The sequence below is a fragment of the Buteo buteo genome, chromosome 6 (assembly GCF_964188355.1).
Source record: "Buteo buteo chromosome 6, bButBut1.hap1.1, whole genome shotgun sequence".
NCBI classification, from domain to species: Eukaryota; Metazoa; Chordata; class Aves; order Accipitriformes; family Accipitridae; genus Buteo; species Buteo buteo.
This window is the reverse complement of record NC_134176.1, coordinates 11,392,396-11,536,574: the sequence shown is the minus strand read 5'-3', so window position 1 is coordinate 11,536,574 and position 144,179 is coordinate 11,392,396. Positions and strand designations below refer to the sequence as shown.

Here is a 144,179-nt window from a genome sequence, read left to right as displayed (position 1 = left end):
CTCTGCTGACTGACAAGAGTGTGATGTGAAATAAATCAGTTTATTTACTTGGACCACTTTGACCGAGCTCTCTGCCCACAACTATGTCACTATTCACCGCTGTTGTTTGGAAAGTTCTACATTCAAAGACATAAAACCAGAAAGATGAGATGTTGCTAAAAACTACCATGCTACTTCAGTGCAGAGTCACACTCTGCCTCTCTATCTTCAATGGCTTGAACCAGCAAATACTTAGGAAATCTCAGTGGATGGTCAAATCGTTAGTAACAACTTCCTTCCTGATGGCTTTATGGCACAGGACACGTAATTCTGCTAACCCTGAAAAACGAGCTGGTTGGTGAACGTGAAAAATAAAGTTGGTATAAGGTTTGTGATGGCTATTGCAATTAAGCATTGCAATCAATTACAAAGTTATTAAAGCACACTTAGTGCACAGCAGCTAATCTTAAATATGAATTGCTTGGCTGAATTGTTCAGAACAAGCTAGTGATTTCAAGTGTCAGCTTCCAGGGTTTAACCTGAAACTTAATGGTAGAATAAAAGGTGGCTGGCACTTTTTGAAAGTCAGTTCCTCTTACAGTCTATAGAGTCAGGCACCTGGGAAGCGAGGCATTCAAAATTACTGGCCATGTCAAAATCTTGTTCACTGGCTTTAATTTGTATTTTTATTTCAAATAAAAAAATCCCAAACAACACAACACAAAAAAGAGGAGGAGAATTGATTGTGAAGAGATAAAAAAGTAGCCATGAGACTAAACTTTACTGAAATTTGGTAAATACACTACAGAGATTGTTTATCCAGAGTTGATCACCAAACAGGACTCAGTGGATTCCATTTCTCACGCATCTCCAACTGTCATCTCAAGGGCACTGCTGTGGCTCCTAAGCTTCCCAAGGAAAGTCATGGCAAAGTATAATCTACACCAGGACTGCAGAAGTACCTCCTCATTGTTTCCAGTATGCTTTTCCTAATGTTTTTTAGGATTCCTACAGCCAGAGTTGAAGCTTCTCCTTAATATCGAGCTCTTGATGCAGAGGCTGACAGATCTCCCAGGACACATACACTTGACAGCTCACGTGCCATCTCGCCTTTTTTTTTCTCTTTTTTTTACAACTGCTGATGCACAGGTAATTGTACCCACTGATCCAGCCTGCAAGTGTGTAGAGCCCTGAGGTCGCCTTATTCTAGACTTGTTATTAAAAGAACTAACATGTTTAACAATTAAATTGAAAATTTGAAGTAGAAAACAGAAAATTTGTACTGTTAGTTACTGGTAGCTATTGTGCTACTGTATACAGACAAAGCTTGACTTGAAAAATTCTCCCAAAAGGAATAAAGTACATTAATTTATGTAATGTAATTTACACAGTTAACTTCTGGAATGCACAAGATGTTAAATCAGAACAAGGAAAATAACGAAGAGCAGTATTACACACTAAATTGGTATGTAACCTCTGTAGTGCTCAGGGACAATGAACTGTCTGCTTAGATAGAGCACATGAGATACAAACCCCTCTCCTGCTAAATTGATGATTTTGGATTTAATCAAAATTTTGCACATACAATGGTGGCATTTTCCAACAACATGTGAATTCTTAGCTTCACATGAAGCTGTTGTCCATATTTTAATTTCTAGCATGTCTTTATTAATTTAACTACTGAATGGCAACTCCCCAATCCTTCTAAAAGTTCTTGGTTGGAAAAACATCCCACCTCGTCTTATTTCTCTATAAATCACTTGATGTTATTTAGGTAATAATCTCAAAAGGCTTCCTATATATGAAGAAGCATTAGGCCATCTCTCAAGGTGTTTATTACTGCAAAACAAGTTACTATCAAGCTATTATTATGCTCACATGTGACACATAGTGGGCTGCTATATTGACAAATGAATTTGAACCAACTAAAGTAAACAAGAAGTTGCCCCATCAGTGTTTGCTATGAACATATGGAATGCTGATTTCCCAGGGTGGGAGAAAACCCACTTGTACAGGGCTTTTTCTGTTTACCAGGCCCAAGAATATAACAGGTACTTTACAGGATCCATCAGGCTCTGGGTCTTTGCTTAAACTTCCAACCTAATTTTAGGTGAGCAATAATGAGCAAGAATAGCAAATCAGTAGGGAAATGATGACGAAGGTAAAAATGATAAGCTGAGAAATGGTAAGGTCCATGTCCAGGCTTCGTTTGCATGCTGGGTTTATTTTAAGTTTAGAATGGTCAGATAAAACATGCTGTAGTACAAGGAACGGTACTTTGGGTTGTCCCATGCCCTTCCACAGTATTACCTATGGAATAAGGTACTGGCAGGAAAGTATGGGGACCTTTTGCCAAAGGAGTGTGGGGATATTGATGGATAATGTTAACACTTCCCAGTCATTTTTTACAACATCATTTTTTCAAAGTAGAACCTCCTTGAAATATAATTTTCCTCTCGTTACCAGAACATTCATGATCTTCCATATTCTGCCATGCAAAGAGCATGCCCTTTTATGTCCTCCCACAAGCTTACCCTTCATCCTCCCTTCCTCCCAGGCCAGCTCTTTGTGTCTTACAATCACCCCTGGCATTATGTCTCCTTTTGTGCTGCCCTCTTTGTTTGACTGTCAGCTGATTAGTATTTGCGTCCCCCTTCTAAGAAACTCCAGTCTGCTGTACAAGGTGCTCAAGCCACCATGTTCCACATTGCAGTGTGCTGCTCCTCCAGGTTTCAGGAATGTCAGTGCAATCAAGATCTAGTGCAATGAGTCCACACTGGTGGGTAGCATAGTCCTTTTCATTGAGTTTGTGCCCTTGGACTGCAAACACATGGGAGACATACCTGCTGCTTGCTTAACAGGGCCATTTATTGCACTCTGATCCCTTAAAAACCAAGCACAGACCTACCATAGTCACATATATGCAGCTGAAAAGAGTAGGATAACAATGCACAATATCTAGTTTAACCATCAATAGAAATTAAGAAATAATTACTATTCCTTTTAATACAACTAAATTTTTCCCTCTGTACAATTTCAGAACCAATTTTATTATTTTAATGCTCCAATCACCTTTTGAACCTTAACAGAGGAAGAACAATTAATACATGGCTTATCCCTTGCATAGTGCTATGTGTCCATTTCTGCTGTTAGGCACCTCTATTCTACCTTTTAAAGCTTTCAGCCTATTCTGTGAGACTCCACCTAGCTAAGGGAGGCAGTAGGATGTTAGCTTTCTTACTTTTATAATTGGGGTGTGTAAGGGGTGAGAAACAGAACTTATTAAATAACTACATAAATAAATTAAATGTACACTTGCCCACTGCTCTCTAACATGTAAGTTACTAAAAAAAAACATTTTTCATACTAGTGATCTAAGGGAACTTATACATTGACTAGGTGGATCCCTTTAAGCCAATAAAGTCCATTCTAGCCACCCCTTACATACCCCTTACAAAGAAACACGAGACCCATACTCTCTTTTCTTATATTCTTCCCTGGAAAAAAACCCCAAAACTTATTAAAAAAAAAATCCAAAGCAGAAGATGATTCATCCTGCCTAAACCCCATACAGGTTCTTGTACCTCAGTTCCCCCGGGCTGCCCCAGGCAATTCCCCACTTAGGGCTCAGAGTCCTTCTTTAGGGGCCAGCAGCCATGTGTGTCTGAACCTGGACCTGAACAGCAACGGGATCCCAGAGGATTATATATCTCACCAGTACAGTAGTGGGTTCTGACTGGTTTGGCTGGAAAGGGCTTTTGCACCCAGTTAGTATGGACAGTCAGCTTATTACTTAGCTGAGTGGTATTGTGGAGCCCTGGGTGTGGGTTTGTGTTTGTCAGGGGCAGGTAAGAGCTGGCAGTATAGTGAGGGATCATAGATAAAATACAGCTCACGCGATCATGCTGCGTACCTCACCGGCAGGAGTGGGAGACTTAGGACACTGTGTCATAAAACAAATGACTCTTCTTTCAGGGAGTGAAGAGCAGCCTTGCTTCCACAGATTTGCACAGGTGCAGGACAGACATCCCCTTTGAATTAACTCACAAATAGTGCACCCTCTTCTATCCAAGGCAAGCAAATATCCTTTTTGGGAGAATGAGAAAGTCCAGAAAACCCCTACGGATTGGGCTATCTGGAAGAAGGCAAAAAAATTAACTTCTGGGTTCAAGTCTGAGAGGGCAGAGCAGAAGAGCAGGAGCTGGTTTTACCAAAGTGGACTGAAACGCCTCCAGCCTAGATCCAGGGAGCTTCCTCAGCATGAGGTTTGCATAGGCTCCTCGAGCAACCTGTCTGCTCCTGCTTCTGGTGCGAGCACCACGTTCACACGAGCTGTGCTGCAACAGCTGTTGCACAGCCACCAGGGCTTCTCCCTCCCCTGCTGCTCTGTCATGCCTGTATGGGCATTTTCTCCAGGACCGGCTTGAGTCTCCTATGTATTTTGAAAGGGCCAAAGATCATAGGATCCAGAGCGCCAAATTTCATACACAGCACTTAGTTCTTTAAACATGCAAAGTACTATATAAACATTAGTGAAGCCTCATAAGATGAGGTAGGTAAGCATTATCTCTCCCTCTCAAGGTGTGGTGAAGTGACTTGGCTGAGGCCGTAGGCTGAGTCACTGGCAGAGCAGGGTTTACCATCCACATCTTTTTGAAATGGTGTCTCCTGGGCTGGCTGGCAAGAGCAACGTGCGGTCAGGCAACACAGGCAGCTCGGCACCACCAACGACCAGCATCCCCACTGCCACCAAGGGAAGGCGTGCTGTTAGGTTACCAAAAACCCCGTCCCGAGGTGGCAGGGCGTGAAGGCCTTTCAGCTTACCCCAACAACGCGGCTCGGAAGCCTCAGTGAGTTAGGTTTCATTGCTATTCTGTCGATGCAGAGAGCAAAACTGAGAAGAATCAATTGAAGAAGCCCCAAACCAAAGCTGATTGCTCCCCGAGCCACAGCTAAGGGCGTGACAATGAGCAAGTGGCCTGATTTTTGGAAGTTCAGGCCGTCCTCCCCGTCGGCTGCCCAACACACCACCTCTGAAAACCAGGCCCTTCTTCACATTTCCCAGTTCCATCTGACTCCCCGGACACCTCACCTGGGGAAACGGCAGCAGGGCGAGTGGGGGAAGACGGGGCAAACCCAGGCCCCTGCACACAGAAGGTGGTTTCCCACTCCATTTCTGAGAAAAAAAAACCCCACACCCAAGAGAGTAAAGCAGGCTGGGGAGGGCTACGCTGTGCTACCGAACTCCTGGAGGTCAGGGCAGCACGCAGCAACGCCGCCAGCCCACACAGGGGTGTCGGGGGGCTTTTGCAGATTGCCGTCTGCAGGCAACCCCCCCCCACCACCGCCGCCTCTCAGCGAATATTGGCCGCAGGGGAAGGAGGAGAGACCCGGCTTCGAACAGCGGGGATGGCAGGGAGCGGACCGGGCCCCTCCACCTCAGGCCTTCCCCGGGGGCAGGCCGGGCGGGAAGCGGCCTTCCCTCACCAGGCGCGACGCCACGACAAGCATGGAGCCGGGGCCAAGGCAAGGCGTTCACGTTGCGGCGACGAAATCCCCCCCCCCCAGAGAACGTGACGGGCCGGTTTTAGAGCTTTTTTTGTTGTTGTTGTTGTTTTGTTGTGTTGTTTTGTTCCTTACGGCTGGCAGCCCAGCGAGGGGAGCCGGGCGGGTGCCGAGGGCAGGCGGCCCGTCAGCGGCAGCTCCTGTCAGGAGGGCGCAGGGTGGAGTCTCTTACTCACCTCCCGGAGCCACCTCCAGCTTCGGCGAAACCTGTCGAGCAGTTTCCCCCCCCCGGTGACAGGGCGGAGGGCAGGAGGGCGGGCGGGAGGAAACGCGCCGCCTTGGAACAGGTTTGTCCTTTTCTACCTGCTGACGTTTGGCCGCCCCAGATGATGGCTGGAAACAAAACCGCCCCGTCAGTGCGAAGGCAAGCCTGGAAAAACTGGTCGTGTCAGGGGCGAGGGCTGCATTCCTGGCTGCCGCGGCAGGGGACGGCTCATCCACCGCGAGGTACCCGCGCGGGTATAAAAGGGCCCCGCACGGCGAGCCGCGGCAGAGGGGCGGCCGCGGCGGGGGAACCGGGCCGCGGGGCGCCCGGCCCGGGCTGCCTCCGAGCTGGGTCCCCTGAGGAGAATGGCGCTTTTTTTTTGGTGGTTGTTGTTCTTTTTTAGGCTTTTTTTTTCCCCCCCTTTTTTTGTTTTGTTTTGTTTTTTCCTTTTAAAGAAAGCTTGTTGCCTTCAAGCTTTCACAGCCCCAGCGCAAGGCCAGGGGGATGTTCGCGGGACGGTGCCCATCAGTAAGTGGCGGCGCTGAGTGAGGAGCGTGAGGGGAGGGCGGGGGGCGGCGGGCCGGGCCGGTCACGGCACTCTCCCCGCGGCGCTGGAGCCGCCCGCCAGTCCCGTGTGTTTTGTCTCGTCCCCAGGTCCGCCGTGGCGAAAGGAAGAGCCGAGCGCGGGCCAGGAGCGAGCGGGAACCGCGTCCCCCGTCCCCCCCCCCCCGCCCGGCTCCCCCGCCGCGGACGGCGGCTCCTCAGCCTCCTTGGTGCAGTGGTTCTTAACAGTTCAACAGTTCTCTATCATAATTGTGAAATGTTTAGGACCACTTGACCAGCGAGGCCCGGGCATCGGGCCGGCAGCGGCGGACGAGCGAGCCCCCCTGGCGCCGCCGGAGACCTGCAGCGCCGGCGGCAGAGACGGGCCCGGCCCCCGGCCGGAGCGGAGCGGGGCGGGGAGGGGAGGGGAGGGGGGGCAGCCGCCGGGCCGGGGCAAACCGCGGGGAGAGGGGCGGCCCCGGGGGAGGTGGGGCCGGGGACCGGCGGGAGCTGCCCGGCCCGGCCCCGCAGCGCCGGGGGCTCGGAGCACCTGGGACGGGAGGCGGAGGGCCCGGTGCGGCAGGAGGAGCGGGCCGGGCCGCAGGACTTGCCGCCGTTCCCGCTCTGGGGATGGCAGAAAAAGTAATGTCAGGGCAAGTACTTTAAAAAAAAAAAAAAAGTTCCAGCAGGTACTGTGGGAACTGAGCAGTTGAATATCTTAAAAGGAAGAACAGGTAGGATAAATCCTTCTTCTGCTACCGCTGCTGTCAGCTGGCTTTGTTGGAGGCAGGCTGTTACTGCGTAACCGTTTATTCTCTCCTTTATTCCCCCCATACATTCAGATGCACAGATTTAAAAAAAAAAAAAAGAGTTTGCCTTTACTCTCCAGGCTGCATTCTTCAGAGGCTTCCCACCTTTCCACTGTTAATATATGCAACATGTATTCAGTGATGGCACTTTTTTTTCTTTGAGTGCCCTTTTATTTAGGGCAGTGTAGCCTTTACGCTGTGGTGGTTTACACTGTATTTTCCACATATACACTCACTGCAGGCAGTTAAAGGATTATCCAGACTTTCTGTCCTACCTTCGTCAGAGTGACTAGTGGGTGGCTGCTTTTAAGACTGTTGACTGATGGCCTGGTTTGAAGGTCCGTGGACTTAATCAAGTTGGATGGACCTTAGCTGAAATGCTGGATCTTTCAAAATACAGCTGAAGAATTCTGAGTTTTTAAAAAGAGGAGAAAAAAAAAATCTGGAAACAGCAATTCTGCCAACAACTTATTTTTCCTGTAAAAGGGTAGACTTGTAAGTGAGAAGTTCTTCCCACCTTGTGCTCATTCTTCTAACCCTTACCCCAAGTATCAAATGGAACTAGAAACATTGATAGGTTTTTTCTTTTTTTTTTTTTTTAACTTGCATCTAAATAAAACAGGCAACAGACTAATTCATAATACAGAATTTTACTGTTTTAAATTTGACCAAGGAAACTTAATGAGCCTGCCTACGTGTATGTTTTAAACCTTAAAAACCAACAAGGTATACATATATGTATTCTCACCATCACTTTTGCGGTATTGTTTGCTTCAAAAATATGCTGTCTGGCATGAACATGAGGTACACAAGTATATTTGCAGGTGATTCTGGCCTCACTGAAGTCAAGAAGAGTTCTGATGTTGCCTGCAGTCGAGCTGTGATCTTCAGAAGAAGAGCTTCCAGGAGAAGCTGGAAATATTTGAAGAGTAGGCAAGCCTGATATGTAAAAATGCTTCTCGGGGACAGCCTAGGAAAAGCATGATTTTTACCTACTGCTGTAACTCAGAACAAGTTAGGCAAGGTTAATTACAGCATAATAGGGTTTAATTTAGCTGGGAATGAGGGTATGGTGGCTGCTAGCACTGTTTCTCAAACTGCGAGGCTGGCCTCCTTAGGCAAGCTTACACAAGCCCAAGGCAAATGGAAAAACACACTTTGTCTGGGACTTGGCAAAGGTAGAACCCCCACATCTATTAATGATGATTCCTCATTTGCCAAGGCAAAAATTGAAATGCTCTCCCAAGGAAAAGATTAACGACCTGTCCCACTTAAGGGTCTGATGATTCAGTACCATTCTGTCTGGGTTCTAATATATGGCACCCATTATCACAGTCTCTTGAGCACCTCCCAAATATTTAAAAAGAAATAACACTGGTGTTCTGCACACACAGTTCTCATTAATTTCAGTGGGTGTTGTGAATGTTTAAACACAGCAGAGCAGAGCCCTGAAGAGTTGAAAATAGACTTGCAAAACACACTGTGGGTTAGATCCACAGCTGGCTTGAATCGGCACAACCCTGTTAACTTGAGTGGGGTTACACTGATTTACACCAGCTGGGACTTGACCCAGTGTTTTTTTTCTCCTGCCCCATCTCCAGTTGATAAGTCTGCTCCTCTCAGCTGGGTGTATCCAAGCTGTCCGCTGGCTTCAGTGGGAATATGAACTGTACAGGGTTTCCTGTTTCCAGGGAATCCTCTGCTTTTCATAGTACAGCTCAAGATGATGGAAGTGTTGGGTTTTTTTCCTGTGTTTGAGTGCAGTGTGCCCAGAAAAAGTTTGAAAGAAACCTGTCTGATAGGGGTAAGAAAAGAGTTTTGTTTTTTTTAAGGATAGTGTCAGTCATTCTGGAAGAGCAAACCTGTGGGGGAGGTTCTGCTTTCACAAAGACAAGACCTTGATGTTCTTGTGGTAGGTTTTTCCATGTCAAGACAAACCTCTACTGATTACTTACAGAAACCAATGTTTCATTATAATCCATGACTGAAGCTGCAGAGCGTCACGATGTTACTGGAATGTCTCTTTTATGTGTGTTCTATTCTGTGACATTTTAAAGATATGGAATCAGGTTGACTTCTAACCATTGTTTTTCCTCTCTCAGACTGGGTGAACTCCTGATGACAGGCTTGTAGTTTTCATGAGCTGGCAGTAAGCCGTGTGGATGAACAAACAAACAAACAAAAATCCCCAACAAATACGCAGTGAAAACCTCTGGGCAAACAGCCCTTCCTTGTGATATTGTCTAAGCTAAGCAAAAGCCTGCGGGGATGAAGGGAGGAGACTCTTCTGCCAAACTTAGTAAAATGTTGCCCTGCAGTTGCAGAGCATGTCTTTAGCTCTTACTATTAACATCTCAGACAATATTTCAGTTTCTTATCACTGGAATCTTGGCCTTTGGATAATAACATTTAATTTTTTTTTACTCCCTTTTAAAATGAATAGCAAAGGTGTTATGGCCAGACTGGAAGCATAGGTGGATTAAACCTTCTGGTCCTGGACTAACCCCTGGACTAGAGAGGTGTTTCTCATTTTCTGCTCTGCCCAAGAACAGGAAGTAGAAGCACATTCCTCCCTCCCCGCCCTTTTCTGTAGGCTGCTTAATGCTTTGGCAGCATCTCCTAGTTTCAGTATACACAGAAATACATTGGATGGGATGCTGATTGGTCAGAGATTTGGGTGGCAACACCTAGTAAAGTATGCATGCAAATCAAATTCACATTTGAATTTAGAAAGGTGTGTTTCAGGTTGCTCTTTCTTTGTCATCTACTGAATAATGCCCCTCTGGGTAGGTGCAGTCTAGATATTGGTGTTTCTCAGCTATTGAGTAATGCTGTAATCAGGGCATCCTAGACATCATACGTGGACATCACATTTAGGTTCTTGAACAAGAGGTAGCTGCATCTCTAGAAGTCCTTAAAAATAACAGTAAAAAGCTGTTTTATGAAAAGCTAATACAAAAAAGAGGTATTTCTAGACATCAGTAGTCAACATTCACAGAGGGTTTATGCTTAGTTTCTGGGACGGTACTTGTAATGTTCACAGAATAATTTCCAAGGCGAGAGACTAGATGTCCACCACTTTGAGCATCAGAAATTCTCAAGCCTGATCTGACCATTTGCTTTATTGACCTGGGGGGCAGAAGAGGCTCACCCACTGCTGGCAACTACCAATCCTATAGACATTCATTAATGGCTGTACTTTCAGCCCATGTAAATTGGCATATGGTCTTCCCCTTCTGTGTAGCTATACCAGTTTACCCAAACTCAGGTGCAGGTCTTGAAATTATTTCTCCCTGCGAGTGATTTTGTGCTCAAAACAGATGATGGAGAATGCAGATAATTTTTGAAAAATGTATTTTCCAAATACAGTTAATTGTCCATATCTGCAGTAATGGCATCCCTATATGATAAATGGGGTGACAAAGTCTGTGCTTGATAACAATGAAGGCATGATTTTTTTGCTGGCTGGTTCATTTCTGATTCCCTTTTTTGACAGAAATTTATCTGGCAACCTGTGATTTTAGAATTTGCATGACTTCCATTTTAAAGGTGTTCATAGTATCCAGCAATTTATACTGGTAGCTGATGAGTGCTGGTGATCATCTCGCTAACTAGTTTTTGTTCTCTCTCTGTCTGATGCAGAGACTAGTGATGTACATCTCCCTTTAGCTTACATGGCTTCATGTCATCTTTTTTATGTTCTTAGACAAAGCCAGCACCCAGATAAAAAAATCAGGTTTTTACTGGTATCTGGGAATATCTTTTGAAAGCACTAATTTCTACAGGCATGTCCGGCAAGTTTGTAATATCTACTGTTTGAGCTTGTTTCTTTCCTTCCTTTTTTGTGACAAATTTGGGTCCCAGGGGGCGGGGGTGTAGCAGTATTTGAAGCTGGAGTAGTGTTCTGCCAGTTTACCTTTTATTGGACACTTGGATATGATTCACCTGAAAAAAGGTAAATAAAATAACTAGTTGCCTGAACTAACTTTATGGTTAGTGCACACAAATGGCCGTTCTCAGGTGTGATTCATCTCATCATCTTAAACTGGATGGCTAAAGTAAGTGAGACTCATTCTACCCTAAAAGTACCTGTTTCTATTAGTTTGCTAGAAAGTGGGGCAGCATCACTAAATCAGCCACGAGACTTGGACATTGTGGACTATGGCAACTTGAACCCCCTTGTGAGTCTCCCTGCAGTCTTAGTCCAATACAAACCCTCTAGCTGTACATAGCTGCTCTGCTCCATCAGTTAGATCCATGTTGTTCCTCAGCTGCTAGGTTTATGTGAATCACCTTTTTTCTTGCTTCCTGGAGTGCAGCGGGAAGCAATTTTTAGAACAACAGGCACTAAAATTAGAAATAATTCAGTGACACTTTTATAGTAGCCGCATGCAGGAGTACTTGTTCTGTAGTAGTTTAACCTTCACAGTATCATAAAACAGCTGTAGAGCTGAGTTTGGTGTCAAGAAGAAATAAATTTATAATAATGTTTAGTTACCACTTTTCATGAGTCTTACACAGAGCTATTTTTGCCTGTAGCTTTTTTCCTGACTCCATAAGAAATCGGGAGGGGGAGAACTGGCCTCAAACCAAAAGGCCCAACTGTTTTTTTGAGTGTGGGGTTTTGTTTGGTTATTTTTTTCCCAGGAACATTGCACATAGTTCATCTGGATTAATACCCAGAGTGTAGTATATTGGCCCTTTTTTCATTTTAGGCAGTTTTAATCTGTTCTAGCAAATGTCATCTTTTTCTGGGTCTTGTAGCATAGCCAGCTTTATGAACCTGTTTGGTGTCGGTGATTCATTAATTGCTCTGGTGTTTTCATCCCGAGTACCTTGTTAGCTGGTTTTGTTTCTTGTTAGCTTGTTTTGTTAGATGTTTTTTGCCCCAAAGGCTCCAACTTCTGGATTCATGTGATTTAAGGATAACTGTGAATCTTTAAGACAATTACTAGCACTCATTGTGGCAGAAGGGCTTGAAGTAGTAATCTGACGACACAGAAATGCTCAGAAACTGGTAAACAAATGGAATCAAAGCCATTTTTACTCTCGTGATTTTTGTTCTAGGGTGGGGATGAATGATTCATTATGTCCTTTTTTTCCCCCTTCATTTTCTTAATGCTTGGAATTGGCAATATTGCATTGTAATAAGCCTCTAAAGATGTTCTCTATTAATATTATGACATCCAAACAGAAAGCCAATCTTTTCTCTTTCACATGGGCTTAAACCCAGGAAAACATCAGTTATTAGTGTACACTGATGGAACAGAATAAACAGAAGATACTAAAACTGCTACGATGCATTTGTCATTCCAGGTAAAACCGATGATTCCCAATCCCAAATGCTGCCTGGCCCAACCTGTGTTTTGCTGATCTTACCACCACGTCAGAAGGCTTGTGAAGCTCTATTGGTGCACGGAAAAATTACTTTTGGTGGGCTCTTGAGAAGGGCAGTTTAAATTCTGGCAGCAGGAGATCTGGAAAGAGGTTCCCTTGATGCCTCTATTGTCCGGGGGGGCAGAATTCATAAGCACCTGGCTCTAGGCAAGGGAGGATTTGGAGTATGAAGAAGTGGCTCTTTGCACCGTAGCCTTTCTCTTTGCAGTGTCTCGAGCTTCCTCCTGAATTTTTCCTCTCAGAATAAGCAGCTTCATATGGAGTATGCTGACTTCTGTGGATCATGTTCCTGGGCACCTTAATCTCCCCCATTGATGGACCGGGATCTAAAAGGTGATTTAGAATTGGAAGGAGAAAGTCTGACATGATTTTTATTCCAACATGTTCCTTCCACTCTCATTGCAGCCTGTACATAAAGTGCCTCATCAGGTCATGCTCACATTCACACAGCTTGATGTGGACTCAGCAGAGTTGTGCAGGTTTCTTTGGGGACCGCTGTTGGCTTCATACCTCAGCAGCACATCGCCAAGTACTAAAGGTCAAAGTGGTGGCATCCCAGGCTCCCTCTAACCAGATTCAGATGTAAAATTGTAAAAGGCAGTTTTGTGCTCATGTAAAATTAAAGAATAGTGTTTTATTGTTTTCATAGACTCAAAAAGGCCAGAAGAGGATATTCACATGACACTAATTTTAGATGGCATGTGCAAGAGGCTTATCTTCCCAGACATCTCCAAAGGGAGGACAGAGGACTGTAGTGAGGCTTCTGGACAGAATTCCCTTTGCTATAGAGGGAACATAGAAGACAGGCTTAAATCAAATGCATGTCAGGAGGCAGTGTGAATGCCTTCCATTGGGATAAGCTAGTTCCCTCTCTTGCATAACACTGCTAATAGGATGTCCCTGGAATATTTATGGTTTGGAGTGGAACACATCTTTTATAAAGACATGTGGTCCAATTGAAAAAATAAGGCAATTTCCAGACTCTCTAAAATAAACAGGAGATTCATCACATATAATAATGTTGTTCACGTCTTCCCTCCCTATTTTTCTTTCCCTAGTAAATACAAACATATTTTTCCTGGCTCTTCTTATGCATTCCATTTTGTAATAAGGGTTTAAAGAAAAAACAGAGTCACCACACTACTTTGAAAACAGGCACTGGATTTTTATGTTTGTGCAGACTGTGTATTAAACATCTAATATCCCAGAAGAGGCCAGCATCTTGCAAAGTCATGCCTTTCCAGCCCCAAAGCCTAAACTTAGCTCCAAAATCCATATTTAGACTTAATTGTAAGTGGTCTAGAAAGTCAACATGTAAGATACTGCATCTTTCAGCCTGTCAACATCCAGGAACATGGGCACTGCCAGTATTCACAGCCTGAACCCATACAGCTGTGACTTCAGATACTATTTAGTGATACTGTAGAGATCAGTGAACAGGGTTTCTATCACAGAAGTTTCAGCCTGTGGATATGGCTCTATGAAGCTACGAATTATTATTTCTTTTTATTTATTGAGCAATAAAAACAAATACTGAATGTGTTTGCATAAAACTGTATTTTTTTTGACAGAAAGAGAGGTAACTAACCTGGCTTCACGTAGCTTTCTACTGAGAGCAAGTATCAATAGTCTTCCATATACCATGAATTACAGAAAGAGCATAGGTTAAGATTATAGTTAGCTTTTTACATAAAGTCTCTTGGGAAATTTGCTGAATATAATAGTAATAATATAAAAAGTTGTTGCCCATCTTCCTTTAAGAGCTGGCTTTTCAGCACAGCTAAGCATTGTACAAGAGAGATCCTTTATTGCTGGTAGCGACTGCTGTGTCCTTGGACAGAAGATCATTCGGAGACATGAGGAGACACTTTGGGGACCTGCATGTCTATAACTGTTTAGCCACATTTAGCAATATTCAGCACTAATATAACTGAGGCAGTTAAGAAAAAATAATACTGTGAGCTGACATAATTGTAATGACAAACCATCAACACCTGTGCCCCTCCTTATCATGTGTGGGTTGTTAGTTTAAAAAAAAAAAAAAAAGGCAAAGGGCCATTTATTTGGTGGCAGCATGTGCCCTGTCACCCTATGCGTCCAAGCTGAGAGAGTACAGAACTGCTGAAGTCCCAGTGGCTTAGGCTTTAAGCCTCGTGGCTTAGCTCTTTCATTTGGGTGCTTTCAGTCACAACTTTTGGGTCACTGGTGTTGACAAAATACAAACTATCATCTTTGCAAAGATAAGTTCAAGCAGTATAGCTGGAGATTTTTCTACTGCTGCCACCATCCCTATAGCTGTGAATTTGACTTCTAAGTGGTTGGGAGTCTGGGGTGAGTGTGTGCAACCTTGTATAAACTGGGGTTATTCCTGACTCTCTACTGGAAACTGAGCAAGATCTATTAAGGAGCTGAAAAAAAATAAGCTATTGCGAGGCCAGAAGAGCTGCTGTGTTGCCAGAGGAGCTGGGAGCTCTTGCTGCTCATGAAGTAGAGAAATGGTGGATTGGTGGTGGGTGGATGGGGTATCTCGCTGCAGGATCACTGTGGTGAAGCACTGGCTTAGGAAAGCAGCCAGGCAATGTGTTTACTGTGCTGTGCTAAGATCACACTTTTGGGTGGGTTTCATGAAAGAGGTGAGTTGAAATGAAGGCAAGAAGGATTAGGATGAATGCATTAGAAAAAGGGTAGAAAAGAGAGTGTCTTGACGTATTCATTTATTTGGGGGCTTTTTTCAATGAAGTTTTGATTCCCTAGCTCTCTCCCAGTGGGGTGCCTGCCTCTGTGTGGGTATGCTACTTTTTCTGGCTTTTTCTTAGCCTTCCCTTGCCCTCTCTTTAGTCTCCTTTCATCTTCATGCATCTTCTTCTTCCTGACTGCATTTCCAAAATCCTGTTTCACTCTGACCTCTTCCTCCAGTCCCACCTGCCAGAAGGATCATCAGAGGGGAAAGTAACCTTTGCTGCTCAAAGCTGTTGCTAGTTTTTCCAGGTAAGTCCCTGTTAAGGTTTAGTTAGCAGAACCAGTAAACCAGGGAGATTGCCTCTCCCAGTCATTGTTTTAGTCTTCTGAAGAAGATATTTCTGAATTCTTTCCTCCTCCACTGGAAACAAACTTTTCCTTTGTTTGAATGATCAGTTTGCATCTGTTATGTGATGGACTGTTTTGGCTTGATGTGCTCAGCAGAGCCAACTGAAGGCTTCTCAGCTATGCAGGCAAAGCAGCCAAAATTTGATACATTGCCCTATAAATAAGGTCATGGGCCAGGTGTCTTCTGCAATTAGAAGGAACAATATTGAGGGAGAGATTCTGTCTTGGTGTCCCTACTGTTGTGGGGGAGATGTGCCTGTATGAGAGTGCCAAAGAGACCTTCCCTTTTCCCATATTGGGTCTGTAGCTTCTACACGGGCTTTCTACAGCTCTGGAAAAGAGAATAGAGGCACTGGTGCTCATGGTCATTTTGCTATGTCTGGTTGCCTGCTGCTCTAGAAAACTGCTCACTTTGCCAGTAGCTGGAGCTGGTCCTGCTCTTCATTTCATCCATGTTTGTTGCCTACTGGTTCAGGGTGGCCTGGAGATACAAATGCGAGAACATTGGTAAGCCCACAGGAGCCTCATGTACCAGTAAAGTATTTGTAGCTTGAAAATGTCTGGGTACAAGTGGGTACAGAAGGAATGCTTTTCCAGTTTAGTGAACCATTTGTAGTTTTAAGTGTCATATTATGCAAGAACCTGTCATCACTCTTTGTGTCATAGGCTCTCCAGCAATGTTTTCCATGTGCAAGACTGATGCTCTCACACCCCCTTTCTGCCTTGTTTCACAGAAAACTGCATTAATTCTCCTTTGCCTTCTCAAGCTGTCAGCGCCCTGATGATGCTGGTTTGGCTCTTCATCCTTTCTATCCTAGGACAGAGAATATACAATATACAGCTGAACTTCAGTGCAGAAGTTGAGCAACTCGAAAAAGGTTTCCCAAAGAAGGCCAGTTGATGAATTGGTTGGTCTAGCCACTTGATTTTAAAAATTCCTTTATAAAGCACCGTCATGCAGGATGCGGGGGGGGGGGGGGGGGGAAAGAAAGAAAGGAGAACCATCAGCGGTCCACTGATTCATTTGTTTATCGTGACGCTTGTTTTGCTGGGACTTCTTCTAACGTGCGAAAGGCATGGCTAAACTCCAGCAGCTGCCGCGCGGGTTTATTCCCCGGTCCACTCGACTTCTCGCCGTCCTTCTGGGCGGCTGCCTCTTCCTCGGTGGCTGTCTCCCACCCGGAGCGTAGGTTCTGCGCGGCAGCCTTGCCGCCGGCGGAGCGGCGGGACGGTGCGGGCTCCCCGGGCGGTTCCCGGCGGAGCAGTGCCATCTGCCGAGAGCGGGACGCACACACCGACCCTTCCCTCTGCTCCTGGTGCGGCTGCGGCGCGACTCCGGGCGGCTCTGGAAGGGCTCGCTGCCTCAGCGTTGATAAATACTCTTTTCTCTTTGCTTGAGGTTTGGGATTCACGCTCCTCTGGTGTAGTTCTCGGGATTACCGGTGGTTTTCAATCAAAAAGTTCCTGCCTGTGAGTGCAATCTGCTCTGAGGAGCCACTAGGCTGTTGAAAAATAATCACCTGCCCCGTTCTTTGTCTCTTACTGACAAAGCAGCCCCATTTTAGTTGAGATATACACAACTTTCTCTTTCCAACCAAATAGATTTGAAAACTGAATTTAGAAAGTTGAGTCTTTCTCCTTGGTTAAAGAATTAATAAGGCGCTCAGCTTTGGCCAGGGCAGTAAGAAAAATGCACTCAAGATCCAATGTGGCGAAGGAAACAAACCAGCAACTTCTCCAGTAAGACAAGGCGTTGGACGAGCTGAGAGGAGATGCAAGGAGAGGCCACACCAAGCTCTCTGGAGCATGTTTTCTGACTTTGTTCCTTACAGTATAATCTTCATGCTGTAGGGGTGACGAGGGAGGGGAGGAGGCTGTATTTCCAGGGCCATGCTTGATATGTTCTCAAGTCACAAAAGCTGTAAATGCTGCTGCGTGTGGCCAGCAAAGCTGATTCTTTCTGCTGCAACTTCTTGGATATTTTCATGTTTGTTGTGATGCTATTTTACCTTTGATGAAAATATGGTCACATAGAATTTGATGTTGGCTTTTTAAACAAGTCATTTGTCACAACGCAGGGTGTCCCTGAGAACGCCTCCACGTGTGCTGTACTGGGGAGATGGAGGAACTATTTCATGAAGGCTAGAAGCCAGGGCTGGTTTGTTCCTTCTTTCTTTGCCCTCCCCCATGCATGAAGTCTCCCCTAGGTCCCGTTTGCTGCCCAGGGCGGTTGCAGACCCACAAGAGATTTTCCCCGCCATCCAGAGTCACCGAGGAGGAAGAGGAGGACACTTGGTTAATCCCAGTTTGCACCCCTGCAACAGAGTGAAGGTTTGCCCGTGGCACCCCGTGGACCGCGGCAGCGGCGGGCTGCGCAGGGCTGCTACCTTGTCTAAGGCACAGCTGATTTTTATTGCTTCTTATGCTGTTTGCGTGGGCTCGGTAATGCAAACCTGTCACGGGAGAGAGCAGAACAGTCCCCAGAGCCCCTGCTCCTGTGACAGCATCCGTCACCACCCATCCCTTGCAGCCCGTGGGATCCCTCTGCCAAAGGCAGAAGGAGACTAAAACACAGCCCCCCAGCTGCTGCCAGAAGCTCTTTTTTTTTTAAAAAAAAAAAAACCAAACACATCTGCCCCACACGCCCAGTGAGGCAGAGTCCGGGCATCTTCTCCCGGGCCCTGTTTCTCCGCGGCAGGGGCGGCCGCTGGGCGGAGGGGAGCGGTCTGGCGCGGGGCCGCTGTCCAGGGTGCTGAACCGCCGCGCAGCACCGCGCCGCCCCGCTCGGCCCGCTCCAGCCACGGGAGGCGCTGGGGGGTCCCCGTCCCCCGGCAGCACGAAAGGGGACCAGGCTTTGTGCCCCCCGCCATCCACCCCACATCCCCCCCCACAGCACTGCACAGCCTGGCGAGGGACTCCCCGGAGGCGTGTCCCCGCACGGAGGGAAAAGGTGCTTCTAAGCAGACGGGGAGAGGTCAGAAAAAGTAATCCTCACTCCCACCACCCCCTTTAAAAAACAGCCAACCGAACATTAAAAATGAGACAGTTTGGGTTTGGTTTTGTTTTGGGTTTTTTTTGCTGCTTCTCCTCCGGGCTGCTGCTGTTCAAATGCATCTGGGCAGAGGCCATTGAAATAACATTAGAACCACAGATCCATAGTGCAAACAGGACACTAAAGTGCGTGGGTAGGCTCTTTCACAGAGGAGGTGGTAGCCAGGGCTGAGCATAAGAAGCACCTAGGCAAGTGAGTGAGGGTTAAACTGGCATGATTACAGTGACAAGAAATTAAACGGGAGACCACGGACTGCATACTGTCTCACTTTATGACTTGCAAATTAGAATGGAAATTAAAAAGCTTGAACACAGAGATCCCCACGCCTCCCAGACACGGACAACTGAGCAAAAGATTGTCTGCAACTGTCTTTCATTAAGTGGTGTCAGGCTTTCCTTCCCCTGACCTTCACCAGTTGTTTACAGGAGGGTTTTCAGTCTCCCCTTGGAGAGCAGGGTCACAAAGAGGCAAGGGACCGAGCCAGAGCAGGCCCAAGATCAGCTCTGAGCTGTCAAGCCCAGGCAGCGACAGGAGAGTCCTTGCATCAAGCTGTTTTACCCAGCCCTCCCCTACAAGGCAGGTCACGACCTGGGACTTGCTTAAGCCCATGCTTTGCTCCAGACTTGCGAGATCCACTCCGTGGCCTGAATCGCCCCAAGTGCAGGCGGGACATGGTCTTGGTGTGGCAGGGAACCCCGTCACTGTGGTGGGAACTGAAAAGGGGTCCTGCAGACTGGGCTGGACCTCCCAGGACCACAGGGGTGGGCATGGAAGCACCAGTGAAGTGAGCAGAGGGCAGAGCCCCCGTGTTGCGGGGAAGAAGCACCCAAGCACAGAGCTGGAAGGAGAGCTGCCCAGAGGCAGGACGGAGTTGGCCAGCCTGGCTCACCTCAGTGACAGAGAGGCAATCTGCCTCGGGGGGTGAATTTGGCCACTCTTCTCCCTGGGTCCCTTCCTGCCCTTCTGGTGCAGACACATCCTGCCCACAGAGCCACCGCGGAGCCGGCGTCTTCCCTCTTGCAGCCCTCGGGCTGCAGCTGCCCACCGGGTGAGGGCCGGGGGCTTCTCTGGGCTCCCCCCTGGACCCCAGGGGTGTCCCAGGCAGCCGGTCCGGCCCTGCAACTTCGCCCGGGCACCCCCAGGTCTCCGGGGTGGCCGCATCCCCATCTGCGTGTGAACATGCACTGGGGGCTGTGTGTGTGTGGGAAGGCTGTTGTTTGCTTTTTCACGACGGTTTCGCCGATAACGATCGTTATTTTCCCCGCAGCCTGCAAGGGCTGAAGTTTCCCTTGATGGTCCCAACTGCCCGCCCCGCAAATCAATTAAACCCAGCGCCGGCAACAGGGCCTGATCAAAATGAAGGAGAGGCCACACAGCAAACAAACAAACAAACCAACCCCAAACAAACAGGCGCCCCCGCGGCTCCCAGGACGCCCCCCCCCCCCGTCCCCCCCGACCCGCTGCCCGGGGTGGGCAGCGCCCGGGAACACCCCGAAACCTGCCGCGCCCCGCGGGGAAACCAGCTCCCCTTTACCCCGCCCCGGGGAGCGGGTCTGGACCCCCCCCAAACCCGCCCAGAGCACTACCCCCCCCCCCCCAGCTTCCCACCGCCGGTGCGCGCTGCCCCACGGCCCCCGGGGGGGTCCCCGGGCGGGACGGGGCCTGGGAAAGCCGCCTCCCGGGGCAGCGTGGGGGGGGGGGGGTCTCCGCGGGGTTCTGCCGGGAGGTGCCCGCGGGGCTTTCCCGTCCCCCCTCCGAGGTTTGGGCTGCGCTTGGGTTGCCTCCGGGGCCGGCTTTGAAACGGGACGTGCCCGCCTCCCCTGGCCGTGATCCCAGCCCGCTCCGCCGTCTATCTCTTTAAAGAACCACTAATTTATCGTGTTTTCCTAATTATGTTTTATTTAGCTATTCATGAGCTATTTGGTGTTCCAGTGTCTAGGGCTATTCCTGCCTTGCTTTCCTTTCTCTCCCTCCCCCTCTTCCCTCGCTTTGATGTCCCTTTGCATATTATACAAACAAGATCAAAAGCTACTTTTACCACCTCCGCCCACCTCACGCAATATTTGTTACGGGAGAAAGTGTGTTTTGCGTCGAAACGCTGCCTTGTTAGAGAGCTACTACCCAGCTGAAACCGGGGCGGGGGGTGTGGGTGAACGGGGGGGGGGACACGACACCAGGTACATGAACTTTAAAGTGAGCCCTATTACCACGTTATTTAAAGGTCTGGTCGTGTCAGGTATTATACTGAAGAAAAATGTTATGTCGGACAAAATGCTTATATTTTCCTGCGGTATTAATGAGAAGCTTGCCCTGGGCTATTTCCCCATCTCAGAGGGCAGCAGATGCGGAAAGTCCTTGGGGAGTAGATCTTTGAAATTTCATCAGCATTCATGGGTGACCTAGCCTTTTCAAGCACAATGATAGACATGATAAATCATCTTTACAACGAATTCTAATTATCCTTTATATGGCCGAGTTGCCTCTTGAAAAGCAGAAATCTAACACTTTTCCATATTGCTTCCAGATTTCGGTGAGGGTGTCAAAAGTCTCGTGCCATCCTTCTTCTCCGCTGCAGACCACATTGCGTGACATTAGCCCTAAAGCTGCAAGTGTGCAGAAGTCAAACTACTCTATTAAGTTACACGCTTGCCTGTATTGAACTAAATTTAATTCCTTTCCTCTCTTACCCAATGAAATTATGTGGTGCGGTGTAAGATAGGATTAGAAGTATATCATTATAGCAATTAATACTATAATGCCTCCATGATTAGTGTGCTACATTGAATTTCATGGATTTTTGCTCACTGTTGCCTAGATTTCCCTTGGGTCCTCTAGCCCAAACCATTGTATTCTTAGTAAATTAAATGTGAAATCACAGCAATATACTTAATAAATCCACTATCACCTGTATGGTGTATTAATAAAGGAGTCCAGTGCAACCTGTACAGCACCACCTTGCAGCTGGGATGCGCACGCTGGGAAGGCCTTTTCCCCCGAGGAGGTGGCAGCTGCCTGCTGTGTCCCTGCTCTCCTGCCCAACATTCTCTCTGCTTGCAGAGCAGGCCCAGGGGAGCAGGACTGTGGGAGCCCAGCACCGCTCGCCCCAACGCAGGGCACAGGGAGGATGGATTTAGGCTTTTGGCTCGCAGAGGGAAAGCCTTGCTCCGTGGTTACTTACGGAAGGGAATGCATTGCAATGCACTAACCCCCCACCCTGCTTGGGGACTTGGATGAAATTCCCTGCCCCTTGCTGGCTCCCCCCCACCCAGGGAAGTTCAAGCCTCCCCCGCCTCCCCTCGGGGAAGGAGGGGGTCTTTAAAGAGGAGCCTGTTTGAAGTGGCCCTGATGGAAATGGGGTTATTTCAGAGGTACAGTAATGGCTGGCTGGTTATCTGCAGCCAGGGCTCTGTGGCGGGGAGATAAGATATTTATTAAGAGACCCGTTTTAATGCTCGGGGATCGCTTTCAGAGGGCCCAAGAAAAATGGACTTTATCTAGTCTATTATTATGTACAGTCACCCCGTTGATGTTTTACTTTAGTTTAGACACCATGAATAAAAGGTAATAACTTTCCCTTCAGCTTGTTTATCGGCAAGACACCTGAGGGCTGTGGGGTGGGGAGATATTTGCTTTAATAGGGGTGATTGAAGAGAGACTTTCCAGGATTAGGGGTGAGGTTGGTGTTGCACAGGGACCCTCGGTGCCTGACATTCAGGGCATGTTTTAGACCTAGACTTTCCTAGGATCTTTGCCAAGAGCCTGGGAAGAGGGGCAAACTGTGGTGGGGAAGGGAGACCTGGTGGGCTGGGGGTGGCCTGGGGAGAGGGAAGAGCTGGTCTCTCCTTGGGGCCAGACCAGCGCAATATGAGTGCTTAACTGGGATTGGGCTGAAGATGTGGGGGATGGGGACAGGTGCCTTAGGCCATCTCCAAAGCGGGCAACGGGCCTCCCTGGCCTGGCCGTGTTTGTCGCTGCCCTTGGATGTTTCCAAACCTCTTTCCCCAGTGCACGGGAAATGACATTTGATGCTTTGCATTCTGTTGATGGGCACTGTTCTACCTCATGCTGAGCACCTGGGCTGAGGGCACCTGGGACACTCTTCACGTGGACGGCTGATGTCCATACCACCATTTTCCTTCTGCCCTCTCCTTCACCCTCTTCTTCCCACCCCCTTGGTAATGTGGCACCTTCCAAGCACAGGGATCTTCTGGGCCAGGGGAATATCCCACCTGTGCAGGGGAGGGTGGTGGAAGACTTTGCATGCAAAGTGGTGCACAGGGAGGCAGGAGGCTGGGATAGGGGTGGGGGGTGGGGGGGTGAGAGGATGAGGCTGTGAAAGGTGGCACAGGGGCTGGGTCCCTGCAGACTCTGTTCCCAGGCAGGTTCAGGGACAAGCTCACACACTGGCACATCTCTGGTCTGAGATGTCTACATCAAGAACAGATGCAATAAGGAGCCAAACAAATCCTCGCACCTTTGCTGTAAGAATCTCACCATTCCCGTCCTCCTCTCCTCCCTCCCAGCACCCCTCCTGTACCTGCTGTGACACCTGTATTCCACCTCCATCATACAGAGCCACCCGCTAACCCACCTCCTTCATCTAACACACAGGCTCATCATTAGCTGGAAGCCCAGAACAGGTGACCTAGTAAATTCAGAATAAAGATGAGCTATGATGTCCTTTTGTGGCCATAGAAACTTAAGACCTCTTATCTCTCTCTTCTCTCTTCTTTCTCTTCTCTTCTCTTCTCTTCTCTTCTCTTCTCTTCTCTTCTCTTCTCTTCTCTTCTCTTCTCCTCTCCTTCTCTTCTCTTCTCTTCTCTTCTCTTCTCTTCTCTTCTCTTCTCTTCTCTTTTCTCTTCTCTTCTCTTCTCTTCTCTTCTCTTCTCTTCTCTTCTCTTCTCTTCTCTTCTCTTTTCTCTTCTCCTCTCCTCTCCTCTCCTCTCCTCTCCTCTCCTCTCCTCTCCTCTCCTCTCCTCTCCTCTCCTCTCCTCTCCTCTCCTCTCTCCTCTCCTCTCTTCTCTTCTCTTCTCTCCTCTCCTCTCCTCTTCCCTCCCTCCCCCTTCCTCACCTCTATCCCTTCTTCCCTCCCCCTTCCCACTCTTCCTCCCTCGCCGCTCCCCCCGCAGCACCCACGGCCACGCAGCTCCCCCCCCCCCCCGACGTGCCGGCCCCCGGCCGAGGCCAGCCTGGGGGGGCAGGACCCCAGTCCCGCCCAGGGGGCAGTTGCGGGTGGGAAGAGCGGGACCGGTCGCGGCTGCCCACTCCCCCCCCAGCAGCGCTCAGTGTCCGGGCAGGGAGAGCGGCTGGCGCTCCCCCGCGGAGCCCGGCTAAACAGATTATTGAACTCACTTTCACTGCAGGCGTTATGAAGCGGGATAATGCTTTTGTCAGGGGGTGAATGATTTGTTTAGCGGGAAAGTACACGGGAAGGGATTAGCGCTCTGCCCCCAGCCCCCTGCCCCGCTGTGCCGGGGAGCCCGATCCAGCCCGCCCGCCCCGACGGGCCGGGCCGCGCCTCGCCTCGCCTCGGCGTGGAGCCCCGATCCAAGAGCTCTGCCCCGGCCCCCAGGCTGGGACACGCGTGGGCACACGCGTACGCGGGGGGACGGCAGTGCTGCGGTGGAGGGGGGCGGCCGGAGAGGCAGCCTGCGGGGAGGGCTGCCCTGTCCCCGGGGCTGCAGTCAGGGACCTGTTTCTCGGCCCCCTCGATGAGGAGGAGCTCGCTCCCTCTTGCCGTCCTCTCCCACGGCAAATAAAATTTAGCAGAGGGAAAAAAAGAGGGGGGAGCTTTTCAGGGGAGTGAAAGGCCGGATCCCTTCCGGAAAGTGCTTCACTTCTGCTCCCTCGGGCTTGTCTTATTTTTTTTTTTCCTCCCCTCTTTTTTTTTCTTTTCTCCTTCCTCTCTTTTTCTTTTTCTTTTTGTGCGTGTCTTTTTCCCCTCCTAAACTGACTTCACCGTCAGCTTTTCCCTCCTTGCGCTCACCCCGGAGGAGGAGGAGGAGAAGGAGGAGAGAAAAAAAAAAAAAAAAACAACCCACCACAACCAACCAACCAACCCAGCCACTAAACCCACCCAGCAGTGGATGGGGGGAGGCAGGAGGCTCGCAGTGCGGGCTCCTGGCCAGCGGGCGGTGGGAGCCCCCTCGCTCGGCGAGCTGATGGCCGGCGGCGGGGGAGCAGGGCGCTGCCGGCCCCGCGCACCCAGCGCAGCGGCGGCCCCGGCCGCGGCGCCGGCGGGGCGCTGAGCGGGGCCCGCACCCGCGCTCGCTCGTCAGGCAAGGTGCGCTGGAGGGGGGATAAAACGGGAGGGAGAGCGGCGGAGAGAGGCAGAGAGAGGCAGGGAGGCTGGTGGGGCTGCCCGGCTGCTGGCTACCTCACCCCGGCAGCGCGCATCCTGGCAGATGAAGGAGTAACTCGCCCGCGCCTGGCTTTTTTTCTTCCCTTTTTTTTCCCCTTCTTTTTTTAAGGGGTGGGAGGTGTTTGCTATTTTATCCCTTTTTCTTTTCTTTTCTTTTTTTTTTTCCCCTCTGTGTGTGTGTATACAAATACATCGCCTCCGCTCAGGGAGCCGGATATTTCCAACCCCAAACTATGGCTTTTCAAAAATCGCCCGATGCCTCCAACGCCACGAGGAAAAACCCCAGCCTGCTGGAGATAGGAGCCTTGTGCTTGGACTCGGAGATCATCTTCGGCTTCACCAGCCACCTCCTGCGGAGGAAAGCCAAGGTAAGGGGACCTTGCCCCGGCCCGGTGGGGGGGGCTGGGGGCCGGTGTGGGGGGGTGTCCGGCTGCCTGTCCTGCCCCGGGCCGGTTCACGGGAAGGGGGTGGCAAACTTGGCGGAGCGAAGTTGGCGGCGGCCGCGCCGGGTCGGGTTTCAGCACCACGAACAGTCCTGGCGGCTCCGCGGAGCGGCGCGGAGCAGCGCGGAGCGGCGCGGGGGGGACGGAGCCGCCCGGCCCCGCTCCGGGGGCGCCCCGCCGGGCACCGCGGTGCCTTGTGAGCCCCCGGCTTCAAAGGGGGAGTGGGAACACCGCGTCCCGGTATTTCCAGGAGGTTTTTTTTTTTTTGCTTAATAGGGAAAGAAGGGGGCTCAGCCCTCAGCCCCAGCGCCGGCCGGGGAGCACACCCCTTTACCCCCCCCCCCCCCCCCCCGCCCCGTCCAACCCGAGACTTGGAGCCGCGGGAGGGTTTTGCAGCCGTTATTCGGGCACATGAAATTTCCGAGCAAGTTTCCGGAGACCCGCAGAGCCCCGAGCAAGGAGAGAGAAGGGAGCCGGGGCGCACCGCCCGGGTGCATGTGTCTGTGCCAGCCCCGCTTTCCCCCCGCCCCTGAGAGGGGCACACGGCAGCCCCCGGGCAACAGCCAGCGCTCCCCCCTCCCCCGACCCCGTCTCTCCTCTTCACTTCCCCAGCCAAACTTTTCTGGGGCTCCAGGCGGGCGGGCGGGGGCAGCGGCCGCTGTGCCCCCAGGGGCTCTGCCCGGGCGCACATGCCCCCAAGCCCTCCCCCGGGGCATGCACCCATTTGGGGCGGGGGGCGGCGGGGGGGGGTGTGTGTGTGCTTCAGACACTTGCTCGGGAGAGCCAGGAAAGTTTAAGCGGCTGGGGAAGGTGCCTCTTGGGGGGTGGGGGGATTTTTTTTTTCCCCTCATATATATGTTTTTCCCCACTCTTTGTGCTCGGCGCTGCTCACATCACCGCAGACCCCACCCCACGGTCCGCTGCCACCAGCACCCACCCGCGCGGTGGCGGGGAAGGAGACAAGGAGCCGCGTTTGGCATGGCCGGGGGAAGAAGCCGCCGCCGCCGCCGCTCCCACGCGGGGTGCCGGCTGCGACTGCGGCTCCGTCCCGGGTGGGACCGGGGGGCTCCCGCCTGTGGACCCGCGACGGCGCCGGCAGGTGGCGCTCTGGTCACAGGGACGGCGGCGGCGGCGGCCGGGCTGCGCCCCGCGGGGCCCGGCCACGTCCCGGCTCGGCCCCTGCCCACCGCCGCCCGCCGCGGGGGGCAACGGGACCGGGCAGCCGGGGGGAGTAGCGATAGACAGTGGCGCATATCCCTCTCTCTGGGGATAAAAAAAAAAAAAAAAAAAAGTGCTAAATATACGAGCCGGAGCGGCAGCCAAGTAGACAATTAGCTGCGAACGTTAATTTCTCCATCTGTCAGGTCAATTTTCGCATGTACGGACATCCAGCGCGCCCGCCGAGGGGCTGGGGGAGTCGGGCCCGGGCGGGGGGGGGCTGTGCCCCGCGACACCGCGCATCTGCCCGCGGAGGCAGGAGAGCGCCAGCGGCGGGGGCGGCGGGGGGGCAGCGGGTCCCTGCCGGTCCCCCGACCCCGGTTTGCAGGTGGCCCGCACCCACAGCGCCCGCGGCAGGGCCCGACGCCTGTGCGGCTTTCTTGCCCCCGCGCTCCGCAGGGGGACCGGCACCCCCAGCCCGGCCCTTTTTGCCTCACTCCCCAGGAACCCGGGTGCTGGAGGGTGAAGGAGGCAACGGCGGGAGGGTCCGCGCTTTAGTCACACCGGTTTGGGACGATCCCGTAGGGTCACTATGAAATGGCATCTTCTCCCCCCCCCCCAACCCCAAACCTAAACCCCAGCCCGCCCTTGCCGAGTCTCCCCCGCCCCGCTTACCCCACCCCACCCGCCCCCGCCCAGCCCCTCCTCCCCTGCCCTCCGAGCACTTTTGCAGCTTTTTTTTTTTTTCCCGACGTGTTCCCGTACTCCGGGTCCTTCCCCGTGCCGCCGTGGGGAGCTCACTCCGCCTCCCTCTCCCAACCCAAACTTCACTCCCTTCTCAACATGGGAGGCAACATCACCTAGCGCGGCAGCCCGGACGGCGGGGAACCGGCGAGAACACTGTTGGCACCCCCCCGACCCCCGACCCCCGCCCCGCCATGGGCGCCGCGGGCCGCCCGCGCCGCCGGGCACCGCGCCGTCCGCACTAGCGGAGCGGGGCGCGGGGCAGGGGCGCATCCCCCGCTATCATGATCGCGGCCGCCGGCAGAAAGGCTCTGGGACCTGAGCCCCGGGCGCCGGGGGTAAGTTGTTACAGCACTCCTCCCCGCGTTTGGGCTTTTTTTTTTTTTTTTTCCCTTTTTTCTTTTTTTTTTTTTTTTTCTCCCCCGCGAGGGGGGTGGGAGCTGCGTTGCCTCCGCGATCCGCGGCGCTGAGTTCTTGCTCTCTCCGCAGGTGGCGGAGGGGAGCGCGGCGCGGGAGCTCTCCCCGCGGAAGAGGCCGCCGGCCGCCGCCGAGGAGGAGCGCTGCGCCAGCCGCCCGCCGCCCGAGGGAGCGGGGGCCGCCGCGGGGGCCGAGCCGCGGCCCCTGGAGCGGGCGGCGGCCGGGGGCTGGTGCCGGAGCTGCCAGGCCCAGCTGGCCGAGCTGAGGAGGCAGGCGGCCCGGCTGGCCGCCGGCGGCTGCCCGCCCAACGCCCCGCCGGTAAGTTGCGCCCGCGCCGCCCGTACAGCGCCGAGCACCGCCGGGCGGTGGCGGGAGGGATGGGGTGGCGGGGGCCGCGGGAGCCTGGCCCCCAGCCCGGGCGGCGTCAGGTGTACGTCCCCGCGGATTCGGGAGGAGAACGTGACGGCCAAGCCGGTGCTTTCCGACCCAGGAGGGTTCTTGAGAAGTTCAAGGATTTCCCGTCCCGGGCTTTATCAAAAAGCGAAACTGCGCGTTGCGGTCACCGGCTGCCAGAAACAGTTAAAAAACAAAGCAGCGAGTTGGGCAAGAGGAGCGGGAGAGCAGGCGAGGGGCTGTGCGGGTGCCGTCCGGGACGCGCAGTCGGTCGAGCCCCGAGCGGCTCCGAGAGCCCCGGTGCCAGAGGAGCTCCCCGGCCCCGCTCCCGCCGGCCTGCGCTTCCCAGCCCCGGTGACACCGTTCCGGGGATGCCGGCTCGGTGCTTCGGCTGGGCTTTGCAGCGCCTTCGTCCTTCCTGCGAGAAGCTGCCGGTGGCAGCGGTTCAGCTCCTCCTTAGGAGGAGCCCGTAAAACGCAGCTGGAAATCACACGCTCGCGTTTGTGGCGCTGGAGGAAACTTTGAGCGGGATGGGTTTGCTGGGCTTTCGCCCTCTGGGTGCCTGAGCGCACCTCCCTGGCCGATGGGCTCGTTCCTGTCCTTAGTGGCACTCGGGGAAGCCGGGGCTGGGTCATTTTTCTCCGGTTTGTGCTTCACAGTGGCCCTTCGTATCTGGTAGTGAATGGAGAAGGTGCGTGGGGATGCCAGAGGTTTCCAACCTTTGACGCATGTGCAGCTTTATTTGAGTGTGTTGTAGTTGCCTGCACAGTTCTTCCTTTCCGTGTCTGTTTTCTGCATATCGGCGGTCTGTATTATTCTTGTTCCTTTTCCTTTAGTGAGGGCACGTGAAACAAAACTTCAAAAAGGTGATAGAGGTGAAAAAACAGTCTCGATACAGAGTCTTGCCTAGGCACCTGAAGAGATCCCGAGGATTAGCTTGACGGGGCAAAATGCAACAGAAGACCCTGAGATTCTGTTTCAGGGCACACAAAACGTGTGTTGGGTTTTTGATAACATTTGGAAGTAAGGTATTGTTTTCTAAACAATGCTTATCTGGATGTTTGCAAGAATGGGGGGGAGGGTCTGAAGAGGAAGCCAAACCCTACTGACCTTCATTTTCATTCAAAGAGTTCCTGTATGATCTACAGAATTCCCATTGAATCTAAATATAGTTTTGTTTGGAAGTGCATTGTGGAGCAGTGTCCGAATGCGCAGCGAGGTTTGTATTTTCAGGCCGGATCCAAAAGCCCTTTGAAATCAACAGGAGTCTCCCTATTGACTCGCCCGGTTTGGAGCGGGCTCTTATTTCTGCGGTGTAAAAGGTCACGTATCTTATCGCGTTGAATTCAGGACTGCTGGACCTTTTGTTTTCTGGATTGCTGCAAATAGTGGAAAGGAGTTTAATTTCCCCTTGTGAAGTGCATGCGATAGGCTGCTTCAGTGGGGAGCGCATAAACCCCTGGTCCCGTTGTTGGGGTGGGCCTCTGCTGTAAAGAATAGTGTCCTATCTGGGAGCGGATCTCTGTCATGGGAAAAAAAAAAAAAAAGCCGCCGGTGCAAGAGAGTCAGGGGGCCTTGGCCAGGTGTTCAGGTGAGGAGACCTGTGAGCAAAGGCCTGTTTGTGTGGTCTCTTTCCTGCAAGTCTCAGGGGACTTCCTTGATAAGCACTCGATGATGGGTAAATTAATCCCCCTTTTCTGCAGGGTTTCAAAGCATGCCTAGGAACGTAATAAAATAGCAGTCATCAGTGTCAGAACCTCGACAGGCCTGATCACAGAGTCACAGAGACCTGGAGTTTACTTACCGAGTAGCATACAGTAGAGTTAGATGTTTTTACATTTTTTTGAAAATACATTTTCTAATGCTTGTGAGACCTCCAGCCTAATTGCAAGCTCAAACCCCCACTAATCCTGGTGTAGTGAGCAGCTCCTCAGGAAGGAAGATGCAATAAACAGTCCTACTTACTGCCTTCTGAGTGTGAAGTAGGTTAGCGGGAGATAACAGTCAGGGGTTTGGCTACTCAGCTGCTGCGAATTGGCCTTGCAGTGGGAATCTGATGCAATATGCTGGCAGGTTGAGCACTGTGTAATGTTTGTGCCAGAAAGGCAGCTTGCTTTTTTTTTTTCTTTCCTTTCTTGTTTAATTATATAACAAGACATCTGAAAAAGCAGCTCTTCTCCATAAGAGTTTCGTGCCCGTACAATAAAAGTCTAAAGAGTTTCTTATAAGCTCTTCTAACATACTGTCAAATTAAGCAACTACTGGATGAGTAAACACCAGAAGGCTACTGCTTGGAGCATGGTGCTCTCAAAGGATTTACCTCCTTTGCCATAATAATTAAGGGATCTTTCAGCACAGATTCAGAAAGATTTCCACACCTGGTTGAAAAACCTTTGGAAAGGTGGGTGGGTGCCTCAGAGATGAAAGAAGGGCTAGTTTCCTGCTGTTGATATCTTTCCTGATGAAAGAGAGGAGGTGTATTCTCATGCGTGGGGCAGCTGACAAGGGATTGAATTCACATTAGAATAAAAAGCCAACGTACTGTTTGCAGTCTGCAGGGATAACAAATCTAATTGCTTGAGAGGGCTATGATTCATACAGTTTATGTGTTGCTGTCCTTTCAATTAGATGTATTTAAAATATATAAATAATTTAAAGTTTCAGTGCTCAGATGTTGTGCATTGATTACAGAATAGTTAGTTGTTTGTGTCTCTTTAAAGTCCTCCAAATCTCTGTGGACAGTTGATAAAAAGATATACCTCTTTGCTTATGTTAAAACTCTTTAACAGTTCTCCCAAGTACAAGATTTACTGCACCCTACACTGTCGATTCCCTTCTTTTCACTGCTGCTGCCTTTACAGTTTGCCACCACAGTGGGGCTTGTGTGTGAATCAAATCATGATTTCTGGCAAGCATGGATGGAAATGAGCAAAATTTAATCTGAAATTATTCCGGATTAGCATTTTGGTATTGCAGTATCGTCATCAGTTGCCAGGTCATGTACTGAACTAGTGTAGGAGTTAAAAAAATAAAGGCGCCTTGGTTTATTCTTAATTAAAAGTTTTGTATGTGCCTTGCAGGCTGTGTCCCTGGAGAACTGGTAATGGGATACAGGATGTCCTACTGCCAGGGTTCTGGCCGGAGTGGAGAGGAGGTTGTTGTGCCTGGAAGTTGTTGCTGTTGGAAGCTGTAGGGCAGTCCATGGGAAATGAGTTGGTGGTCTCTGTCTCACTCCCAGTTGGCAAATAGCCTTGTCACAAAACCACCGCAACAATTACTGCTAATTGGCATCACTGTTGGCAGTTTCACAGGAGAGGCTGAGGGCTGAATGGGGATGCAGATTAAATTAGTAATAATAATACTTAGCACCTCAAATCTTCACAGTGCTTCACAAATGCTAATTAATTAATTTGCGTGATGCCCCTGTTCGGTAAACCTAAATGTGCTGTCATTTCTAAAGAGGTGTATGTCAGAGCGAGGTGTGTGTCTCCGAAAGGAAGGGGACGGGCAGGGACTGTCCAACATGAGATGTGCTCCTGCAGCTCCATCGCTGGAAGGAAACTCTGTGCTCCCTCTAGCGCAGGCAATAGCCTTAAGGATATACAGCTACTGTAAAATGGTTTTAGCTAATCCCTTATGAGCAGAGGAAGAAAACTCTCCTGATAGGAGGAACGCACACACTGATGCAACTACATCCACAGAAGGCTTTTATACTGGTATAAATATTTTGGTTATAGAAAAGTAATAATCGGACCCAGTTATACTGGAATAAAATAATTTTTTTATCAATACTGAAAGGAGGCCAAGACCAGAGAAAGTTCACTTTGGAAGTGATTAGCTTTAAGGATTGTGTTTCTCTCAGCCCAGGGATTCAGACACCCCATTTCACCTGTCCCCATCCACCCTCACACCCCCGCTACCGCCCTCCCCCAAAGTCTGAGCAGTTTATGTTGTAGCTACTGCCAGTGCAGGCGGGTGTCAGAGGCAGCATGAAAGGGGGCAGAAACACATGTATTGTACCTTGAGTTCAGCCAAGTTCTTGCAATCCTAGTTTTTAAGAGCTGCTTTTCTTCCCTGTTTTATTTTTTCCCCTCTTGCATTATCTGCACTGCGTGTTACATGAGGCAGCACTGAATGGCTTCCAGGGAGTTTGAGGGACAAAGGAGCAAGTGTGGGCTCTTTATTGCTGGTGGGGTGGACAATGCTTTTTCTCTGATACGTAAAAAAACTGTATTCCCAGTTGACCGGGTAAGCTGTGGTTTGGTACAAAGAGGCACACTGCCAGCGCTGGTCTACAGAGAGTCTTGGTGACCAGGACAGGTCATGCCTTTGGTTGCTAATGAACCATGAATCCTTTGAGGGAGCTAAGCAAGTCCGAGCCCGCCGTGTCCTTGGCAGGGCTCTGTGTTACACCAGCTAGAGCTGGAGGAAGCCCGGCTTCTCTGGAATAAAGGGGGGGGTAGCAGTGGCTTTAGCCACGCTGTTTGCACTGACGTGTCTCAGCTGTGCAGATGCCACACAGTGCTGCTGGATTGCACTCCCACCACACCTGCTTCCCATCAAAGCGATGGTCTCTTGGTACACCTGTATGTGGTGCTGATTGCATCACCTGAAGGGGAGTTGAAGAACAAAGTTTTGGGAAGGGCATGCTCTTTCCTGTGGGTTTCTCCTGTATGCTAAATAACCCCCACGTTTCCACGAGCAGCAGAACTAAGGATGGATGGTTTGGTAGGATGGATGCTTTGCTCGCCGCCTCCGCTCTCCCCATCCCTCTGCATGAATCCCAGCTGTTCCCTCCTTGTCCCCGATGACTCGGTAAGAGGCAGCACCTTCTCTGCATCTGCAGCTGTACACGTACTGTTCGGTTGACAGTAAGTAGGTACTTGGACATCTGGCTTCTGCCCAGCAATAACAGGTGGGTCCTGCCCAACTTCTCTCACGGCCAGTTTGTGGAAGTTGTAGGAACTTGACTTTTGCCTCAATTTCAGATCATTTGATGGGTTCAAAAGCTGTTAAGGGAGGGCTGGCAGCAAGGAGGGTGGAAAGAAGGGCAATGCAGCAGTTCTCATTGCTTTGGAAAACCAGGCGAAGAGGACAGGCACGGGACTGAGGGCTGTGGTCTTGATGCATGAGGGCCAGCTACGCTTTGTCGTTCCCACCTTGGCCGCTCTGCTGGCATGGTGTCAGCAGGGCTAGTAGCAAGGAGAGCGTGCGTGATTCCTGGCTGCTGGTACCTGTCTCCTCACTGTTGGGTGCTTCAGGAGCCTGCGCTGCACACCGAGGAGCCTGGGAGAGGGCTCTGTGTCCTTAGCGTTTGCCTGCAGGCTCATGCTTCCCTGGAAGAGCGAGGGTTCAGAGCACGTGGGGACTTCTCACAACGCGTGGTGCGCGTGGAACAGGTCTAAGCTTTTAGAATCAGCCCCTGACTTTGTGAGGAGTTTTTCTTCCCATGCCCATTGTTTTCTATTGACATGACAGCCCTTTCTGCTGGGTGACGTGGTCACCTGGAATTTGAGAGTCCTGGTGATGGTTTAGAAACCCTGTGCTGTCTTGCCTAACTTTGGGGTCCTCTGTTACTGAGGGGCTGTGTGCTCTTTTCATGGGAGGCCTTGCTGCAACTGGGCTGATGTGGATAAGGGGAATTGAGTGGGAGAACTGTGTCATTTACAGATGCCTCTATAGAGAAACCCAGTTTTCAGGGCTCTTTACAAGCACTAAACGCACCTTAAAACATTCTATATTTAACATTTAAAAAATGCGTAAGTGGAAAAGTAATGTCTTAGTTAATAAATATGAAACTACGGGGCATTTTTTTGGATGCACATTTAATATTTAATTTTGTGAGAGAGACTCTTGCAGAGACTTGGTTGTGGAGTGCTTCAGGCTATGAGCTCAGATGTGGATTTCAGGTACGTGTGCAGTCTAATAACGGGGTTAGTGACAACACCGTGTCAAATGTGTTGACATGAGCAGTTCCCTTGTTTCAGTCAGTGCAGTAGTCCCCATGCTATATGATAGGCTGTGGAAACTAATTGTAATGAGTTTGCTTTAGACATTTAGGATTTTCAGGCATGCCCTTTTAAAATACAGGTGAGTGGGATTATCTTGCAGTTCAGATGCCAGAGGCAAGAGACCTTCTCACTGGGGAATCTGAAGTGGGGGAGCGGGGACTGTGCTATTAGATGAAGATACTGCGGTCTCCCGGGTAGCTGAGGGTAATTAGTATTGCTCCGGCTCTTTCTCCAGCTAATTCCTTCAGCACCCTGCCCTATTAGGGAAAAGGGAGGAAACATAAACCATTTCAAAATCCCAGGGGGTGGAAAAGAGCATCTGCTCCTAACATCTGAGGTTACTTTGAACCTGTTGAAATACGTAGTAGCTGCTTTATTGTTTTTGCCAGGAGTTTCCACCTACAGTGATCCCAACCTCTAACTTGTTAGCAGTGAGGTTGTAGGAGGCAGTAGTCATCCTCTTCTTCCCCAGCCCACAGCAGCTGATAATGACTGCTGCTCTGGACCTGGCACCGCAGGGTATTGGAGTGGGGATGGCTGAAACCACCAAGAGGTTTTCCTTTCCCAAGACCAGGATCGCCTCCCATGTACACTGTTGCTGCATGGGTCTCCTGCTGCTTGGGCACCCCGCCATAACTGCACTCTGTGGGTGCGAATCCTTCTTCCCACAGTGAGGATGCTGATGTAGAGAAGAGCCAGTTGGTCCTTGGGTTTTCAGCTGGCAGATGAACGTTTTGTCGTGAAAAGTGAGCGGAGATTTTGCTTCAGCCTGGCTAGAGGAGGAGAATCTATCTGGAAACATGTGCATGTCTTATGGAAGATTTTTCTATGATGATCCTGTTGCCTTTCTCAAAATTGGATTACCTTCAGGAACTAGATCTACTCAGATATTGCTCACACTGAGTATGGCAGGCAGCTGTCCATTTGAGAGTATTGTATCCTCTTTTTTATTTGTGGAATTTAATTTGTCTGGATTTGTCTCCCTGTCCTCTGACTTCAGACCTGCAGCACTGGAATAACTATTTCATATTTACGTCTCCAGTATATCCCCAAATGGAAGGCATCTTTAGGAAGGTGGGAGTCTTGTCTGTCGCTGGCTGTGCTTGTGATCAGGAACAGGCTGACTTCTTTTACAAGTGTCTGCTAATTTTGTATAGTCTTTCAGATGAGTGGCTTATGGGAGAAAACTTGGGCCTTACTTTCAGGAGAATCATGCCTTCTGCTGCTTTTAACAGGAGGAATTGTGTCCCATTGCAGGGATGCAGGACCTGAACTTAATCCCTACATCTGTCACTGACTTTGTGAATTTGTTCAAGCTGCTTAATATCCACATGCTTAATTTCTCCTTTGCCCAGCAGAGAGAAAATGCTTCCATGTTCTGTCCATTTCCAGTAAAAACTTTTCTTTTTGTGGGAACTCTCTTTTTTGGGGACTCTCTCTTGCTTGTATGGCATTGAGCATCATTGACTGCTGTTCTTAGCAGAGCTGGCTGCTCCTGTAATATGGATAATAAGGAAGAATATATAACAACACAGGGACACAGAAAGCAGCAGACTCTATGACTTGCAACTGAACTTTCCAGGCAGGTGTTTGGGGAGGGGGTGCTGGGGCTGGGGTCTCTGCAACAGCAGAAACAGCAAACAAAGCCAGGGACTTCAGATAAACTGTGCAGGTAGACAGTCCTGAAAATCTGCCAGTTCACCAGGAGGAGAGTGCTGAGGCTCTGGAAGGGGACTAAAGGTGCTGCCATGTATGTTCAGGCAAAGGGGAGCTTGCTGAACTAGCAGGTATCAGATCAGCTCACGGAGCATGGATTAGAGCTGTGCCGATGTTATCTAAAAGGGGTTTATCTGCATAGTGCGCTGTGCCTCCCTGTGATGAAACTAGAAAACAGCCTTGTGGAAATGTGGTTGCAGCCTTGTAGGTCGGGAACCCTTCAGCGGCTTCAGTCCCTCATACTGCTGTTGAAGTTTATGCCAAAGTGTGTTACTTACTAGTTTTTCATTAAAAAAGTTTTATTTATAAATGGAAAAAAGGAAAATTTTGTAGAGGAACTTAAGAGCAAAGCTTCAAATGATTATTCCAAGCAAGGGGGCTGGTGGGGATATGTCACTTTGCAGGAGTAATGTGTTCTTCTCTAGGATAAGTTAAAGTGAATGTAAACTTTTGGTGTACAGTTCTTTGCGCTGACTTCTTTGCTTTGAAGCTGCATGAGCTTTTAAGGCGTAGCTGGCAGATGTTCGTTTTCATGTTGGAGAAAGAATGTTTAACTGGTATAAATATATCCACCTATTTTAGGCAGTGTAATGGCATTGTTGCATGTTTGTTTTATCACTAAGAGTCTGACTGTTGTATGCATTGCCCTACCATACAGTGAATCAGCAAAATCTCAGCACTTGCTCACAAAAAAAGAGGCTTAGGTGCGCACAATTATCCTTCTTTCTGAGTCAAGCCTTAAAATCAGTCTTTGATCAGTGTTCCTGGAGTTTGGCAGGCTGCTCTGAGTTTCGGCTGGGGCTGGGCCAGCATAACAATACGTCAATACCTGTGCAGAATTGATTGGAACGCTGGATGGCTGTGGGAAAATGATCAATTTTCATTTAGCTATTAGCAGTTCTTCCCCTAACGTTGCTGAGGGATTTTACGCTGCTCAGTGCATGGGATGGGAAGCCTCCTGTACACAACTGAAATGTGATACATCTGGCTAGGCTGGGCATTGACTGGCTTTCAGCATTAACTGCGAAAGTGAAGCATTAGTCCTAGTTCTCACAGCATTCAAAAGATTATGTTTAAATGTGTTTCCTGTTTTACCACAACATACAATTTGTTACAGCATGGTTTGTGTCGCTGTCGGTGTGTATATATTGATCAGTGTTGATTATACTGTAAATGGGCAGTGTTTGGCTTTGTATTCTAAGTCATTTGGGAAGTTAGATGTACTCAGTTTTTATTGTACTCTTTTTTTATTGCCTTGTGTTGTTCTCGTATTGTGTGTTGTAGCATGTATTTACTCCTTTTGGCATTGTTGCTATTCTCCTGGACTTTAGAGTACAGCAGTACAGCTTTGCCTGTAGCTTTATCAAGTAAAATTTCTTTGCAGCAATCGCCTGCTGCTTTTGCATCTTACGTGGCTCCTGAGCAGTTCAGAGGTGGTGGCTGTGCCCAGGGTACATCATGCAGCCCTCAGCAGAGTGGTACTGCTGAGTGTTTTGGAGGAGGTGAGCCTCCTGGTGTGGCTGAGGTCAATGGCACCAGGCTGGATCCATGATTCATGGATCCCAAAACAGGGCACCAGGAGCTGTTGCCATCCCTGGACTGCGACCCATCTTCAGGGACTCTCTGGGATGCGGCAGTTTCAACCACTGTCAGAAATACCGTGCAAGTGCCTTGTACGATCAAGAAATCTGGCCATCCTTGTTTCAATTGCTTTACTACTTTCGGGTCATCTGTAGAGGCTCTCTGTGCTGCTGGGTGTGGTGAAGGCATCCAGGTCTTTGCTCTTCAGTCCTCTTTGAGTGCCTCTGGACAAAAAATGCCAGTGTTGCGACAGACCCTCTCTTTAACACCAAATCGTCTAGTGTGGGGTGTAAAACCAACTGCTTGTATCTACTGCCCAGCTGCAGCCAGGCTCTAGTGACCAGTTGCACGGTTCCCAGGAGGGTTAAGAGGCCAAGAGTCAAACCTTAAAATGTGCTCTGTGCTTCATCTCTGGAGTGCTTGGTAGGTGTTGGTGTGGAGGTGGCTCCAGAAGCCAAGACCACTGCCAGGTGTGGGTGACCAGTCACCAGCCCAGACTGGGAGCATCCCACGTGGCTTGTTTCATGCAAGTAAATGATTTTCAGCTGCAATAAATAGCAAAGTTGGACAGACCTGGCCTCTGTTCAGCAGACAGAGGACAAGTGTAAAGAGCATGCCAACCTCTGCCAATGCTGGACTGTGTGTGGTGTTGACAGAGCAGCAGAGTTGTGTTAAGAGTTTTGGCCCAGATTTAGCAAAAGCGATTGCTGAACATTAGGAGAAGGAAAGTTTGGCTGACTTGGGTGTTATTTGAGAAACGTTAGCCGTGTTGTGATAGCACGTCAGTTTTGTGTTGAATGTGTGTACACGTGTGTGTTTGTACAGGGACCTGGCTGCTCTGCTTGTGAGAACGAGCGCTCCAGTAACAGAGAGGAAACAGAATTCAATCTTTGATGAATATGTCACATAATCCCCACGTGCGTGCCCTAATGCTGGGTGCATCGTGAGGAAGAGAGGTGTTCCCATACTGCTGCCTGGCCCTGGGCCATCTGGTCCCAAGGAAACAGCCGTTAGTGATGAGAAACAAAACTGCTCTACAAAATTTGGCCTTTGAAGGATGGAGGCAAGGCACATGTGTCATTGCTGCTGTCGTTTCTGGGTAATGCCGGTGCTCCTTTTCTGGTAGGTGGGCAGAGGATGGAAGGGCTGGTTTGTCCCAAATGCCACTTTTAGAAGAAGTGCCTTAGCCTCAGTATGAACTACAGGTGCTGCAGAGCTTTTGTAAGCTATCTTGAAAACTATGCTGTGGGTGAAACACAGGCCAGGATTTGGCCTATAACTATTTTGCCTGTAGCTTGTAATTAAAGATAAAGTTAAACCCAGAAACTCCAGTTAAAATGTTCAGGTGTTAGTGTCGCTTGTATAACTGCGAATGCAGAAGTGAACTATTTTGCTGTCTTTCTCTGAAGATTTTGTTGCAAAGAAAGAAAAGCGAGCACATTTGATATTCCTCCAACAAGCTCTCACAAGGGTAATTTTGTGTAGATGATTGAGTGGCATGGAAACACTGTAAGATATTGTCCTTTTGTGGGTTTTGTAAAGAGGAGATACAGTTGAAGTAATTTATAATATGCAGAGTCTCAGCAGTCTGCCGAGAGAGCTTCTTTAGCAATTACCTGTAAGAATAAAGTAAAAAGCATTTATTATTGATATTCACATTCCACATATTAAGAAATATTTCTTCTGATATTGTTAATTTTTTATTTGTAGGCTCCAAAGGAGTGTAGAGTAAGACAAATGTGGTTGAGGAAGAAAAATATATGAGTTAATGTATTAAGTTTACATATTTTTCATTTGATGGATTTATGGTTTTTAATTACACCTTCATGTCTTGCATTGGGATCCCTGGGGGCCCTTTCTGAATTTCATGCTTATGCTCTTATAAATATGAGATGCTTTAACCTGCCACCTTGTGCAGTCTTCCTGCTGCTTGACTGACCTCTGGTAAAGTTACTTTTTATTTGAGTTTAAAATTTGAGACCTCCACAAAGAGCTAAATGATTACAGAAATACTTGTGTGATTTAGAGTTTCTCAGCCTGCCATGTTGTGCCTGTGAAACACAGGTTGTGAATGGGTTTCTCTGATGTTTGCATGGAAGGGTGGACTTTGTGCTCAGCATTTGCCAGTTGATCGTGAGTAGCAACACCCTGGCCTCAGCTTACGGCCTTACTGGCTCCCAGTGGAGTGTTTGGCAGTGGAAAGTAGTCGTGTCTGTGGTAATAACCCTTTGGGGAGCCATGACTGGGTTTAGGGAAGAGTATTTTCAGCAATATGTTGTCCTGAATCTGGCTCTACATCTCTTTACTTCAGTCTTCAGTTACATATGGCACTGGATTTTCATTTCATAACAGTTTGCATCGTGGTTCTTTTATTGACAGTGGAATTGAAAACCTGTGTTAACAGGTGGAAAATGAAGCCTGTTGGCACTGTGTAGTTTGAGTTGATTTACACCGGTGAAACCGAAGAGGAAGCCAGACTGCAGAACTGGGTCAATGTCTGTATTCCAAATCTGTCTCTCTGTGTAGGTATCATTACCTCTGTCTGCTTTTTTCCAGCACATCCTCTTCATTTTTCTGTTCAGTGGGAACATAATTACCTGTACGTGGGGGGAAAAAACAGTGCCAGGATCTGTTTGGTATAACTGAGACATAGTTTATCCAAGAAGCAAACAATCCAGGCTGATAATACTCAAAATTTCCAAAATAAATTTGCTTTGGGACTGACACTGTGCGTGAACATTCAGCCACAACTTGAGCCCTTTTCCTCAGATTTGTGCTGTATATCCTTTTATTATTCCAGTCATGGCTGCTCTAAGCACACACAGCTCAAGAGCGAAATAGCTCTGATTTGTGCTGTTAAAATTTAGTTGGGTTTCAGCTTCTTATTGCCAAGTCTTTTGATGACATGAAAGATATGTTATATGCAGGGCTGGCTTTTCTGACCCACCCGGAGTTCTTCCCTGAGCTTTTTATTGCTGTGGGAGGGCTTGACACCTGCAGGATTGGGCACAATGAAAAGCGTGGAATAGACAGCTAAAGAACTGCAATGCAGAATAAACACTTGACCCTGGGAAGCGAACACAATTGAGAACAAAAAGGCATTGTTCTCTGAAGTGATGCATTGGAAGTTCTCTACTTTCTGTGTTTTCTTTTTGTAGTTTTCATTTTAATTCCTCTTGCTAGCATGGGTTCAATCAGATTTCTCTTTCTTCTTGCCACTGGAGCAACAGTCCCTTTTGCCAGTGTTGGAAAGTAGTCCAGGGCATCCCCTCCTTACTAAAGGATGTACTTCTGCTTTCTTTGGGAGCGGTGAGAGGTCTGGTACAGAAGGCTGTCTCACTAAGCATAATGGTACAGAAGCAGTTCACCTGCAGCTAAAGGAGTGAGCTGAAAAATGTGTATGATTGTTCAACAAGAAAAAATGTAGATCCATATGTGAGAAATCTGCTTCTTTCTGTACCTCGACAGGATTCCTTAAATCTGTGCAAGAGCAAAGAGTTAAGGTAATCCTGATCTTACAGAGGACTTAGTTAACCCAGGAGTCGTGTAGCTCAGCTGAGTACAATACAGGAATGACATCAGTGAGAGCTTAGAATAAGCTTCCTTATCTTCAAAGACTGTTTACTTAATGGTTGGGGAATCGCTGTGTTTGTAGGTAGAGGTAGGAAATGTCCTCAGGCAGGCAGGAGCTGATAGCATTAAACAGAGCAGTAGTGTTTCTCCTCAAGCATCCTTACATTGCTTGTGTGCTTCTCCCAGCCTGCTGGCTGCCTCTGCTTTTGTGTACACCACACGTACAGAGGTCTTTAAGAGATTGCCAAGGTAATTTTGGATGCTAAGCACTGAACCCAAGCAGTATCCTTGTAGCTTTTGGGTTATTTCTTCCACGTCCTACCAACTTTGGCCCTATATAGGGTAATTATGTGGCCAGTCTGTAACCTCTGGCTTGTTTTTCATTGTTTGCCTATAATTTTTTTTCCAAATTCCTGCTAATTTTCAGGGGAGATGTGCTTACAGGGTAGTTTCTGAAAGCATACCCAGAGTTAGCGTGTCCGTTTGTGGAACGGTGGGGAGGGAAAGGAGAAGGGAGCAGCATGTGCTGCTTTTCAGTGCTGGGCTATCAGCAGCCTGTCCCGGGGTGCGACATGGTGGGTACGGGGCACGTGTTGCAGTGCAGCGCTGGCTCTGCTGGGAAGCACATTCTGCCAGGGGGATGAGTCCTTCTGATAAAAGTCCCCATCCGACACCCAAATGGTGTAACGACCTGAGGAATCAACCTCTACGAATCCTGAGGCAGTACTGCTTGTATTTTTCTTACATAAATACATCTATAAGTTTTCTTTAAAATATTGGTTAGAGATATTTTTAAAATCTCAGAGTTGAGCAGTGTTACCTACCCTTGGATATTTCAGCTATCCCTTGTAATCACGTGGAAGACAATATGTAGTTGGTTTGGGTTTTTGGAGGATTCTTGTGCAGGACCTGGATCTTTTCTGCAGAGTTCCTTTGACAGCAGTGAAGTTACTTCTGATCTCCAGTAAAAAGGACAATTTGATTTGCAGATTGTGTAAGAGCTGCTGTAAACTTAATTTGGAGCCCACTAGGGTACATATCCTGCATGCAAGTGTTTAGCTTTCCATTTTTCTCATGAAAACATTCCTGTAAAAGTGGTCTTTAAAGCCAATTTGTGCCTCATTGGCATTTTTTTTTAAAGACAAAGCAGAGATGCAGTGTTCCAGGGAGATATATTTTTGTTCCCAGCTGTTCTGAATGCTCATTTGATGTTAAGTCTTTGTTCAATCCAGTCCTATGTCATTAATGACTCTGGAGTAAGTAGGTATGCAGAGCTGGAGGAAATCCTGTTTTATGCGTTCCTATTCTAGGAGAGCCTCAGAAAGACTAACAATAATGCTGCTTGGTGAGGTAATAGGTAAACATAGTAAGAAATAAAAACGTGCTTACTCCTTACTGAAGCAGAAAAATAGCTTATGAAGCATAATGTTGTCTTTGATACGTGTAGATAATCTGACCTGCTTCAGTCTGTGGATTAAGGCATTAACTGGGGCAGCTGAAATGGCTTCTCATAAAGAACCTGTCCCTCTGGTTGTAAAGGAGTTGTCAGCAGATGCTAACGAGAATTAAAAAGAAGTAGGAGCCCAGTCATAACCCAGCAAAGTCACTTGGAAGGCTTGCCTTGACTTCAGCGGCCAGTTAATTCCCACCTGAGGTGGGGGGTTGCGTTGTGCCGCTTAGCATTATCACGAGTCCGATGTGAGCAGTGGTTCCAGTCAAGGGGGTGGGTGGTGCACAGCCTTGGGTTTGTACCTGTCCTCTTCACGGTCCTTTCAAAACTGTGGGAAAGAGAAAATGGGGGCATCCCCCAGCTTTTCCTTCCCTTTGCTGAATGAATGGTTTAGCAGAAGAGAAGTATTTGTTTTCAAGAAGAAGCAGTCTTCTCGTAGGAAGTCAGATTTCTTCATCACATTCTTGAGGAAGTCAAGACTGCATTTAAAACTTTTGATCTTGGTCAGTAGATGGGCAGCAGGTAGAAAAACAGGGTAAAGTTTTGGTAGCAGTTTTGGGAAACTGTTGATTTTTTTTTTAAGAAGAAAATGTGAAATTGTGTAATTTTTCCATCAGCCAGCTTCCATAGCAGCATGTGTGACTACAGTGAAACATCTCAAATCCAGCCTACTCGCACTGTCTGTGCTACAGGCTTCCCTAGGGAGGTAGGGCAAGTCAGCTAGCATTACATTTTTAGATATACTTACCCTATTTAGCATATGCATTTTGCTCAGCATGTGATTACGGACTAGTAAGTTGCATGCATGTATACCAGAGCCCTCCTCTTGGTGTTCCTTATATATGCACCAGTTTTTATGTGCATTAATCTGGTGTGTATACTTCAACTATATTTCTAATCTCTCTCTACCTTCATGTTTTTGACTGTGAAACAGCAGTGATACCTTTTCTTTGAGTAAGTAGGCAGAGTCATACTTGAGACATATTTTCAGACCACTTCAAAGATATAAACTTACTTAAGTGCCTGTGATTTATTTTGTTTTGCTTTAGAGTCCTTAAATGTCAGCCACTCTGAACAGTTCCTAGGATTTTCCTCTTTTATTTGGGAGGTGTCAGCTGACAAGAAGGCAGCTGGTGTGCTGAAAGCATCATTCCCTTAAGAATTTGGTGTGTGATGTGTTTAGCTGGAGAGAAAGCCCAGTGACAGTTGCCCTTTTGGGTTTTTTTTTTCTTTTTCCCCTAAAAGTTGCTGTCTTGCCCTGTTGGTTCAATGGTGAAAGAATGCTGCAACAGGTTTAGCTGTGCAATGCCTTTCAGGTAGTGAGCGATACCTGAGGAATGAGAGAGATCTTGTGTGCGTAACTGGCTGGCACTTGGTTGACCTAAGCTGACGGGTCTATACATAGTCCCGATTCCTGCCCGCCAAAAAAGCGTCTGATGCAGACAGCTGCTGGGTGTGTGACCCCTTTTGGTACGTGGGGCGAGCGTGGGCATGTGCCTTCCTACCTGTTGGGGGGGCGCGGCTACCTCCCAACGCTTTTTGAGCTCCTTCTGTGCTTTTGGAGAGGACAGCCCCGCCAGGAGACCTTGTCCTGGGTCGAGGGAGCTGTTGGACCCCTGATGGCAGGAGGGAGCTGGGCTGCCTGGGCTTATCTTGTGTAGAGGAGCAGATGATCACGGCTCCCTTATGCAAATGGTGCTGCTTGGTGCAGGGTTCAGGGTAAGGGAGTGAATATGCGTTGGGCATCACAAGCTTGTAACTGCCTGGTGGAAAGTGCAAAGGGGAGGTTGCTTGAAGCACCTCTTTCCTCCAGACCCCAATAACTGCATTATTGGCTCCAGGATGTAGGAGGGAGGGAAACTATCCATTAACAGCTGCTTTCCAGAAACACTTAAGATCAGAGTCTAATGAACATGTATCACCTCTAGTGTATCTTGCTTGTTTCAGGTTATGTTGTGATGGCAGTTGTGATCATTATCTCATATTAATTTTCTAGAGTGTGATGTATGTGGATACACCTACTGCGCTCAGAGATTTCACTGCAAGATTAGAGACATGTTTAGGAAATTAGTAATGAGAGAAAAACGCGTAATTAAAAATGATATCAGTTTGGAAGCTCATCCATCTTCAGCCAGCTTGCTGGAAGAGAAAAGAGTCTTACACAATGCTTAGTGGTGGGAAAACACATTTGGCTTTCTACATTTTAAACAGGAAGGAACTATTTAAATGACAGACTTACAATAGTAATCAGGGCATTTACTTGGGAACGCTGGATCACATACTGTAGCTGCATAATGTTGTGGTAACTGAGACTGTATAAAGTTAAGGCAGATCTCATTGTATTTGTTTTCTTTTAATGATACCTTCACACAATTTTTTTTTTTACTTATTTGGACCCTTTATAAAGTAATTGGGTCCTTGTAGTGAAAATAGCATTCATATTTTGAGGTAGTCAGATTTACATATGCTGAATATTGGCTGTAACATTATGAGGTTGCACACTTAACAATTTATTTGTTTCCTGAGATAGGCAATTTTATGTGAAATGTCTTAAATTCACAGTCTGCAACAGAATTTTAGCTCTTCATCCCCAATGACCATTATAAAATTGCCATATGCCTAAAAATGTGCTCAGCACAACTGCAGTTGTTCAGACTGTGAATTTCCTCTCATTTTGTGATGGGATCCTTAGTTCAGAATAAAATTATTCTTTAGCAGTAGGATAAACACCATTTGGTTGTATATGGTTTGTTATAAAATGCGGTAACTTTTAAGCATTTCAAACAGTACACATGCTTTATTTGAGTTTTTCTGCCATTTTTCATGACCAGTTAACAGTACCTTGTTGTCATTTTTGTCATGATGTGTCCATAAACTCAATTATCTTTCTCTTTGGTCCAACTTACAAACACGTAGAAAGCCTAAGCAGATGTCAGAGCAATAACCAGGTGTACATTGTAGTACTTTGCAAAGTTTTAATTGCTGCAGGGATGTTTCCTAGTTAATGGATCTGTTTATTAAGTGCTTCTATCTGTTGTGTCTTGTTCAAGAGCGTACCTTACATATGGTATTTTCAGGCTGAGTCTGGCTATTTTATCTAGTGACAGCCTCAGAGTAACCTTGCAGAGGGATGTGCTTTTCCAGTTACGATACCCATAGAGTAGTTAGCAAAACTGCTGAATTGCTTGTTGTGTAGGGAACTGTGTAATTTGTGATTTTTGGTAAAATCATTAAATGCTTTAGTGTTGCGAGTTTGACACAGGGGAGCCTAGACCCAGCTGGACCTATGGATGTGACCACTGTGTAAGTATTTACCCTTATTGCCTCTGTAAGCACTCTGGGGTAAGGCCGAGCATGGGCCATGAAAAATGATCAGAGGGCTGGAGCCCCTCTCCAGTGAAGAAAGGAGAGAGTTGGGGTTGTTCGGCCTGGAGAAGAGAAGGCTCCGGGGAGACCTTATTGCGGCCTTTCAGTACTTGAAGGGCTTTTATGAGGAAGATGAAGAGAGACTTTTTAACAAGGCCTGTAGTGAAAGGACAAGGGGTAATGGTTTTAAACTAGAAGAGAGTAGATTAAGGCTGGGTATAAAGAAGAAATTCTTTAAAAGGGTGGTGAGGCACTGGAACAGGTTGCCCAGGGAAGCTGTGGATGCCCCATCCCTGGAAGTGTCCAAGGCCAGGTTGGATGGGGCTTTGAGCAACCTGGTCTAGTAGAAGGTGTCCCTGCCCATGGCAGGAACTAGATGATCTTTGAGGTCCCTTCCAACCCAAATCATTCTATGATCTTTGGGTGGCTGCTGATCATGGCTGTTGGGTGTCCACCTGTTGAGAGATGATGGCTGTTGTTATCTGGGAGGAGGGACAATGGGTGAGGAGGGTATGGCCAAAATGGCTCGACCAAAGACCAGCAGTTCTTGATGGTGCTTGGAGCAGGGAGCTGTTAGGTTGGTGGCCAAGGGGCACCTGGTGTCTGGGAGCTGGAGGTCAGCAGCTGTGATGGAGAGCGTAGGCAGCTCCTGGCATTCCCTGTTATGCTTACCCATGGAGAACTGGCCTTCCTGGAGAGATGCAAGGGGAAGAACAGTCTCTCTTGGCAGCCGCTTTGGGGTCTGTGCTGTTGTGCGTGAATGGGGAGATGTGGATACTGTCCAAGGATGTCTCCAGTTGCCCCGTGCTCACTGCCCAGAAGCAACTGCACAGCAGGAAAGGAGACCCTTGGTTCATGCTGCTGTGCAGTACTGCAGATTTGTACCCAGACCAGGCCATGGAGCCAGGACTGGGTCTTTTATGAGCAATGCTATGTATTGATGAAACAATGAGAGAGAAAATATTTTCCCAAGAATTTAATAATTGCTTCCTTGATGAAAGGCCCCAGCATCTGGCTCTTGTGTTTCATGTATTTTGTCATGTAGATGTAACCGTTTGCTCTGTTCCTGGCAGTAATGTTAACTTATTTATGTATGAAGCTGTTTCCAGGTCAGTGGAAAACTGCATATAAATCTTTATTACATGTACTTGATTGTCTTTAACTCTTTGTAAGATATAATTAGCGTCCAGTAATCGTATTGCGGTGCTGTTTCTGTGATTACGCTAGTAGTTAGTGTGCTGTGCAATTCTGGTTTTATAGACTGGAGCTAATGTTAGCTTGATTAAAATAAAGGATAAACATCGGCCTGTGTTGTTGGCCAGTTAATTTTCTCACCTTTCTGCTGCCCAGTTTCATTGCCTCCTGTGGTTCTGAGATGTGACCACCTGCCACTGTGTGGCTTCTGATTAAAAAGACGTGATTTTTAATACGTGGTGCTTCAGGCTGAAGTGGAGCCACTTTGAGTAATGGTGTCTGCGAAGGGAGGGAAGAAGTGGATTGTGGCAGGGTCTTCAAGGACAGTGACTTGGCGAAGCACTAGTGCCTAGAAATGTTTTGATCCTATTGTAATGAATAGCTGTTAGTTCCTGTTGTTGTTTCTGTTTTGATTGAGTGCCCAGCTGGTGTATGGTGGAGATAGGATGTTGGGGCAGGGAAAGGAAGTCACTGTCAAAAGTGCATCTCCCTTAGGAAAGCAAGAATGTGGAGGCACAGTAGAATTGGGGTTTAAATAGTACTTATTTTTCCTTGGTTTTCATAGTGCACTGGCCGTATGCAATTTTCCACTTGCTGGGTAATGGAAAGTTGTGCCCAGAGGAAGTCGCTTTGTAAGTCAAGTTTGGGATTACAAAATCAATCACTGTTGGGTCACTAATTGGTGTGGAAGATAGGAATTTCCTATACAGTATGATAAGTTCATTGGTTTTCTGGCAGTGTGTGCACAGTGAGCTGTTTAGCCAACGATAATCTTTCCTGGTTCTGTTGTTAACTCAGGAAAAGCATCAGGTCATTTATAGCTACACCCAAATCACTGGTTTCTTTCTGAGTAGTAAGGGGAGGGTGGGGGGAGTTTGATGTCATGTAGAATCTACATGTGTTTATGAAGTTTGTTTTCATCTCTTTGTGGTATAATAGTGAAGCTTGGCAGCCACATGGGAATCGTGAAGATTGATTGCTCTTGGTGTTAAGCAGCTCACATCTCCGAGTTTGTATCAACACAAGCCTTCTTCCAGCAGCAGCATCTGGCTCATTGGCAAGATCTGCGGACAGTTGTTCTGATCGCTCTGGAGGTGCCTCTGGCTGTTGTGTGGCTGCTGCCTTGGCCGTGCTGCTTTGTTATTCTAGCTGGTCCTATTTTCATTTATTTATTTTTTGGCTTACCTTTGATTCTAGTGAATTGCTCCTGAGATTGTGGTCTTGAATAAATCTTGCCTAACTTCCTCATGCAGGGACTTCCATGAGATGCTGATGTTAATTTATTTCAGTGACTATTTGCTGATTGGAGCTGGAGCAATAACATTCCGTTCTGTGCCTTCTGTGCAGGTTTTCCCTGTGAATCACAGCATCAGTCTTGTGAAGTAAAACACACATCTTTGAGCATATCCTGCATAATGGGTTTCTCTGAGACTAGAGCTGCAAGCATAAATCACATACTGCCAGTACACAGTCAGTGTCTGGGGTGGTGCTGAGAGTCCTGGAACCAACCACTTGGATTTCTCAAGTTGACCATTGGGAGTGGAGTTTCTGGCCCAGCTGATATAAGCCAGCAGAGGAACAAAGAATAGTGTGTCTCAGCTCTGCATTTACATCACCTCAAGTGCTGTCCCTGTCTGTTTGATTGTATGTTTTTTATTCATATACCTTGTACTTTGAAAACATGATTCTCTCAGAAGTACTGGCTTTGGAAGACATGTAGGCTCAAATAAAAAAAAGAAAATCTGTTTTCATTAAATAAGCCTATCGGGGTCATTACTACTTCTGGTTGAATTTAGCAGACCTGTGATGTGCAGGAGGCTGGACAAGATGGTTATCTTCACTGGCCTTTAACTCTAATGATCTGTAGAACTGCTTCGGCACTGTCCACAATGGGAGCTGTTTGACAAGCTGTCCCATTTTATAAGGATGTTAGCAAGGCATGATTGCGCACAGTTTTCTGGTTTTAAATGTGTATTTACATTTCTAATAATACTGAGGCAACTTGGGTGGCATGTGTTTTATTTTTAGTGATTTACTGGAAATTTGACACATTATCTACTGCCACGAAACTTGTTTTAAAATGAAGGGGAAAATTTGCACACTAAGATGTAACTTCACTCATCACCCAACAATGACAAACATGCATTTCATGGGCATTTTATGAAATGGAGAGGCAGGTTGGTGAAACAGTTCATTGCTGATTTGAAGTTAGGAATGGGGATGCTTCAACTGAGAGGGGGAAATACCGACTTTGCATTCAGTATCAGTGTTGCCATGGATTTCTTTAGGGCCCAGGTCTCACTCTGGGGCTGTAGTTTCTCTTCTGAAAAGAACCCTTTCCTTCTCTGTACTTGACCTTTTCCAGCAGATGATGAGGCAGCTTCTTTTCCAAGGTCCCAGACCACAAATTAAAATAACATCCTTTTATGTAGTATCTTCAGTTGAATGGAAACGTAAATGTAACCTATGATGTTAGGCATTGTCTACATTTGTGGAATGTAGAATATAGGAGCAACGTTAGATACCGTAAATGTTTAAGAGCCCTGTAAGCGTGACTGGTAGGATGAGCTAGAGCCTTTCATCTCTTAGTTGCTGGTTTTAATAGGATCTGGCTTGAAGAGTTTTGAAAGTTGTTGCCAGGTATTTGATTGCTTCTGTGTCTCAGGAGATAAGGCTTTTTTTTTTTTTTTTCCTTGTGAAGAGCCTGAAATCCTTTACAGATGTATTTTCACCAGCCATCTGTGGGCATGTCTACATATATGTGTGTTATAGGCAGATACAAGCTCACTTTGCCCAAGTGTTTAATATGTTTCTATCCCATGTTGTAGCAGAGTTTATAAACCCTATTAACATGGCTTTCAATATGCTCTCAGCATGGGTGGAGTCGTTTTTTGTCTGCCTGTGGGCATAGCCCCATTGATTTATGTTCGTAGAAGAGAGACCTCAGGCAAAGGGAGTTGCTTCTCTTTGATTACACCAGCCCTTTGGATGGGGAGAGGTTGCACAGCTTGCAAGTTTCACAGGACCACTGCAGGGCTTCTCACCATAAGGATTACAGGTGGCTATTAATGATAGGACTGTTGTTGTCCTGCTCACACGAGTGTGATTTTCTGGGCTGACAAAGACAATTCTTACTTGTTATTTTGGTTGCGTAGAAAGTAGACAATGCCTTTTGGTGCCCAGTCTGGTATTTTTATGGTCCAAGGGTGGACACATGTTCTATTGTTCACAATGCAGTATAGCCATTAAAAGGCTTGTTACAAGACTGTATGATCAAGGGATAGCAGCCAACTTGCAGAAAGTGGTATTTTTATGGGAAGACAAAGTACTCGCATGCAAAGCAATCGATTGATCTGACATATGACTATTAGAAATAAGTTCCTTTGTAGATAAGGACTATCTAATACTGTTCAGGTAATGGCTGTTGAAGCCCAACAGGATCAACAGAAACGGCAACAAGAATATCTTACTACTAATAACAATCTTGTTCTTGCTGTGTTTCTGCATAGTGTCTTACTATGACACTGCTACTAGTTCAGGGTCCATGATGTGGTGCTAGATGCTGAACTTCTCATCTAAAGAAATTGTTGAAATACAAGTCTAAGTAAATTATAGCCATAGAACACACTGGGCTATTTTAAGTTTTCAGGAGCTCTTTAAGTAACTAGTCCTTACCGTTCTTTTTTCAGTGTATATGTTTAGGTTTTTGATATCTCTGTCCATCTGTCATTTGTGTGGGTATCTGGGGGAAACCATACCTTTTTTTTTGTGATTATTTGTTACTCCTGAAAACCTGATAGAAAGGTGTCAGGGTCAGACGAGCAACAGGTTTACTGAGAAAATTTTTTTGAAGATGCTGTGAAATGTGTTGATGGCAGAGCCTCTAGAAAAATCTGGACAGGTAAGTCTGCAGATAGTTATGGATTCATCTTTCTCATGCCATCCTGTTACAGACATTTCTGGTCTACCATCAGCAACCCTGAGTTGTCTTCCATTTGTAATCTGGAACGACATGTTTGCATTCCTTCACAACTCCTTTTAGTGGGCTTTGCAATGAGTTTTTTTGAACCTTTGCAGGGAGATAGTCTAGTTACTGTAATGCAACTAGTACGGTCTGGTGGGTTTCTGTTTTTTTGTTCTTTTCTTTCAAATTCTCATTTCTGAGGTTTTAATCAGTCTTGGTTATTATATTTATTTCCAGAATGTTATGGACAGCTAGGAGTGGTTGGACTTACACCATCTAATTTAGGCATCTCATTTGGATTCCTAAAATTATCCCCTGAACCTGTAGGGAATGAAATGTAACAATTCTGTACTTTTTATCTGTAAGGGTAGATTGAAAGTAGAAAATACATATGTAGTATAGTTAATGACAAAGAATGTTTTGGGTATCGTGGTGACAGGCTGCGAGTATTCAGCAAAAGAAGAATTATTCAAGGTGATACAGAGTGTCACAACTAGGACAAGAGGAATGGAATTAATACAGGAATGATGTACATTGGAAAACTTGCTGTTTGCAAGGTAGCATAGGTTACTGAATAGTCATCTAAGGAGAATAGTATTTTGAAATCTATATTCCTTGTCTGTCTGTGGCACTTGAACTCAAGCACCAAGTCTGTCTACAGATGCGTTACTCATCTTTCCAAAACTAGGATCATAAGAACGTATGTCTAGAAAAGGATCTTCAGATCTTTAAAAAGTAGTCCAGCTTCCTCCACTGAAATGGGATCCTCTATCTCTTCATTACCTCCCATGAATGTTTCTCACCTGCTCTTCAGAACCTTCAGTCACGAAGGAACAAGATTTCTCAATGTCATTTTGGAGTACTTGCCACTGTTCACTCACCTTTGACAGTTTTTCTCAAGGCGTCTTTGCTGAAAAGTAGCATGATTTCTTATTTTCCTTTCCCAGGTAGGTATGGAAAGTAATTGGTCACCAGTCTCTTTGTAACTACTTTTTGTGTACTGGAGGATTCTGCTCAGTTTTCTTTCTTCTAAACCAAATAAACCACACTCCTTTGAACTTCCCACAACATTCTTGTTTTCTAAACTGCTTTTTGTCCTATAGACACTTCTCAAATGGTGTGTCTCCATCTGCTGTTTATATGGCTGAGATCATCCTTCACCCTAATGAGATTCTATAGGAGGATCATTTGATTCTTTGGGCAGTGTCCCTCACCTGCAGGTGTCCTGAGTGTCCCTCAGGATCTGCATATTTATCTTTTCTTTCTAACGCAAGATGGGGCCAGCAGAATGAGGTCAATTACTTCTATCCACCAGCATCTTAACTGAAACCAAGGGGCAACCATGGACCTTATTTCCATCCAAGTCCAGAGATACTGGAGGTGCAAGGACCCCACTTTCCAACAGGTAGCTGATAGCAAATTTGTGAATTTGCTTGCTGAAGTTGCTCTGCTGAAGAGCAGTATTAAAAAAAGCCACCCACGAATCCTTTTTAAAGAGCTGCTGTGGGATGAACAGATTGGAGAGGGAGGTGGTGTCTCACACTTGTGCCACCAAGTAAGCAAAGGAATTGGATCAGACTCTTTAGGCAGTGTGTGGCCTGCTTGTGGTTGAGGAGTTAGAAATACACATCATCATTCCTTTTCTATTCATCCCTGCTTAGAGGTTTTTTTTTCTTTTTTTTCTTGATTAAGTCCAAGCAAGGACAAAAAGGAAAAACTCTAACCCACTACAGTACTGCTTAAATTCAAATGTAACCCCCAAATTTTTCAGCCAACAAGTCAGTTTTCGGTGAAGCAGTTAAACTGAGGCGGTGGCACTTTAATTAAGATGAAGAATAAGCGTAATCCACTTTGTTTCTGGAGACAGACTGCCTGGTGTGCTAACTGTGCACTATATGCAGCAATTTGTAGCTTGCAAGAGGAGTGCACAATGGGCAGCCCTTCGGTTGTGAAAGCTAAATCGTTTCTGTACAGTCCTCAAGTATTCATTTACCAAACAAATAATTGATAAAATGAGCAAGTGAAAGAGACACTAAGAGGGTGTGATCCAATGCCAAGCACTGGTTTTCATAGCTGGTTTTAAATCTACATTATGCTAATTACGTTCATGTGGAAAATGTGTCTACTCCCTAACTTCTGCCACTGAGTATTCTTTTAATTGGATTCAGATGGTTGGACTGAAACAGTTGCAGGGTTTGTATACAGATGTCCTGAGTGCTCCAAGCACCTCTTCTCCTATCCAGTTTTTCTAAGCCGGAGTTGCTTTCACTGCAGCTGGTGTCCAGAAGTTCTTGAACTCCCTCATTAAAGGTCTGCCTGATAAAAATGGGCACGGTTCGACTGGGACAAACGCAGTTACGATCATTTAAACATGCTGAAGATCTCATCTGGGGCATGACTCCCCTCCTAGTCCATTGGGCTGTCTGGGCTGGGTTGCTGGTCCCTGGCCAGAGTTCGTCAGTGAAGGAGTCCCTCTCACAAGGCTTACCACTGCAATTTGTCATTCTGAAAACACGGGCCATTGCCGAAATAATGGTAATAGTGGAAACAGCCTTTTGTTTCCAATAAAATGATATTAAGAGTTGATGTTTCCGAGGCATTTTGACAAGGCAGCGTGTTTTCTGTGTAGTGGTGCTGCGCTCTGATTTTCATCCCTATGCTGAAATTCTGAGCAGCTTGATTGAACTCAGACTGTATGTGGAGTAGGTAGCATTCAATGTGATGAAGGTATCGGAGAGCATCGGTTTCCCAAGTAGTTGTTCTAACGCTTTTCATAAGCACTCAGTTTGCTTTTAAGAGGAAAGAGAAGTTGTGAATTTTCATACAGTGTAATAGGCAGAGTTTCTGTAATCTGATTCACCATGCTCATAGGCTAACCAAAATTTACTCTCTGGTTTCAAGGAAGAAATAATTAAGGATGGAAGGCTATTTATCTTTTATTTAAAAGTGTCTAATTTCTATCAAAAGTTTTTGTCTGAATTTCTGTAAGGCAACTTTGTCTAAGTGGCTATTTCTGAAAGTAATAGTCAAACAAAGGCTTTTCAGACACTGAAGTATTGTGTGATGATGGGTATGCAACTATTTCCCCAAACACTTGCTGCTGTTCAAAATGATAATACTTTGATGAAGGTTTAAAAAAAAAAGAGAAAGAAAAAGAAGACACAATGGGTGTTGGAAGATGGTGTTTTTGTATGAACAAAATCAGTACTGAATTTGCATTGTGAAGTTTCAGTAAGCCACAGACCCAAGAGGGAAAATTAAAGGATTACTTAAAACCAACAATAAACATGCAAATTAAAAGTCATTATTTTTAATGAAGTCATACACTATTAAAAATAAGCACAAAATTACATACTAGTTTGGATGTGTAGTTTATAGAATACACCAAATGTTAAAATTGAATGAAATTAAGAAAAGCATTTTCCAAAGGCAAGTAAAATATCTGTTTAATTAGATCGTAAAGAAAGGAGATTAAAAGTAATATTTTGTGATACAGTAATTACTGCTTTTCAGAAGTAGTCAGGTTCCTGTGTGTTGATCTAAATTTAACTCTGATAGCAGATCTCTTTGGGGTCTTTTGTTTTGTTTGTGTCTTTAATTATTTTAAATCGTAACCACTACCTTTGTTTTGTTTTCTTTGCACTGAACACACTGCATGGCTGTTTGCTCCAATACTCTGCCAGCTCATGAACACAAATGTGGGTGATCAGCTCATACCCTCTGGTTCTGCGATGTTAAAAGCCAAATCATTGCAGGGGACTATACAGCAAGATAACAGGAAAGGCGGCTGAAACCACTGGGAGGTGGGTTGAGGTGCTGATGGGAGCCTGAGATGTAAATAAACCAGATTGCTCTCATTTCCTCTTTCCACTGTATTATGCATTCCAATAGCACTATTCATCTTTATGACAGACACCTATTGCTTTAACTTTACTGCGGGCCACTGAAGTACATTAAAGTGGGCAGGAAATAGAAATAAATAGAGTTCAGTGAGGCTGCAGAATAACTAAACACGCTGCAGTCATTTTTAGTGTGGGGTCATGCGGGTTTTAGCAGATTTATCGTATTGCTTGACTTTTGTTAGAAAGATGGGTGCTGTTTAGAAGAGATGCAATATACTTATAAGTAAGAGAATGTGCTTGGTGTTTGGTTTTTTTTTTTTTTTTTTTTTTTCCAAACTCTTTGGGATGCCAAAGATGAAAAGAAACTGGGTTGAGTCTCAGCGGGGTAGAGTCAGTGGGATATGTCTGTGTGCAGTACCTGAGGTTGTGGTTAGAAACAGAATAATGGGATTGGAGATTTGAAGAAATCCTGCTAGGGGACAGCATGGGAGGAGGACCACAGTCCACTGGCTTAAATTAATCTGCCACCTAAATGTAGTGAGACATTCAGGTAGAGAGGCCAGCTGGAATTTAGTCTTAAAAATGCATCTATTTGTTTTTTAATGCATGTGCATTTTGCTCACTTTGGAAATGTGGATTGCTCTCCTGCTTATTCAGAGGGCTGTTTCAAGGACAGCATGGTTACGCTGCAAGTTCTAGATACCCTTAACCCTCAGGAGATGGGACTTCTGGTGAATTCTGTTTTTGTGAAAGCTTTGTGTGTTTGTTTTTCCTTGATTGTTTGTATTCTGATAAGATTAGGTCAGTAAATGAATGAATTCACAACATCAGTTACTTGAAGACTTAGAGCTCATATTTTCACTCCCTTGAGATAGCTACTTGGAAACTTTTCTTTAAAAAAAAATAAAAAATTACCATTAGCACTGTTGTTTTTTTTTTTTCCTTGATTACATTGAGCAGTCTCTGGTTTTGCTGAGTATAGTGTGTTCTTTTTCTTCTTTTTTTTGACAATGACTGCTATATAGTTGAAAGCAAGCATCAGCCTTCAAAGTACTTGTCAATATAGAAGATATTAGTGGATATTTCACAATGTCATGTAAGATAAAAACTAATTTGTAAGCAGCGCGGCAGAAATCTGGAAAGACAATTAAGACACAAAATCATTAACATTGATTCTTTTGCACTGGGAAAGTATATTCCTTTCTCCCAGAGCATCCTTTAAAAAGGTTGTTTACCTAGATCTGTATTTAAGTGTATATTTCAGTGTGACATTCAGTGATTCTTCTTTCTTTTTAATTATCTTTATATCAAGAATTTAATTTAATTCAGAATACTGCTCCAGATACACTTGCATTGCAGAAAGTAGTGCCAGGCAGAAATGCAGGTAATTACTGAGGACGGTTGCTGGCAATTTGACTTTTCATCATTTGTTCGTCATCATTTGTTCGCACTCTGTGGATAGTTCCTTGCTGAAAGGATTAGGTTACAGATGGGTGGGTATTACTTCAGGGACTTCTTAAGTGAGAATCCAGATGCTTTTCTGCGTCCTCGCCTCTTGCTTAGTTTGGGAGTTACAAGTCAGTAGCTGCAGGTAAGATTTAAAGCTTGTATCTTTGTTTCTCTTTTGCAATGGAAAAACTCTCTATCACTCCTTGTTAACTGAACACCCAATCTAACTGCAAACTTTAAATGCCTGGGAAATTACAGATTGAGCTAAAATTTCAAAAGAATCTAATTTTTTTAAGTGCAATACCACTGACAAACTGCTTCAGGTATTCAGAAGAGTTCAGCTCCAGCAAGGTCATTTGGTGTTGCACGCTTTGGAAAACTTGGCTATGATTTTGGTGCCTAAGCTGTAGAGGGGCTTTTCAGAGCCGTTGGCCTTTGGCCACATCCCAGTTGCTTTGAGTATGCCTGTAGTTTCAAGGGCAACGGTCTCGGGACGTAGCAGTTTACAGTTGTGAGATGTGGGTTTTGTTTGTGTGCCCCACACGCAGCGCATCGGTGTTACCTGCATTACCTGCTTGGTCCTTGCTGCATTTCATGGGGAGGCAGCAGCAGTTGAGGTATACATCAGAGAGGGAAGCAGGAATTAAAGTGACTCTTTCTTTCTTTCTGTTGTATGTTGCTGGATGTGTTTTCAAATCTGAGCTCGTTTTCCCTGCTCCTGGTTCAGAGGTAAAGCCTGAAGGCAGACTCCAGGCTAAATGCAGCTGGTGTTGAACTAAATGGGTGTTTTGCTGTGTGTTCTAGCGGGAGCACAATCTTGATTTCCCAAGTTTACCATCTTGCCCAGTTGAGCTTGGAAGGACTTGCAGACCATGTCTGTGTGCTCTTCCTCGTGTGGGCAATTTGCACGTGTGTGTTTAATCTCCCAGTAGCAGTTTGCAAGCTTGCTTGTGTCTGTAAGAACTGCTTGCTGAAAAACAGTGGTAAATTCCAGCATTTCAGAAAATTCTTCCTCCTATAAATACATGTAATTATCTCGTGCCTTGACCTCGCTGGGGGCTGCTGGGCTCCCCAGTGTAGTTGTCCTTTGTGGGACCATTTATTTTACCTTTCTAACAGTCTGTGATGTTTGAATATCTAAAATTTGTACGCAAAAGTTAACAAGCTGAGACTGAATTTAGGGTCTTGGTTTCTGTAGTGGGAGGGGAAGCTGTGAATGTTACAGCATCGCAGTATTTTGCTTATCCTGCTTGTTCAAAAGGTAAGAACAGCATTTGGAAAGTAGGCGTGACAAAGACAGCATAGTTTATTTATGCTGTGCAGGAGTAAAGGAGTCATCTTCTTTGTAGCACAGCAGACTAAATTGGTTTTGGAGCACTATTTGGAATAGAGGCTTGTGTGTCCCACATTTAATTTTGTGCCAATCCCCCCAGCGCCTTGCACACCGTCTTTATCTGTCTTGCCTCTCTGCAGGCAGAGCAGTAACAAGAATGGGTTTAACTGCTTCCCCCACTCCTATGTGTGCGTCTAATGCATTTGGTCACTCAAGTTTTATTTCTTCCCCCTGTAAAACATGAGAGTGTAACTTCCACCCCAGCCTTGTTAGGGTGCGAGCTGCCGAAGCGGGGGCTCTCCAGGACCAGGCATCGTCACCGGGTAGTAAAACCTCTTTAATGGGGCTGGCTTAACTTTTAAGTTATGGTTAATGTTTTTAACAGTAACTTGTGTTTCCTCTGCCCTTCACGCCCAACCATTAGCCAGGTGTTTTTGTCGCACAGAGTGGAAAAATAAAAGTAATCTAACCGTACAGCTGGGCCCTCGGTGAGGTGCTGGAGGAGGATGGCCACAGATGCAGACTGGGGATCACAGAGGCTGGATGAGTGGGTTAAAAGGCTCCTTGTAAATGCTTGGTGAAATGCAAGCACTGGAAATGAGATGGCTTTTTTTTTTTTTTTTCTTTTCTACTATAAATAAATTAGTCGGTTTAAATTTGGCATACTGTTCGCTTATATGGTTTGCTCTGTGTAATTTTCTAAATAAATAAAAAAAATTTTTTTTTGTTCCCCCCTTTAATATGGCATCCACTGGATTTCCTTGTAACTGCAAGACAGGCCTGACTCTGATCTGCCTTACGCTGTAAACTGTGTTTATGGAGCTAGAATTGGGGTCATTAATTTTCTTTACATCAAAAGAAGTCGTTTCTTTTAAATGAGAAGCCTGTTTCACCTAGTCATTCGCTTTAATTGCTTATTTGAAACTTTTGACATTTGATAGCAATTTAAACATTGCCAGATGAGGCTCATGCAGTCGGGACCTGCAGGTGCTTCCTTGTGTGCCCAACTTGGATCAAAGGAGCGAGCCCAGGGATGAGCCTGGCCGCGGACGGGGCACCCAGCGCTGGAAGTTGCTGTTTTCTGGGGCTGTTTGAATAGATGCTGTGTGTCAGCCTCATCAAGAATTTGCTCAGAGGGCTCTCCCTTGGAAAGGTTTCTGCAGAGCGTGGTGCTGTTTGTTTTTCTTGGGAGATAGACTGCGTGGCCTTTGTTTTGCCTAAGGCTTAATAGTGCTTGCAGCACTGAGTATGTTTTTTCAGTCTAACCAATAGCCCTTTCTGCTGAAGCGTTAGAAAAAAGTTTCTAAAATATTAATTACTTTTTCTTTCCTGAGTAATATCTGTTAATTTAGTATTATCGTCTTCTGGGAGGTTTGGAGGGAAAGAATTTTCTTGCTCATGAGTGTAAGCAAATGGTGCAACTTCAAAGGCATTTTTACCAGGATCTAAACCTCGATGAAGAGAAGAGGCAAAAATGAAACAGTGTCTTTCACTTGATTTTGTAAACTGGTTCACTAATGTGAATGCAATTTATTGTTCAGTCAGCAGCAGGAGTAGCTTTCCTTAGCCTGAGAAGTATTTATTGTTTTTAAGTCAGTAAATAAACAATAATTTAGATTATTGCGGAAAGAGCAACTTTTGTTAATAGCTTTTGGCTGCGGAACGATGTGATGCTGGATGTACTCACAATGGTTCATATCAACACTGTACTGTGTCTTGGGAGATAGATTAAAAACTATTGCAGGAGTAGTCCAGCAACTGAAATTGAGATAAATTCCATGCTGCTGCTGCGGAAGTTAGGCAGTGTTTTAGGACTTTCTGAATTTAGAGCAAAGGGAAATAGCGCAGTTGAAAGCGAATGAGCAAAGCCAAAGTACCAGTGCCAAGACTTCTTAAAAGAGTTTTATTGATGTGTGTTGTAATTAAAACCAGAATTAGTTAGTTTTCTAATAGGACATTCATTTCCTAGAGAGCAATTGCAGCTTGGCATAAAGTAATACATTTTTAAAAATGAGTACTGATCTGGGGATACCCCCAGCATATGTTGGATGGCTGACTTACTAGCTTTGCGTGCCCTCATTATTAACAAGCAAATTAAGTATTTTCACTTGAAATAATTATACAAATAAACCTTTGGCTGTGCTGTGATTTCATTAAAACCTTAATTGTTTAGAGAGCTCAATGAGAGTGTGTGAAGTTGGGTCAGTTTTACTGCACAGCATTAGCCTCGATAGCAGATTTACAACAGGGCTGGATTTAATCTCTTGACTAATCTTTACAGTAGCAGGCTTGGGATGGGAAGGCGTTTGTGTGTTTCAGGAGATAGGTAACTTTATCTCTGAACTGGAAACACAGAGCTGGGTTTTAAAATGCCTGGGCAGCCTTAAAATGAACTAGCAAGGGGGAGGGGGGGGAGAAATTGCTCTGTGGAAACAAAATAGGTGTTGCTTTTAAATCAGCTTCTTAGTGTGCACATTGTCACACCTTCACACATGGCTGTAGGCTCAAATCTATTTCTCATCAAAGCAACTGTAGCGTAAGGGAATATTGTGACCATCTGGGTTGCAAAGATCAGAAATAACAGTCCTTACTAGCAGAGGAGCCAGCTGTGGGCAGCACCATGTAAACTGGTTTTTATGCCACTTGATTAATCATTTCTGAGGGTGAGGACAACAAACCGTTTACCAGGTCACGCACTAATTTTTTGCAATACTTTAAAGTCTAATTTTCCTGTGTTTAAGGTGGCGGAATGCCTTTGAAACACACTGTGATATTTGTACGTTCAGCATCTCAACTAACATTGTTCCTGAGCCCGGGAAACACAGGCACGTTAGATATGTCCAAAGGAGAGTTAATTAGAGGAATGAGTAGTCAAGTACACCACAGCTCCACTGTTTAATTCGGATGATAATTTTCATGCTGGGTCTAATACAAATGAATTCATGTATGGTTTATTAATCCACTGTGACCTGCGAGTCTTTTAGGGTATTCAGGGGAAAAAAGGCTGAGAGTTCCCAGAACAGATTTAAAGTGCTTCCATGGGTGGAGAGCAAATGACAGAGAACTTTTGTCTTTCTGCCTTGTTTTAACTCAGTATGGTTTTTCTGCCTTTCCCCACTCCTTTAGGACCCACGATTATCAGCTTTAATTTTTGACAAGCTTCAAGTGCCTGACTATTTACAGAAAAACAGGAATGAAGGAGAGAGCAGATGCGAAACTTGCGCCACTCACTTGAATCAGCTGAAGCAGGAAGCCATTCAGATGACGCACACCCTCAATCAAACCAGCTCCCCCGAAATGCCCGACCTCCCGCCCGGCGCCGGGGCGGTGACCAGCGTGGTACCCAGGATGGTCACCGTCTCTTCCCAGCGAGACCTGCCGCTCATCGCCGGTCAGGTGGGCAGGCAGCCTGGAAAGTCACCGAATCTCTTCTCTGGGGCGGAGAGGAAGAAGGGACTCGGATGGTCTCAAGGCGCGGGCGGTTTTCCCAACTCCAGCGTTCAAGTCACGGTGGCCCCCAGCGGCCTGAGCGGGGCTCTGAGCTCGGTCACCATCCAAGCTCAGCAGTACCTCGAGGGCATGTGGAGTATCTCCAGGGTGAACAGCTTCCTGCCTCAGGCTTGTCTAGTAAGTAGCGATAATTCAGACCCTTGAGTTTTGTTTGCATGTGTGTGGATATATATATAGAGAGAAAGATAGAATTTCTTGAGATATATACATATTTATCTTAGAGGGGATCGGCTAATGGTATTCTAAACCATGTTTCAAGAGCTGAAGTGCTGAAAAAGAGCTTTGAACGATGTTCTGTCAGATGTCACAAGGAATTTGCTTTCTTGTGTCAGATGGTGAGATCCTTTCCTCAGATGCTTTTGCACCTATTTTAGCTTCCCGTATGCAGGTGATATTATTTGGCTGTCACGTACCTGTTGACCCCTTTAGAAAAACATAAAAGGCCAAGTTTGTCACATACGAAACTCTGGGAGCTTCATGGGATTATATCAAAGATAAACTTGACCCTCAAGTCTAGCGCTGAACTTCTAAGGCTGTGTTTGGCAGACGCTGTTGATAGACTGTGATGGAAAGCATTAATCTTCAGGTTAGATGTGCTGCAAAACAGTTTGCTGTAAAAGAGTACATTCAGAGGGTTGCTTCAGAGCCACATGCCTGTAAATGTCATTGCACTGGAATTTTAAGCATTGATGTTGATTTCCTGTGTTCTGTGTGTATTTTAAGAACTCTTGTGGGAAATGAAGAAGCTTTAGAGGTGCGCGTTACCTTTAAAAGCAAGCTCAGTACAGATTTGTGACAATCTATGGAATCGTGCTAAGGTTATAGTGACTGGTCTTGACTAAGATTATTCCTAAACTGTTTATACATGGTAGTGAACAGGGGAGTGTGAGTAATGGTGAAATGTGTACAAAAAGAAGTCATGGTTTTCACTTAAATCCGTTGTAGCGGATCTTGCAAGACCAGGTATGTTGGTGCTAGACAGCTTTAAATTTAACATAATGCCTTATGTGCTGTTGTATATAAACACTACCTAATATTGCTTGGTAGCTTCAGCTGGCTGAGCTCCAAGATCATCAGAGATAAATATTTAAGTGTGCTGCTGTCTAACATTACTTTTACAGCGTGGCTGTTGTGTTTCCTTCCAGAAAAAGCTTGGAGACGCGATTCCTCCTTCCCGTATTTCTCTCTCATATGGAAATTTGTGACTGCACATACAGTCCACCTTGGAGGGCTCCCCATTTAAATCCAGTGAATCTCCACTGATGTCAGATAGCTCTCTGATGATTTTACATTGAGAAAAGGGAAAAAACTGGTCCATTCAGCTCTGCATGGTTTGAGGAACTGCTGCTATGAGTGCTTTTCTCTAAAATGCTGCTCCATGCATTAGGGATCAATTTGGCCAACATAAGGCATATGATGTTACCTTTTAATTCTCTTTTAAATTCTGTGTATATCACAGAAATGTAAGGAAAAACAAAAAAAGGAAGGCTACTGGGTTAAGAAGCCTGTGCTCTCTGAAAGCAGAAATATTTCCATTTCTCTGCTCATTCCTTGTTTGCCCTTATTCTTGTCTTAAATAATTCACTAACAGCCAGCTCCAGATTTCTTCCTGCTTAACCATGCTGACTGATAGATGTGGTTTTCCCTAACCACTGCATTATTCTAAGATAAAACTAAGTTGCCTCATTTAACCCCTGTGAAGGAAAAATGTGTATAATGCAACAGAGCTTAAGTGTGATCTAGAAATGTGCAAAGAAACTCGGTAGCCTGGAAAACAGCGACCTTTAATGAAAGGACAAACACTGTTAGGCTGTGAGTGTTGGAGGCTGCTTGGATGTCATCCAGTCATCTGCAAGGACAGTTTAGATTTAGAAGCAGTTTTTGGAGAGAAGCTAGGCTTCTGTTGTTTTCTCTCCCCCTGCCTTTTTTTTTTTTTTTTTTTTAAATTCATTTAAGCCTAAATGTAGTTACTGAAGACTGTGTTGTGCATCTCTTCCCAGATTGTGCTTTCTGTGTCTGTCTGAATTCTACTGCCTTTTGTATTATTAAGAACCTTGTCTCTGATGAAGCTATTTGAGTGGGTGAGGCAGAAAGTGCTTCCCTTATGTTTTTTCCCTGAGGAATCACAGGTGTCGAAGGAAATAGGATTGGAGGGATTTCAGGAATCAGCTAGTATAGTCCTTGCCTAGGACAGCATCCACAGCAGGGCATTCTTGTCCAATGCTCACCTCATCTTACAATTTTGCAAAGACTGTGATTCCCTGACTTCTATTGATTGTGAAGTCTGAACTTCTTTTCCTATTAGAAAAGTTTACTTGATTTATTTTTTTTTTTTTAAACCCTGGCTAGCGAGATGATTTTGTCTATTCTTTCCTGAAGTTGGAGACAGGGTTTAGGTTTAAGATTAACCCAGGGAGAGAGCTGCGGATATACGTCCTTTTAGAGATGTCTGTCTTTAGTAACCTTTCCCATCTTCCTGTGGGGCAAAGCTGGTCTGGCTAGAGGAATTCTGGAGCAAGAAGAATTGCAGTAGAAAGGACACCATTGAATGTACTATTTATTATGTGTAATGTGATTACATCGTGGAGTCTTCAGCCCCCGTTTAAGCAAGATACTGCACAAATGCAGAAGAAGAAGATGGCCCTTTTCCTGGGGGGTTTACACTCTCAGTTGTGATACGAGTTATTTTGACCACTCTGTAAATACCTCTGTTTCACTGGGAATCTGTGCTTTTGCCTTGTTTTCTTACCAAAGGGAGGTTTCTTGAAACAAGTGCTGAACTCCCTGGTAAGAAAGTGTCACCCAAGCGCCTTACCTCTCGGGGACTTAACTCAGTGCTGCATACGAAGTGAGCGTGATTAATTTTCTAAAGATGGGAAGACGGACACAGATAAAGGCTGGGGTTCATCTCGACTATTTTTAGCTGCCAAAAAGACAGGTGTTTATTCTAAGCTAATTACCGAGGCTTCCTTTGTAGTTGTGGGAGAGCAACAGGCACCTCCAAGAAACGCTTTGTCCTTCTCCTCTTGGATGTCTGTCTTGGCTCGCCTTGTCCGCCGAAGTGCCTGTGGCTTTCTGCTGGTGCTGGCAGAGCCCAGGCGGGTGACGCGGAGCAAACCCTCGCATGGGCGGCCGGTGTGGGGTGCTGGGTGCCCAGTGCCCTGTGGGCGTGAAAATACACCCCAGTGTATGGCTGCCAAACCTCAGGAGACCTTGTACCTACAGATGTTTCTCCAGGATCCACATTTTTTATTTATGGTTAGTTTTAATAGTGGTGGTAGTGGAATTGTCTGCGGAAAGAAAAAAAATTGCCTGATTTCTGCTCTTCTCATCTCCCTCCCCAAACTCGCATGTATTACCTTGTAATGTCACTTACGGTTGCAAAAACACTTCTGGGCTGAATGTTGGGGGTCAGAAGTGCAGGTCATCGTAAATTTTTAATATATGTTTGGAGTTCAAGTGTGAAAATCCATTATAGAGATTATAAATTTTTTGAACAGGAATGTGTCTTCGAAGCATAGTGTGGGTGCTGCTCAAACCAAAATAATAACCGTGGTCTTCGGGAGCCGTGAAGAGGAACAGTAATTAAGGATCTGGAGGAAGGCCGAGGGAGGGGAAGACTAGGATTGCAACCAAGGTGCAAAAGGTGAAGATGCAATCAGCTGCTTTACCCAAGTGGCCTGTTGTAAAAAATTACAAAAAATAATCACCAGTAGCAGTGATAAGTAGTCTGACCAGACAGCGAACACTGTGGAGGGGAGGGAGCTGGTATAACTCTGGTAAGACAGCTGATTTGTAGTGGACGACTGACAACTTTAATTAATAAATAGTTTTATATTGAAGTTTTTAATTCTAGATGTGACAAGTGAATATAAGGTTACTGCTCAAATGAAAAACATGTTAGCGGTGCTCAGCATTGCCACTCAGTTTAACATAGCAGCAAAGGAGCAAGGGGAATTTAGGCTTCCTAGATGTGTTGAAATCTAGCTGAGAGGTAGAACATTAAAACCACTGAAAATACCTTGTATATCTATTAGAAGTATCTGCATGTATTGTGGAAAAAAGAGGTCTTACTGTATGCTTTCAATTGACTGTGTTATTAGTATGCAGTGTTATGTGCTGCATAAAAGTGGTAAAGTAGCCATGCCATGTGCTATAAAGACATCACAGTGAAATAGAGTTTGTTTTTGCAAATTGCTTTTTCTTTTATCTTATGCAAAATGAAATCCTTGCCACACTGTATTTCTAATTTGAATATATACAATTGGTACTGGTTATAAGGCAAAATATTGTGGCTCCTTGAATCTTCACCAGTTCCTAAGTTGCTTTAAAAATATATTAAAAAATGCACCACTAGGAAATAGGACAAGTTGGAGCACTGGAAAACGGAAGGTGACTGAAGTAAAACTTTCAGAGCATACGTATATAAAATGGTAAATTTATCAAAAGTCCAATGTATGTCCCAGAGAGTATTGACAAATTTAAAGGTAGGTGTAAGTTTATGGCCTGGTGCAGAGAGGGAGGGTTCACCCACAGCACATGTAAATGGGTGCATATACTCTAAAGGAGTGATGTTCCTTTGTTTTATGTGAAAAATCTCTGAGTTATTTTAGTCACAGCTCAAGCTTTCCTGTAGTTCCTAGGAATAAGTCTTCTGCTTACCATAATCTGAACCAGATGGATTCATCTGAGGGTAGTTCAGCCTCTGTTGACTTTCCTTAAATCCTCTTTGTTTGTTTATAGCAAGGATGACTTACATTTTGCTTAGAAGATGCAATAAAAATCTGACTGTGGAAAAGAGAATGACAAGATTTACTTTCCAGCATTTACTTTTTTACTTTGATAAATGTCATACCAAATGGATTTTTAAATTAATTTTTAAAATCCTCCTTGATAGCTTTCTCAGTGACCTTTTATTAATACAATGCGTGAAATATATTTTGTAACGAAACAATTAAAATATAGTGCTTTGACCATAAATCTTGTCTGCGAGACATCTGGATGACTTTGAGCTTTGGGACATTTCTCAGACTCCACATATAACATCTTGATTCTGCAGAAGTCAATAGCAAACCCCAGACAGGTGGTGGGGCCAGGGCTGCATAGAGGCTTTTCTGTTTTCCCTTTAGCTTTAGTGGTGCTGGTGTTACTGCTTTTGTAGAGGAAGTACATAAAGGAAAGGGGGTGGCAAAAAAAAAAAAAAAAAAAAGCTTCAAAGGTAGTGTTGGTCACTCTCCGTAACAAGTCTGAACAGCAGAAGGAAACCTTTTGATCCAAGTTACTAAATGCTTTCTCATACTAACCTAATTTATAGCCCCCATGGAAAAGACCTTTCCTGAGACTGTTGCAGTCTGAGGCTGAGCAGTAATGCCTTGTGTTGCACTTTTCTGCCTTAGCAAATGCAGGGGGGTGTGTGAGATGTGGGAGGACGACGCTTCTACAGGTGCCATGTATTCAGAGTCAGCGAGACCCTGCCCCAGCAGCCAGATAGCAGACCAGCTTAAAAAACGTGGGTTGGAAATCCAGCCTTAAACACGCAGATAAAAACTTAGCCCTCTGTTTTGTGTAGTTGCTAAGGTCTTCGTGCTCTCTTGTTCTAGATTGCCCCCAGTGTAGGATGCCCAAGGTGAAAATGAGGTTACCTGTTAATTCCCAGGTATCAGAGTGGCTTAGGAAAAATGTTAAAGAGTTAACAGAAAGGGTACTGGCTACAAGATGGAAATAAGTGTTTTCTTAGGTGAGGGTGTGGATTGCATATCTTCATACTGTGTGTTTGACGCTTCTGCCATAGCATTGGTTTTACAGTTGTGGGATAGGGTAACTATTCGCAGGACTCAGACCCTCTTGTGGCTCAGATTACCACCTGAAAACAGTTCTTTTGATCCTTCACCCCTCTAGGCTAAGCAGTTGTTATTACAGCTTGCACAGGGAAACAAGTCCATACTTGCCTTTGTTGACAATTGAAGTCAACAAGCAATAATAAAGAATGTTGGCCCAGACTTCACCTGTACTCATCAGAGGTAGATTTAAGACAAGCAGACTTTAGAGCTTATGTGCAAATGATAATCCACCGTATTTACCTTTGGCTCACAGGTCATTCTGTCATCCAGCAAGTGTACCATAAGCTACACTAGGATAAAAAAATCCCCTCCTTTTTTTTGCCCAAAATATTTAAATTTTCTACTCTTGCCTTTGAACTAGTTTCTTAGGGATAGCCTTTTCTCTTCACTTTGTTACCTTCAGCTCCTTTTGCTTATTGCTGGTCCATTTATACTAGGCATGTGCTCCACTATGAATTCTCCAGGAACTGACTGTTAATCAATGCATCCCACGCCACCCCAACATTAGAAATCACCTTAAAGGAAGGCTCATACTTTTTGGCTGGAGACCAGAAGTGTCATCCAACATTTGAGAAAGACTCTATATGTCTGATGCAGAAGTGCCTTTATGAGCCTACTGTTGCTCTGCACTGGCTACATCGCTTGTTAAGGGTGGGCTGCAGCTGAATAATGCCCTTTGGTTTCAGAGGTTAATGGAGCAGAGAAACCAGATAAATTCAGGCTGATCTCAGGCCCTAGTTGTGTGCAGGCTGGTGGAGAGAAAGTCTCTCGCAGTGGTCTCCCTATACCCCATGGAAGGAACTGATTTGCATGGCTGGATCGCCCAGGTGTCCTGCTTCTGTAAAATAAGATTGAACAGCATACATTTTTTGGAAAGTGGTTTGAATTTAACATTTGCTCCATCGGCTGTGTACTGGAATGGTGGCATGTTGAGGTTGTGGGCCTCCAGGTAGTCAAGCTGTGCACAGTGCGAGCATTGCCAAAAGGATCCCCTGTTGTTTTGTGGCGTGAGCAGCTGAGCATCTGGCAAAGATTGATGCTCTTTTTACTTGCAGCTAGAATCACTGAAATGCCCTGGGTGGTAGCTTCTGAAAGGAGGTTTAGAAAGCATCAATAGAAAATGTATCTAGTTTTCTGTTTCAGCACTTGGGAGACAATTTATGATGTATAGATAGAGTTCATAGATGTTTCAAGCATTTCATATGTGTGTGTTTAATGGAATGGATTGCCACTTTACTGAACATAGCATCAAATCAGCTCTGTTAATTGAAAAAGATTTTTCACATTATTGCTAATGATGTGACACAGTTTCGTTAGAGATGGTGCATAAAATAGCGCTACTTGAAATGACATTAATGTATGCATTTAAATTCCTTTTTCCCATTTACGTGCATTATTGATTTTATTTCATTGTTGAGGAGATAATGGATTTATAATTAGAATACAGTCACCGTAATCAATGATGAGATTATTAGACTTATAAATAGACCTCTAAAACTACGATGAGGTAATTTCCCAGTGTAACGAAGGATCAATAATTAGAGGTTTGCTTTGAATCTGAAAGTAGTACTTGTAAGATTCAAGCGTGAAACACTTCTAGGGAAGTGAGTCCACATAAATTATTATACAAACTGGTGTTGTGGTTAGGCATTTTCCAAAGCTGACCTATTATTATTACTATTATTACTACTTTTGTTTGGTGCCCAAACACTTCTGAGTTAATTCCTCTGGGTCTGCATAGCTGCCACGATCTCAAAACTGGATGAGGTTGTTCTTTTCTGATTCCTCAGTTGAAGGAAGCGTTTGAAAGGTGCTGTAGGCAGGAGTCCATTGCTGTGTTTTTGGTGTTGTTGGGCAAAGATAATGGATCTGCCATTCAGAACCTCCCCCTTCTGCTTCTCAAAAATGACAGTGGTAAAGCTGGGCAAGGCAGTTGGCTGTTGTAGCAGGGAAAGGGGATTGGAAGGATGAAGAAGGGGAGAGTGGTCCTTGTGATGCCTGGCTTGGGAAGGGTCTGCGTTTAGCTGGTCCATGCAGAGTAGCTGTGTAGACATCCCACTGAGTCTCCCCAACCTCTCCTGATGACTCTGAAGTACTCAATATGCAGTCAACCTCCTTGTTCTTTGTGCCCTGCCTTGTGATGTCCAAAACTTGTTTGGTCCTTTTTTTTTTTTTTTTTTTTTTTTTGGCCGCTGCTACATCTTGATTTCAGAGGAACTGTCAACGACCCTTAGATCTTCCAAGTTGTAACTGCAGGTTTTGAGTTCAGCATTGTTTAGGAGTCATTTAGGTTATTTTTCCTAAATACATGATATTATCTATGTCAAATCTCACCTGGCACTTCTTTGCCCACTCACGTTTGGGAAGTTCTACTGGAGTTCCTCATTGCTGTCATGGCATTTGGCTACTTGAAAAAGCTTTGGGACATCTATAGGCTTGCAGATTTCATTCTAGTCATGGTGAATCATGACTGTCTGTGTGTCTGGGTTACAAGGTTCCCACATGGGGAGTAAACAGCAGGTCAGCAAGGAACAGCCACAAGAAAAAGAGCAACATCTGCATAGCTCCATCATGAATTTGGTACCTCGGTGTCCTTCAACAATGATCACATAGTCAGATCTGTCCCTCTGTCTGCGAACTTAATGCTGCTTCATGAGCTTGCCCTGTAATTGAATCTTGTTCTCTAGATTTGGGTGTAGTAAAGACCTGGTTTTCCCTTCAGATAATGAGGGCTTGTACCTCTTCCAGCAAAATACTAGTCAATGGGTGCCTTGCATGTGGTAGCTGTCAGGCAAATTGATCCCAAGGGATGTTCTCTTTAAAGTAGTTACATCTAATATGCAAGCAGTTTCAGCATGATTGAAATAGGAATTAGGTATGACAGTCTCTGTCCACCTTTGCCTTTATTTGCTGACTTTGTATGTCAGTCATTATAACAATATAATGATTATGCTAAAATTGTAAGACCTGTAATTCTTTGGCATGTTGTTATTCCATTTTGCTGAATAGAGAGTAATCAAGGCACAGCGAGATTTTGGTTCAGTTGCCTAAAGTCATTGAGAAATTTTGTTGCAGATTCAGGAAGGCAACACAAGTTCTCCCAATTCAAAGCTCTGTAAGTGTCCTGTGTTTTGCTGCTGTTAGAGACGCATCTGGCCTGTGGAAGTCAGTCCTAATGGAAAAGCATTTGTCTTCTTGTAGGAAACTCAATCCTAAGCTGACAGAAATTTGCATTATTATGAGCTTGTTAATGAATTCCTTCACTTGCTCATATCAGCCTCTGACAAAAAGCAGGGATTCAACTGTATTTTTGTCCACTTGAATAAACAGTTAATTTTTAATTTTGACCACAATGGTAAATTAAAACACCCTGAGCAGTACATAGCTATATTTTTTGGCTTTGGAGGCTGTAACTATTGTAATATATGTCAGCAGGGAGGGCTCTGGGCAACACTTTCTGATGCTTGCCTGGAGGCATTAGAAGAAACAGCTCCTCTAGCCTGGCTGTTTTAAATCCACGGCGTGTGAAAAGTCCCTATTTAAGAGTGTTTATGTGGAGCAGGATCTAAATTCTTCTTGATAGTCCTTTATCACGTCCTTCTGACTTTCCAGGTGGTGGGGTTTACATATGCAGATAGGAGGGTGAAGTTTGTGTGACTGGTGGTCAGATAGCCATGAAGAAGGAAAAAAAGAGCATTGCCTGCTGCCTCCTTTGGCACCCGTGTCCCGAGTGGCTGAAATGTGAAGTAATTGGCCCATTGCTGCCTGGTGGCATCTCTGCACTACCAGAGCCCTGGCTGCAGAGACCTTCCAGCCTGAGAACATGGGCAGGCTGAAGGAAGGAACAAGCGTTTCACGGACGACGAGGCCTGCCCAAGACCTGCACAAAACTTTAATAAATTTCTCAGGGACCAAGGCGCATGGTTTAGGAGAGATGTGAGTCAGAGTGAGATCACGAGCCCCTGGTCAGAGGGGAACAAGCTGCTGCTCCTCCATCCTTGTACTGCCAAGGACACCGGCGCTGGATGCAGCTGGGTGCCTGCGCCCTGCGGTTGAAGGATGAGGTCCTTTCTGTGCATGAAGTACAGACTGGTAGTGATTTTTGGTGGTGAAGATCCAAACCCTTAACCTGTCTTAGTAATTCAGATATTTATCCAAAAAGCAAGGGCCTCAAGGTTGTCTTTGGAGCTCCTATATTACTTTCCGGTCTGTGACAGCAGACGGGCCCTCCTATTTCTATTTAATTCTACTTCCCTCTGATTTTTCTCCTTCTGCCTCCAGAGATCAATGACAAGCCAGACATTAGCAACTCTTGTAGCTGAAAACCTGTTTTGGGGGAAGGGATATTATGCTCTGCATTTGATTTACATTGAAGACGAGATGCACATAAAAGCCTGAAACTACAGGTTTAGGCATTCTTGTTACCACATCGCAGCTGCGGGTTATAAAATGACTACAGTAGTGTATTGTACTTATAAAATGCCCTAGTTATTTTATAATGAGCCCTGGCAGAAACATTGTCAAGTGGCAGTAAAAAGTTTATCCAGAACACGTTTCGCTTCAACCTGGCATATGCTGCACTGTTAACTTTACATAATGCTAGTCAGTCAGGAGGAGACATTTCACATAGAAGACATATGCAGGACTTATCCACGCTTACGGGAAAGAAGGGTTTATAGTATGAGTATTATCCAGATAGAGATTTACGTCACATTTGTTCCAGTTAGTGGTAGTAGGTCATAAGAGTCTTAGCATGAATCATTTAGAGGGAAAAATCATTATTTTATCATATACAACTGGTAGATTTCATATATTACGAAATAGTTAGATTAAGTAGTTTTTACAATTTAATTGGCTGTGATGTTGTAGTCTGAAAGGGGGGAATAGTAAGTTAAAGCAAATACTCAAAATTCTGTATGTCTGCCTGCTGGTCAGGAAGGGGTAAAAACAACTTAAAAAGGAAAGGAAAAAAAAAAAGCCCCAGTACAAACTCAGGCTTGATCTTGCTAGAGCTTCACCTGCAATTCACTGTTGAAGCCCTGTTGAATGCTTTCATTATGGGACCAATTTTTTGAAATAAAATAAATTATATTGAGTTCTGACTCTGATTACACAGATGTGTCAGACTCGTTGATGCTTTTGTAATTTTCTCCATTCCCTCTTCTGTGAATCTGTTCTTGATACTTACATTTAGACATCATATCTGGTTACTTTCTTTCGCAGCTCTTTCCAACGTTCTGGTTTGCTTTTACTGTGACAGTACTATCCCGGGATTGATCTATTTTTTTCTAGATTTTTATATTCCCATGTTTTTCTTGCTTGTTGCCAGGCACGTATTTTGCATGCGTTACAAAGTGGCAGCACCTAGCTTGGCTTTTTTGGATCCCTGGACAAAGGTCAGTGTCCAGAGAATGGAAATATTCAGGAAACTGGAAACATTATGGCTTAGTTTTTGGCTTTGCACTTCAAACTTGTAAAGAGCTTGTTAGGGTTGTAATTGTCCTTCAAATGGTAATGGCCTGACAGCGTACTGTGTACCTGGAAATTTAATCTGTGGCCAACTTCTCTACAGTGTAATTTTGGATGAGCCTGACTTGTTTAAACCTGGGCAGATGTTTCCTGCCATCTGGTCACGGCCGGGAACCTGTGTGCTGGGAGTCGGGGACGGGGCGGGGATGCCCCTGCTCTGCCCAGCACACCTCCACGGCCCGAGGATGTCGGGTTGCCTCCGTCCCTCCCTGCCCTCTCCCCCAGCCTTTGGCCATCTGAACTGGGAACAACTCGTGCTGTCGTTGCTTGTCGCGGCCCCGCCAACCTCAGCTGCGTGCGTGGATGCTGCCGGCCAAAACGCAGCATGTCGCGCTCTGCTCCCGGGTCCTCGGGACGGGCAGGGGGACCTGGTACCAAAACCCTCCCATCCGTGGCGCAGGCACCCGTATGAAGCACCGAGACATCCATCATTCCTGCATGTGCAAAGTGACTGGCGTGACGTTTTCAAGCGTTGATTTTGCTGTGCTCTTACCAGTTTTTATGTGGCTTTGGAGAGAGCGGAGGGAAGGGGGTCCTATAAAGCAGTTTTGGAAATCCTTCCTTTGAGGATTAGCTGGTTTCCAGAGGGTTAATAGCTTTTGTCCGGCAAACCCTTTCTTAGAGAATTAAAACACGCATTAATCTCTAGATGCAGAGGCCTATGACACTTTAAATATTCAGTGCAGTCGGTAACACTTTATAGTGACAAGGTTGTGATTTCTGCGTTTGATCATGAGTGATTTATGAAAATTTAGTAAATGGTGAAGCACAGTTCCCTCTCAGCTGCAGACTGGAGTCTTCTCTCTGTGCAGACTTGCATGCTTAAAGAAGTCATGCAAAGTTGCTCCCATTCCTCTAGAGAATTATATTTTCCACACGCGGTCCCCACAAGAGCATGGGTTGGGATGAGGGAGGCGCACAAAGTAATTCCTGCATTTAGTTTAAAAACAAAGCCCCTTTATCTTATTCATAACCCTTCAGCAGCTGTAAGCCACACTGTGGTGTGACAAACCAGAGTGCCCAGGAGGGTCCCATTACTTGTCTTTAATTTTCCTGCCTCAGGACAAATGACTCGGACCTGACAAATTTCCTCATACCTGAGCCCTCATCATCAGCTGAGAGATGTAGCTGTCTCAGGGAGAGCTGTACATGGTTGTGCTGGAAAATCCTGTCACTTTGGATGGTGCAAGCAGTCCTTGAAATGAATCCCAAACTTGGAAGAACTTGTTTTGTGCTTTTTCAGCTTCTTACCGTGCAGCAAAACTGATGTTACCTCTGTGTGTAAGAATACTAATTGGGTAATGATCTTTTAGAAACGTAGGCTTCTAAGTTCTCATAGAAATAAAAAAAGCAGTGGAAAAGGAATATATGTTATACATTTCTCATATTTTTGTTAAGTGTGAATAGCTTTTACAGGAATATATGTTAACAGATTCCAGTCAGTTCTTACAAATGTGTCACAATTTGCTGTAAAATTCACTGAAGTTCCATGCTAACTCTACAGAGTTCATATTTAGCTTTGATTTTGCCATCATTTAGATAATGCGTTAGTTAAAGTACGATTGGTTAGAAACACGTTGCTGCTTCTGCCTTCTTTTTTCATTATTTTGCTTAAATGTGATTTTCTTTGTTTCAAAGTCCTGTTGTCTCATGTAGTCCCTGTTGAAAGCGAATGGAAAAATATGTCTTGGGAATTCATCTTAACCCTGTAATTTTTATATCTGAGACAACAGCTCATGTGACAGAGGGTTATGGTTGTCTTCCTGGCAGAATGTAGGGGAGTATTCAAACACTAACGTTAGCCTGCCAGTGGTTGCTGGTCTGGTTTCCTTCTCTTGCTGGCCATCATGCCACTGGCCACTGGGCATGGCAGCCTCGTGATGTGCCAGTTTGTAAGCCCCACATACCGGCTCCAGAGTTTTTGGTGTAGGTTTCTTAGTAAATTGCTAAGTCCGTAGTAAGCTCCACTTATTATTAGCACTTTGTGTCAGTCCATGTAACTCAGAAGTTCAGACATCACGTATTTTTCCCAGCCTGCGTGTTTTTCCCCATGCCATATACTTTCTGTGACCAGTATAGGTCAAGGCCACACATTTGTTGCTTCAATTCATTGATGATCAAGTACCTCCTTTATTGACCATCTGAAGGTCCTTGTTACTCCATCACTTAGTTTTAAGCCATTAACCACATGAGTGGATCTCATCCTTTTCCAAGCATCTCTGTTCCTGGCTGTCATTGCCAGTAGACCATGGGTGGGATAGGCAGACTCCCCTTTTTAAGCACGTGTTCCTGCCATACCATCTCTTTGTTCCAGTGTTGATCTCTAGCAGTGCTTGGTCTCTGCCTTTCTGCCTGCATCGCTGAGAAATCTGATCTCATGAGACTTCCATATTACAAAGTGAAGGGTTTTGCAGAGGGTTATTTAAAGTTTCCACCTAGGCTTCTAGCGCGAGTAGCTTCACTAGGATTAAGTTAATCTGTGTGAGTATTCTTCTGTGTCAGCCTCACATCTCTTAGGTGAGCTCTATGAAAGTACTCTTTTGTGTAGCAGTCTATGGTAAAGCATTAGTCAGCCACTCCATAATGCTGATAATAGTATTAATCTTTAAAGAGCAGACCTTCAAAAGAGCTGGGTGCACTTTCTTCTTGTTGACTTTTCTGGAACTGGGAATTCAGCATTCAACCTATGGGAATGAGTCCAGATGAAACTCGACAGTATTCCATGCACCAGTTGAGTGCTCCTTGGTTGGCAGAGTTTTCTTTTACTTGGTACCTAATAACCAGGTTGCCTCAGTTCTCATGAGAAAAACTCTGTTTGGGTTGTCAGTGTATGAGAAAATTGAGGGTGTGTATGTAACTGAGAAGGCCCTATTACAATGTCTGCATATCTGTAGTTGTAAAACATGATCTATGGCAGCACAAAATTTAAAATTTGGTGGCATCCCAGGAAGTACTTAATTGCGTTTGTGCTTCATTACAAGGCTGTCTCCTTTTCTGGAATTTATTTTAGCTAATTAGCTGGAAATGTCGACATAGTATTTCAGATGACAGAACCATCATATTTTATCATACATGAAGCAATTAACTCTTTTGACAAATATTTATTGTGGTGTCGTCTTTAATTAAATTTTCAGTACTCCTAGACATAGAGCAGGTTCTTCTGAAAAGGAGGCCTTCCCAGCACTGTCAATGAGCGTTTGACTGATGGGGCTTAATTGAACTTGGTACTGGAAGAGTCGGTGGCCTAAACATGATTTCAACATGACACAATTTCACAATACAGATGTCTGATATTTTGGCAAAATCCCAAAACCATCGCCCCTTCCAAACTCTTGTCTCAGATACAGCAGATGCATTATGCTAGAGAAGATGCATCTCCAGTTACTCCTGTTCTTCCACTGGAACAGTTTGCAGGAGAAAAAAAATGCTGTGCACTTGTGCTGGTAAGATAAATAATCCTGAAAAGCAGGGCTGTATATATGTTTTAAAAAATCTATTTTTTTTATTTAGTTCTTGGGGTTATTCATGTGGAAACGTGTTACAAATGTGACTGTTTGGTTAGTTCCTCTTAAACAGATAGGTCTTGTAGATGATGTGCCACTGAGAAATAATTCCTGACAGTTATAACTGAACCAGATAAACAGTTCTGCCAGTTCCCAAATAACACTGTAAAACAAAAGGGTTCTGCTTATCTTTTTCCATTTCTTCATGCCTGTCAAACTATTTAAGTGTGCATTACCCATCACAAAGGGTTTCTGTTTTTCTGCTCATCTGCTGCGGTCATGGTTTTTACCTTCTATGTTGCAGGACCTAGTGCAGTACGCTTGTCCAGCCGGATTGCTCCTCAGTCGCTGCTGATCTTTGCCTTCACCCTTGCAAAGACACTCTTTGGAAGTGCTGCATGAGATCTCTCCCTGTCATGGCCATTCAGCAAGTGTATTAACCTGTACATGTGTTGTTTGGTTTTTTTTTTTCCAGACAGAAACAGCACCAGAAAGTGGCCGAGAGGGTCCCAATGTTCAGATCAGCTCAGGGCAGAACAACTCCGACCCTGCGGGAGCAGGTGGCTCAGCAGCCTCCCAGAGCATGGTTGCTCCAGCTGGGGTCTCGGCAGGTACCTCAGCCGCGGCTTCATTCTTCATAAGGTAGTTTTTCACCTTTCTGCTTTCTGTAACCGCTCACGGGTCTGCAGACGGTTGTGAAATGCTGTTGAGTCTTTGCTGTGGGTAGAACGTGTAGCGCGCGGTGCTGGTTGATGAGAGGTGGAGTTGGTCACCTGGTCGTGACTGTGGCTTTCCACTGCCGCTGGGGAGCAGGGATGTGATGGTGTTGCCCCTTTCTCTCTCTGGAGACCTGATCAGGAACCTCTATGGATGAAAACCCAAGAAAATGTGTGTTGGTCTTTGTCTAGTCCTTAATGGCCATTTCCACCTGTAGCGAGTCTGTTATTCTGTAGGTTTCCTTGGAGCAGAAACTGAAGTAGCAAGTTTTTTTTCACTCAGATTTAAATGAAAAAGATTAGACTTTTATTCAGTAGCATGGCTTAAGTATGCAAATAAAAGTTTTTCCATAGTTGGTAGCAACAGTTAAAACAGTTTAAGACATTCTTTTTTTTAGCAGTAGCCCAGAACAATCTTTTTTTTCCATTCTTGGGTCTTATAACAAAAATGGTATGTTAGTTTTATTTGTGAAATGTTTGTTGTAATTAGCAATGTTGATTAAATGCAATACGCTCTCAAGCAGATGGTATTTAAAACAACAAAATTCAGGGCTTTGTACTTGCATTCCAAACTCTTTTTTTAATTCAGAACTGAACATGTTTTGAAACAATATTGAAAAACGTATGTCTGTGAATGGCATTAGAGTCAAATTTATGCACTGAGTGAGGATCCTTCTTATCATGTAATCATCATGGTAATTGTATTGTTTCCTTTTCCTTGATCTTTAAAATGTTTTGCACCATGTTTACTCTAAGTTACAGTCTGACCTCAGAAAGGGCTCGACTTCCCAAGTCCTGTTTTTTAGAAGAACATAGTACAATGAGTCTTAAGCATTATATGCCTACATATTACAGTCTGTCTGTACACAGAGGTTGGGAAATGACTGCCCAAAGAGTGGGGTGTGGAAGTTGGTGCTTTGTTTCTGCGCTAAGTGCTGCAGGTTTAAAGTCAACACAGAGAAATGGTTGCTTACAGAGGATGATTTGTTTCATTTTAAGATAGGTGTCTGAAATCAGTGGGAGTGGAGAGGAAGGGTAAGGGGAGAAGCTCAGACATCTCTTTTCTGGTTTAGTTACCTAAATAAGGGCAGATGAGTCCTCTCCAAAGTACCTAGACTGCACAGCAGCACAGCTTTCATTACTGTATTTCGTATTGTGGGTATGAACAGTGTGATTTAGCTTAATCTACTTTGGATTTATTACAGTGTAAATCTGTATGTCATACACAGATGTAAAGACTGTCACTTTCACTAGGGAATCCAGAAAATAAAATAGCATCCTTGGAATTGAGAGAAAGAAATCAGTGCCTAATAATCTGAAAGAAGACCCAAAATCTCTTCTCCCAGTGATGCTTTTGTCACTGGTCAGCAAAACTGAGTTCTGTTTTTTTGTGAAGTGACATATCATTACTAATGATTGTTTTGGCTTGATTCAAAGATTTTTGAAGTGAGCAGCAAGACTGCAAATGACATCATTGTACATTGGATCAGGCCCTAATTGCTTCTCATGAATCTGTCTTTGCCTTGAGTGAAAGTTTTATAGCTTTAGTACCTATGTGCTAGCTAAAACATTTTAAAACCCATTAGTACATTGCTTATTCCCTACCCATGTTTCCTCTGTTCAAAATTGATTCTTATCAAATTTTTTTAACCAAAGAACAGGGCTGGTTGAAATTTTTTTGCACAAAGCACTTCTGTTTCTTTTTTTGTGGTTGTTGGAGAGAGAGACATAAGTGAGAAATAAAGTTTTCCTTTAACAGTTATCAGTTATCTGAATTAGTTTTTTAGCATTTTCATGATCTTTCATCACACTGCTGATTAATGTACTTCAGCATTCATTTTTTTCAGTATTCTGGAGCCCGTCTAAGAATCTCGGGTTCCCTAAAAACAAGCATTCAAGAAACAAGTTCAGTAATGACTGTGATTAAAAACACAAATTGGAAAGCAGAAAATCTCACAAAGGCTGGGGGAGGGAGATCCATTATTGATCCCTGGCAGGCATAAATAAGTTGAGCAGGTCCTCAGGTGGGTACCATTGCATAGCATTGCCCAGGCTGCTCCACCACCATGGGCTTTAACCTGAGGAGAGGCTCCCTCTCCCACTGCTCCTTCTTCTCTTCCGACTCCTGCCATTGGGACCTTACGGATCAAAGTTTCCATGCTGAGTCTTCCTCCCATCCTTGAGCTGTGCAGCCCTCAGCAGGAGGGGAGAGGTAGAGGAGGAAATCTTCAGGGATGAGTGAGAGACAGATACTGGCAGAAACTGGGGTGGAAGCAGCTTATCCAATACAAGTATTGGGATATCAACAGTGTTGGCTGGTTTTGTTCAGCACTGATGGGATATCAGGCTGCTTTGCTCCAGGCTTTCCAGTCCCGTCTCCTCTTTCCCTTTGCACCATCCAGCCTGGAGCATGTTGAGGAAGAAGATCATCCCTGCCTTGAATCTTCTGCAGCAGCATCCACTTCTCTGTCCTGCGTCTCTCTGTTCAGCTAATCCTTCCTCAGCAAGCACCTAGAGATGAAAGAGGAGTCATGGCACTAGTGTTATGCTGTAGTCCCTACTCATTGTATTTGCTGATTCTTTCCTTACTGTGTTTCTCTCCTCAGTCACTTAAATTCTGAACTTCATAGCAGGGCCAGTGTGTTACTCGTGTTATGCAGAGCCTGGCGCACTTTGTTTCTTGTTCTCTACTGAAATAAATGCAATTAATATATCGATAATCACACAGACACACTCTTCCCCCCCCCCCCCCCCCAAATCATTGCCCTCTCTTTGACCAAATCTACTGAGTACCTCCATATTTTTACAAAAGCCCTTTTGTAAAAGGGGCTGTGGCTGGGACTTTAGCTCAGGAAAAGGGCTGTTCTGTCACAGAAATAAAATAGCTAGGCAAAAATATGCATGTATGTTAACATTCAGTGTACTGGGGTGCAGGGTTAGTTACTTTGGAAGACAAAGCCTTCATAAGGTGCTTGTGGAAACTGCATCTGTGATTTCCTTAGCAGCAACAACACTAGATACAGATTTTTTTCACATGAATAAAGGATTCCAGTCTTGTTCTTTATGAAACAGCATTAACTGTGTTTGTACAGGTCCTAGCACAATTAGCTTTTGGGCTGTGGCACGGTTTCCTGGCAGCAAATAAATGTCTTTTTCACATTAAAACTAGAGTCTCTATTCAGTGAAATAACACCCTTTGACTCTTGCTTGTGGGCTGTCTTGTGCCTGGGAAGGGAGGACGTCTGTGCAGGTTTTTTTGGTTGGTTGGTTTGTTTTTTACTCCAGTTTGTTCCTCAGTGAGAATCATAGCTTTGTATTTGTAAGGTGACAAACTGAAAAGACCGTACAGAGAGTTCATGTCCTCACCTGGAAAATAATAACTAAGAGCTGCAGCAAAACATTTACCTGGTGATAAGAGGGACCGATGGTTAAAATGAGTACCTTTAAGATAGTTTTTGCAGTGAATGCATTGATTTTCTTAAGCACATGTGCAGCCAAAATCTACATATTCATCCAAAGCTCTTTCTCATTTGAATGTCGTATTTAATTTCTTCAAGCTTAATTATGTTCTGCTTCTCAAAAAAAAAAAAAAAGTAGTATTTTATTCATTACCTAGAAATTCAGACTGTCTAGCATGGAAGTGCTAAGTATTCAAAATCAAAGCCAAATATTAGAGCCAGCAGACAGAAGTGTATTAAGAAATTAAATCAGTTTTAAGCTTTTTTCCTCACTCTGATCTGTCATAGAAGGAGGAAAGCTTTGATTAACATCTGACTGTGTCACACAAGCAAATTGCCAGACATTACTCAATGGTCATGGTACCGAAGGACCAGAGGATTTAGCAGAAAATGCAGCTTCTCAGTAGGTCATTGACAGAAGAAGAAAGCCAGAGCAAAAAGCGCAGCTCATGGGCATGGATGACTGTGAAGAGGCTCCCAGTTTACCCTAACAATGCAGGGAGAGAAGTTTAATCTTGCGTTCTTCAGATTTATGAAGAATGCAGCTGGGCTTTGTCCCTTGGTGTGGCAGGAGCTGTGCCTTGCTTAGTGCTCCACATTTTATACCTGTTTACAGTTGGTTTTTTTTTGTACGAGGAACCTGAACAAACTTTATATTACTAAGTGAAAATATGTGAGGTAGTTGTAGGACCCTTCTGTGGGCTATGCTTGCAACTAAGTAAATATTGGCATATTGTGGTATAAAGCTGTAATAAGCTGTTGGGATTTTTGTCACCCAGACACCTGGGGAAGAGAGGAGAAGGTGTTTCCAAGAACAGGCAGGAGAAGGGCAGCGAGGAGGAGAATGGGCGAGCACTTGGGAAGAGGTTAATGGGCCATCTGCCAAAAAAGAAAATACTACTCCCTTGGGAAGGAGAATCAAGGCCCTCGGAGAAATGGAGGCTGTCACCACTAACATGCCATTTCCACCTGTGGGTGGCCAGTGATGGTGGTGGCAGCACCCCCTGTGCTGCTGGGTGGGGGTACGGCGTTTCGGTGAGAGCGTGGGTGTCCAGCCTCGGTGCGCGAGGGCCAGAAGAAAGGAAGGTTTGAGCAGTGATGGGACAGCTAGGAAGAATCAAAGCTGTTCAGGAGAAAATATGTATAAAAGCAAGCCACCCTGGGCGATGTTGAGCAGAAGACAAACTGTATTAAGTCCCCCTTCTTAAATTTTAATCTTGTTTGATGTTGGGTTATTTTCACATCTTTTCAAACTAATTTGGTCGCAGGGTTGCACTTGCTGCTGTGGGACTGCTGCCTTTGAAGCAGGGAAATAGCTGTGTAGTTGCAGCTACTTTCCCTGGCACCCGCCTACTTTTGTTTGATGAATTAGTCTTCCAAACATGGCACTCACTATGCACTCACTAGTTTTCAGGTTTCTAAATTATTTGCAGTGTTGCTGGGCTTTGCTAGATTAAAACCATTTAAGTTAATAAATGTGGAGAATCGCAGTGGTGAATCACACCCATTATCTTTCCACTCTCGTCATATTGCTGCATGTTTGGGAAAGCTGTGTCAATTTAGACATGATATAAAACATTACACATGATATGCTTTTTACAAGCAGCTTTTCTTAACAAGATATAACATACAATTTCTGAGTAATGTAATTGAACATCTTAAGAGTTAAAATAAGCATAGTCGTCTTTCTCTAGATTCAGGATGTTCCATCATATTTTAATGCCTGTGAGTTGTGGATTAAAGAATCTAATTATTCACTAATGAGCAGTAATGGTACATATAAACTAAGGGTCACTATCCTATTACAGGCACCTGATGGTTCACTGATAAACATTTGGTCATTAGATTGACCATAAAATATAGTCAATAATTGAGGTTACTCATAGAGCAGACACCTTATCAGCTTTAGGCATGGTGGGACAGCCTGTCAGTACTCTGTGTACTGATTGTGCTGTGACTGAGCATATGATTAGGGTATTGAAGCAGTCTGTATCTAATGAAACTGCAGGAAAGGCATAGCAGTATTAGCACAACCACTAAATGACTAATGTGTTTTTGTTCCAAGCCTCAGACACTTCAATTAGTTCCAATAAACTCTGATCTAGTGTAGCGGTAGGCAGAGAATTCAGATATTTTCTGTACAAGCTTTCATTACACTAGTCAAAATTTGTAACGTTTCGGGGACAGATGAAATCTGTGTGGCTCTGAATGAAAAACGATGGAAATAATAAAGGCTGTCATTACCATTTGTACTTCATTTTTTTCAGTTTTATTTTTGCATTTTTTAGATTTAAAATACTTTCTGAGACAATGCCTAGTGCCTGATTTAAAAGATGAAGCTGACAGCAGCAAATTAGATGTCTACATATTCTGCTTTAAGGTCCATTCATGCAGTTCATGTAGGCTTGTGCATATAGATCTAAACTTAGAATATGTTCCTTAGCATTTTGTACCATATGGAACATTAGTCAAATAGTCTAGTTCTTGAAGGCTTTTGTAGAGATATTGATTTTACTCTGCTTCAAACTGTTGCTGGGAAAATAACCTCAGAACCTATTCTTTTATAATTTTTTTTTTTCCATGAGGATGCCTTAACTTTCATAAATTATTTAATATGGTGAAGGATGCAGAATGCCTTTTGTCTTTCTGAACTGCTGTTCAGGCTTCAGTTGTGCGACCTTGGAAAGTAACCATAGAAACATGTTAAAAGCATCAACCGAAAATCAGTAGTTCGGTTTGACAGTGATGCAAATTTTGTGAAAGAAGATTATGATGTATTAGGAACACTTGAGGCATATATTACCGCTAACCTGTTAAACCTGATTATTCCATGACTATCAGTACTTTCAGAATTTAATGCAGGGGAAAAAAAGCACAAAAAAATGAAACATACTTTTTTTTTTTAAGTTGCCATGTTAGAGATGCTTCTAGCTAAATCACTTCAGCCTATCATTCTCTGTCCTGTTAAAAGCAAGAATTATATTTCTGCTAAGCTCATAATGTAGTTCACTAGTTCTCTGTATTTAATAGCTGTAAACTTTTGCCCTGTACCCTGCTGGGATGCACTGGTATCCAGGCTTTGTGCAGAGCTGGCACAATTTAAATCTCTTTGACAGATAAAGTGGATAACTGGGTTATGAATAAGTAGTAGTTCACTGAAAGGCGAAGAAAATGTGTGACTCATTGGATCCTGAGTTAGACCTTTCTGTGCTGACCTATGGTAGTTAAGCTAGTCTGTGAGGCTGAAACAGAAGTGCTTGCTGTAGTTACAGATAACCATAGTAAATTCTTGGTGAATGATGGGTCAAGGGAAGAAGCACAGTCACTTGTAAAAGCTTCCTCAGTAAGCATAACCCACGCCCAAGAAATCCTGTGTTGAGGTGATGCGGGAATATTAGATTTGAATTAATTGCCTAGGAAAGTGGGGTACCAGCTCTTCCTAATGAAGATTGCCTTGCTGGCAGGTATGTCCAAAACCCATGCATGGTTTGTCCCTACTTTGCAGTGTCATAGCAGTATCACAGGAGCTGCGGGGCTCTTCAGGGACGTGATGGCTCGCTGGCATTAATGCAGCTCAACAGCCGCTCGGTGCATCAACCCTTCTTCATTAAATGCCCCACAATGCCCCACTTTCTCTTGCTACCGTTGGGTCACTGGTGGAAGCTGGTCAGGAAAGGTGGCTGAGCAACCTGCGGCTTGGGGAGAGCTACAGATGAAGGGGAGTATCAAGCTGTTCTGGGGGGAGCCAGACATATAATTAGCCTTTTCCCTGTAATGAATGCCTCGTCTGAATCTGGTGGGCTGGAGCAGCCCGGTCCCTGCAGCGTCCTCCCCACCGCGTGGTGCTGGAGAGGGGGATGCCTTCCCAGCCACGTTCCCCTTTCTGCGTGGAGGCAGGGAGAGCAAGAAAGCCCTCGTGGAGATGTGCAAATGGAGACGGAGCGGGTGACACCGAAGGGCTTGCCTCATCTTGCCAGTGCCATGCCGCGGCCGCTGGAATGTGGTCGGTAGCTGTCCCCGGAGAGTAAACGTGACCCGGCTGTAGCACGGCGCTGTGCGGGGACTGGAGACGGGGCAGGGTGTGCAGCGTTGTGCAGTATCTTGTATCATCTTAGGGCAGCTTAAGCTTTCCGAGTTGCTGTGGCAGCATAATACCGCCTATAATTAAGGACAAACAAAACAGTGTACGCTTTAGGTATATCCCATTTCACGTTAGCCCGTAAGTAGGATAAATTAGAAGATAAGCCTGAATTTAGTAGGCTTTGTTCTTGGAAACAGGAATGACTCTCAGGACAGCATGTTTAAGAGCAGAACATCATTACTGGTATCATTGCTAATACTGCATCATACATTTACACAGTGCTTTATCAGCATATGGTAAGCCAGGCTCCCTGCTATGAAGAGCTCATCCGTGATGACTGTGAGACTGACGGGGCAAACAGAGATGAGACACAGAGCTGTATTTCAGCAAAGGGAGGAGGAGGTAAAGAAATTGGAGTAGCTGAGAGGAGAGGGAAGGTAGAGTTTCGGACATCGGCGCTGCTGAGATAGAACACTGCTAAAAGCATGAAAAATGTCGCAAAGGCCAATAGATCTGTGATCAGGATATGGCTATTTAATTAGAGGGGGGAGGCACTGAATGATCAGCCAAGGTGGAGAGCCCGTGGTGGGGGTTTGAGAGAGCCTCAGAGGGAATTGGCTGAGAAAGAGGGGGTGGTGGTGACCAGATGAAGCAGCACTGGGCATCTAGGGGTCAGTGCCTTGGAAGAGCAAGCTCCCCGGTATAGAGGGTTAGGGGTGATGGTACGAACCAAGGAGAGATCGTGCAAGGCATCAGTTAGGAAGATGTTTGGAAGGAGAACCCTCACCTGGATCGCACAAGCTACATGTGTTGTGTGGGAGCAGGTTGCGCTATGCTGGAGGTGCCAAAATGAAGAAAAGGAGGGAGCCTGGTGCCAACCACATTGGCAGGAAATATGGAAAGGAGGAGACAGTGAAAGAGGGGAAAAAAATGGATCTAGGGATGTGGGTAGCTCATGGTGAGGTCAGGATTTTGGAGAGGATGTTCTAGGTCTTTACTCCAGCTTCATAGCAAAAGCAGAATTAGAGCATGGCAAAACACTTGCAGTGTTTTCTGCTGACTAGATGTGTTAAAGATCTTTATCATATGAAGCCACCCCTGGGGAGGGCTGATTTTTCTCAGCCCTGAGTGCCTCGATGGATGATAATATAGGAGGTTCTGGAGTACCAGAGGCAGCCCCTCCAAGAGATGTGGTGACTTTTTGAGCTGCTCTAGGTGGTTCAGTGGAGACTGCTGTTGCAGCAGTTGGGTCTTGGATTAGCTCTATATTCTGAGACGTTCATGATGCTCAGGAGGAAGAGCAAAGCAGAATAATTTAAACCAGATGTGCTCACAGATATGTTGGAGGGGAGAATCTGTGGCTTCAGAGCCACCCAAGTTTGAATTTATTTGTGGGAGTAAACGGTGGCCAGTGGAAGAGATTTTAAACTAGGGAAAAGTCTGAAGTATTTATGGGTAATCTTGACTGGAGTCGTGCAGATGTTTCTTCTTACTTTGTTGTCTCTCTGATCTTCTGCTCTCCTGAACTTAATATTTTCTCCCTTAATTTAAGGATTTTTCATATGATCCTTTCAATAATTTCTCATTCATCCATAGCTGAACGCACCTGATTATTCTGTTTTCCTGAATATATGGAATCTCACTGTTGTCTAGCTACCATAGTCTCTTTTTCCTTTTGGCTTCTTCCCTTCTTTCTGCCCTTCCTAGCTTGTCAAGAGGACCACTTCTCCTGCCTCCCCCCCACCCCAGCCCTCCCAGTCTGCCTGCTTTTTTGGTTCCTGGACTCCTGAACAACAGTGCTTGCTCTGACTCCGTTATTTGGGGCTCCTCAGCTCGGTGGCAGTGGCAGCTGTGCTGGTGGTTTTGCTGCAGTGGGAACGGAGCATTCCATAGGTAAAATGATAACTGTGACTTCCCTGTGGGGATGTAATTTGACAGTTTGCACCTGTTTTGCAACTTTATTAGTGACTTTCAGACTCTTCCAATAACATATTTAACTATTTTAATACTTCATTAAGACAGACGGATTTAGCAGGCAAAATAGTAAAATCAGACTGATAGTTAATTGAATATTGAATATTTAGTTGTCAAGGCTCCCTTGCAGTCACTCTAATACTTAGTTTACTGCGTGCAGGATGTGGTTTGCAGGGCAGATGGACTTTCAAGTGACACTGTTTCTATTCTGAGCTAGACTGTTTTGCGTGCTTGTGCTCGTGGCAAAATAAGACAACCCACATTATCATTTATAACAAAAATGAAATGTCAAGCCAAAATAATGCACCAGCACTATAGCTGCAGTGCTTGATCCACTGCAGGATTGCTCTGAAGGTACTTTTAAATTCTTTGTGAAATAGCAGTGAATTTTGGCTTTTTAAAACTTCCCTCATCCTTCCTGCTGGAGGGTGGAAGATGTTTCTTTTGGCAGGACATTTCAAAGAGCTTAGCCAGCACCTCACTCGGCATCAGTTAGTGCTGCTTTGCTGGTCATCACAGAGTGACGTTCTTGGGGTTGCTTTCTGCTTTGTTGGGCTTCTCATGTCCTCAGTGGTGGAGCTCACTTATTAAGAAGCACTGCCCTATGGAGTTTTTACTGGAAGGAAATGACTCAGTGGAAGTTAATCAGCATAAAATGAATCTAATCTAAATGTTATTAGTGAAGCTAGTTGGAGTCCAGGGCAAGCTTCAGAATATTCTCTGATAATCTGTCTTGAGCAGGTCTTCAGGAGTTGCTTATTTCTGCTGAAATTTGAAGTTACCATCTTTGGATCAGAAATAGTCAAATCTCTCCATCTGCAGTGGTGGAAGAACACGCATCTCACATTTTCCTGCTAAGTGCTATTTTAAATGGCGCTGCAATTTCAGCCTATTATACCTCTGAGAAGGACCATTTCAGAACTGATGTCAGTTAAATAAATCACAGGAACGCTGGGCTTTAAGAAGCCTGTATGTACCTCCTCTGTTTAAAAATACTCATTGTGTGGGCATACGACTTCTGTACTTGGGTGATTTCCACTGCATCATTTAATGCTGTCAGTGACCATTTAACTCGCTAACAGTAGGAATAAGTAAATGCCCCCCTGAGAAGTTATTTGCTTGGCAGTAGAGGTGTCAAGCCTTTGACTAAGCATCGGAAATAAAACCCAGCTGAAGCGGGAATGGATCCTTTGTGGATTTTGTAGATGAGCACTAAAATGTGGAACTGAGGGAGCTGGAGGTGATGAGAAAGGTATGTCTGTGGGGATGGTGTGTTGGGGCAAAGGAAGGTAACCTGAAAATGTAACCCACCCCAGAGCTTTTATGGTAAAGGAGGCTTTACAGTCACAGAGGCTAAGTTGTATTCAGACTGCTATATGTTATCAGGAATGTGAAAATAGACTTTCTCCCTCATTCAGTCCCTCTTTTTCCTGTCTGATATTTGCCTGAATCTAGTGCTTCAGATGAACCCTTGTTAGCCATGTCCTGTATTTTATCTCTCATCCTTTCCACTCGCAAATGTGCCTGTTTCTTCCCTGGAGCAGCCTGAATGAGCCGAATGCTTTTGCTTTTCCTACCAGATTGTTTTTGATGAATAGCATGGAGTGTAATATCCTTTGTAACAAAAATAATTTATTGCCTGGTAAGTCATTTTGATACTGGCTTCTTTCTGTATACCTGGAGCTCATATTACAGGGCAAAATTTTAAGTGATCTGTTTAAGTAATGACTTTAATAATGAAGGGCTAGTTAGAACCATTGTTTCTGTTTCATTACTTTGTAGTTTTAAAAATGTCTTTATTACTTTTTGTGATAGAGTACAAATGAGACTAGAATTTTATTTTGCTCAACCTGACTGTTTCATGAGTCTATGTCTCACTGGCAAATAAGTCCAACTTTCTTGCCTAAGGAGTGTGCTTAGATTGATGTGGTTCTGCCTGCTTTAGCTCAGTTAGTTCATGAAACAAAGCGAGGAAATATTGCTGGCATTCAGGTAGCTGTATTTTCAATACGTAGCTATCTATGCAGTGTGCAGCCCAGGAACTGACATATTTCTATATTAGGTGTTGACAGTCTGGCTTACATAAAGATTAACCTACACAGGTTTTCAGCAGTTTGTCATATGGTACAATTGTAAACAGCGAGTATGGAAGTACAGCAATATGTTCATTTGCTCTTGCTTTGTTTAACATCATTAGTGAACAGAGCTGGAAATGATATGTGGCAGGCTGCAGTGACTAGCTGTTATTCTGGTGTGTGTGTGTGTATATATATATAAGAATATATATATATAAAAGTCAGTTCCTGAACCATGGTCCTGGCTGCTGAAGCAATGTTCTTTGGCCAGAAAAGCGTCTTAAATCTGCAAGCTGAGAAGAATATGGAGCTGACGTCACTCATGACAAATTTTGTAGCAGCAACCTCAGAAACTGCTTGTTTGGGAGAACAGAAAAAACGATTGGAGTGCAGCAGGGCTTGTGAAAATCTGTCCTTTGCCATTTCTTAAATGGAGAGGAGCTGTGAAAATTCCTTCCTGGATTCCTGTATGCAAATCACTTGAATGCTTGAAGATGGGCTTGTTTGGTTGCTTCTGTTTAAATAGTAAAGTGTAGCTGAGAGGAGGGATCGGCTCTTGGCTCTGTACAGCATGAGGAAGCTCTTTTTATGTCAGGAGTACCCTGCAGGTTTGTTTTAACTTGTCGTCTTCCAGGGGTCTTTTTGAGTTTATTCCAAAGTGGCTTTGCCTGGTCTTTTGGTATGGTACCTGAATTCAGGTGAGTCTTGATTATTGCTTACTGATGCATGAAGCCTTGATTCCATACTTTATGAGGATGGGAATAGAGTTGGGGGAGAGCAACAAGGACAGTCAGAAATCAAGGAAATTTGACGTGTGTGGAAAGGTTGGAAGGATCAGGACTTTTTAACTTGTAAAAGAGAAGACTGGGGTGTGGTAGTGGTCTTCATACAGGTAACGGGTGCTGCCAGAGAAGGAAATAAGCTCCTCTGCATGTCTACTGGGGAGGTGGAGGGAAAATAAGGAACAGCAAGTCAGATTTATGAGACATGAGGTGTGAATTTTCTAACAGTAAGACTAGTTAAAAACTGGAATTGATTGCCTCAGGAGGCTGTGGACTTGCTTTTACTGGAGATTTCTAGCAAGTTGGACAAATACGTACTGGAATGTATTAGGTAAAGTTCATCTTACCATGGAGCATTGGGAAGGTGTAGATAACCTCTTAAAATCCCTTCTGGACCCGTCTTCTCTGATGAACTGTGAGCAGATGATGTTCCTAATATGTCAACATAGCTGATTTTTATTTCTGCCTTGCTGATTTTAATAAGAGATAGTAAGAGAAAATTAAGAGGTCACTCAAAGCGAGAGGCTGAAATTCAAGCCTGAATTGCAAGATTATGCTATGTGCAAGAGGCAAGGCATGAACTTAATCTCATATTGGAGATACTTTCTCTCATAAATGTTGGCTTGGTAATATCCCCACAATATTAGATGTGGTTTGACATTTTGGAATGTTTCAGAATAATGGTCTTCTATTGAAACTTTTTTACCATCACCCATTATAAAAATGCTATTGTTTGAGGCTGTGCATTGTGATCCAGATGAACTAATTATTTATTGAGGAAGTTGAAGCACTGAAATAAGGAACATTAATTGTTTGTTCTTCCTGGCAGTGCTTCTCAACAGCATTGCTGAGACAGCTAAGCAAACAAAGGTTTGGTGCTGTACTTGTGTAATGGTATTAATGTGAAGAAAGCCTTTGTATCCTCCTGAAGCTATATATGCATCACAGGAACCTAGTAAGTTTGTTCTAGGGGGAAGAACAGACCATAACCTCAAAATTTAACGTATAACTTATAAGTGACTCCTTGGACAAAATTTACTGTAGAAATACAGATGGTGCCTGTCCTTCCTAAACCTTCATGACAGATTTAGACATTCCCAGTTTTCTCTTTAAAGATGTCTCTTTCTGAACCAGATTTTATTTTCCAAATCAAACGCTGTTAGTGGAAATGGATACCTTGTTAAAAATAAAGTTTGCTTGGGGTTTTGCATAGCAACTGCACTGTTTCATTGTGCTACCTTTCTAATTTTAGAACCACAAATCAAGCAGTAGTAGCGATAATAAAAGTAATAATACCAACCAAGTTTATTCTGTGAGTTGCGGAAGGCTTGGGACAGAGTGCTGGAGGGTGTATTGTAGGACATCCGTCTATTTGTTGTCTGTATTGACGAGTAATTAAGGAAACAATAACTGGAACTGCAGATACAATGACAGACTGTGACTTTCCCACTGCTTCCTTTGGAGCTGGTTTGCAGTGGGAAAGGCTTGGGATATTGGTTATGTGGTGGAGGTGTGATGCCTTGTTGGGCTGGGAACTGGGAAAGTTTGGAAAAGTCTTGCTTTAGAGTAAACTGATTTCCACTGTAAACCTGCATCCAGAATTTTGCAAGCTTTGCAGAGTCTCCAGAATCAGGATAAAAAGTGCTCCCGTGATGTCTGTCTGGCAAGGTCAAACCAAAACTCTTGAGTAAGTGTACTCCTGAGTAAACTCCAGAGTTCAGGATATTTAAGGCTTGGACTGTACAATTCTTTGGCCTTGACTCTTTCAGTGAAGCCCTTAAGCATTCTCACAATATGAATAATGACAGTGATCTCTGAAAGATAAGGCTGGCTAATAACACTAAAACTGTTAATATGTAATGAGTCATGCTGAGATGAATGTGCAGAGGTTTTCGTTTATTATTTTTGTCAGCGGAGCTTAATAATGGGAAGCAGGACTCCCAGTTCTATTTCTGACTTACGGTGGTTTGTCAGTAAACCCACCATGTCAGTTAAATCCTCTGTATCTATCTCAGTTGACCCATTTCTAGTATGTGTCCCAGAGTACATTTCACATCACCCTTCCTTCTGAAGCTTAATACATTCCACAAAGTGTTAAGCAAAAATTTTATAATTTTGCATAGTTATAAAAATTTCAAATCTAGTTTTCTTTTTCATGGACAAATTATGCCCAGAAGGAACACTGTTCTTTAGGGATTTAAATTCTGCTGTTTACTTTCACAGCTATAACGTGCAGAACATGTGCATTGAGTGTAAGCTAGAAGCAGCTTGCTGTACATCAGAATATCTGAAATGTCATGTTAACGACATAGGCAGAATTTAAAATAAAAAATCGTATGGTTCTTTCAATGGGCAGGCTTTGTAGCTACTGTTGTTGCACAGTCTTACTCCCTAGATGCTAAGCATTATGTAATTGATCTGGCCATGGTTTTCCTCACTGGTCTCATCCATGCATGGCAGAAAACCTAGTAATCTGTAAATTGTGTGGGGGAAAGAGCAGGTTAGAGACTGTCCCTTGTCATTTGATATTGAGTGCCCCTGCATGTGCCATATATTAGTTTTATTTTCTACTGTGACACCTAGCTATGAGAAAAGAACTCTCCAGAGCATCTTAAAAGACATCTTCTATTAAAGATAGAAAGAGTTAAGCAAAATGTAGACAGTAGATCTCACAGCCGGAGGTAAAAATAATATACATGGGTGTCTCTCTTGCTTTAATTGGAAGAGCGGCATAAGAGTGCGGAGCTTAGTTTCCCTTGCAAGAATGTTTTGTAGAAGGGTACTTCGTGGAGGTTGAATGGGGAAAGCGAAGGCAGGTGGAAAGTGTACCTCTGTGTCAAAGCTGTGACAAAATGCTTGGAAAATGCCCAGAAAAAGAAATGACTGTAACGCTGACGTTTTGCGTAGTATTCCCTACAGGTCATAATTTTCTCTGTGAGGAAACAGAAGTTGGTATTGGAGAAGGTCAGACAGCCCACTGTGGTGCTGAAGATGATTGTGAGGGCCTCCTGTGCAAGACTGAATTTGAGAAAAAGGAGCAAATCAGGAAATAGGCATGGCACCCAACTGGGCTCCTACAGAAAGTGATCTGTATGAGCCTGACTTCTGTCTTTCTGGTACTAGGCAAAAAGGGCCCAGTTCATGAGAGCTTTGCCTTCCCTGTCTTCATGGGACAAATTCCCCCTGAGAAAAGGAATGCTGGAAAAAAAAAGAACGGGAAACTTAGGTGTAAATTCAGTAATGGGTTGTCGGATAAGTACTACAGAAAAATCCAGCGCTCTGGAGTGTCTCAGATGTGGCTCCCTGTAAGTACATACTCTCATGAATTTTACTGAAGTAAGGAGTTTTGTGAAGTTGGATTTTGTTTGATTTAGTTGGGCCCATATCCAAACCAGCTTGGCCTGTATTTTGGCCTAATGAGTACTTGGCTGGGATGCCACTAAGTATATTTTTGGTGCTGCAAGAAGTGCGTAAGGATTGATGAGTCCTTGTGTGGCGCTCTTTGCCTGGACCAGTCCAGCAGCCCAAGCAAAGCATATGAAGGCTGCTGCCCAGCTGGCTTTTGTAGTAGTTAAAGAACTGACCGTTCTTCTTATAGGAGCTGAGGTTGACAATTACTTGAATTAATGTTCAGAGTCTACAGCTTGATAGTAATGTTTCATTTTGCCTAAATTGCCCTATTCTTTCCATTAGATCCTTAACTTTTCCCTTAGAAAAAAAACCAAACAAAACATGCAAAACCAAACCCAACAAGCTGTTTGATGCTGCTGGTACAAGATGCCTGTGATGTTCCAACTCCAGAAACAACCTCATTTTAGTGTCGGGCAAAGTAATTCTTGCATTCAGACACAGAGAGGTTGTAATTAAGCTTTGTGCACTACTACCTGAGAAGAGATGCTTTTAAATGTGAACCCCATACATCATTATTAGTGCAGTTGGCCTGTTGCCCATCAAAGCACTGATTATTTTCTACCACAGCTACTCTAGTTCCTCTGCTTTTTCAGTTTCCTGTTATCTCGCATGGACATCAGCAGTCCCTTTGCCAAATTTCTTAGTAAAATTGTGGCACTCCAGACTCATAGGAAGAGGATTTATCAGCACTATAGCAGTTAATTGCTTTAGCTAGCATATGGCACTGTCCTTTGAACAGTGGAGATGCAGAAAGTGTGTGAATACTCTTGGAAGTGAATCACTTTGAAAATTGTTCTGTCTTGGTGAGGAAGTTAAGACAACTAGTAATGGAGAGTAACTAGTTTTACTGAGCTATTTTGAGAGATGCTATACTTTAAAAAGGCTGAATATTCTGTTCATTCGTTTATATACTTTGCTTAGCTTGGCCTGTTTGGGTGTATTTACTCATTGAATGTTAGTGCTTAGTTAGGTGCTTGAATACAGAATTCCTGAGTAAATTTGTCCTTTGTATCTCATTCTGTTTCACATATGTTTCCCAGAGGAGCTCCTTCAGCCAGATCTATTGAAGGAATAATTATTGCATCAGGATTTAATGTATATCTTGATTGCACTTTGAAGACATTCTCTTGATGAGTTTTTATCATTTCAACAAGGGATCATAGCATGTAAACAAAGAAATAAACACTATCTTTCATATTAATCAACAAGATGATTAAATAATAACCACAATTGTTAATTGGTACTTGGAGATAGAGAGTAATGACTGTCTTGAGTTCCACAATGAGAGTACCAACAGGTAGAGACTCTTTTCTGCACAATAAAGCTGCATATAATTTAGGAGGCATTACGGTTTTAGTGTGCAGCTGCAACCATAGTGAAGTTGTGCAATTGTTTGCCTGGTGTACTATTTCAGGCATATGTTTTCATACTGAATGAGGTATAAGCAAGGAGATTTGAGATTTAGGCAATTAAATCAGTTCTCATTGCTACCTAAAACCCGAGGTTCTGTATAAAACCCATGCTTGCAGTGTTTTGCTTCTCTGTGGGACGCAGTTCCTGCTAGTTTCCGGATGCAGCAGGAGTCAAAAGCTGCTTCTTTCCTCAGAGGTAAAAGTCCAACTTGTCCCTCACAAGGCTGTGGCTTCTGGCTCCCTCTGAGTTTGGAACCAGAGCCTCATTTTTTCATCACACGAGTGTTTGTCTCTCTCTAAGTCTTGCAGTGTTTGTAGAGGGTGAAGGAAGGACATAGGGGGTCTGCATCTCTAGAAGTTGATGAAGTAAAAAGGTCTAGGAGTTTAACACACAAGTTTGGGAATGTAGAGCATAGGACTGGGAATTTTGGAGGTCTGTATTGAGTGTCCTGCCCCTTCTACTGACTAGCTGTCTAATCTTGACCCAAGTGAGTAATTTTGCTCATCAAGACACAACCAGTTCTTTGTACTGTAACTCATTTGAAGCCAATACTGCTGCTGGAAGAAACTGTGCAGCCCTCCTGCTCTCAGTGTTCATTTTTGCTTCTAACCTGCCATAAATATAAGCAAAGGAAGAGTTTCCTTCTCTGATCAGCTTACTAAGCTGACTCAGCCTGAGGGTCCCTGATGGCTAGGTTCACGGCAAGGTTAGGGGTCTAGATTTACCCCGAATTAGGTATGACAGCAAAGCACTGCCTTAGTTTCTCTATATTTCTGTTGCTTATAATACATCATAGATGTTAGTACCAGTTTGATCTCACTGAAAAGTACTTGGAGATCCTGGGCTGAAAGGCATGATGAAAATATAAAGTAGCCATTGTATAAAGAGACTTTTTGTTGTCACATATTTAGAAACTAATTTGTCCAAAGTGACAAGCCTTTGTATTGCAAGCATGGACCAGAATAGTGATTTGTCCTCAGAAGACCTTTTGGCATCAGTAGCATGGTCTCAGGTTGCCCACAGATGCTGGCAGTGTAACACTTTCCCTTTTTTCTGGCTTAACAGTCATTCAAAGTAATGTTAAAAGATAGCATGTTGGATGCTTTTACGGTACATATCTGAGGGTGGGCTATATACTGACAGTCTCAGGGTCAGATCACACACGTCTTATTCGGGTGGCAAAGCCCTCCTAGGCTTTGACAGAGCTGAGATTTCACCCTCACTGCCATCCCCAGTTGCCCAGCGTGTGCTCACTAACACATATATTTGTTCTACTTAACTCTGCAGGGTGATTTTTTTCCCATGTGGGTTTTGATATAGAGTCGAGTTTCTGTTTTTGTTTCTTGCTATACTGTTTGCTGTTGCTGATGGGGAATAGCAGAAAAACTGATTGCGTTCCTATTCTTATTCAAAAGGAAGAATGTTACAATTTTAATTGTACGTTTTAATTTTTCCTTCATCTTTTATGTTTTGAAATTCTGCATTTCAAAAGCAGGATCATTATCATTCAGAACATTAAAGCATGTCTTTTTAATAGCTTTCCCTTTTAATGTGAAAGAATGGAATTGAGGAGGAAAACCCAATCTGTCTTGAAGGAAATTCTCTGTTATCTAAGGATTTTCAGTGCAGCCAACAAGAGAGGATCTTGAGCTCAGCTGACTTGGAGTGTTATCCTCTGCCTTGAGTAACTTGTAGAGGGTACAAAGAACCACTTTCATAATGTTATCACCAGCAAAGTCCATCTGGTCCTGCCAGTGACAAGGGGATTATTTCAGCTTTTTATTACGTCAGTGAGATTTTAGCATTTTAGGATTCAGCTGTCAAGCTGTTGGGGGAAAGAGGGGAAAGTTAGATTGTAATTGAAACTCTGTTGGGGGAGAAATTAACTGAATATTTTTCAAGTAATTTTTCTACCCATATTTCCTTCTATTAGTCTCCTGATGGTTTGTCCTTATGAAATCAGATTAGAACACAATGACTTGATTTGTTAAGCAGGCAGTGATGACAATGAGCATCTGTTTGTCTGGTCCAGATTCCCATTGACACCTAGTAACATTGTCCTTTCTTGCTATTACTTTTATACAGAGCAGCACAGAAGCTTAACCTGTCTTCGAAGAGAAAGAAATACCATCCGCCCCTGCCACACACACACGACTTCTCTATATATGCTACTAACTTTAGTGGCATCCTGCAGCTCTGTCCTCCCCCAGCACCACCATGCCTTCTGAGAGCTGTGTCCAAAATCAAGGACAACCCTGGCATTGGAAAGGTAACTTCAGATTTCAATTTTTTAAAACAGTTTTCTAGATGAATTCTAACAGGGCTGGAAGCTTTCAGCCTAGAACAGCGTTGGATAGGCCTAAGGGAAGGGTCTTGGGATAGAGAGATAGCCACATCCATTTGAATATGCCTGAGAGCTGTTACCTCCTGTTGACTTTGGAAAGAGTTGGCAGGCTCAGAGCAGATTAAGTGCTAGAGCGTCAACTTCCTTGAAGCCAGTTAACACCACTGACAGCAACATTGGCAAAGGGTGTTTTGTCACTCCCTCTATTAAAGTAAGAGACAAATTTTCCTTTGACATTATTGGTCCAAAACCATTGCACGTACAGGCTTCACCTTTGGCAGAAGTAGTCTCTGTGTTGCCAGCAAGGCTCAGCCACTGGTGCTGGTGCTGTCTGTCTGTTTGAGGTTAAGGAGATACCTTGAAGGGGCTTTGTTTCCCTCTGCTTCACATGTCATTGTAAATCAGGAATATGGAAATGAAGTAGCAAGAGAGAAATAGATGTCTCTCCAACTTAGGAAATACAGCACCTTTCAAATTGTAAAATTTATGCTGATTTTATTTAAAATTAATTGAAATACAACCCAATTATTTAGAGCTTTATTCATATTTATAACTGTTTAATCACCCACACAGCAGAGTCTGAATACTTATTTACATAGGTTACAAGAGATTAGCGTTTGAAGATAGAATTGAAGTATTAAATGTGCACAGGAGAGCTAAAATATGCACCTTGAGTAACCATACAAATCAGCATTAACGTAAAGAGATTGTCAGCCTAAATACCTATAGCTGACACTGTTGCTTACAGAGAATATTCTGTATTTCTTAAGTCAGTGAGTTTGTGCTAAATGGAAAACAAAGGAGTAATTGGGGCTATTTTAAGCAGGTGGAAACTCACAGATGAAAATGAGGTTTCTTCTGTTTTTCCAGTGTGTTAGAAAAGAGGATGTAGTATTAACTGGTGGAATACAGCAAACCTGGCAAAGTAATTTAGAGATTCCCAAGTGGAAGAGGGTTTGCTAAGGAACATACTTTCTATGTGTGTGTTTTAGCAGAGCCCATTTGTTGTGCCTCCCTCTTCTTCGTGAGGCTTAGCACTTGGCCGTGGCACCAGGAATAACAGGGAGCATGGCATTTCTGAGTCTCTTTGCCTTAGGAAGACCTTTAAAGCATGCTTGTATCTCCTTGTGCCTGCAGCTCAATAAAACTGTCTTTGCACTTCATTACACTTGTGTGCCTGCAGCTATGTGTACCCAAGAGGCTTTAACCTTTTTCCTACGCTTTGAGGGTGGCTGGTGGCGCTTACTGGCACGACTTGCACCTCGTGGAAAGCTCTGGTTTATCTGGTATCTTCAAACAGATCAACAAAGTCTAATAACAATCAAGTGCATGATCCCAGATGGCGGGAGATTATATGCCTAGTAGGCCTACCTACTTTTCTTCGTTAGTGAGCACAGCAGAGGGCTTTCAAAGGGAAGAGCTCTAGCAGAATGCCAAGGGGCATGGCAGGACCTTGAGCTGCTATGCTGCTTAGCTGTGCGAGCTTCTCCTCCAACATGGGATATATATGTAGCATGCTGGCAATGCGGGTGGTGTTGCTCTCCTGCCTGGCACTCTACACCAAGAATTTCCAGCCTTTATGGTTCAAAAGCTGCTGTTGACCCTCAAGTGTCTCTGTTGTTTAGCTCTCAGCTGAAAACATTATTGAAGATACTATTTGTTTGGGCCCAGTGTTCCAGCTGTGTTCTTCTCTCCATGTACTTGTTGACCACAATTTGAAGGAATCCTGTTCTGTGCTGGAGAGGATAAGAGCTCTCTGCTAATTGAATCAGCCCTTTAGTTCTTGAGTTAAGATCTAGACCATCCAAATGGTGATGGATGGTGCTAGTTACTAGTTTTAATGGTCCTTAAAAAAGAAAGTAACTACGCATCTTCTCTGATCCGCAGTTTAAAATATGAAATACCTATTAAACATCTCTCTCAACCCATTCCTCTTTTGCAGCTTTATAAATTACAGTGTTTTCCCATAAAAAAATTCTCCAGCAATATAGCTTTTTGTAAAAATTATGAGTCAGCAGAAATGAAATCTGATGTATCCTGATTCTTAGAACTTGTGGTCAAAGGAAAAGTGTCAGTCCTATATAGATGTTCTTTTAGTGCTAAACACTCATAGTTTCACCTTCTCTGAGCAATGCTAATTAGCTTTTGGTAGCATTTAGCCCATGGTACAGTAACATTCTCCATTATAATTTCCTCTTCACCAGCTTCTGCTGATTAAGATTTAGTCAGCTAGTATCTCATTATGAGGATGATGGGAATAAAGTAATTGCCTTTCTTCCTCACACTTTAAGTAGCATAGCAATTGAGAGAACAATCAACAAACACTGGCAGATGCACTGTGGTCCTCTGTTAACTTCAGTCCCTCCTCTTCTAACAGCTTTTTACTTTAAACTCCTCCTGGTTATCTTTTCCCTTGGCTTTTTCTTGCAGCCTGTCCAATAATGAGTATGACATACACATAGGGGACAGGATCAGTGATGGATTCTGGAGTCACTTTTTCCTACCACAGCATCTGTGGCTCTGGCTGGTGCTCTCCTTGGTTTGTGTGATCGTTCCCAGGTCAGCGGTGTCCCTCGCCCTGTTTCTGCTGTGTGGTTACAGTGGGTTAAGCAGCTGGTGGGGCAGCCTTTTCCTTCCTCAATTCCCCGCTTGCTGCTGTTTTATCTTTCATGGTTAGTTGTGATGTGGAGGAGTGGTTCCTTGCTGGTTTCTGCTGTGCAGGTAAGAATCTAGCAGTGCCGATGGGCTGCCTAATTCCTGTGTAACTTCACTTTACTAAGCTGAGAATAACCCATGGAGGACCAGTCATTATTCTCCTCAAGGGGGTGATTTCTCTGAGCACAGATAGCTTGACAAGTTTTAATTCCCTTCCTGTCAAATGGTTTCTTTCAGAGCAGGACAGGATTCCATAGAGAAACGTTGCTGTTTCTTGCTGTGAAGGGGCTGAAGAGATAAAATTTAAGAAGAGTATGAAGAATAGAGTAATAAACTAGAAACTCATGAAGTGTCCAAGATACTTCAATGGGAGCAATGTGGTTCCCTTTATGAAAAGCTGAAAAAGTGAATGATATGTCAACCGTATGGAAATACCGTTTATTTTAAGCGAGTAAGGCCTGAATACTACAGCAACTAATTATTATCTGTAATGACACACTCTAGGTAGTCACATTTCTTTTGTAAACCTGCTGAAAGCTTAGAGCGAAGGACATGTTGAAACATTTACAATGACCAATATGATTGGGTTTCTCTGTTTCCCCTGCGATGGTAATTCCTAACATTTTTTCCCCCACTGATGCTCAAGGTTGTCTTTTAGTTGGTATTCAATACACTATAAGAGACACGGGAACAGAATGTGGAAAATGTCATGTCACTTTGGGGCCAAAAGGGAAAAAAGGGCTCCAGAGGGCATCTAGAAGTATAGTGTCATAAGGCTGACTCTCAGACTAGGCAACCAGGCAAAGTGGTTGAAACAATAATAAAGATAGAAATTAGCAGGCAGGGATTAATGTGATATAATAGGGATCAGTTGATGAAGCTTTTACAGGTGGAACACATATGTTAGCATTCTGTGGAAGAGTCAGCAAGCATTTGAATAGGGTTGGTCTGGTTGATAGAGTGTATCTGGATTTTGAAAAAGCTTTTGACATGTGCCCTGACCTAGTTTTTTTAAAGAACCCCTAAGCTGTCATGTATTCTCTAGTGGTTTAATAAGTGGTATGAAACAAGAGGGCAGATTTTGCACTGGAGCAAAGTTGGCGGTGGTGTCATATGGAGGTCTGTGCTGTTCGGTGTCTTCCTAAATGCTTTGGATGAGGTGGTGAAGCTGTGTATTCAGAGCAGCCAAAGCTAAAACTGACTGTGAAGGCTTGGAAAAAGATGTCATGACACTGAAATTACTGAGTGGATAAAGAGGCTGATGAACTTTCATATTGATTAACACAAGGTAATGTACGTAAGAGAAGGAGCTCTAACTATGCATGCACAAACGATAAGCTGTAAGGAAATCAGGCGTGACTGTAACCCATTCTATCAGCCATTGTGGAAGCTACAGCATTAGGTTTGTTATCATGAGTCTGAGCTTCTGAACAAATGCCTTATTGACTGTTCGGGAGGCAAGAAGATTAAGCATCTTTAGTTTTAGAGGGGGGGTCTAACAGTATGTGATATAAATACACATTGCTCTTCAGGCTCATAATGCTTAAATAACAGTCACTCATTGATGTTTTTTCTTTACTGGCCTTCTTCCTTGAGGTAGTATCTTTAAATACTATTTAAATAGAGTATGGTAACAACTGAAGAAATGTAAAGTTTTCCCCTCCTGCCCTATGTATTTATCCCTAAATTACCTTCTCAGAGGGGAGCTGTTGCTGTGGTTGAGCGAGGGAAGGGCTGGATCCTAAGACCACAGCATGCAAAAGCAGCAGCAGGGTGTGTTTTGCTGCTGGTCTGACAGACCTGGACCCAGTAAGCCTAAACCTTTGGAAAAAAAGACCTCACCAAACAAATTAACATCCATACCTGGAATATCACCTTCCTTATTTTATGAGCACTTTCAAAGCTGCCCTACCATGACTATTGGCTTATCCTGCCGAAGAAACTCCCTTTGTCCAGAGCACCAATTCAGTGGAGAGCTTCCTCATGCATTAAGTCCTTTTCATTGGTTTCAAAGTTAAACACATGAATAAGAGTTATTTGGAACTGGGTGAAGGGACAGCTGAATCTAAAGAACTGATTGAATTGAGCAGAGGCAGCATCAGGACTATCTTGGGTGTTTCTATGGTGTCTAGAATTGGACAGGTCCTGTCACTGGTTATAGGACCTTGTCTTGAACTTGTGAGCTGGATGGATGTTTGGGGAAGGGAAGAAGCTTGAATTCTTGCTTATCATAAGCTGTATGACTATAGCAAAGGAAGTAACTGTGCATTGTGAGAACTGCTGGAGGAGGCAGGAATGTGAAAAGATCATTATGGCCACTTGAACTCAGTTATTGATTATTTGAGCCCAAGATCTACGTTTGTTCTTAATCTCACATCATCATCTCCATGCATATCATACAGTTCTGCTGTGGTGAAATTGCTATATGGCTTCTGTCGTTGAGTATATTTGCTGTTAGAGACTTAGTACAGCAGAGAGCCTGTATGTATCTATTGCAATTTCTGTTTATAATTTCTCATTGTTTCAAGTACTGTCTTGGAGGGTGGGAAATAAATGTCTTACTAATTTCTTTTACGTTTCACAAATACCAATTTTTCCCCTTATAATAATTTCAGCAGAAGTGTGTGGACTTATTCTGTGATACAAATCTTTAATTAAGCCTTTTGCTTAATTTTCTTTACTAAGGGTGCAAAATGTTTTACACTCTCACATGTGCTTTCAGGGTTTGTCAATATTCAGGAATACCAAGCAGGGAAAAGCTTAAAAAAAATAAAAATTTTAGAACTGTAGGTCTTTCTGGGACTAGTGTTTCATATAATCAACAATAACCAAACTCTCATGCACAAAGGAAAATCCCACTACCAATGCAAACTGGATTCTGAAAGGAATTTTGCCCGCTACTGATAAATGTTACATAGCAAATTTCATACCTTTCTCTTGAATGTGCCAAAAACATCAGAGTCCAAATCATTTAGCTGAATCCTACTTAAAAGGCAATGATCCAGTACAGTATGATTCTTGTAACTGAATCATTTTTGTGGTCTCTCTGGGTGTTATTAAATTTAATGTCAGAATAGTAGGAAAGACGTCTGAAAGCCATTTAATATTGTCACTGGAAAGAAGTTAGATTATGCTCAATTTCTGACATTAATGTGCTACTTAAGATAATTTATCATATTGTGGTATTAAAAAAGACATCCTTTTTACAGTGGCTGCTGTGTAGCATTCTAATTTGCTATTTTTCTTTAGCATGGTAGGAAGCCTTTTTAATGCAAAATGTTTTTTCTGGGGTTCTATTCAACTCATTCTTTATAATACTGCATCACTTACAACAGCAACTTTAAGTGCTTGTCTCTGCCAAGGTTCCTGTCAATTTTTTATGTTAGAATGACAGAATCCTCCTGTGTGAGACAATTGAAGTGGAGCATTTAAAGAGAACCTGAATTGTCAGACATGTTTCTTGGACAGGTATATACATACTGGTCTCCATTTATGAGTTTTAGACATTTACTTTCATTTATGCTTTACCAAGCCATAGCTAAGGTACTGCTAATATGATTTACTGATCATGTAGGGTTTTCTTAAGTGTGGTGTATGTCCCATTCACTGGTTCTTACGATGGTTTGATGACGGATAACAAATAGGTACTTAATTTTGTCATCTTTATTGCTGCTTGTTTCCTAATGACTAGAGTGTTATTTCTGATATAAATCATGTATCATATGAAGTACTTTTCTATCAATGTATGTAGTCCTGTATCATCCAAGGTACATAGATCCCTGCCGAAATGCCTTGAACTGCTTAAACAAAAACGTGGAAAAATTAGATAAAAATACATATTCTTCTACTTTGTTTTCACCTTTAAAAATGAAATAGTTTTCTTCATGTCTTTTGGGAGCAGAGAATCAATTCTTCTTTAATAGAGTACAATACAGAAGTGATTTTTTTTTTTTTTTTTTTTTAGGTTCTCCCAGGGGAGCTAGATGGTCTATGCTAGCATGGCAATTTTGCATATAAATTTGCCATCCATTGGTAGCGGCAGTATATGAAAGGCTTGTAAGAACTACCCACAGTAAACCAATTTAGCAAGGGTTATATATCTGTCAGTTACAATTAAATCCATGAAAAATATTGGCTCTGAACTAGGACTTTGGTAATTTGATTTACACTGTAGTTGAAAAATAAGTGATTTCATTGGAAAATGGCCTTTATTCAACTGAATGTGAATTCTTTGTAATTTCTTGCTGAGAAATCTTAATTCAGAATGGTGGATGTCTAAACATAGTTATTTAATTAACCTGCTGTTATACGCCATTTTGTGAACACTGGACAAAATTAACTTCCTGGCTGCACGATGCCTGTCAAGGATGTGTGTTTCCAGGGAATATTTAGTGTCTGTTCAAATTTGATATAATGACATTTATTGCTAAAGACCAAATTGCTTGTTCATTTAGGGATTATGATGCTGCTGTAATGCAGAATATGACCAGCATTTTTAGAATGGATTCCAGTATAGTGCCAGCACTTTCCCAAAATACAGACAAATAAAGTCAGAGTTTATTTTAGTAAAAAAGGCTTGAGCACATGTATTTTAAAATTTTACATGCTTTTTAATTCATTCCTTCTATTTTTTCCTTCTCATTCTGTCTAATTTGAAACTGGACAACTCTATAAGCATCAAATGCTTAACAAACCATCACTATAAACATATGAACACTGCACATCCATTGATTTCAAAGGAGGTACCATATGTTCCAGTTATGCCTGTGCTAACATACTTGGCTGGGTCAGGGTCTTAATTTCTTCAGCATTCGAAATGCCGTGGAGTCTAGTCATTACTTAGTGAATTAGTGGAGTCTTCTCTGTCTACATGTCTGCCCCAAATTAAACCACATAGAGTATTTGCCACCCTTCAGTCCACTGAAAAATGAATGACCAACTTTCTGAGATATATATATATATATGTGTAGTATTTTTTTTTTATTTGTTGTCTAAAACATGCGTTAGGGGTCCATGATAGTCTTAGGAACAGAATTCAAATCATCTGGTTCTTTAAGTGTGAGATGGTCCTTCCTCTTTCTCTGGTCTCAGAGTTGACAGCCCTTCCATCTCTTTTGATTACGGGGTAATAATCGATGTGAACCTGATTGTCTCAGTCTCCTGGCTGTTTCTGTCTAAAATTGTGTAGGATTGTGTCATTCTCTCTGTTATCGCTGGCTCTTTTCTCTACAAATTCAGCCTTGGACGTGTTTTCTTCTGGGATGACGCATGCCTCACTGGTCTTGGAGGAGTTTTGTGTTCATTGATGTGTGACTTTGCCGTAGCTCCATTGAACTGAGCATATCCAAAATATATGGGCTGTAGTAGACAAAACTGCTAGCTTGCCTCTGGCCATCAGTCTCACATTCACGTCTTGCTGTCAGAGTGTTGCTTTGAAATTTGGGTTTCACGGCTTTTTGGTCTGTCTCTTACTTTTTCCAAACCTGCTTTCTGGCACTGACATATGCTTGATGTTCTGCATTCTTGACCAGCCCTGAAGCCAGCCCGTTATTTTGGTTGCTGTGACTCCTCTGTCCTGTTCTCCTCAACTGCAGCTGGTTCCGTATGCAGGGGGAGGTCTGGAAATCACGAGTCCGCACAAAGGGGGCATGTCGGGCTGGCACTACTGGAGAAGGTCACAGCATGGGAACACCGACTGCCGTGTGGCGATGGGGGAGAAGGTCCCTCCTTGTGACGCTTGGGTGTGAAATGGTGTAGACAGTGGCAATGGAGGAGGAGGGCTGCAAGAGGAGGAAGAGCCAGGATGCACAGCCCTCAGTTTCTGAGATATTGCAGTGTTTAGGTCAGAATTGTTAAATATGCATCTAGATTTGACTTTCTTAAGGGTCAAAGATGTCAAGGTCTAGAGTTTTGGCTCAGGGCTCCAACAAATTACTGAAATTTGAGTGTACTATATGGATCTGTGGTTCTCTGCTGGTGTCATCAGGTGTTTCTAAAACTGTATGGGTTTAGCGCCAGTGTCCTCCACATAGCCATTGTCCTCCACACAGGGGACTTTTTTTTTCTCCTCTCTTTTTTTTTCAGAAATCTGCCCTTTTCCACTTTATCTCCCTTTAAATACTTTATGTGTGCATAAAATTGTGGTATGATTTTTGGTTTTATGTTTCAGCATCCATCCACTGGGTTTGCCATGACATAGCTGGAGCAAAGGAATTCTAGCTTGCAGATGTTTACTTTTGTACTCTTTCTTTTCCCTGACTTCCACTGTAGGCTGACAGACAGATAAACTTAAAAAAAGAATAAAAAATTCTTGATTGCTGTGAATCTCTCTCCCAGCCTTGCCAGTGAAGGTTAAAATTACACCCATTGTTGTGCTGGGTGGGCCTCTGACCTTATGCCACCCATTTTTAGGGCTTTTCCAAATTATGTGCTCGTTTATTTATTTTTTAAATTCTTTATCTTTTAATGGCATATTCAGGATGTATTTGGCATCTTCTTTTCCCAAACGCTTTTGATTTTAATAGGGTTTCCTTCGGCAATTCTGCTGACGTCTTGGGTCCTGCAGAAACATGAATTTGGAAAGTTCAGTAGTGGAGTTTTAACCCCCAGTGTACAAAATCCACCAGATTAGAGTCAGTTAATTAATGAGATACTTCAGTGGTTTGCATGATTTAGGCTGTCTTCAGGCACTGAGAAAAATGTTAATAATGTGCAAGTATTGTGATGTCTGTGTTTCTTTTATTTTTATTTGAAGAAATTGAACTCAGATACAAACCTATCCTCTTTTTCTATCAACATCCTGATTAAAATGGAGCCTCTATCCAATATTCAATATCTGTGTGAATGTCTATGTACAAATCCTTGTATCCTTGATGATGATAAACTTCCACTTGTAATTATCTTCCTTACTCTGCATCTTTCTGTGACATTGAAGAAGAACTACACAAAAGGAGTAACTAAATATCCCCAGTTCTAGCAGGAAGGGTCACCCCCATCACAGGATGGATGTGCCACCTTAACTCGCCTTAAGGAGTCTAAAAGTGGTCAGGGCAGAGATGCCCTGAGTCTGAGATGACTTTTCTGGAATCACCATATTTGTATTGTCTTTGCTGTCTTGGGTTCTTTCTCTCTCTCTTTCCCCTCCCTCCACCCCACCCTCACAGCCCCTCATTGCCATTCCTTTTAGCTCTCTTCTCCCCCCCCCCCCCCCCGACCTGTTCTTACTCTTTTAGACCTGTCTTATTCTTCCATTTCTTCATTCATTCTCTTTTAAATTCCTTATCTTGTGTTTCTTTGTACAAGTGTTACCTATAGCTGGTACCACTGCAGTCAGAACTGATCACCAGAAAGCTGGCTGTATTGTTCAATAGCTGCCCACAGAGGGTGTGATCCTGAGTGGGCCTGAAACATATGTGATTGCACTTAATTCTACTAATTCATTTTCATAAACAAATAAAAGCATTAGAGTGTAGTGCGGGTATTGCTGCTTTGCTCCCTAGTTACGGGCCAAAGTTTTGTCAAGATTTACAGGTTCCCGTGTTTTCTTGAATCCTCCCCTCACTGCAAGCCCTTGTATCTGGATGATTTCCTGCACTGCACATTGCTATCTCTACAGGTGAGCATGCCTTTTGTATGAGAACTAGATAAAGAGACCCAGGAGAAGATGCTTTTCTCTTCCCCCTCCCATTTGTCTTGAAACTTCCCTTCCACTGTAAAAATGAAGATGACCCTTGAGGCCTGTTAATTTTTGGATCTGACCTATTGTGGGAAGCTATTTTAGTATCTTTCTGCTTCAGAGAGGTGGTCTCAAAAAGCTGATTTGATACACAAGGTTTTTCTGGGGGTGAAGCCATCTTTGTGTTAGGGGGAGCAATGCTCTGATGGAGTAACTTGCTGTTTAGGTCAGGAGTAAACCAATTTTCCTCTTATCTAAGCTCTGGCTGCTATAATCTAATAATAGGTAGAAGAGAGAACATAAAGGCCTGTTTAGAGGAGTGCTTTGAAAACAGCATATATTTAAAAATTCATTTTAATCAAGTGATCCTGAAGTGGGCATTTGTACTTTTTTTAATATGTGTGTGTGTGTATGTATATATATATATATATATATATTTAGGTGTTTTGTTGTTTGTTTTTTTTCCCTGAGGGAGGTTATTTTTCTGAGCACCTTGGTAGCATGTCAAGGTTGAGCTAGCAGGCTAATACACAAAGCTGGCTTCATGGAGCTTTTATGGGGAAACAGCCTTGAATGTGTCACCTCTGATGCACTTTGCTTTTGAAGCAGCTGTTTCATTTATTCTAAGGTTCGCTTATTTTCTGGGACTGTATTTTCATATTCATATCACTATGAAAGGGGAAAGAAAAGAAAGTGTTGAAATCAAGGGACTGCTTGAAGTCAATAGGTGGAAGAATTTGCTGCTACCTTTGGTAGAGCCTCCTGCAGTGTTTGCTGGAGGGGTCAGTTGTTTCTTAACCTCTTTGTTCGGAAAAAATGTTGGGGAAAAGCTTTTATAGCCTCTTTGTGGAAGATATTTTCTGTGAGGATGCTTGACTAATTGTGCAGGGATGTCCGTGTGCAGCTTAGCCCCTATAGAAACGAGGAGCTGGAAAAATGAAACAGTTGAGGACCTAAATGAAATCTTCAAACTACCCACCCTCCCCAGTTGATAAAGGCAGGGACAGTTCAGCACGGTGCTTACTGCTGCAGCCACCCATCTGCTGTGGATCATCCTGGCTTGGGCACTACATTTCACTGCACCCCCTGGGTGCAGGTGTGGATACCGTCACCTTTTCATCTTACCTGATATGAAGGGCAGTCCTAGAGGGTGGCTCAGCCTGTTCTGGTCTCTGTTCATTGCCTGCATTTCCCATGTTGTGCTTTGCTGAAGTAGTTTTTCAATTTTGGTTCTTCCTTTGCCATTATTTCTCTGGATACAGGAGTGATGGGGAGATGCTGACTGCAAAGCGCATTTTTTTGTAAACACACAAAGAATGTGTCAGTGTAATAAGTGCACACCATTTTATTGACATAATGTTCTCAGAACATAGTAAGTAGGAGTCAAAGTGTTCTGGCAGATTTAAGGTTAAATTTAGCAACAAAAAGTTACTGAAAAGGAGGATCATTCTTTATCAGAGATGCATGTTTTCCAACCCAACTTCCCCATGCAACACCCAGCTCAGGGCTAGAGGTGGGCCTGACTCATAGAATCATAGAATCATTTTGGTTGGAAAGGACCTTTAAGATCATTGAGTCCAACTGTTAACATAGCATTGCCAAGTCCGCCTCTAAACCATGTCCCTAAATGCCACATCTACATGTCTTTTAAATACCTCCAGGGATGGTGGCTCAACCACTTCTCTGGGCAGCCTGTTGCAGTGCTTGACAACCCTTTCGGTGAAGAATTTTTTCCTGATACCCAATCTAAACCTGCCCTGGCACAACTTGAGGCCATTTCCTCTCGTCCTATCACTTGTTACTTGGGAGAAGAGACCAACACCCACCACATTACAGCCTCCTTTCAGGCAGCTGTAGGGAGCGATAAGGTCTCCCTTCAGCCTCCTTTTCTCCAGGCTGAACAACCCCAGTTCCCTCAGCTGCTCCTCATAAGGCTTGTGCTCTAGACCCTTCACCAGCTTCGTTGCCCTTCTCTGGACACGCTCCAGCCCCTCAGTGTCTTTCCTGTAGTGCGGGGCCCGAAAGTGAACACAGCACTCAAGGTGCAGCCTCACCAGTGCCGAGTGCTGACTCATCAGTGAGCGACCATGTGCTCTGTCTTTGGAGGGTTCACCTGGCAGATTTGCAGCAGAGGGGTTGCTATCTGTCACTCCCCTTCCAAATCAGGCGCAAGTGCTGTAAAAGGAGTGGGTGTTTTGTGGGTCAGCAGTTGCATTGCAGAAGATGAAGCTTCTAATGGGTGCTCTGGAGAGTATGAGTGTATGTTGTTCCCGCTGTGCTGGCGGTGGTATGTTACAGCCGTGGAGGCTCTTCACCCAGTGAAAGTAGGTGGTTAACATTGGTGCTGTGAAAGTTGTCTGCTAGTTGGATAAGGAGGTAATACTGTTTGTTGTTCAGCTTGTTGTTGAAACATTTCATACCGACCATGGAAAGTCACTTTGGCTGAGCATTGCTTTCTTTTTAAGTTTGATCTGCTGGGCAGTGCAGAGTTGAAGTTGTGCCTGTAATAGTCATTTACTTCAGTGCAAGGTGTATAAAACACGCTGGTTCTGACCTGGGAGCATTTCATAAGGATAAATGGTCGTAAGCAGGTTTGAGGCAGTATTTCACAGTTTTTCAAAGTAAAAGTATGATTTCTGGGAAGCTTAAAAGAGGCAGGTGTGCAGCCTTTGCTGAACTTTCGTGAGACCCAGTCACTTGGCACCCATGAGCTGAGTTGGAAATCACAGCCAACATGTCTGAGCTCTCTAACAATGCTGTCTTAAAATGCCATGTGTAGGAAATCAGCATTTGCAATGCTGCAGTAGAGATGTACTTTGTGAGTGGTTTCTTCTCAAGCTTTTTGACATTTTAATGTTTTTTTTCTTTCTTCCCTTCTTTCCCATTAAATCTGCAACTAACCACCAAAGAGCATAGCAATGACAGTGTAAAGGCATCTGCCTGGGAAAGCTATAAGAGAAGCAGCTTTTTATTAGAAGAATTTGATAATGAATTGAAAGTTTCTAGATTTAGTTCAGTTTGAATGTGCTAGGTGTCTGAGACTTTTGTTATTCAGACTGATTTTCAGAGTGGGTTGGTTTGTGCTTGCAGTCACATTGAGTACTTGAAAGGTAGAAGACTAGTGTTTCCTTTTCTTTAGGCATGGTATTACACCTACCTGCAGATCAGACATTTATAAATTGAAATGGTAAAACTGGAACAGAGTCAACTGAAGGGACAAAGTGCACCTTTAAAAGCTAGTTCAATGAAGACCCCAGGGTGGAAACCAGGCTGGAAAATCTGGCTCTGGTTTTGTCCCACGGTTGTTCTGACACACCTAAATATTACAAATGAATGTGTCATGGGAAGGGGAGTGGGTTTGGGAGGAATGCTTTGCATGTGTTTATCTGTAGCTGGGAACTCAAGTTGTTGCTTTCTTCTTGCAGGTGAAAGTGATGGTAAGGATTTGTCCCTTTCAAGGAGCACATGAAACATCTGAATCCATGTCCTTCCTAAAGGTAGACCCACGAAAAAAGCAAATCACGTTTTATGATCCAGCGGCAAGCGGGCCTTCCAATGCAGGTCACAGAAGAGGCATTGTTGCTGTCCCAAAGATGTTTGCCTTTGATGCAGTTTTCCCCCAGGATGCTTCACAGGTACTGAAGTCACTCGCATAAACCTCCTGAGTCTTCTCATGGCCACTGCATTTGATTGCCTGAAGAGTTCTTTCTGTTTCTGGGGAATTTTATTTGAATGAGTTGCCTTAATGCCTGGAAAATACATGGTAATTAATAGACGAGTGGGTAAATTCTTACATTTTCAGTTTAGTCGAGATGTAAAATTAAGGAATAATAGCTGGGGAGATGGATTTACTGACTAAATTATCTTCCTGCATTTTCTCTTGTTAGAGAAAGACACACAGCCAATTTGAAATGCACTTTTCCATCCGGTTAGGTTTTAACCCATTTGATGTCACTGAAATAAAGTCCTTCCCCACTGCTTTCAATGGGAAATGAACATGTGTTTAACGTTAAACTAAATGCTGTTGTTAGGAGAAGAGATACAGCTATCCCTGTGGGATTGCTATACTGAAACAGTTAGGCAGCTTTTATATTTTCCTCGCCTTTTCCAGTTTGTTTATACTGTGGTTTTGACTGATGATTTTATCTTGATGGTTGTGCTGATGATGGTGCATGCCTTTCTTTTGGCCTGCAAAAGGGTGTATTTGTGCAGTAGTAGCCTCAGACCTGAAACCTGATACACAGACAGGATGCCTGGTATTTGAGAGGATTGTGGGCTGCAGTATATTCGGGGATGGATGTGGACTCATGGACACCTGAAATTTCCTTCTGGGAAAAATCTTCAGTTCAGAAAAAAAATCCTAGAACAGTTTTAAAAAGAAGAACAAATTCAGCAGCGTATGAAGAACTACTCCAAGTTTGAAGTGCTGAAAAAAAATTAGGGTGAAAAATACACCACAAAACATCCAAGGTCAAAACGGTATATTAATGTTGAGAAAACATGACAAGATCTAGTTCAGAATCCCACCCTCAGATCTCCTCCTAGGATTTTGTTTAATTTTTGGGGTCCCAAACGAGAGATATGAAAATATCTATTAGGTCCAAGTTCCAGCCAAGTACTAAAGATGGAAGATAACCTTCCACACACATCAGTGCCTAAAGCAATGGTAACAACATCAGGAGGCTGTTTTTAAGATTCTGCATGAGCTCAAATGGCATCTTTGTGTAGAAATATGCAACAGTGATCTCAATATTAGTGCAGAACTGGAAGTGGCATTTTCTTACTTGTGTTGCCAGCCCTGCTGCAAGGTGGCCGGTCACAGCCTGCTTCTCTGCTGGTTTTGGCACCAGTCCTTCAGGTTGTTGAATCCTGGTTTGGCTAGGCTCTTGCAGGTCCTTGTGGTGGGCCCGTGGGGTGGCCTGTTTGTGGTGTTTCTGGGTGATGTTGGCCACTTCTGCGCAGGTGTTGTTGCTTGAGGCAAGCTTACTGCCATGCACCTGCAAACAGAGCCTTATCATTTCACTGTAGTTACATATTTACACCAACCCTCTCCCCTGCCCCCAGTTGCTGTATTTAATAGATCATCTTATTGTATATTTGAAACCTTCACTGATGTGGATAAACTGGTTTTAGTACACTCAAACATTTTTGAAAGTTCTCTTTATTGATGATGATGTTTCCCCTGGAAGAGGAAAATGTGATACTATGAAATCTTATTCAGGGATCTTAATGCATTTTCTCCAGTATGAATGTCTTTCTAATTCCTGTGAGCACTCTTGAGTAGCTTAATTTCAGTGGAGTTGCTACTATTGCTGAATAGCCTTGGCTAAGCTATTATACCAGCAGGAAGCCTGGTTGGATAGCATTCAGTTTGCTACATTAGTCATAGAATCAATATTCCAAGAGAATTGGTTTAATAGAATTGAAAACTATTTTAGGCTGTAGTAACATATTTTATTATTTTTTAAGATAGCATAGTTACTAAAATAATAGGACTGATGCCATAAAAATGGGGAGAATATTGCGCCTCAAAAATATTGAGTCATTCATTTCATTACAGAAGTATAGTAAAAACCATAGCAGTATATGCTCTTTTACTTATTTGTCTCCAATCTTTCTTTCAGGCTGAGGTATGCTCTGGAACAGTAGCAGAAGTAATCCAGTCTGTTGTGAATGGTGCAGATGGTTGCATATTTTGCTTTGGTCATGTCAAGCTTGGTGAGCTCCCAAATTCGTTACAGTTAATTACTATGTCAGTCTGGTAATTACATGCTGTCAGCTCCTGGAACAATAAACCTGGAGTATATGAATAGATTAGAATTTCTTTTTAATTAGCTTTGCAAACTTATCATGGTTTATTTCTACACTGGGATTGTAAGTTTTAATTTGAAAAGGTAAAATGTAACATCAGATTAGCTTATTCAAGATCAAGTTTATATAGGTGCATTGTGATGAAAATCAAAAGATCAGAGATGTTTTTAACGTTAATTTGCTGTGGGTCTGAGTTACAATAATTGCAAAACTAATTGAATAAATAGTAATGGATTAATAATTAAATACTTTGCATTTTTGCATCTGTTCTTTCCCATTATCTGTGCAGCACATGGCATTGCATGTAATGTACAGTGGTGATATGAAGAGACACTGTCTTGTACAAGAAAGGTGAATTAAGTTCATGTTTGTCTTTTCATTCTAGGAAAATCTTTTACCATGATTGGGAAAGATAACTCCACACAAAGCCTTGGTATCATCCCCTGTGCAATTTCTTGGCTCTTCAAATTAATCAATGAACGTAAAGAAAAAACTGGGACTCGTTTCTCTATTAGAGTATCTGCTGTGGAGATCAGTGGCAAAGATGAAAACCTTAAGGATTTGTTAGCTGAAGTAGCCACTGGCAGCCTTCAAGACGGCCAGTCTCCCGGGGTTTATCTGAGAGAAGATCCAATATGTGGAACCCAGGTATAATGGATATCACAACATAGATTTTTCTGAGGCTGACTTTCTTCTGCTTTTTATTTCCTTTTATCTGACAACAATTATGACAACTTTTAAGACAGTAAAAAAAAATTATTGCTTTTAATTCATAAGCCCTTCTCCCATGGTGTACATATTTGTTTCTTTTAGTGCCCTAGAGATTTAGCCAGTTCAGCAAAAAATAATAATAAAAAAAAATGCCCCTGTGCTAATTAGTCATTTTCTTGTTTATATTCAAGCTTCAAAACCAAAGTGAGCTAAGGGCCCCGACAGCAGAGAAAGCTGCCTTTTTCCTTGATGCTGCAATTGCTGCCAGAAGTACCAGCAAACCTGAATGCGAGGAAGAAGATAGAAGGAATTCCCATATGCTCTTCACTCTACACATATACCAGTATCGCATGGAGAAGAGTGGCAAGGGAGGAAGTATGAATCTTCTTACCATATTGTTTATTTTTAAATTACGTGGTTTAGGGTTGGTTTAAACAATAATTTGCAATAAACTTAAAAAGAAAAAATGAAGTGAACCCTCAAGCCAGTCGAGTCACCTTTAACTTTGGTAGCTGTGGCCAATATCTGGTTTCCTTACTATTAATATTTAATTTGGTCATTATCCCATGCTGTATTCATTATTTTCCTCATTTGAATACATTTTGAATACCAAGTTTGGCTTGAGTCCATGCAAGAACGTGATGTACAATTGTTTTTCCCCTTTTTGTTTTAGTGTCTGGAGGACGCAGCCGTTTGCATCTCATTGATCTAGGGAGTTGTGAAAAAGTGCTCAGCAAGAGCCGAGATGGAGGAGGCTCTCTATGTCTGTCTCTCTCTGCCCTGGGCAATGTAATTTTGGCCTTAATTAATGGTGCTAAGCATGTGCCATATAAGTAAGTGAATTATTGTCTGCATTATCTTAAATTTGTGGCTGGTGTTACCTTAGCAATGAATTCCATCAACAATTTACTCTTTACTTAAGATGAAGTTAAAGGAAGTTCTGTCAGAGAGGGGCCTGTCTTCTTTTAGGGTGACTTCTATATTACAGATACATATATCTATTCATCTACCTGTCTATATGTATATATACTACACACAACTTTTTCAATGTCAGTAACATGAAATTCTTAATTACATGGTCAAAAATTAGATGTATATTGGTATGTACTTAAGTTAGGTGAAACGTTGGGGAGGGTTTGATTGTTGAAACAAGCAGGGGAGAACAGCCAAAATGTTTTCTTTCCTTCTATCACCTCTTTGTTTCCTGGGTTTGGATTTTAGACCAATCTCAGCCAGCTGGACGTTAGTGAACAATTTCATCAAAATTTCGTAGGATTTTCTCTCCTTTTTCCAAATTAAAAAATTGCATTGAAATTTCAAAAAATTACTAGAGACTTTATCAAGTATGGTCATCAAAGGTTGTTACTTCTGTATGCCTTTTTGGATGATACATCTTTTCAATTAAAAAAAGAAGACCACCATGTTGCACATTTGTTTAGCCAAAGTGAACATTTAGGCTTGTTCCTTTGTGGAGTGTATTTGACAATAATATTATGTCAAACACACCTGAGGGGAGCCTAGCGTAAAGACAGCAGCCACATTGTAAACACCCTTACCAGAATTTGGCCTTCAGTCCTTAAATTTAATTGCTGCTTGTCTTCATGCGTTATAACTTTGTGCCGTTATCAATCATGTCATTTCACATATTTATCTAGTGCTGCATCTCAAACAGGTGTTCTTTCTTTCTGTATTAAGCAGAAAGATAATTTCCTCAGGCTAGTTGCTAGATTTGTGGATGGAGTAGACGATGAGTAGGTTAGAATAGGGAAGGGCAGATCCTCAGCTTTTTCACCTACCATGGTTTAATGAGCCGACATGATGGTAGTACCCACATGTTGGGCCAGCTTGGGGGGGTGATAGGAAGCAGCCTCCAGGGAGCCCTGTGGAGAGGTGTCTTGGAGACCAGAGGAGGACAAAATGTCACCTGTCTTGTCAGCTTTGCTGTCCATGGCGAAGGACTTGTGTCACCAGGAGAGCCTTCAGAGAGAAATTCTGCTTCCCATTTGCTATGTCAGAGCAGGGAACAGCAGGCAGAAAGGGAACTGGATTAGTTGGGGTGGCACTGCTTATATATTTCTGATATCTAACATTGTTATATTTGTTTAGAGATTTCTTACCATTTCTGTTGACTTATTTTTTTCTTATTGTCAAAATTGTTTGCATAGAGCTCACAGAGCTTAGCTATCCAGGTACTAAGTCTGCCCAGCTAAAAATACAGCACTCATGAGCTTTTTGGGTAATATGAGTTAAACCTGAAATAACTAAACTAGTTATCAATCAATTGTTTTACAATTGTCTAAGTAACAAATAAAATTACTTATCATACTGCAAATGCACAGGGAGATAAATAATTAAAATATTGGTATCTTTGGTATGTGTACATTATAGACACATTTTAAGTGTGGTGAAATAATAGCATATTTCTTATCTACATGTACCATACATGCATATATCCTATGAGAGTGAAAGCGTAGCTTGTGGTGTAAAAATCTGCAAAACAAGATTGTGATTTCTTTAAACCATCCTAGTGTTCTCATTTGTTAAACAGGGACAACAAGTTGACAATGTTGTTGAGGGAATCACTTGGGAACATCAACTGCAGAACTACTATGATTGCGCATATTTCTGACTCCCCAGCCAATTATGCAGAAACTCTCACCACCATTCAGCTTGCATCACGAATCCACCGAATGAGAAAGAAGAAATCCAAGGTTGGTTCACAAACAAGCTGAAATTAATTCATTTGAAAATGAGTTTTCCTAACCTCTCGGTGGGGGAACATGGGATTTCTCAGCGGTAAGAAGTAATACAAAATGCATAAAAGCTCAGGAGAGGAACTGACAAATGACTTGGCACTGAGCCATCATCCCGCCCCCAATCCTTAATCCTGAAATTCCCTTCTTTTTGTTCCAAACACGTATTCTTTCTTTGCTTATATGTGGAACTATCTCAAAAGGTCCTATTTGTATTAATAAAAAACAATAAGGAAGGAATAGAAAACTGTTGAAGAGAAAGACAATGCATGATATTGAATGGAAATTATCTGAAAAGGTGTGATTGTTATATTACTCCTAATACAGAAAAATCTATGTGGCATGATCTTGTTATTTTGATTCACACTCCAACATTTTTCCACTAGATCTAGTCGTGATAGTATATACAAAGCACAGAGTATATAGCAAACCTGACCTTTTAACCAATTATATGTACATATATATACTTACATATCAATTAGTATTAATAACTTTCCCCTTATTGATCATTTTCAGTATGCATCCAGCTCATCAGGAGGAGAGAGTTCATGTGAAGAAGGACACGTCCGAAGACCGCCCCATTTGCGACCGTTCCACCCGCGAACTGTTGCCCTTGACCCTGACCTTCCTGTCCTGAGTATATCCAGTGATCCTGATTATTCCTCCAGCAGTGAACAGTCTTGTGATACTGTCATCTATGTTGGTCCCAATGGTGCAGCTTTGTCTGACAGGGAATTGACAGATAATGAAGGTCCTCCAGAGTTTGTTCCAATAATCCCATCCCTAAACAAGAAGAGAAGTAAAGACAATTCTGCTATTGGTAGGAGTTCTGACAAGGACCATTTTAAATGCAACACTTTTGCTGAACTGCAAGAAAGGTTAGAGTGCATTGATGGAAGTGAGGAACCCATCAAATTTGCTTGTGGAGAAATCTCTGTTGTGTCCAATTGTAGTCCAGTCCCTGGAGGTACAGAAAATGCACAGTCTAAGCTGATAAAGGAAAAAATATCTTCTCCTTCTGGAGGATTTAAGAAACCAATTCCACAAGAAACTGCATCTTCCAAGAAAGGACATAACCTTCCTTTCCAGGCTGTTGCACCAAGAGGTGGCAGTGGCAATTGTCATGAAAAGAGCACACCTCACTTGAAAACAGAGCTTTCCAAGGCGCAGAGCAGAGCTGACAACAAAATAATGGACTCGATACTGGAGGGAGAGAGAGAGACAATCACCGATCCCCTGCAGTCCTCAAGGTGTAGCCCTTTAAGGAATCCGGAGCAGAATAAGGGCACAGCTGAATGTGTCATTAAGGAAAAGCCCTTGTACATGAAGAGACCCTTGCCAAGTCCAGCACCACCACCTCCACAGCAGAAAGAGCATGTACAGAGCTCCAAAGGTGAGAATTTGGAGCTGGACAATAGCAGTGCAGTTCGGACTCCTCCTGTGGGAATGAGCAAGCAGATGGGAAACAAACCTGAGCAAAACCCCATAGGAAGCACGTTCCTGGTTGGTAGCAACGCCCAGAATCAGTCAGGTGCGATAGAGGTACACAGCTTCAGGTCAGCGTTCAGAGGGAAATGTTTTGATCGGGATATACTAACCACCACAGTGACTTTGCAGCAGCCTGTTGAGCTGAATGGAGAGGATGAGCTTGTTTTCACTGTGGTGGAAGAGCTATCCATTAGCGGGATTATGGATAATGGAAGACCTTCCAGTATCATTAGCTTTAACAGCGACTGCTCCCTTCAGGCCCTTGCATCGGGTTCGAGGCCAGTCAGTATTATCAGCAGCATAAATGATGAGTTTGATGCTTATACCTCACAGGAGACTTCTACTGGTGTAAATATTGATATTGTTGTGCCCTTTGCTAAGGATCCCTTTACCAGTAGCAGACGTTCCTCCATCAGTTCGTGGCTTAGTGAAGTCAGCATATGTACAATTGAAAGTGATGGAGCCCAGTCTAGTGACAGTTTTGTCACACAGTCATCTTACGGCTGTAATAAGTCCGAGGAACCCTTCAACTTGGATTCATCCCATTTATCTGTCCCCCTGAAGAGTGCTCTGAACGACAGTGGCTTTTGCTTCTCTGAACTGGAGAGTGAGAGCTTGAGTTCCAGCAAGCTGTCCACAGGCATCAGCAAAAGCCCTCAAACCTCTGAAACTACCAAAGCATCTCAGATAAAAAGTGCTTTTTGTGTCACTGATCAGCCCATAAAAATAAAATTTAGTAATTCTCGCGATACGCCTGTGATAGAAACAATACATTCTAGTCTTCCTAGGAAAACAAAAACTACCTCATCTCCAATCCACAATAATACTGTCCTCAGTTATAAAGACCTGCAGAATCCACATGGTATATTTGAAGATCCCTGGCTGTTGCGCACCGATTATCAGTTGGAGGCAAAACCTGCAGACTCACTGCTGTCTCCAAAATCTCACGCGTTTGGTACTGAGAAGCAGCCAGGAAAAGCTGCCCAGTATTTTGGCGCAGCGTCCAGGCCAACGAAGTCACAGACTATGCTCGCATGTTCGCAGAGGGTTGTGGATGGTTGTGAAATGGCCTGCAAATCCTCCAGCGGAGCAGCGAAGAAGTCAGAAGTTGCGATGAAGATGCCACAGCTGAAGAGAGGAGCCACTACACTGGGAGTGATGCCAGTGTCGCACGCTAACAGTACTTTGTCGGAGGCCGTGACCCGAGGGAATTCGGATGCTCCCTTGGCCACTGGAAGCTTGAAATCGTCACTGGGGAAGAAGAGCGCACCACAGAAGTCAACCATGTTGCCCAGGCCAGGTGGGCCAACACCTCCAACACCTCCTGTACGCAAATCGAGCCTGGAGCAGAAACCTGTTGGTCTGGGTAATGGTGGGGGAAAAGCCTCTGGCCTGGACTTTGCCAGAGCTGCCACACCGAAGGCTGAAGATGAAGCAGATTTGCGGTTGAAAGCTGGGTCTTACTTCAGCGAAAGTGCCAGCAGCAAAATGAACCTGAAGGGTGACCACTCTTTGCCCAAGATGACATCCAGCTTAAAGGCGAAGGCATCGAAGAGCGAAGCCGTGCACCGTTACGGGAGCCACATGTCCCTGGAGAGGTGTGACAGCCTGACGTCGGTCGGATCCAAAGCAAGCATGGCGAGGGAGAACGGGAGTGCCAGCAACAGCCGGGCAGGGCGCTCCGTCCCCAGGCTGGGGGTTCCCCCTGTTGCCTCCGGTGTGGGTTTACCACCACCTTTCACCACCCCTGCACCTGGTAAAAACAGCCAGGCAAAACCCACAGCGAACCAGAAGGTGCAAGTGAACGGGAATAAAAACCGAGGCCTCTCCGCCAGCGGGTCAAAGTCTCTCAGTTCCTCGGTGAAGTCTCTGACGCAGCCCACAGGGAAGGGCTCTGGCATGGCCCCCGGCGGGAAGGCGGCTCCCCGCTCCGTGCAGCCTGTCAGCGGCAAACCTGGCCGAGGGACCATCATGGGGACCAAGCAGGCCATGAGGGCGGCCAACAGCCGCGTGAACGAGCTGGTGTCAGGCGGCTCTGCCAAGGTGGGCCACTTCCGAGGCTCCACCGACTCCGACAGCGGCAACGACAGCGGCATTAACCTCAGCGACGAGAAGTCGCAAATCCCGGTGCTGCCATCGCCGTACAGCAAGATAACGGCGCCCCGGAGGCCTCAGCGGTACAGCAGTGGGCACGGCAGCGACAACAGCAGCGTCCTAAGCGGGGAGCTGCCGCCGGCCATGGGGAGGACGGCTCTGTTTTACCACAGCGGGGGCAGCAGCGGCTACGAGAGCATGATTCGGGACAGCGAGGCCACCGGCAGCGCCTCCTCGGCCCACGACTCCATGAGCGAAAGCGGGATGTCATCGCCAGGCCGGATGAGGAGCCTCAAGTCCCCCAAGAAGCGATCAACAGGTAAGAAGTGAAGGGGGAAGGTGGCCAGGCGTCCACTGGTGCTCCACTGAGTCCCTGAGGATGGGGGGGTTTTTCAGGGCATCTCTGACAGCAGAGGCAGAGGAGGTTTGGGGGAGACTCAAAGCGGGGCGGTGGACTGCCTGCACGCGCTCGCGTATGGCTGTTGCGGCAGCTACTTGTCATTTATTTCACTTCAAAGCTGCAGGTGTGACACAGGTGCTGCGGCGGAGAGGGCAGGAGAGGTGCCGGGTGCCCTGGGGCGCCGGCAGGCTCCTTGTGAGGGAGGAGGCAGCAGATGGCTGCCGGCGGACAGGAGGACGTTCCTTCCTCCCTCAGCGGGGTCGGCAGCGAGCGCGGCACCAGGGCGGCCCGAAATAGGAGGGTGTTACGGGTGGGTTGGGAAGGGTGAGGGGGCTGGGTGGGCACTGAGGAGCTTTTGTGAGGATCGAGTGTCAGGGAAGGCCGGTGAGAGAAGAGCGGCGAGGAGAGGAGCAGCTCTGCTGCCAGGCGTTTGTGAGGGAATTTCAGTGAGATGGGCTGGGACTGTAGTTTGGAAACAAGGGAATAGGCCTGGAGGGGAGAAGAATGTTTGTGAATTAATGAGGATTGCTGAATGTGCGTTAGATTACCCAAAGGTAAGGCTTAGGGGCAGAGCAGGAGGGTGCATACGTAAGGTGCGACGGCTCTTACGTTAATGGTACCAGCTAATTGCAAAATTATTGTATTGCACTGTAACAGTGTTTTTATGAAGAAATTTTAGAGTGTACTTGCGGTTACTATAAGCAATAGGAAATCGACTGGGGGAGTTGCTCAGAAGAGGCAGCTCTGGCTCACGTACTGTGCCAAGGCAGACATGTTCAACCACGCCACGCAAAGGTGGGCGTATGAAAGCCAGGTCCCCGTCCTGCTCTCCAGTGCCTTTCCTTATTGCTTTCACAGGTGGTGCTCATGTAAGTGCCCCTAGTTGTAGTCAGCTTCAAAATCAGGCTCACATGACTGCTATTACAATATTAATTTTTACAGATCTGTGTTGAAGTCCTGTAGTATCGTAAAGAATCGGTGGCAGTCGGTGCCATGTAGCTAATGACCAGCAGCCTCATTCAGCAACCTAAGCATACTGACTGTTGGAAATATAGTAGGAACTAATATCAGCAATGCGCTGAATCTGAGCTTTTGGTTGGAAAGCGGTAATTATTGCAGTCCCTGTAGACACCCATGATGCTTGATTCTGGCAGTAAAACCAAGGGATTTAAACTGACGTAGATCTCATGGTGCTTTCTGGTCAAAGCAACTGAGTTGCTTCAGCAGGTGATAAATCGTTTTGTAAACTTAGTGCAACATTTGCTGCAGTTCTCTTTCCATAGCATATCAACCTCTTAAACCTTTCCTACAAATCAATATTAACAGCTGTATAAGTTGCACACATATTGAGAAGGCATTACCCACTGATGGATTTGTATTTGTTTTTGCCCCAGGAAATGCTTATAAGGTCTTTAAAAATGACAAACTATTTCTTTTTGCAATTGAAATTGCTCTATATCAGTAAATTATGTATTACTTTTTTGGAGTGCTGTAGACTTCGAGGCAATAATGTGTTTTATACATGAAATGAGGTTTCCTAGGAAGTTCATGAAATATTTCTTACAAGAAATATTTGGTGCAGAGCCATTATTGGCCTAAAATATATTGTAATCTTTGCAAAGGGTTAGAGATTCTTGGAGTAGCTTACACTGCTTCAAACTGTGTTGGAGTCATGTCATGTCTGGACTTAAGGACAGATCCTACTCCCATATATGTCACTGGAAACCTTGTCCCCTTATCCTTTAACTACATCCTTGGAGAAATGATGTTGACCCTGACTGGTACAGTGGAAGGATAGGAGGTTTGTCTGCTTAGTATATGTGTTTGACTGCATCTGTTCTGTGTCCTCCTTCAGAGGGATCCTGTTGTCACCGGAGTGGTTACAGGATCAGAGTTACAGCGGGTGATTTCAGCAGGCAGGACTATAGTGGTGATTCAGGCTAAATGAATAGGGGTTGTGAGAATGATGAACAGGTGTAGAAGTAGAATCAAGTCTTCCCCTTTCCAAAACATTCCTGTTGTGATTGTTCTTGTTACTTACAAATTAGCAAGGATGCAGTTATGAATTAGGGATATTCTTAAGAATATGTAAAGCAGGTAGCTCTTGAAGTATCTATGGAGGTGTGTTGCTTTGAGGGTACCTGCTGGGATTTTGTCTCCATTTCATGTTGAAGTTTGTGACAGGGCTTACCTGGCAGCCTTAACTTGCATTTAACTTTCCTGTAGAGGTCTCAGCCCAGAAGTTATTTTGGGAGCACTGTCCTCTGAGCAGCACTGTCTCATCTGTTTAATGGGCTCCCTTTTGTAAGACCAGAACAAATAAGAAACTCCATACCTCTGAGTTGGTTTTCAATAAGAGGAGGAAATTAGGCACTAAATTTATTGTTACCAGTCACCCAAAAGCTGCTTATACTTACTGCTACCATGTGACATTGCAGCTTGTTTCTGGTGGCCTTCAGCCCTCCTATTCACCTAGGGATTGGATTGCAGCCTTGTTAACATTGCCTGACCAGCTCTATGCATGTGCTCATCCTGGACACATGCAGTGTAAAGGTCAGCCTTTTAGAGAACGAAGAGAGACTTATCATCGCAAAACATGCTGGACACCAAAGTGCCAAGTCTTGTATACAAAAGTACCAGCATTTTTGAAGGACATAAGTCAGTCTCCGCTTCATGAAACTTGAGCCCTAGCAGATGCATCAAGGTGGCAGTACGCTGTTTGTCTGTAAATCTGGGAGCCCTCCTGCTGAGGAATTGGTGAGTTTTGTCGTGCTCTGAGCTTCTGAGTGCCGGTGCAAATGTGTGGTGATAGGCCTCAACATTAGAGGTGGCTTAAGTTGCAGGTTAGTTGCTTGCTGCCTTTTGAGTGCCTCCCAATTCCAAAAAGTCATTGACAACTGCTGGTGTGTAGCACCTTAAAGCATAGGTAGTAGTTCTGGAGAGAGCTGTTTGCTCTTTGCAAAGAGGTTATACAATGAGAGGGATATTAGATACCCTTGCTTGGCTTTAACTGGAGGAACAGGAGATTTCCAGATTTATCTGCCATTATCAGTATTGGTTTGAAATTACTCACTATCTCATTGCCATTGCAAGGTAATGAATACCATTGTAGCCCACCAAAGAAAAATTAGTCCAGGCAAAATATTTTTGCAAGGAGAGAATAAAGAACTGATGCTCAGACATCTGCTTTGGGAGAAGAACTGCTGTTACTCCCATTCGTGAACCAAGTGAAACGTACTTTGTCAAGGCAGTAACTCAATTAGCAGCCTGAGGGTATTTTACTAAAAGGAAAAGATCAAGAAAAGCATTTCTTTCTAAGTATCCTGAGAACCTCGATCTTTCTTTAATTCACTGCAGTATGTTCTGCAGTCTGTCAGTCTATTACAGTCTGAGGAACGCTTGTCTTCTGTATTTTAGGCCTCCAGCGCCGTAGACTGATTCCTGCTCCGTTACCAGATGCTGCCTCCCTAGGAAGAAAACCCAGCGTCACTGGCCAATGGGTTGATCTACCACCTTTGCCAGGCACTTTAAAAGAGCCATTTGAAATTAAAGTTTATGAGATTGATGATGTGGAACGATTACAGCGACACAGACAAGAGGAAACTGAGGTCAGCACATATTTTACAACAACTGTAGACAACTTAAATTACAGTATACAGGCAGAGTCCTTGCTTGAATGCTGGAATGGTGTTCAGAAAATTGATTGCAATTAAAGCACTATAATTATTAATTTTACAATTCATATGTTGGGGTACCCCTAACACAGAAAATGAAAATGATTACTGTCTAAAATTAATTGTGTCTAACATGACTGATGGTGTAAATGGAAGTTACCAATGAATATATTATGAGAAGACTTTATAATCTTAGCCTGGCTGATGAAACCTTACAGGCTCCCTCAACTATAGGGTCATTAACTCTTTATGTAAATGACAGGATTCTATTAAATCAGGGATACACTGAGTTTAATTTACTTGTAATTGGAAACCACTTCAGCTAATTCTATTTTGGAGACCAGAATTCTATATTCTTCTGATGCCTTTTTCCCATTTCTTTCATAATAGCCTTTCCAGGATGTTGAGAAGGTAGGAATGCTTTTAAGAAAATACGAATCCATATGTTTTAGGATTAACTATAACTCTAATGTTATTATTAGGCTGTGTTTATCATTTGCACTGCTTAAAAAAAAATTCCTGTACAAACAGTAGTAATTTCAGAATGTATTAAGAGATGTCTGCTAATTCAGAGAAGTGCAACAAATGCTCAAGTGATGTAGCATGCTGTTCCTCTAGATTAGAATCCATTAATGTAAACTTCAAATAAAAAAAAAAACAACCAACCCCCCAAAAAACCACCAACCCCACAACCAAACAAAACAACCCACCTACTAACTCTTACAAGTAATGAGCTGGGAGCAATTTGTGTCAAACTGTTGGAGGTCAGCTCATAACAGGCAAATTCATGAAATGGTCTTTCTGTGTCTTAAAAGGGTCTGATGTATTTCCATACCAAGCTGAAGATACTAGAAAGGCGCCAGCAGCGAATCAGAGAAGTAAAGGCAAAGCACGACTTTTTGAAGGAAGAGTTGGAAGAGACAAAGTGCAGGTTGATGATGGATCCAAATAAGTGGAAAGAAGACTGTAAGTATTTTGCAAAAACAGCATTATGATCAGCATGTAACAAATTTTCAGCATGTGAGCAGTCCCACTGAAAAAGCTAAGTACTTGCTAAGATATTTTGCCCAATTGAGCCGTAAAATACCCGGTGACTCCATTCGTATTTCTGTGATAAAGGATTTGTTCAGTGCTGAGTAGTACCAGAAATGAACAAAGAAACCCCTCCAAACCAACCAGAAGGGAACATCAAAACAATGCAGAGACTCACCGTGATGCTTGTTAATATTAAATTTTTATATAACCTTTTGTTATCCTTCTTTCCAAAGAAGGAAAAAAATGTTTCCATATCCATGTTATAGCTGGGAAACTGAGGCATGAGATTTGTTCACTGACTGTGTGCTGTGCCTAACTGGAGCCTCAAGGCAGAGTTTTGCATCTGCTGAACAAAGTGAAAAAAATTTCTTAGTTCAAGAGAAACAAAATTGTACTCTACATTATTGGCTCCCTTGTGATAGAATAATGTTTTACTATGAGCTGTTTCTCTTACGAATTTTTTGTCTGACAGTTGAAGTGGATCCTGATCTTGATAAGGAGTCACAGGAGTACCTGGAGGCACTGGAACAAGTGACAGAGGAACTGGAGCAGTGTGTTAATCTGTGCAAGTCACATATCATGATAGTGACGTGTTTTGATATTGGAATAACAGATGCGCAAGATGGAGTAAGGGAAGTGGAGGTTTGAAGAGAGGGTTTTCAAGGGACTGAAGGAAGTGAAGCTGGATTGTCCGACATGAAGAAGTAAAGAGATAAAGTAGCTGGGAAGTGAAGGAGGAAAGGTGAAGACTGAAAAGCAACAATGAATGTTGTAACAGAAAGAAACAGCTGAGGGATGGGAATGTTCATAAATCATTTGGTGCCTCAACGTGACCTGAACTGTACAAAGATAAAAGTAGGATCAAGTATTGCTTCTACCAGAGGGAAGCGAGGAAATTTATTACAAACCAAGATGTTAATTTACAAACAAACATACAATGGAAGTGCCTTTAAAATTAATTTGATTTTCATTTTTGTATTTGGTGCTAGAATTAAAGCCAGCAAACCTAAGCAGACCACAAAATGTATTCCTACGAAATATTTTATACTGTATAGTGTATTTATGACTATATGTAAAAAACAAACAACATTGTAGCAAAAGCAATAAGTAAATTATGTTTTCATACCTGAACTTGCCTTCTTGTTTCATAGAAAAGCTGTTTTATGTAGCAGAATTAAAATTGTATTATAATTGTTTTCTTGGTTAGGGTTCAAGATATTTTTATGAACATTTATCTATTGAAAAGGTGTATTATGGCATTTTGAAATGATTGTTTTACCTTCAGGTTTTGTATTATTACTTTTTCAGATCAAAATAAATGTTTGTTTTCCATTTTATATATACATATATAGATATATATTAACTGCTTACCTACTTCCTTGGTTACTAACCTCACTTATCACAGACCTGGTCTTTTTGGAGTTGTAAACTTAATGTGAGGAAGTCTACAAAGGGCACTGTGGTTTGTTTTGGTTTTCTTTTTTCCTCTCTGACTGCAGGAATTGAGAATTATGTTTATTACCAAAACCATAAAACAAACAAAAAAAAGGAACAAAAATTTTTTGTAAATGTTAAGTTAGGTCCATATTTTTATATAGTTTTGACTATAAATATAGCATTTGCAGTTTGAACTTTTAAGACAAATAGTATATCTTTTTACAGTTTTTCTAAGGAAGGCAAACCCTCAGGATCAAGTTTATACATGCTGCATGAGATTTGTGCTTTTTTGAAGGAGGCCACTTAAGTGTGGAAACTATTGATAAATTGTTGCCAAACAAATACTTTTGAAAAGGTTTAATAGTGTATGTAATACCACATTTCATAATGGATCATATTTTCTAATCATCTTCCTTTTTATGGTTTTTTCAAATCCTTTGTACAAATATGTATTATAACAGCTTGCTTCAGTTTTTATCTGTGAATAAAAGATACATCTATTGTTACGATTGCTTCTTGCTATGTATGTGATTTTAATGTTCGGAAGAGAGCGGGTGGCCTGTGGTACACCGCATTAAATGTCACATTATATTACCTCTTTGCCCAAGAGAGATAACTGGGAACAGAGTTTTGACATTAGTCATCAGAAACCAATAGGGAGAGAGAGACAAAACACCAAAGGGCAAAATAAATAGCGATGATAATACTTAAATTCTCTTAGCACTTCATAGTTTACAGAACAAAGACCTGCGGCTCACGTGCTTGTTTTCCCTGATGAGACAAAGCAATTAAAAATGGGTCTAAAAACAAAAGAAAACTTTAGGAACTGAAATCAAGCCCTGGGCCCTGTAGGTCCATCACAGCAAACGACTACATTCATTTCTCTCTGACACTGCTGCGTTTGCTCTCTGGTTAGACAGTAGCTGTGCCTGGTCCTCATCTCCCAGTGATGCTGGCAGGTTTAGTGTAAAGCTAGTGCTTCTGACGACACCATCTCGATATTTTCCAGCTGTGTGGCCAAATGGCCTGTAGTGGGTGAAATTTTCCTCTCCCTCTTTTTCTCTCCTTATGGAGCCCTAATAGCATGGCATCCAAGCACCAAGTTCTCTTACCCTCACAAGAGGCCTGTGAGAGGGGAGTAAGCGCTTTCCTCCTCATTCTGCAGCTGGAGAAGTGGGAGAGTGAGAGCAAGACTTTGATGCTTAAATATCTTTGTGACTTTGCATAGGTTACAAAGGGTGCCCTGCTCTTATCTACCTCTCCGTGATTTATCCCTGGAAAAGGGTGCACCGTGTTTGCTTACTGACATTTGGCACTGCCTTGGGTGGTATGTGGGGGAATGTGTCATCTAGAATTTCTAGAGGATCCCCTTGCTGATATTCTGGAATACAAGGTATATTTATTGAGTTGTAAATTCCTGCTATTTTTACTTTCTGTATGTGTGCAGAAAGTCACAGTTCTTCCAAAGATGAAATCAAAACCGTGTAGTGATTCAATACATTGTGGGTTTTTTTCAGAGCAAGGATCAGATAAATAAATACAATCAAAATAAAAAAGGCAGCAGCACCCTGAGGGACAAGTATTTCTTAGCAAAGGGGAAAACCTCCAAATGAGAGGGCCAAATGAGAATATATTCGTGGGGAGCTCTGCACTGTGGTGTTAGGTTTTGCACTGTCCTTTGGAGATGCACATCTTAATGGTGCTGCTGCAAAATGAGTTGACCTGTGGTAGCCTCTGAGCCCTGAGCACGGCAGGGCAGGGCTCTCAGTCTTTTCAAGGTAGCCTGTAACCCCCTCTTGAATGGACACAAGAGTTTTTGTTTCTTTTATCTGCCAGCCACTTCATCATTTCCTCAGAGGTCTTAATTGTTTCTCCCCCTCTCTGGCCATATTATAATCCTCTGAAATAAAATTGAAGTCACTATTCATCCATCCCAATTTTTATAAATCTGACAATTTGTTGAAATATTCTGCTATAGAGTGTTTGCTGACCAGGCCTGCATCCTTTGATACTTTCTCCATAATTTCTAACTATGCTTATGTTTTCCACAAAGTAGCAAAAGAAGCATTTCAGGGCTGCTTGGTTCCATGTCAACATGGCAATAGCATGCATATTAAATGCATTTAGCCTCTGGCTTGGTGACACAAAACAAGCCTGAGATGCAAAATAAGGTGAGGCACTGATGGATGAAATAGCAGACTTTTCCCTGTGCAAATGCTGTTCTTTATTGGTAGTTGTGGATAGTAAATTATCTTTCATATCTCAAGGCCTCAGAGCCTGTAATATTCCTTTTTTTTTGGTTAATTTTGCAGTTCTGTCCAGTTAAAATTTATACAAATATATGCTTTAGTTTATGAGTCAAGCCCATTTTGCAAAAGGCTTAATTACATAAGGTTACAAATGATAATTGCAAAGTTAAGCTGGTTGCTTTATTTCATTAATTTTCTATTGAGATTTAATGGTTTACAATAGCCATTAAATTGCACACTTAAAGATGTGATCTCGTTGAGTTTGTTATGGTATCAAATAAAACCTTAGAACCCCACTCATGGTGGAGAACTGGCTGAGTTACTCTTGGCAGGGCTAATTCACACTAGAATATTTTCCCCCTTGGTTGAAGCTCTTCCCATGAAATCCCTTACGTTCTCCTTGCTGGGGCAACCCTGCCTAGGTCCCTCGATGGCCCAGTTTACCAAGCAGCTCACATCACGCTTATTTCCCGGCAACAGGAAAAAAATGTATGGACAGCTGCTGGTTTTTTAAACCAGTGCAATGGTAACTCTAAATAAAGATTAAATTTCAGGAAGTGGAACATAAATTCCGTCTCCTTAAAACCCACCTCTCACCAGGTTTCACTAACCAGGAGGCCAGAGGTGACGTGAGCTTGCCTGTGTGTGAGGGGCAGGGAGAGGAGAGGTCCCCACTGCCGCAGTCTCATGGTCAGGCATCTTTCAGGAAGAGATGAAGTATGGACTGGAAGGAACAGAAATCCAGTGAGAAAGCAGGACTCTTACCTGGTGACCAGGGACTCAGGAAAGGAAGGAGAACCTTGCATTCTGGACATGGTCTCCAAGCTTACTTTTGCATTTTCCCATCCAATGGTCATGGTCCAATATATAAAACTACTCCTGGGAGGTGGGATTTCAACTCATTTGTCAGAATTTGCAAGTTGAATGAGTGAGTTGGAGGAGTCAGTAGCCACTCCTGCAAGCTGTGCTTGTTGCTACCCATGTACTACGCAGTGCACATCTACAGGTACATTGCTAGAAGTGTTTGGAAATACAGTTATTACAAACATAGATTCCCTATAGAGAAATCAGATGGTGTGTAGGCAAAAACTCATTTAATGTATGCGTAAAACCTTTTTCCTTACAGTGCTCTAACTTTTTTCTGTACAGTGGTCTAACCAGTTCCAGCTAAGGCATTTCTAGGACACTCTAACTGTAGTATTGAAACATCAGTACTAAAAGGGAATGCAATAGAAATATGAGATTATTTGTTCTTTTCTCAGCATGCAGAAAGTGTTTCATTTATTTCTATTTCAAGGTACCCATGTATTCTGTTTCTAGTTATAAACCCACGTTTTCCAGTCACTTGCATTTTATTTTTAAAGTTATGTGTGGAACATAACTCCACAGGCAGCTGTTCTATATTGTGGCTATAGGCAGGGTTTAAGGCAAAAATGTTAGCTATAAGATGACCTCTGTATCAGATGTCCAAGCTGGCAGAAGTGGACACAAATAAAAAATGGTGCCGTATTTGGGCCCCAATTCACTAGAGCACTTAGGCACCTGTTTAAGCAAGCAAGTAAGTGAATCTGGTTTGTATCCAGAAAAACACTCCAATTTTGGCTTATATCCCATTCACTTGGTTTTTTTTGCTCCAGGGCTTCCGATGGTGTAAATTGCTTTAGCAGTGGTTCAGTGGAGTTTCGCTGACTTTCACCAGATGAAGATCCTGCTGAAAATATTTTACTTATCATCAGTGGTATTATTTGGGACAAAGGAAAGAATAATTCTGTTGATGTGCAACAATATCACAAGTGCAAATTAGAAAGCAGAAACTGCCTCCCAGGCTAGTCCTATATGTAGCATCTCATGGCTTTATGCAGAATTTGACTTGCAGAAATCTGTTTGTGGAGCACATAGAATAAGACATAACTCTTGACAGTGTAGATGTTCACAGAGATTTATCAGACCTGCAGGGGAACTGCCTGATGATGGGGTGTGTTTGGCACGACAGTAACCTTACAACAGCTTACATAGGAGCCCATTACTTCACTCATTTCCCTTCCCAAGACTCTCCCCACCAGCTGGGGGGGACAGCAGGAGCGTGGTGGCAAAAGGAGGGGAATCTTTCCAAGCAACCCACACAGGGACTCTGGGTGATGCACACTTCTTCAGTGGCCTGGTTTTACCTTTTTTTATATGTCTTTTGCTTCTGACTGTTGCATTCAGCTTGAGACAGGTCATTCCTGGGTATATTCCTGTGGCTCCCAGATGAGAGGGAAGGGCAGCTGTCACTTGGCTACATCTCACTGGGGGATGGACAGTAAAGAGATGCTCTTACAGCAGATAAAAATAGCATTTCTGCCTTCTCTCCATTGCATGAACACTTAGTAGCATAATTAACTTTCTGTACTTTTATATTAATATAGTCTATAGAGATTAGGACCTTATTCAAATCTTAGAGGTAAGGAGGCCTCTCTGAGACAGCGTTTGTTGGTTGATTTGTCTTCCAAGTGGCCAGCCCAGGACCTGGCGTGAGCCAGTACAGCTTCATTCTGCAAAGGTTTTGCTTCATTTATTTCTTTAATGTAAACATTTCTGTGGCAGTTTCCTATCAGGACTGGCAAAGGAAGGCAGCAGCGCACACTGTGCTGCCTGTTCTCCCTGGGACAGCTGAAAGAGCTTGTCCTGACTTTTGAAAGACCTGGTTTTGGAGCTTTGCTGTTGACTTCAGCAGGAGAAGAACCAGATCATTAGTTAACTCCTGGCATCGCTGGTATTACAGCAATATTATGTGGGCAGAAGCAGCAAAGCCTTCGGTCCCAGAGTAGTGAAAAAGCAGGTTCATGCCTCCTTGTTATCTGGCTCTCCTACCCGAGGTCAGCAGATTGCCTTAGATTCTGCCCTTCAGAGTGTCAGGGACCTAATCAGGGCTGCGGAGCTCCTGACACAGCTCACGTGACTGTATTTAAAGCACATTTTAATTGATCTGACCTTGTATGGGAAATACCTTTGGAGTCCTAATGTGCTGCTCTCTGGGAGGCAGGCACAGTGCTCCAGGGCACAGGCAGCAGAGAAATAAGCAGGCATTTTAGAGTTTGGCCTTTGACTGGAAAAACTGACTTTTAAATATTGGCTTACCGAGACCTTTCCCTGTGTCTGTAACAGTGACCCTCCATTTGTCAGTACCTGGCACAGATATACTTACAAATGCCACTTGTTTTGAAGGGTGCCACTCATTTTGTTGTACATTACCATTTAAATGAGTTACATTTGTACCTAAAGGCTTCAGTCTCATGGGGCTAAGTGCTGTACAAACACAATTTTTTAGCCTAAATAGACAGGGTATGAGAGGGAAGGACAAAGTGGACTACTGTGTTTCCCTCCAAATTAAGCGTGTAACAGTTCTTAAAAAAATGTCTCTCACAATGTCCTTTTTGCTGAGTACAGAGCAAAACCTTCAGCCACAGGAGCTGAAACACTACAGACAGGCTCCAGTGGGATGCCATTTTCAAACTGCTCAATTTCCAAAGTGAAGACATGTTATTTACTTGTATGATGGGAAATGAGGGAAAGCAAAGCTTTCCCTTCAGCTTTTGGGAGAGAAACAGAAGGAAGAAAATGTAATAACGTATACAAATACATCCATAATGGAAGAAAATGCCAGCACCCGGACTGTGCACTTCTTTGCAAAAGCTGTGCATTCTGGGCAGGCATAAAGGGGTGGAGAAGACTGAAGGCAGCCATGTGCTTCTTCCCCCCCCGTTTATATCCTTGGTCACATTTCTGCTCAGTCTCCTACCAACAAAATCATTTGCAAAACAGCTATGTATAGCTTTGAGGCAGCAATTTTATGAAACACTTTTGCAAACACGAGATTTCCCTGATTTCTCCTTTTCCCAGTTCTTAATGTTCTATAGGGCATCGTCTATTCTTCTCGCTATTGCCTCTTTGGGTGCCTTGCTTGGTCTCTGATTTGCTCTTTGATATCTAAAGTATCTCCACCTTTTCTTCCAGCTCTTCTTTACTAATATTCCAGTTGTAAATGCAGTTTGCCATTAGATGTTGTGCAATGGGAGCTGGCCTCTGCCAGGAGAGTATACAGAATAAGAAGAGAAGGGCTGGTAAAGGAAAGCTGCCTGGTAGAAAAACTGGGAATGAAGTTCACACCTAGGACTCAAACACTCAGCTGTGTTGGGGGCAGTGAAGTTATGTTTAGAATTGGACCGATGTGCACAGCAGAGACATTTATTAGTCATCTTCATATATACTAGGTCAGAATTTCTTCTGCCTGAAGTTCACTGAGCTATGCCCATATTTGAGAACTCAGTTTTGTGTCATACTTTCATTACACTGTTGGGTATAGACATTAAGCTATGATAATTACTAAATCCAAGTTCAAAAGATAGAACTTCACACTGCTATGATTTTTTAAGATTATTTTTTTAGGCTACTGCTGAAATAACGCATATAGACCACATATCCATACTCCAAAGAGCTCCAGAAAGACAGCCACCATTTGCATGGGATTTCTCTATAAAATAACCGGTAGGCTGCTGAGGGAACTGTTGAATGTGGAAACCAACTATTTTTCTTGGTTTACATGTTCAGTGCTTATTATGTTGCCTTATTAATCTACTATTTGTAAAAAACAAAATGCAGTGGATCAGCAAGCTAAGGTCTGGTACATTCTTGGGGTGCCCTGGAGCTCTCTTCAAAGCTCCTGTGACTTTGGAAAAAATCCCGTTCTCAGTCTGGGTGTTGAAGTTACTTGATGGGGTTGTCCTTGATAGACAGCTGACCCAACACAAACCAAGCTCTGAAATAGCATCGAAGCATTAAACTTCAATGACACACCTCATTTACTTTTTCTTTAAAATCAGAAACTAGGAAAGCTATTCTGATTAACTCTGTCAGGAAGGACTTCCAGATGTACTGACAACACACTCACTGGTTTGCCATAGGGGTTAAAGATCCCTTTTCAGGTGTGTAAATTTTATATGCAAGTTTGAAAGCTTCATAAAATTTACCCCTTTGGTGCTTATGGTATGGATGTGATATTTGAGTCATTGATGTTATAAGATCAGTTAATATAATAGATAGGTCTGTATATGTTAGGAATATGGCCAGGAATTTCGGCTCCGTATGCACCAGGCATGCAGCTGCGCAGACCTTGCCCTCCAAGGCCTTTCCCCATTAGCAGTGTTGATAATCAGGCTGGAAACGAGCACAGCAGTCTGACAGCACCATATGCAAACTAACCGGGAACCTTTGGAAATGCTAGCACCCTGCCTTCCCTTCTCTGGCAAAAGCCTCTCTCTGCCCCTTGCCTATATGCAGCTAGTTAATAATTTTCCAGCTGGCGGTAACTGAGAAGATGCAGGGCTGCTCCCGGCACTCTAGGACCCATGCAAGTTGTTGCATGCATTTTGAGTGGCTTCCACAGTGTTGCTATTTACACAGAGCTCCTGATACTTTGCAAGGGGTGATTTAGCTGTAATCTCCCACAGCAACAAGCTGCACAGGCAGTAGTTCTGCTATTTGTATATAAGTTAAATATGTGCCAATACTTCAGCGAAGCCAGCGTGGCTTTGTGTTTACAAATGTGTTGCATCAGCCTTGCCTTTGTTGTGCTATCATCTTATCAGACCGAATGACTGATGTGTTTTGCCAGCCTGCAGCGCCTTGGCACATACCCTTCTAAGGGACCTTTTCCTGGTTTTCGTTTCTGGAGTGCACACGTGTAGGCTGGGGAGAATGTCAGTGCATGACTGTGCAGCTCCACTGGTTGACAGAAGTATCTGTGGAAACCAGAGTATAATTCAAGTTCTCCTGCTAGTTCCCAGTCTTTGAAAAGTCCCAGGTCTAGGTTTAGCAATGTCACAAATGTCAGTGCCAGTGTGGCAGGGCCCTGTGGGCTACCTGGAACCTGTCCAGTTTTTGTCTATTGCACTGCAGTTGCTGTTTCTTGTACCTTAAGTTTTAAACCACTTAATGTCAACATGGGAGTTTTGTTAGCATTTACATGCATCAGATGACGATCACGCCCATTGCCCAGAGGGTGTAAGACTGATGAAGAAATAACAGATTTCGCTGTGCATTTGGAACAAGGAGTGAAAAGGCTGTAGCCTTTTTGTGCAGCTCTTCTGCACACGGAGAGGGGAGCGGTGACCATGTTGGAGGACTCAGTTTTGTACTGTAGGACTCAGTTTTGTACTGTAGCCAGCTTAAGTGACAACTTGACAGCCCTGGAAGTGTGCTGGTGACTCACCACACCTAGCAATCCAACAAGAGCCAGAGATTTCCTCTGTATAAAGACAGACTGCTCTTTTTATTTGCTTTATGTTGATTTTTGCCTTTTCTAAGATGCATGATGAACCAAGGACACCAGTAAGATGTTTCATACCTCAGCAAACATTTTTTTTTTTTCCTCATTTTGTCCAAACTTGAACTTGTCCAGAGGCCTTTGAATAGAAACACAGTTTGCTTTTTATATTGGGTGTTTCAGACATGTTCTGACTGCATCATAAAACGACAATAGGAAAACTGCAGAACAACTACAACAGAAGAGAACCTGCGGCTATTAGTAACTATCTCTGAGTTTATTTTAGACCAGTACCATTCCCACACACGTTAGTAATAAATGATATTAATACAAGAGAGCTTTGCCCCATGGTTTGCACTTTAGGCTGTGATGGTATCTGGCAGGAGAAGCAGGGGAGCGTGGTTTCTTACGGACTTATGAAGACCTCCCTTCCATCCTCTCCCACTAAAGTCGAGCTCCTGACAAGTTCCCAGTGACAATCCCAGCAGAGAAAAAGCAGCATGTGCTGCAGCTAGAGCAGAGCAATTCGCGTGCCGGCTGCCTGGCCAATTGCTGCCACGGGGACTGCATGATGCCTGACTTGTGTCTGCCCTTCCCTTGGTGGAGGAGTTAATTTCCTCCTCTATCTCGCTGCCAGTTTTCGTGAAACCCTGTGGGAATGTAATTATCACTGAGATTTCTGCCCTTGGTCAGAGTTGTTTGATGTTGGCCAACCCTCCTCCCAGTTACTGGGGAGAAGGGGGAGAGTGTTAAGATATACAGTGCTATTGAATAAAAACGGCTCAGCAGTTAGAGGAGTTCCTATGTGCAGTATGAATCTAAATAATTTGCTTTCAAAGCTGAGCATGGTATTAAAACAGAAAAATACGCAATGAAGCTACACATTCCTGAGTGATTCAGTGACTTCTAGTCCCTAAACCTGAGGTCATCTCCTGTAATGAGATACATCTGAAATAGGGTTTTGCTTCTCTCGGTAAATAACCCCTTTCTCAGCTTCCGGGAATGAATTGTAAGTAGTTGAGAAGAGAGGATATTGGTGCAGCCAGTCGATCTGCGTTCAGTGGGGTTAGAAAAGCTGAAAACAACTCTGTCCTGGAATTTACTTACAAGCATTTCTTACAGCTCCAGATTCTGGTTACAGATTACATCGGCACAGCTTTACCTGAGAGTACACTCAGGTAAATTCAGTTTGTTTGAACTTACATCAGTATTGATGAAAAGAGGATTTGGTCCTTAGGCCTTCATTCAGGAAAGCACCTGTGTTTAGAAAGGATTCTTACACACCGGCTTAGCTCACTGCCATGCTTCAGAAAGCACTTTTCTAATTTACGGGCTTCATGTGCATTATTGAATGGTAGCGAATTAACTGGAGGTGAAAACAATTCTAGCACAGTTCTTCAGCTGCTGGCAATACATGTAACTCCATTGTCTTTAATAACGAGTGCTAATTTTACACCTGTTAAGGACTTGATAAAGAGCAGTGTTGGCAGTACTGTGCCTTCTGGGGTGGATAATGAGCCATTTTGTGTCTCTGAGTCTTGGCTTTCTCACTTGCTTGTGCTGGCTGGAGCATCATGAAGGTGAGATGTGGATTTTATTTGCTGCTGAGCCTCCTGTATTATTATTCTGCCTCTCTCATGCTGCTAGTAGCCATATGGGTGACTTTTGGGAATGTGCAAGCACTGTATTTTGACTTGCACTGCTGTGTAAATGGTTTGAATAGCTTTCTTGACTTGTGTGATCAGTTTTAATATGAGGAGAACATTTGAAATTAGTCTTGGCTTGTACATACCTTTGTCTCTAGAAGTAAGGGCACTCATGCCTCAGCTTTGGAGGCATTTTAGTGAGAATTTTTTGAAGTCACTAATTGTATTGGCCATCTGCTGTGGGGGGGAGGGCTGAAAAATGGTAGGTATTGTCTTAAGTGTGCATGATCCAATTTTTTTTTTGTGAATGCAGCCTTTAATCACTAGCCTTGCAAAGTGAGGCATCTGTTTCTGAATTTAAGTAGCTGAGACTAATCAGACTAGTTTAAGTCTTTCTGCAGTAGGCCTAATTGATAAAACTAATATCTTTGCAAAAAAAAAAAAAAGGTGGTTTTTTTATTTATGTTACCCCTTACAGTAAGGAAGATGATGAGTCTTTTAATCACTTTACATGGTAATCTTGAAAGCTGATGTAGAAATTTGTTTACAAAATACACCTGTTCTCATTTGTTGCTACTTCAAAGCCTGCACTGTGCTTAAAGGGAGAAGAAAGTGCTGATGTGCATATTTCCTACCAAGGTTCTCTTATTCTCATAGCACTGCAAAAAGTTATGTTAGTTTGAAATACAGCTTAGCCTGAAGTGAATGTAAATTGTCAGTGTGAATGAAGCATTTAGTCTGAGAAGAGGTTTTCAGCTAAGTCTTTTCTCCTGTTCGTATGGCATGCCAAAATACTTCCAGAGCTGAGCACCCTGCTGTGAAGAGAAATCATTACTATGTGTATTTAGGTGCACAGTACCTAGCGCTCGGTAGGTTTTGCAAACACTGAAGCAAGCTATATTAGAAGAGTGCTATTGAGGGTAAACTGAGGAAGAGCAAAGGCACATAAGTCAGTGAGGCTAGTAAGTAGTAGACTTCTCTCCTTGTTCCTCACTTTGGCTGTTGGAAAACGCACGTCCCAGAGCTACCAGTCTAATGTTGCCTGGACCTGCCCAAACATCTTGAATCAAATGCAGAAATGTTATTTACAGGACAAAAATGTGCTTCTGAGAAAAGGATACTCATCACTGTAAAACTAGCAAATCTGAATTCTGCTAAACTTGCCTCAGGTAGGAATTCACTGATATTTTTACAATTGGATATTGTCACATTCCTGGGGAAAGCTGATGTGGACTAAATGATTCATTTTATTATATGCACAGACACACATTCAGGCAGAAAACTGTGGTAGCAACAAAATTGCATTGCTTTGCTTTCTGAACTTGTTAAAATAAGGTGTTTTATTTGCTGGTGTTGAAAGCTAGAACAAGTCTTCTTTACAGCTTCAGATAAACCCTGACATTTCACACAGGCCTCAACCCTGGGCAGATTATTAACCCTTGAGCGAAGTTACCTTTGACTTCAGCCTAATATGTAGTGAAAGTTATTCATATACCTAAGCCTTTATCTTAATTATCATTTGCCTGCTGTATTAGGGAATGGTTTAATGTACCAAGGGCAAAAACCCCTCTGCATTTCTATTTAGCAAGTGCCTATTGGGCCAGACCTTTTTCTTAAAAGGTATAGCAAATAGCCCTCCTTCTACTGTTTTTGTGATGGTAACATAACAAGAGAGGAAACTATAGTATTGAACACAGTAATAAAATAATGCCTATTGTTTCATAAGGCTATAGTGAAAAATAATCAAGGGAAATGGCAAGAGTAAGCCAGTGAGAGTTAACTTACACAAAATCTGGCATTACACAAAGTCAGAAACACATGGCAACTTCTAACTCACTTTATTTCACTTAGTTAATATTTTGCAGAGTGTTTGCATGTGTAGTGCTGATCAGTACTAAGATCTAGTCCACCTAAGTTTTTTGCCAGGTAAATAAACCAACATCCTCCAAATAACGCTTGAGCCTAGGTAGTCATCTTGACTTAATCTGTCATGAACACTTGTTACAAATGTTCTCATCCTTTCCCCTCCTATATTTTACAAAGACAGCACCCTAAGGTTTATAGGATGTGTTTGGGGTGTTTTTTAACTCCCAGAAGACATTGTAGCATAAATAATTTTACTAAATGATGTTACTTGAATACTCCCTTTGTACTTGTTCTCTCCTATCATGTAACCAGGATAGCACCTTGCTATCCCTGCAGTGGTAGAATGAGATATCTTGGTATTGCAGATGTTGCCACAGCCCAAGATAAATTTTGTAGTAAAGTAGTTGCCTGCTGCTGTTTGTTACTCTGGTGCTTTGGTGGCAGGACTTTGTGTCTTCTGTAACTAGGCAAGACTGTACAAAAGATGTTCCTGACAAGTAGTGGGCTTGTACTGATAGCAGCTAATGGGAGCACTATCTGTCCTGTTATTTGGTTGCAGTCCTTACTGTGATTTTTACTGGATTGTGGCTATGGACAGGACTTAATATGTGGGAGGACCTGTTCCACCCAAAACCAGTGATACTACCATCCTTCCTGCAGAGGCGGCGAGATCATTGTATTCTCCTCAACTCAGCTGTCTGCAAGAGCATGAGGTAAGAAGCTTTTTTTTCACTCTGAATAAATTATGACATGTTTTGAAAGTCAGCTCTAACTAAATTTGCCATTTCCTACTTATCTTCTGGTGTGCAGCCACTTGCTGAAAAGAAACAGCTTTTGTGACACGGGAAGTATGAGCCTGTCTAGCAAGAGCATGTAATATAGTCCTCATCCTGCTTTAATACTTGTTTAATAATCTCTCAAGGCCGAGTTGTGATCTCTGACCCAGAGCTGCCAAGATTGCAGTAATCTTGGTGTTTGAGAATAGAAGCAGCTTTATACTTAAAATTCTTGTCCTGTTGGGATTTTTGTAGTCTCCCTTAAAGTAACTTAAAGTTGCTGTGTGTGTCTAGAAGAGGTAAGCATAAATTTAAAATAAGGTTAAGCTTTATTTCAGTAAACAATAAAGCCTCTGGTAAAAAACCAGGCTTGCATGGTTGATTCAGCCTTATTCATCTGCAAACACCTGAAGAGATGTAACTTAACTTATACAGCAAGGATTTTGTTTGCTCTGTATCCTGTATTGGGGAGGGATGCGATTTACTTATGGGTCTTCCTCTCCCTGCTCCCCACTCCAAGTTCAGGTCTTCTACCCCAATTAGGCATAACAGATTTGAAAGTAGCAGTTCACACCCTGCTCTACTAAGTTCCTTTTTGAGGAAGCTCTAATTTGGGTATTGTGTCATAAATCTAGTATGCTGTCTGTAAGAGCTAAGGTTCATGAGGTTTTTCTTGCGTATACTTTTGCTCATATGTCATAAATTCAAATCCTAGCATTTAGTTAGGATGTTGCGAAACCTGTATACCTGCATGTTGCTTAAAACATGCTGCATAATGCATGCACTTTTGCCCACATCTTACTATTTCCTTTGCTGGTTAAAGCTGTCCTCTGCACTACAAGTTCAAGTCTATAAAGTTTAGAGTAGTGCATGTGTACTTAAAGCCAAGATTGCTGCTTTTGTGTTCTATCCAGGTTAATCTATTTCACCCAAATTTGTTACTCCAGGCATTTGGGATCCTTCCCATATACAGCCTCAATAGATTCTGCAATCATTTTTTTGTAGGGATGCTGACAGATGAGTATCTGGTCAAGGGCTAAATGGAAATGAAGATGTCCTTAAGATGGTTTTAGGCACTCCTTATATTGGAATAGTTCTGGTGCAGTTAGACCAACTGGGGAAGAATTGGGATTTGGGGACACCCAATTATGTCTCTGTCTTTGAACACAGACACTTCTTCAGATTTCCCTTTATGGGAGAAATGTGGATTCTTAGGCTGTATCCTTAGTGGAGGTAAAGGAGCATGGCTTTACTGAAGTCAGACTGACACTGCCTCTACAGGATCTGTCTTTAAGCTTAAAGTCTTTTTCATCATTTTGCAGAGCAAAACAGGTGTGCTTTCCTCTAAAAGACGTTGTGTTCTCTGTGGAGTTTCAGTAGTGAGCAAAGAGAAATCTTTCCATTTAAATAACTATAATTTATATTGATGATAATATGCTGCATTCTATAACCACTTCCATCTCTCAGAAGGATCTTAATATATCCTTGAGTTTTGGGACACTGTTTCATCTGGATGTAGTAGATGGATGTAGATGTCATGGGGTCTTTAATTTTCACTCCTTAGATTCATTCTCCTTCTTTCTGATTAATTTCTCTATGGGGTGTCTGCCTTTTACATCATGGCAAATGGAGTGCCGGGGGGAGGGAGATGTAATGTTTTATTAGCAGCCTCTGTTTAATGTAACTGTGCTAGTCCTGTGAACTAAATATGCTATCAAATGTAATTCCCCCGAGATGCAGACTTACTGATACTGGGAGAGCTGTAGAAGAACATACACAGGCTATAGAGGAAAGCTTGAAAAGCCAAATCTTTTCTGTACCTTTTTTCTAAGCCTGACCCAGGGATCTTTTCTGTTAATCTCAAATTTTGCTTTCTGGTAGGGAAGGAAAGATATTTCAACATATAGTATGTATTTGACAGCTGATTGAATGAAAATGTTGAAGCTAAGGTGTGATGTGAATTGTACTGCAGTGGCCCTGGAAACGTGTCAAAGAAAGGCTGAAATCAACATAGTATATTAGGAGCACACATGCATAAGGTGTGTTCTCTTATTAAGCAAGTTTTTGAATAAGTCTATTGAAGCACAGAGCTGAAGGAATTATGAAGTCAAAGCCAACATCCCTCCATTATGTCTCTGCTGTCACATCTTTATTTCCACATGACTGAGATCCATATTGCTGCTTCTGTAAATTGCAGGTCACTGGTCCCCCCCCCCAGTTAGCGTGAGATGGGGGGGTGGCACTGGTGCTGAAGCACAGAGGAATGAGTACTTATTCTATAGCTTCTCTTCTCTTCACTGGGAGAGGTTAGTTGAGTCCCATAAGCATTTACAACTTTTTCCCCAAAGTCTTCTGCTTTATTACTTGTGTGTCTGGATGCCTCAGCTGCCATGAAACAGAAGCTGCACAATCACAAAGGATCACAGAGTAGTCTATATAGCACTGATGGGCATGAGCAGTAAGTTGTGATGTGAAGTTACACTGCACTAACATGAACTTGCCCACATTCTTGGAGCTCTAAGACTGCCTTGATGTGAAGTGATTTTACTTGGAAAGGAAAGGTGCAATAAGCTGCCTTGTGTAAGGTGTATCTGCACCAGAGGTGGTGTGTAACCTCCTTGGATTAAACTGTGCATTAGTTCCTATTGTCTAAGACTAATCAGTTGGCAATTTAGAGAGGAGTTATTTTTCCCTTCTTTCATATGGAAAACAACATTACTGCACAAGCATGTAGCTGGGTTACTTTGACACTTTCTGTCCTTATCTAAGGAGTCCCAGATCTTGCTCCTGTCTAATTAGTTTCACCTACTTGTACTAGGGATGAACCTGGAGCTATTTGGAAGCATGGCACCTGCAAAACAAAAGGTGTATGGGAAAGAAGTGACTTCAGGTCTCCCAAGTATCAATCTGGTGCTTGGCTATTAAGCAGCCTTTCTTTTCATTACCATAAAGAACACTTTGAATCTGCCACAGACTAAGGGATCTGAGGGCAAGACACTTAGCTTCTCAATCTCTGTTTACTTCTGCAATGTATGGTACAGTAAATGCATCTAACTGGAATATTATGAAGCTTATGGTGATTAGTAAGCCTCCTTGAGAAACCTGGATGCAATATACCATAGAATGATGGAACAACAGTATCTTTAATGATAAAAAAGTGATTACTTTTGGAGGAGCCTAATTGTACATGAGAATTTTGTAGCCCGTACCAGCAGAGTTCATTGCCCAGAGACCTTGCTGCTTTATAAACCAAGAATTCCAATGCTATATTGACAAGTCAAATTAATAGTAACCAGATGTATAGTCAAGGACTTAGTACATTCTTTGTCATATGTAAATAAGTGCTTTTAAAAGAGAAGTGGTCTTTTAAAAAGAACTAGTGATCTTTTTTGTATCCCTTTTCTAGTTAGAAGAAGGGGAAAGGTAATGCATACAACTGCAACTTCCAATTGAAATTTTGAAATTTAGGTTCTGCATGTGATATTGGACCTGAATCAGTGACATCTCCGTGCATACCTGCCTGCCATGTGAAATGCTTCACTAAGAATCCCCACCCTGCTCCAGCCATTCAGTTCTGTAACACCATGGCTTCCATTGATCTATGCTTTTCTTGAACCACCTGCTGTGATGGTACTGTGGCCTGTAGGGAAGCATATCACCAATTGGTACAGTTTTATTGCAAAAAAGCCTGATTCTTGAATGGCGTTTTGCTGGGGGTGTTCCAGGCACTCTGCAGAAAAACTACTGCCATGCTGAGGTAGAGACATCTGTGGTCGCTGATGCTTTCACTTCTTGCTATGTATCTGTTTTTCATCCTTGGAATTTTTGTCTGCATTTAGTGTCTCGGCCTTTAAAGCTAAAGCCGGGAAAAACTTCTCAGGAAGAGCTGTTCTTGCTTCTCACATGTTGAGGTTTCTTTCTCAGTGGATACTAGTGCTTCTTAGCCCCTTGTCTTCACAGAACCCACTTCTGATTTATTGTTGATATTCCTCCTGGAAAGACAGAGGGATCTTCTGTCCTTTTAATGCTTGATGTCTATTACCTTTAGGGTTGAGTTTAAGCAATGAGTGCACCTTCTCCTGCAGTTGAACTGCTGTGCTGTTGTCTTGAGGGAGGAATTGATTGATCTTCTCCAACACTTTTGCCTGTGACAACACCTGTGCAAGGAAATACAGATGTCCCTGTGATGATGTGGTTGCTGTGGCTGAGGCACAGCTACTCCTGCAGTACACTTGGAAGTGATACAGAGGTTTCATCTCTAGCCAACTCTGAATCGTGGTCCAGGTGACTGGATCTTGTTTACAGTGCCGTGGATTAGAACAACCTTTGGCGCAAGTTTGGACAGAAATTTGGAGTCATGCTTTTTTTAACGGTGTGCTTTGCAGTACCACCTCCTGACACCTTAACCAGGGAGTGCTTGTTTCACATGGGAATGTGGACCCAGTTTGAGAGAATTTGACCCTCAGTTCTTCCACATCCATCCTTGAAGCCACAAGCTAGTGGACTATATTTCCTTGTTATGACAGTGTAAGGGACACAAATCACCAGGTTTAAGCAGTGGATGCTTGCAGCGGTGACCTGTTTAAGTAGGCCACGAACTGCTCTGTGCTGGTCACCACTGCTGCCAGCCAGCTCTGAGGCAGCTGGAAACAACAGCGGCAACCCATTATGGGCCACAACCTCAGCCAGTTAGAGCACATGATATCCCTGCTCAAACATATTTAAATAAGAAATATTTCTTAACAAAGAAACTGCTTGTGCCACCTAGACTTCCTGTGCTGCCCATCACCTCACTGGGGTAATTTTGACTGACCGAGTGTAACTCACTGAAAATAAGGCAAGTTGAGACTGGGGAATGGACACAATATCTTATGTAAAAAAAACAAAACCAAAAAACCCAACAAAACAAAAACCCCAAACCAACAAAAAAACCTGAAAAACCACCAAACCAAACAAAAAACCACCACAAAACAAAAACCAACAACCTCCCAAATTAAAAAAAAAAAACCCACCACATTGTTTGTGTCCTTTTTCTCAATGCCCAAATTAGTGATCAGAAATGTATGTTATTTAGTACAAATGAAGTAAAATTCCCTTACTTGAGAGTGTTTTTCTGATGACAGGCAGAAAGGTTAAAGCTGGTAAACTTATTTTAAAAGCATGCTCCCAGATCACAAGCCTCTGAAAATGAGTGTTGGGTGCTTAGAGGAGCTTTATGAGCATGCTTTTGTTAAATAGCTGTTCTGATCTTGCTTATTCAGTCTTTAAATTAATGTGTAAAAGATGCCCATAAGCAACCAGCAGCTGAATTGACTGTGATTAGATGGATTATTACTA

The 144,179-nt window shown here is 43.7% G+C and overlaps 1 protein-coding gene across 2 annotated transcripts; it reads left to right on the top strand.

Annotated features, from left to right (window-relative positions):
- Positions 1 to 24,923: 24,923 nt before the first annotated feature.
- On the top strand, positions 24,924 to 126,507 carry KIF26A (kinesin family member 26A). Of its 2 annotated transcripts, none has more exons than XM_075029717.1 (15): positions 24,924 to 25,366; positions 27,833 to 28,078; positions 60,759 to 61,259; positions 76,490 to 76,656; positions 96,010 to 96,193; positions 110,024 to 110,233; positions 112,223 to 112,316; positions 112,795 to 113,057; positions 113,312 to 113,495; positions 113,794 to 113,953; positions 115,669 to 115,831; positions 116,390 to 119,774; positions 123,273 to 123,463; positions 124,345 to 124,495; positions 125,037 to 126,507. In XM_075029717.1, the coding sequence occupies exons 1-15, from the start codon at positions 25,232 to 25,234 to the stop codon at positions 125,210 to 125,212; spliced, it is 6,210 nt and encodes a 2,069-aa protein (XP_074885818.1). In that variant the 5' UTR covers positions 24,924 to 25,231; the 3' UTR covers positions 125,213 to 126,507. The 2 variants fall into 2 exon arrangements, with proteins under 2 accessions (XP_074885818.1, XP_074885816.1); XM_075029715.1 differs by lacking the exon at positions 24,924 to 25,366 and adding an exon at positions 27,391 to 27,681.
- Positions 126,508 to 144,179: the final 17,672 nt, after the last annotated feature.

What these genes read in the sequence shown, in the direction of transcription:
- KIF26A (XM_075029717.1), top strand. Translation starts at nt 25,232, where the DNA reads ATGGCTTTTCAAAAATCGCCCGATGCCTCCAACGCCACGAGGAAAAAC. An exon ending in ACAACCCTGGCATTGGAAAG is followed by an intron (nt 96,194 to 110,023) that starts GTAACTTCAGAT and finishes TTCTTCTTGCAG; the next exon opens with GTGAAAGTGATGGTAAGGAT. An exon ending in ATCCAATATGTGGAACCCAG is followed by an intron (nt 113,058 to 113,311) that starts GTATAATGGATA and finishes TTTATATTCAAG; the next exon opens with CTTCAAAACCAAAGTGAGCT.